At 46.2% G+C, this 109,644-nt stretch overlaps 1 protein-coding gene across 1 annotated transcript; it reads left to right on the top strand.

Moving 5' to 3' along the window:
* The first annotated feature begins 26,378 nt into the window (after window positions 1–26,378).
* On the top strand, window positions 26,379–87,075 carry APBA1 (amyloid beta precursor protein binding family A member 1). Its single transcript, XM_069474134.1, has 12 exons — window positions 26,379–27,578; window positions 51,349–51,444; window positions 56,048–56,087; window positions 58,866–59,011; window positions 67,666–67,698; window positions 69,053–69,139; window positions 69,703–69,888; window positions 73,813–73,992; window positions 76,234–76,446; window positions 84,000–84,119; window positions 86,111–86,251; window positions 87,004–87,075. The coding sequence occupies exons 1-12, from the start codon at window positions 26,379–26,381 to the stop codon at window positions 87,073–87,075; spliced, it is 2,514 nt and encodes an 837-aa protein (XP_069330235.1).
* Window positions 87,076–109,644: the final 22,569 nt, after the last annotated feature.

Below are 109,644 nucleotides of genomic sequence, written 5' to 3' on the forward strand. Positions count from 1 at the left end.
GTCTTTTGTTCTTTTGGGTAGATGCCCAATAATGGGATTGCTGGATCAAATGGTAGGTCTACTTGTATCTATTTAAGGTATCTCCATATTGCTTCCCACAGAGGTTGCACTAGTTTGCAGTCCCACCAGCAGTGTATGAGTGTTCCTATCTCTCCGCATCTATGCCAACATTTATTGTTTTAGGACTTTTTGATAAAGGCCATTCTCACTGGAGATAAGTGATATCTCATTGTGGTTTTGATTTGCATTTCCCTGATGATTAGAGATGTTGAGCATTTTTTCATATGTTTGTTGGCCATACTTCTGTCTTCTTTTGAAAAATTTCTATTCATGTCCTTTGCTCACTTTTTGATAGGGTTGTTTGATTTTTTTCTTGCTGATTTTCCTGAGTTCTAAATAGATTCTAGTTATCCGCCCTTTATCGGATGTGTAGCATGTGAAATTTTTTTCCCATTCTGTAGGTTGTCTGTTTGCTCTCGTGACAGTTTCTTTGGCTGTGCAGAAGCTTTTTAATTTAATCAGATCCCATTTATTTATTTTTGTTGTTGCTGTGATTGCCTTTGGGGTCTTCATAAATTCTTTGCCTAGGCCAATGTCTATAAAAGTTTTTCCCACATTTTCTTCTAGAACTCTAATAGTTTCACACCTTAGGTTTAAGTCTGTTATCCACCGTGATTTGATTTTTGTGAGAGGTGAAAGATGTGGGTCTTATTTCAGTCTTCTACATGTGGCTATCCAGTTTTCCCAGCACCATTTATTGAATAAGGATTCTTTTCCCCGGTGTATGTTTTTGTCTGCTTTGTCAAAGATTAGATGCAAATGCCCACTTTTTCTTTGAAGACAGGACCTCCACCTGGATCTTCCATGACATTTAAAAGCCCCTATATTGAAGATCATTCATTCATAAGTTAATTGGCCTAAATATCCTGTTTTCAAGTTCTCTTTCTTTTAGCATCTAAAATAATTTCACATCTGAGCCAAAATGGATACCTTCTGCTAACCCACTCGTATTAGTTAATCAGGACATTGTGAAATCATCATCATGAATGCGAGTGTACAGAAGACTTCTACGTACATTTTAAAAGGTGCCCTGAGGTTTACAAATTATAGCAGAGGCTGATCTCTGCCATCAATGTATTTCAAATATTAATATAAAGGGAGAGACAGATAAAACACATGATAAACAATAAGAATGAAAAAATGCAATGTTTTATGACTATTTGCAAGCATCTTCTGTGAGTTAGCAGATGTCTCCCTCACCAGTGTGGCCCTGTGTTCCTGTTTATATTGGTTAAAATTATTGGTTGCAAGTAAGAGAGACCAATTCAAGTTAGCTTAAGGAGGAAAAAAAAAAAATGGGGACAAGATGTATTTAAAGAATTTGTAAGTGTCTTTTGGGTCCCAAGAGCCAGAGGTGCAGCCTGGCCATAAGAGGGATGAGAAATCTAGCAAGAACCCAGATAGTTTTTGCTTTTTTGTTTTGTCCCAATCTCTCATCTGCCCTTTCTTTCTCTGTGTCAGTTTCTCTGTGCCAGTTAGCACATCTTCTATCAAGCCTATTTTGTCCAATATGGATAAGCTACAGCTCCTAAGGTGGCTTTATTCCTCTATTTATGAAACCAGCCCAGATGAGAATAGAAATCTCTTAGTCCCATTTCTAAAATTTTGCAGAAAGAACTACGACCTGTCACGGGTAAGGGCCTACCCTTAGTCACTGGGCTATGGCCAGGTGGAATAAATAAGGTTAACAAACACTCACCCCTAAGCTCCTGTGGATAGTGAGGAAGCAATTCCAGAGAAGGTAGATCTGTCATAAGCTGCACAGAGACTCCAAAGGTGTCTTCTAGTCTGAAGAATCATGCGTTGGTTTCTAACCTGTTGGCCAAAGCCCTGGGTGGAGAATGGCAGGTGGGAGGGTGAAGACTCATATTTATTGAGGGATCCTTCCTTGAAACCATCTTCACAGATTACAAGCATTCTCTATAGACTGTACAAATAGTATAACCTGAGCATATGTATGTAAATGCTCTTAAAATTCAAATAATTTAAATTCCTTTCAATGCATTTGTGAATTAATTATAACTATTAGTCATCATATGTCTTTTTCAATCACTGGGCACTGATAATAAAGTTGTTCTTATGTGAGAGTCCCCATTATGCAAAATAATTAAGGACCCCTGTGTATAAGGATAGGTATGGACTGAAAGAATAGGAAGCTCTACACATGCATTTTATTAGTCCCATTTTTTTCTTGTATTATCATGAACTTGTCTAAGGACACCTTACTACATGGCAATATGTTATATGCATATCTATGATAAATTGGTAGAAAGCCATCCTGAATGATAGATAATATTTAAATTAACTGACTTTGGCTGGACACAGTGGCTCATGCCTGTCATCTCTGCACTTTGGGAGGCTGAGGCAGGAGGATTGCTTGAGGCCAGGAGGAGTTCAAGACCAGCCTGGGCAACAAAGCAAGACCCCTGGCTCTACAAAAATTTTAAAAAGTAAGCGGGGCACAGTGGTGCATGCCTGTAGTCCCAGCTATTCAGGAGACTGAGGTGAGAGGATCGCTTGAGTCCAGGAGTTCGAGGCTGCAGTGAGCTATGATTGTGCCACTGCACTTCAGCCTGGGCAATAGAGCAAGACCTTGTCTCTGGAAAATAAAATTTTTTAAAAAATAAAAAAATTAACTGACTTTGTATTACTTTCAACTACATTCAGTAACAGCAACTCAGCCAACAAAGGGTTGATAGATGATGGTCTTTTGCTATGTGCCATAAGGAATATTCGAGCATGACTTGTAATTTGCATGGAGATTGTTGAAATGTGAGCAAATGTTTTTAAAGTGTTCTAAAAATGTCCCTTAAAGGTACCTTAAATGCTGGAAGTACTGTTTGAACTATTTTACAAACTATTTTCATAGATATTGCAAAAGGAAAGTTTTATTTCGGCCCCAAAATAAAAGTAATAATAAAAATAATAGTAGCAAAAGCTGGCATTACTATGCAGTTTCTTGATATAAGGACTCCACACTTTTTAAACATCTTTTTATTTTATTCTTGAAACAAATGTGCATACTGTATCTATGCCTGTTTTATCTGGAAGGAAATTGAGTTTGAGAAGCCTGCAATTTATGTCAAATGATTTGGATCCAAATTAATGTGCTTTTACTGTTTGTAAAATATTCCATTGAATGGAAGCAATGATGGCAGAAAGATCCAATTAACCTATTAGGTTAACTAGGGAAAATTCAAACATGGTTGGCACCTTGGAGAGACACATCAAGACCAGATTCTGGAACAGATCACACCGTACAAGTGTCAATCCCAGCCCCACTGCTTACCTGCTTTGTGACCCTTTTCTCAACCTATCTGTTCCTTGGTTTCCTCCTCTTTAAAATGAAGATGGATGATAACTACTTCATAGAGTTGGTATAAGGATTAAATAGTATTTAAGTGTATACAACAGCCTCTGGGACATAGGAAATGCTATCCCAGTGCGTTTGATGGGCACGGCCTTCCCAGGCCAGCTGGAGCCTGTGCACTGGGTATGTGACACAGCTGAGGGGCTGCTGCCAGGGCTACTTCTTTAAGTACAAAGGGCCAGGGCAGTCTGGAAAAGCAGCAGGGTAAAAAATCAAGTACTTCCTCAACCCTGTCATGCTCCATTTTCTAATAGTTTCCAGACTTCTTTGCTCCGCCCCTGAGTGGGGAACCCACACAGCAGTCAGAGCCCGCCCCCCGACAGGTGCAGGGCAGGCTGCGCGAGCGGCCAGGTGCGGAAATCCCAGCGCGGCAGGGAGTGGGAGCGGAGGGCTCCAGCCAGCAGCCTGGCTCCAGAGCTGTCAGGGGCTCCCTCCGGTTGGTGGCCATGGTCCCTCCCAGGACTGCCACAGTCTGTTTTAAACCCATCGAGTGCTGTTGTTAGAAACTAAGGAGCCCTAACTAATTGGACAATAAAGGAAGATTTTGGTCTTGAGAGGGTGGTGCATTAAATGAAGTCTGCAGCGATTTTGATTGCTCTCCTGCTCTGCAGCTGGCTGGCTGGGGCCCACAGAAGCCTCTTAACCTCATTGTGCTGATTTCTCCTGCAAGGAAAATGAGAACCGGTTCACTTGCCCTCTCTCCCCTCCCCAGTAGTCCCCAGCAGATTAATTGCCATTTGTGATTCATTTTGATTGGGAGCAAAGAAATACAACTACAGAAATCCTAAGGTGAAATACTGTCTTTCTGTAATTCAGGAGAAATTATCTGTCTTGAGTACAGTGACTATTTATTATCCAAACTTGGACATTTGTGAGAATAAAAGGTACTAAACAAAATTACATATGATTTTGCTCAGAAAATGTTTTGGCAGTTTCTTAACAAACTAAAAATATTCTTACCATATACATATGATCCAGCAATCACACTCCTTGCTATTTACCCAAATGAGTTGAAAACTTATGTCCACACAAAACCTGCACATGGATGTTTATAGCAGTTTTATTCATAACTGCCAAAACTTGGAAGCAACCAAGAAGTCCTTTAATAGGTGAATGGATAAATAAACCGTGGTACATTCGCATAAAGAAATATTATTCGGCACTAAAAAGAAATGAGCTATCAAGGCATCCAAAAGACATGGAGGAACCTTAAATGTGTATCACTAAGTGAAAGAAACCAATCTGAAAAGGTTACATACTGTATGATTCCAACTATATGACATTCTGGAAAAGGCAAAACTATGGGTACAGTAAAAATATAAATTAACGGCTGCCAGAGGATGAATAGGAGGATCGCAAGGAATTTTCCAGGCAGTGGAACTACTCTGTATGATGCTATAATGGTGGACACATGCCATTTTACATTGGTCCAAACCCATAGAATGTACACCGAGAGTGAACCCCAATGTAAACTTTGGACTGCTTTGTAATGATGTGTCAATGTTGTCTCATTAATTGTGACAAATATACCACTCTGGTGGGAGAATTTAATGGTGGGGAAAGCTGTGAGGGAAGGGAGGGTCAATGGATAGGGGCATATATGGGAACTCTTTTAACACTTTTTGTTCAGTTTTGCTGAGAACCTAAAACTGCTCTACACTGGTCATTAATTTTTTAAAAAATTATATAATTGTGGACATATTTATTAGTTTTATTATAAATAGTTATATTTTAAAACTGTTTTCAAAATAAAATTATTTTTATGAAAGTAAATTCTTTTTTAACAAAGTATAAACTGAGGTGGTCCTCGGGAATCAGATGTATGTTCACCTTAGTTCTGAGCAACGTATTCTGAATTGAAGCTAAAAGGAAAATAAAAATTAGCATGCTTATTAATTCAAGAGGAAATAAATTGCTTTTTAATCTTTAATAAATTGTTTATTAGTTCAAGGGGAAATAAACTGCTTTTCTATAGTGTATTTGCCCTTTTGGAAGCCTATGCTGTCAAACTTTTCTCCCCATTTTTCTAGGTTTTTATGACTAATTTATTGTGTAATTCACAGTGTAACAATGCTCTATTAAATGCCTTACATACATTAATTTAATTTAGTTATTACTAAATAGAGATTTATTTATTCATTCACTCAAAAATATTTATTGACTTACAACTCAATATAAGAAAACAAAAAAATGCAAAAAAAAAAAAAAAAGAAGGAAAAAAAGAGCAAAGGACTTGAATAGACATTTCTGTCCAAAGAAACATACAAATGGCTAACAGGTATATGAAAAGATGCTCAACATCACTAATCACCAGGGAAATGAAAATCAAAACCACAATGAGATATCACCTCACACCTGTTAGGATGGCCACTATCAAAAACAAAAACAAAACCAGAAAATAAAAAGTCCTGGCAAGGATATGGAGAAATTGGATCCCTTGTACGCTGTTGGTGGGAATGTAAAATGGTGCAGCTGATATGGAAAACAGAATGGAGTTTCCTAAAAACAAATTGAAAATAGAACTACAAAATGATCCAGCAATCTCACTTCTGGGTATCTTTCCAAAAGAATTGAAATCAGGATCTCAAAGAAGTATTTGCACACACATGCTTATTGCAGCGTTATTCATAATAGCCAAGATGTGGAAGCAACTTAAATATCCATTGATGGATGAATGGATAAAGACAATGTGGTATACACGTGCAATGGAACATTACTCAGCCTTAAAGAGGAAGGAAACCCTGCCATATGCAACAACATGTAATAACCCTGAGGACATTATACTAAGTGAAATAAGCCAATCACAGAAGAAAAAATACTACATGATTCCACTTATATGAAGAATCTAAAATAGTCACACTTACAAAAGCAGAAAGTAGAATGGTTGTTGCTAGCGGATGTGGGGAAGGGAAAACAGGAATTTGCTGTTCAACAGGTCTAAAGTTTCAGTTATGCAAGATGAGTAAGTTCTAGAGATCTGTTGTACAACATTGTGCCTGTAGTTAACAGTACTCCATTGTACACTCACAAATTTGTTAAGAGGGTCATGTCAAATGTTTTTACCACAGTAAAGAATTTTATTGAGCATGTGTTAAGTATCACACACTATTCCAGACACTGGAGACACAGCTGTGGTGGGGGAGAGGGATAAAAAATAAACAAATATGTAATATGTTGGGTGAAAATGCTATGGAAAAAAATAAAGCAGATAGTGATGGAGAGTATTTTAGATAAGTTGTCAGAGAGCTTCTCTTAAAAGGTGACAGGTAAGCAGAGACATGAAGAAATGAAAGGAAAGAGCCATGTGACTTATCTGGGGAAAGATCAGTCTAGGTAGAGGGAACAGAGAGTGCAAAGCAGGTGTTGGCATTTCGTGGAATAGTGAAGAGGCCAGGATGGCCGAGGGAAGGTGAGATGAGAGCTCATTACAGGAGATACAGAATCTAGCTTAGGAAAGTTGACAGGGTTGTGGAAACTTGGAGACCAATTAGGAAGCTGTTGAAATGATCCAGGTAAGAGATGATGGTGGTTGCAGTGGCGGGAATAAGTGTTTGGTTGTTTCTTGATCCATTTTGAAAGTAGAAATGACAATAGTTGCTGACAGATTTGATACAGGGTATGAGAAAAAGGATTTAAGGATGACGGCAAAGTTTTGCCTGAGCAACTACAAGAAGGACGATGAGGAAGACAGTGGAAGGAACAGGTTTAAAAGGAGAGATAAGAAGTCTGTGCTTACACATGATCATTTGAGGTGCCTGTCAGATATCCACGGTAAGGCATTAAGGAGGCAGGCTGTGTTTAGAGGAGTTCAGGGGATCAGTCTGAGCTGGCAATATAAATTAGAGAATTGTCATCAGATAGATGGTATGTAAGCCTGAGCCTGCATGAGATCACCTGGGTGGATGCGTAAATGCTAAAAACAAAGGTCCAAGGACTAAGCCTAGTTCCTCCAATGCAGTGAAACCAGGCAGAGAGATGAGAAAGAGCAGGCGAAAGTGGTGTCCTGGAAGCCAGGAGAGAAGAAAGCTTTGAGAAAGAGGGTGTGATAGGCTGTATCAAATGCTGCCCACTAGTCAAGTACAATGACTGCCTATTTTGCAGTAGGAACTCTTTGGTGATGCAGACAAAAGCTGATTGAGTGGAGCGATAGCGTTGAGACACCAGCTGCAATGGGCTGAAGACAGGACAGAAGGGAAAGAAGAAACCAGGAGACAGTCCAGAGGGTTAATAACCTTGCTGGTGGAAGCACATCTTGCCAGTGGTAGAGCTAGGATTCTAACTTGGATCCTTTTTACTCCAAAGTCTGGGCAGTTTATGGCAGTTTGGAGTCCTGAATCAGGAGTCAGGGCAGCTTTGACATGTGACCTTGACAAACTCATCGTTCGGCAAACTTCTTTAAGGTTTTGCTGTGTGCCAGGCACAGATAAATACCACAAATCACTGACCTGGACTAGCGGAGAGGAAAGGAAGTTAAGGATGGCTCCTACAAAGAGTAGGAACAGCCATTTGAGTTCTCCTCGTCTCAAAAAAATGGAGAGTTTGGACCAGGCAGGCTCTAAGTGCCTTTCTTATGTTTAAGTTCCATGGATTTGGGATAGGAGCAAATTCTTTCACCTGCAGATGAGGTAGGGAAAATCAGCACAGATTTTCCACCCACTCCATGGTGTATCACCAAGGTGTTTAAAGATGTCAACTCCTAATTAGAATTTTAAATTGGGAGAAATGTGTGCAGGCACTTAAGGTGCAATTAGTGCGGTAGATTAAAATCATTTTGAAGTGACCTCATTCACTTTCTTAACTGTTTAAATTGATTTTATAATTTTCTGCCCATATAAGTGGCCAGGTGACATATGAATAACTGGGGAACTACTAGTAGATTTTAATGAGGTTATCCTTGTCAAGCAAAGGAAAGAGGTAAAAACTATTACAACAGGTCTTTTAACTGCATTAATTTTTTAAAAAGGCTTCAGCCTTTTTCAATGGGCTTTTACAGAATTTTCAATAAACACAGTGGTCAAGATTTAGTCGCATGTCAGCACAACAAAGCGGTCCTCATCTTTGCTGAGTGGTGTTACTAAATAAAATTTTTAAGTTCCTCTGTGGAAACAAAAACTATAAAGTCAGTCAAAAGACAAATGATACACTGGGAGAAAATATTTGCATGTGACAGATAAAAAATTAATATCCCTATTATTTAAAAACCCTCCTACAAGTGGATAAGAAAAAGAAAACTCAATAGAAAATCAGGCAGTTCACACAAAAGGAAATGCAGTGGCTAGTAAGCCTATGAAAAAGAGGCCAGCCACCTTATTAGTTGTCAAGGAAACTCAAGTTGAAATGTCTCCTACTAGACTGGAGAAAATTAGATATATTGATGGCATCTGGTCGGGTAACTCCAAATCTGCCTGATGAATCATCGTGGAATAACACTCCTGGCCCCTCTCCCTGCTCCTCACTTCCTCCTCTGCAGAAGAGGATTGTCAGTGGATTTGGTCAAGGAAGCTGAGTGTGCTGGATCAGTGCCATCTGGATCCTCTTGTCCTGCCCACTTTCCTGCACAGAGGACAATCCCCATGTGCTCCTGGCCATGCAGTAGGCTTCCCCTGCAGGCTCTGCACCTGTGAGGGACACCTGTGGTTGACAGATGTCCTAGTGATGAGGTGGGACCATCTATCTAATGCTGAGGTGAAGCACTAATAAGACAGTTTGACTGCAAATCTAAAGGCACATCATCCCATTCAGCTTTTCAGATGATATTTTAAAATCTCCATTTGTGTAGTTCCTATATGTTTCTTCATTAGTTCAGAACTTGGGAAAGGAAGGGAGGAAGATTTATTGTTTCCTACCCTCTCCCCACCCAGAAAAAAAAGAAAACTATATCAGTGGTTACATGTGGAGAAATAGAAATTCTTTGGAGTTGGAAAAGAATTACTAAGATTTGGGGGAATTTACCTAGCAATATATTAATATATTAAAATTTAAATGTGTAATTAGTTCATAGTGGTAATGATTGCACAATAATGGGAACGTTCTAATGCCACTGAATTGTACATTTAAAAGTGGGTTAAAATGGTAAAATTATGTATATTTTACCACAATAAAAAGTGTGTAAATTCAGATGAAATTATTGTATTTCTGGCATTTACTTCAGTATAATCCAAGAGGATGATGCAAGTGAGTAGGGGTATGAATGAATCAAGACTGGCCTTCATCATCTTTGTAATTCTCTTGGTCAAATTAAGAGAATCATCGCACAATTCTCTCTAATTTTCCATATGTTTGAAATTTTCCATAATAAAAAAATTGTTTTTCCATATGTACTACTTTCAACCAGCAATATCATTTTTAGGAATTTATTCCACAGAAATCACCATACCCAACCATAAGGATATATATCTATGAAGATGTTTATTGAAACACTATTTGTGTAGGAAAAATATGGAAATAATCTAATGATCACTAATAAAAGGAATGGTTTTATAAGCAGCAGTATATTGTGACATAAAACAGAATAAATTAGGCAAAACAATCTTACTTATACAATATCAAGAAAAACACCATCTACCTAACATTCTTAAGTGTGAACAGACTATAATAATCACCAAGTATGTGAGGGGAAATAGCAGCATGAAAGAGAAAGACCAAGATAAACAGAAAAACTGACCCAGAGGAAGCAAAACAAACCAGGAAACTTTAAACAAACAAGAGCTCCCATTAGTATGTTCAGAGAGCTGCAAGAATGCATGATATTTACAAAGAAGTGATATGAAAACAGATAATAGAAAAAGAGCTTTTAGAGATTAAACAGGCTTGCAAAAATTCAATAGAAGGGCTTGGGAAAAAAACAAGATAAAGAAATCTAACTTAACAGAGCAAAAAGAGAATGAGATGGAAACAGAGAAAAGATAAGTAGGAGACCAATTCAGGAGCTCTGACATATGACTAATAGGAGTCTCAAAGTAAAGACCAGAGAAAATGGCAGGGGGAAGAAGGAGGAAATCATCAAAGAAATAATAGAACATTCCCCAAAGCTGAAGACACAGCTGTTCAGATTGGCCTACCATTAAATGCAGAGGATGATGATTAGCACCTGGACTCATCCTCCTGAAATTTCCAAGCACTGAGAATAAGAAAAATAAGTTGAAAGATACCAGAGAGAGAAAACTGCCAAGGGATGTGAATTAGGCTAGGACCAGACTTGTCATCACCACCACTGAATGCTGAAAACTCACCACTTACATGTGGTCCTCAGAGCAACTGTGAGATCATCATCGGGAGTCTTAGAAGAAATACATAATCTGAGGCCCCAAGCAAGACCCACCAATCAGAATCTGCGTTTTAACAAGATCCCCAGGTGATTGCTTGGCACACAGGTGAACATTATTTACAGTCCTCATAAAGTAAATGGCTCTTTATTGATTTGTAGAAGTCAACCTATAGACAAAATATCCAAGATTTGATTGTGGCTGCAGATGATAAAATAGATGTTATATTGACAAATATAAAAAATAAAATTGTGATTGACAGCAGGTGGGAGGTAGAAGGGGAAAGATAAAGTGAAAAGACAGGATGATTTGTCATTTACAGAAAAAGAAGTCAATATACTAATTATAAAGAGTATTTAAAATGATAAACATAACCAATAAAAACAATTATTGTTAAATATTGGGAGAAAGAAGAAAAAGGAGAAGTTAAGGGAGCTAAATCCTCATTTTTCAAAGTAAGAAGTCATTAGCTATTGCCTAAATTAGGTCAATAAATTGTGATATATTGTGTAGAGTTATGGAAGTAACACCTAAAAAAACTAGATAAACCCCTAGAATAAAAACAGAAACAATGAAAAGGGGATATTTTTTCTCATGATACTCATGATTCCTTTTTAAAACTGAGAGACTTGTTTCCATGTCTCGTGGAAATGTCCCTGTGCATTGGTTAAAATAACATAAACTCCAAAATTTTATTGGCATAATACATTAGAAGTTAATTTTCTAACAGTGGCAAGCCAATACAGGTCATTTCTGGTCAGTAGGCAGTTTTCCTTCAAGTGGTTGATTCAGAGATCCAGGCTACTTGCTACTTGTGATTCTGATATCGCTCGGGTCCCAGGGTCATCTGCATTTAGCCAGTGGATAGAGAAAGAGAACATGATAAAACCAAACTCACTGCTTAATGATCTAGCACAGAAATGACAGAAATGACATCCTCACTTCTGCTCTCATTCCTTTGAAGGAATGGCCCCATCTAGACGTAAGGAGAGCTTGTACATGTAGTTCCTAGTGACACTTCTACCTTACGGAGGGTAAGCTCAAATGTTGGGTGGACAAGAACCTGTTCTGCCACATTCAATATCCAAATAGCCATAGATTAATGGCACGTACTTCTCGCCTCTCCTCACAGAGGGCATGTGTCTGCAGGGGCTGGACCTGTTCTGTAGGAGGAAAGGATGGTGGGTCAATCAGACTTGCTTTGTGGTGTTTGCATATTTTTAATTACTTTCCCTTGCTCTGATATCATTTTCCTAAGCATCTTCTTATAATTATTTTCTTTTATTTAGTAGATCTGTCTCCTATAATTGGATGGCATGTCTGCTTTGCAAATGAATATGTTGGCATGATGATGCAACAGCAGAAGGAGGTGTGGAAAGAGACCCAGCAACAAGCTCTCTAGTGCTGGCTTCATTAACACATGCAGGGCTTTGGACAAAACCTGTAATCTCTCCACTCCTTGGTTTCCTTATCTGTAAAATATGGGACTTGTTGGGTTTTGCCAACCTTCCGGTTATCAATTTCTGTTACTTTACAATTATATCCACCAGTGAACTGATAAGATTGAATTTAAGGAGTACAGACCTGAATGACCACAGCCTGGACTAGAATTTCCCACAAAAGTACAGCAACCACTTACGGTCCTTTTTGCCACCCCCACACCCCTGCAGTTTGTCAACAGACACATCACTCTTCAATAGTAAGGATTCAAGAAAAACAGAGGTTGAGTACCAGCATGGCAGCAAGAGACCTGGCACGTGGAGAGAAAACTCCTTGAGCAGAGACAGAAAGGTTTTACAGGGATTCTGGTCATCAGCCCAGCCTCAAAGCCCTTCCTCAACAAGAGCAGAGGATAAAATTTCCCAGGGACTTTACAGTTCATAAAGCAATCACCACCCTCATACGGCAGGCAGAATGGGTTATTATTTTCATTATATGTCAGGTTTTTTTAATAGGTTCACAGTTCAAACATTAAAAAGTACAAAAAGGCACGTGGTGAAAAGCTTCCATCCTTCATCCCGGCCCCCAGTCTGCCCAATTCTCATTCCTCTCCTTCCTCCCCTGAAAAGAAGTAGCCACTGGTATTTGTTTCTTTTCATTTCAGAGATTTTTATAGATACATATTCTTTCCCCTCCTTTCCTACATATATGACAATATTCATTATGCAATATTCTGAACTTGCTGTAATTTAATGCATCAGGGAATTTTTTCTATGTCTATCATGAAAATCAGCCTCTTTGTGTTGTATAGAATTCTATCCATGAACACACCATGATTTATTTTACCAATTTCCTAATGATGGACATTTTAGTTCCCAGTCTTTTGTGAATGCAAACTATGCTTTTGTAATTTAATAGCTTTGCATTCAAGTCATTTCACACACTTATGTGTGGGTATATATGTGAATTCCTCTGAATGGTAATTTTGATACATACTTTTAAATTACCCTTCACTGACCCATTTTATAGATGAGGAAAGGCTGTAAGAACCAAATGGTTGCAAATCCAGGGCTGGAAGCTGCTTGCCGGCTCAGAGGCATGATGTTCCTGAGTTGGATGGGGACAGGTGTGAGCACACAAGGTCGAAGAGGTTTGGTATTGTCAGCTGAAGCAGGCTGCTGTGCGGTGGGCAAGCAGAACGACTCGCAGCTCACTCACAGCTCACCGAAGCGCAAGCTGAAATAATGAGGCTTGGTTGCAGCGTGCTGGGAGGGCACAGCGGCAGATGTGAGCCGAATGCTACCAACAGATGAACAGGCACTTTATGAGCCAGAAGCCCAGGGTGTGGGCTTGGAGCTTGGCAGGAGGCTCCAGAAATAGCAGTCACACACACAGATGTCACACACACACAGATGTCACAGGGTGGTATTTGAGCCAGGCGGTCAAGGAAGAGACCCCCTATGCCAATCAGGTTCCTGCCACCCACACCTGGATTCATCAGGTCTTAGAACGGGGACAGTGATAGGACACTTGGCAGAGTTGTGGCCAACCCGTATGACATTTAAGCTTCAGTTAGGGGTAGTAGTTTTGTTAAAGTGGAGCAGCCTGCCTTACATATTTTAAATAATGGAATAAATATAATATGTATGTATAGAAAGATATTATTTAGAACAGTTTTAGATTGACAGCAAAATCTAACAGAAATTACAGAGTTTCTGTGTAACCCCTGCCCTTCCACACATACACACAACCGGCCCACTATCAGCATCGTGTACCAGAGAAGTATATTTGTTACAACTGATGAACTTATTGACACACCATTGTCACCCAAAGTCCCTAGTTTACGTTAGGGTTCACTCTTGGTGTTGTGCAGCCTACGGGTTAACAAGTATATATTTTTATTCTTGTTCTCAGTGCCACATGAGAACACTGAATCTTCACACTAACCCTGTGATGTAGGTGATATAATATTGTTGTCCCCAGTTAGAAAGAGGAAACTTAGGTTCAGGTGAGGTTAAGTGATTGGCCCAAGGTTGCATAGCTAGTGGGTGTTGGAACTGAGATTTGAACCCCAGCAGTCTGACTCGGTGTGCCTTCCTAACCACTATGATATCCTGCCTCTGAATCCATCCTCAGTCCCTTCCCAGCCCTCCTGCAAGTGAGAAAAAAGGGTTCTTTCTGTTTTTATTTCTCTTGGATCCATTGCCTGTCTGAGGCATCCTTGAGCAACTTCTGCTGTTTTCTGCAGCAGGGGCAGTGGGTTGGCCGGAGCCCTGCACCTGAAGGTTATCTATGAGCACAAACAAGGGCTGGGAGTGGTGGAGGGGAGAAGGAGCAGGTGCAGTGACAATGGACTTGGGGCCCAAAGAGATCTGAGATCAGAGGACAGTGGTGAAGACTGGTGGAGGGAGGAATATGGAACTGGTCCCCTTGGGAGACTGATGACCAGGCAGTATAGGATTTGGTTCTGGGTCACAGCAACACAGTGAAAACCAGGCCTTTCACTCATTTACTTGTTATTCATAATCTGTTATTTAAGAGGAAAAATTCTGATAATTGGAAGGTCTTTTGTTTGGTGAACATGGGGATAGAGAGAGGTGATAGTATGTATAGACTTTTAGAAGAGCTTGAGCACAGCTAAATTATTCTGCAAGAGAAAGGAGAGTGTTTGGGGTGCCCGGAAGGAAGGTCTAGCACTGCACACCATTAAACATGGTAGCCACTAGCTACTTGTAGCTACCAAGCACCTGAAATGGGGTTAGTCCAAATTGACATGTGCTCTAAGTGTAAAATACACATTAGATTTTGATTACCTAGTGGGAAAAAAATGTAGACTATCTCAATAATAATACTTTTTTACATTGATCACATGTTGAAATGATAATATTTTGTATACATTAGATAAAATATATTATTAAAATTACATTTTAAATAACTTGTTAATGTGACTACTAGAAAATTTTAAATTATTGCATATGTGACTCACATTACATTTTTTCCCAGACTGTGATGATCCAGAAGGAAGGGTCATGAACCATGAAGACGCAGGACTGGTTAGGGAAAGGGTCCAGAGAGGGGAGGACCCTGTGGCTGGTGACTGCGATGGAAGACTTGGGAACATTTAACCAATGAAGATATCTTTTTGAAGGGTAAGGGGTGGGATGTGTGATATAATCTCTCACCTCAGTCTTCCCTATATGAAATCTCCAGTAAAATCTACACTATTTTTTAATAAAGCAAATTAAAAGGAATTTCTTTTGGAAGTTCATGTCTTTCCTTAGGATGATGGGAAGGTTGTGGGTCCCAGAAAACCATGTTACGATTTTACCGGTCTTTCCTTATTTGGGGCCTAAATGAAATCAGTGGACTAGAAGATGAGTGTAGCTGCAGATACCCTATCTCTTTACATTCTAATCAACACGGCCCATGAACTCTCAGGAGTTTCCAGATTATCTGTGAGTCATTTTTGGGAAAAAGTAGTTTTTGCCTTTCCCTACATTTTGTTTCTTTCTCTGTTAACTTTTTGTTAACATGAGAGAGTTGATTGTCTTGGGAGACTTTGAATCATTATGGGATTTCTGGCTCATCAAATTCAAATTCAAGTCATTTCCATCGTTGCTACCTAATAGTTGCTTAGCGGATTTTGTTCTTTGGGAGTTGTGAGGCTGAATTGTCAGGGAGTGAACTTTCCTGGATACAGCTGTTTTTGATCATCTAGTATTACCCTTGCATGCAAATTTGAGACATAACTGCAAAACTGTTTGCAGATCATGGCCAATGTACCCTTTGCTGCCTTCCTGGCCAGTGCATTAAAAGAAGCTCAGAGACAAGAATTCAATTTGAAGCTTCATAATTAGGATTGTGGCTGACATCCTGGTGGAAATGTGGGGAAGGAAGATGCTAGAGGAAGCTCCTGAAAATTTGAGGGAATAGAGAGGAACAAGTTAACTGACTTTCTGGTGAGGCAGATAATTTGTAAAAGTAACAATAGTTATCAAGTTGAGGTGATGTCGTCTCAAAGAAAAGACTACATGTAATGAATTACTGTTCCATTCGTCCTTCACCTGATATTCCCATTTCCATCTCCTTTTGCAGTATGAATTAATGAGCCTCTGAAAACTAACATGGCTGAACTGACTTTAGAGACTTGCTGTCCTTAACACTGTAGTGCTGTGTGTGTAGCTTCCTGTAAAATAGAAGTATCAGGAGAATGGTCCAGATTGACTGTAACTGGTGATTTAACACCCCTGAACCGAGTGTGATGTAGTGACAGAGATAACATATATAGTGGTGGGAGAGCAGGGGTTGAAAGGAAGTTGATTAGGCATAAAAAAGGGATTGTAACAGAAAAAAAAATATCAACTTAAATAAATTATGGATTATGTAGGTATATTTGGTTCTATACTAGGAGCAGTTCACAAAAATTCAGATAGACTTTTAATCGGCTTTAATTTCCAAAGAAAATCTCTTTGAGTTTCCTATAAAATTTGCAAGATCTCCCCTCTGAGTTTCAGTGATTGCCTTAAGCTTGTTTCATGTATTTTCTTGGAATCAGAATGATAAATGACTGATGTGATTATTAAAGTGCTAGACAAAGGGCTAGATTATAAGAAAAATCTGCATAAATTCAGAATTTTCTCTTTAATCAAAGGCTGCGCTGTGATCAGAGCTTTGTGGTTGGCACTACTGAATTAATCCAAGTGGATGAATCAATTTCCCTGCCTGGTTAGCATTAGCCACAATTAGACAGATTTCAAGGTGGGTTGAAAGAAATGAACCTGATTTTGTAGTCATCACACAAGTATATATTCTTCCAATTGGCCTCTGTCCTTCTGTTTCCTCTGTGAGGAGAAAGGCATATGATAAAGATGTGTCCTTTGGCCATTTTTGGAATTCAGAGCTTGAACCAGAGTCTTTTTAATAATCTTGGCTATCATATATCTTCATCTTTTAGGGATATACTTGGTATTTGGAGAACATTAAAAAACATTCCCAGCCAAATCTTGTAAATAAGGTGGATGATAAACCTGGATGATACCCTTTGAGATAAAAAATCAGATATAACTAAATGTGACTATAGAACATTGCAAACGATTTGCTGGTAGTTTCAAAGCCTATAAATTAGTTTGAAATCAATTCCAATATAGGAGTGGCCAAAGTGTTCTGAGCAGAGGCAGTGCCCTTGGAACATGTAAGAATAGAGTCTGCCAAGGTGACTATTCTAAAAGGGATTACACCAATTTAGATGTTTGTTTAAGAAAATCAATCGTATCGCTTTATGGGCTCAGCGGAATGTAATAGGAAGAACATGAGCAGTGAAAGCCAGGCAGATCTACCTCCACTCCTTTCGGCTCTGAGTGACCTTGGACAAGTTATTTAAGCTGTCTGAGCTTCTGCTTCATAATCAGCAAGTGGAGATGATAATTCCCACTGGGACTATTGTGAGGGTTAGAAATATAGTATGCAAAACACCCCATCTATTGGCCTGTACATAGTTCAGCATTTGTGATTGTTATTTGATGGATTTATGTACACCCAGCCTTGTTTCAAAATAGATTAAAAGAGCTTAACTGCTTGTGTTCCACCTCTACATAGCCTTATTTAGGAAATAGTGATAGTGATAAATGTACCATGTGCTCAAGTCATTTATATTAACATTAGTTTAATTTTTTGCTTTTTAAAAATTATATATTGATTTGTTAAATACTAATTATGGTGTATACAGAAAATATACTAATAAATGTTAAAAAAAACACATAATGTATCAGACACTCTTTTAAGTACTTTGTCTGTATTAACCTCTGTCATTCTTACAATAACCCTGTGATAGAGACACTATTATTATTCTCATTTTAGAAATGATAAAATTGGAGCATTTGCTGTGAATGAGTTATCCAAAGTCAAAGAGCTAGTAAGTGATAAAACCAGGTTCAAATTCAGGCATCTTGTCTCCCAAGCCTGTCCCTTTAACTACTACAATCTCTCATTAAGTGGAGTAGATTATGGGATGAACCTTTAGAGAGAGATTTGATACTTGAAGAATATAAAGCACCATCCATGGGAAACCCTTGTAAATAAGGTGCTGTTAAATCCTTTGATGTAAAAAATAATATATGACTAAATATTACAATAGAATATTGAGAATGATTTGCTGGTAATTTCAAATCCCATAAATTCACTTTGAAAGCTGTTCCAGAAAAGGAGTATCCAAAGTCTTTGAGCAAAGGTAGTATTCTTGAGACATGTAAGTATAAAGTCTCCCAAGGCTGGTTGAGAAAGACCAAGACACTCCCTCCCCCTATGTTGGGCAGGTGCTAGAAGGCAAGTTCAGCTCCATGTGTAGATGAAAGTTCAGTCCAGCAGGCAGTCCATCTTTATGGATATGGCAGCCATCAATGAGTCACGTCCCAATGACCCATTGGCATTCTTGCTCCAGAAAATGGAGTATCTAAGGTGGTAAGGCAGTCAGCATTGGGGCAGTCTGTGCACACGGGAAAAACCGAAATCACTGGATGGAAGATCAGGGACTGGATCCTAATCCTGGAGTGAGGGGCAAAGCTAGGACTAAAACTAGGATTGGACAGAGACTGGGAGCAGGCTGATCCTGCAATTGATGGAAGAGGGCAGTGGGAGAGGCGAAGTGGCGTGTGCCTTAGAGAGAGGAGAGAAGTAGAGGCTGAGATCCAGGAACCAGGCAGGCAGGCTGTTTGTGCCCATTAAGCTTCCTGTGTGGATTTCCTGGGTCTATTCTCCAAATGTCATGCAGCCTCTGGAGAGGCAGTGCCGTGGAGCCAGGAAGACACAGTGGAACCTGGGATTCCCCACTAGGGTGTCAGCTTCATGATCTTACTATGGCTGTATTATTTTCCATTTGTCTTAAATGGACTACTTAATAATTTTTTTTTTGTCATCTACCAGTATGAGTATCACACCTTTAGTATCAGTTAGGATCCCAATAGGAAATAGATGGGGCACTCCAGTTAGGTAATATGCAATGAAGCAAAGAGTCTAATGGAGAACTGTTTACCAAGGTGTGGCCCCTGTGGGATTCCACCACCCCTACAGCACGTGAGCCTGAGGGGCAGGGAAGGAAGCCATCATAGGAAGTCGTGTGGTTGTTCCCTTCAGATGAGGTACATTGCCAGCCTGAGGTGACCCTGTAGGGAGGGAACTGGGAGAATAAATATTCCAACCTCAGTTTCCTCCTTCTCTTTATCTCACCAGAGTGCCCCCTTGGCCAAACCCAGACAGAAGGCAGAATACCAGTGAGCTATTAATGCAATCCAGAGAGGCCAGCCTTGTAGGCACAGGGCAGGACAGAGAACGGTACAGAGTGGATCTGAAGGGGGAAACTGAAAATGTCTAGCCCCAAGTCTTCATCAAAGCTGGGCAAGGTCAAGGACACAGCCCTGAGATCCAACCACAGAGACCTCACTCTGGTTGACATCTAGCCATTCAGCAACATTCCTTGGGTTCAGGTGTTCAGCTCACTGTGAAATCATTACCAGTACTAGCTGCCAAGCTATGCTTCACAATTTCACGCACAAGAATATCAGGGGAAACAAAGAAATATTTTGCTGAGCCAAGATGTTCTGTGTCAGGAGGCTTTTTCTGACCATGGGAAGCTATAATATAAACTGGATATGATTTTAGGAAGGAGAAATGTGTGTTTTGTATCCATCTTGGCCCCCATTATCACTAAATTTAATTTCCAAATGAATGAAAGAAGCTTTAATGAACTCTAGTCTTTTTTATTTGTCTTCTGTATATTATGCTTGTAAATGGATTATGTTTAAAAGAGCTGATGGTTCAGGTGGAGTTCTCGATGTCCCTTGAATTCCCTAGTAGATGTTTCACAATTGATCCAACTCATAGAAGGGAAATGTTTTTATAGGGTCCAATACCTGGGTATTCTTATTTTCTCATCCTTTTTTTAAAAAAAAATGAGAACCATTAATTTCCCAACCTATGTTATGTGTGTGTGCACGTGTGTGTGTGTGTGAGAGAGAGAGAGAGAGAGAGAGAGAGAGAGAATACTGCATCCAGGGCATAAATACGCTTGGCAACCACAACTGTTTTTGTGTTTGTCGCTGTGGACAGTAAAGTATTGCCACAGTGTCAGGGTCTTAGGCTGCCCCTCCAGTGGCTTGGTGGCTGACACCATACTGACTGAAGCGGTATGTGTACCGGTGGCTTAGGACAGACTGCAGTCCCAAGAAATGGGACTTTACTTCCAACTCCAGCAGGGGAAGACAAACAACACTCAGTAAGTCCACAGGAGGTCATTATTCTTAAATAAATATAAAGAAAAGTATAAAAGCTTTTATATAAAGGGAAATGTATTGTTCATTCTTGTTTTTTCAGAGGAGAGGATGACTACTGCACTCTTTCATCTTCTTTCCTAATTTCTCCTCCCCGTCTATCTTCCTGTGTTTTCCCCACACCTGCATTACTAACACCCACCCCTGACCCCCACGTACACACACACACATACTCACACACACAATGCAGTGGAATTCCCTCCCCTTGTTCACCTTTTCCAGCCAGGCTGTGGAACATTCCAGAACTATGGACCAGAAAGCCATCTGTGCCTCACCATGGCATTGTGGAGGCCTTCACTCCTGCAGCTGGGAGGCCACAGCACCCCTTCTTCACATTGTGTAGGTGCTCCTGAGGAGGGGGCTGCCCTGCCTGTGTCTTCCAGGTCACCAGCGTTTTTGTAAAGGGGGAGGGATTTTCTTCAGCCACCTTGCCTCAGCCTCCAGAGGCACGTGGGGCCTAAACAAGGACGCTGATTGGATGGTGGCACTTCTTTCCTTGGCTTACCTAGGATGCTTACTAGCTCGTGAAATCCAGAACCCGTAAGAACAGTGGCACTTAATATGATTCACAGGGTGATGCAGTTGCTGTCATTGTTTTAACTCCAGGCTGTTTTGGTATTTTGCACCTACTTCTATTTCGCACTTATCACCAGGTATTAGAATTACTGAAACTGTCTGTCCTGAAGGCGGGTTTAGAAATTTTTGCATCCCTTTTGCCCTGCTCAGTGCCTGGTACACATCCAATAAATGCTAACTGGATCAACACACTCAGATATAGGAGATTGTTCGATCATTGGCGTTCTTGGGGCATTGGCGTTCTTGAGAAAAAGGTGAAGCAGTTTGTGTGGGTGGATGAGAACAGCAAAGATCCAAGATGGAAAGGAGAGATGAGTTCTTCTCCAAAGGCTGGTTGTGCTGATGTCTAGAAAGCCCCAGCTATTGGGTGAAAGAGGTAGGAGATGAAGATTTTTTTTAATTTTTTAATCACTACAAAACCCTTATCTACCTACTGTATGTATACCCTCTGTGCTTGGCACTGGGGAAGTGAAGATAAATGGCAGAACCTCTTTTCCCCAGGACTTCATATGCATAAAGAATTGTTATTCAGAATGACAGGTGCTATAATAAATTATATATATAATAATGAGATAGAGGACAGTGGGGACAAAGGGAGGTGTGGGTCAGGCCTTATCAATCCGCTGTTTAAACTCCCCAGTAGCATGCCACTGCACTTGAAATAAAATCCATGCCCTTGACCATGCTGCAGCTGACCCTGCCCAACTTGGCCCCTTCCCATCATCCTCCATCCTCATCTCCCACCACACGGTCCCTTACTCACTCCAGACCTGTCCACAAATACCATTTCTGTCCTTGAACACAGCAAGTCCAGATCTTTACCAGGCTTCCTCTTTCTTGACCACTCAGACCTCAGCTCAAATATCTCATCCTCTGGCCAATATCTACATAACATCCTCTCCTCAGTCACTTTTTATGCCATTGCCCTATTGTGTTTTCTCCATGAAATGTCTCACTGTGAAGGTACCTTGTTTACTTACCTGCATCATTATTTTCGGCCCCTCTTCTTCCCCTGTGCCCTCCCCCATGTGCTAGTACAGGGCTTCCTACTGGTGAGGAAGCCTCATCTGGCGTGCTCACTGCCCTGCCCCAGTGCCTAGGATGTTGCCTGGAGACTGGCACCTGATAGATGCTTGTTAAGTATGAACTTGCCCTGGGGAAGACACGAAAGGCTCACCAAAGAAAAGTTATAGGTAAAAAAAAAAATACCCTAAGAATGGGGAAGGCAGTTAGGGCCAGCTCCAGAGCTTTAGCTGTTAGAACACAGGGTGCAGGGTGGAGCGTAGAGATGAGGCTGGAGGGGTGAAGGGTCCAAGGACTTGGTTTGCAAGAAATAGGACTTAAGAGTCCAGACCTTAGAGCAAGAGAGCAGGGATCAAAGGCCAGGGCCATCCCTCACCAGATGTGCAGCCTGGGGCAATCACCTTACCTCCCTGTGCCTCCATTTCCTCATTTTCAAAAGAGCTGATAATGACAGTCCTCTCTTTAGTGCCCAGTGTGAGGAATGAATGAGTTGTTACATGGAAAATACCTAGTAGTGCCTGGCACATAGTTAGCAAAGCATTGGTACTATGCACCAGAGGGGAATCACTGAAGAGGCTGAGGAGTAGAATGTCAGGATTCATACTTGTATTTTAGATCATCAGGCTGGCCGTGGGGAGGGGCCTGAAGAGTCAGAGTCAAGGAAACAACTATGTAGGCAAGACAGGGCAGTGGTGGTGAGGATGATCCAAGAGTTAATAAGACAAGGGACCCAGACGTCAGTTTGGAGAAGGAGATGAGGAAAAGAGGTGCTCCAATGGGAGGCTGATGGTGCTATTCCAGACAGGGATACAGGAAGGGGCCGGGTTTGGGAGCTGAGTGGGAGGGAGGGTAAGGAGGCGTGATTTCTTCAACTGTGGCTGGTTGAGTATAATCACATCTTCCTGGATTGCAGGATAATGCTAACATGCTTAGCACCATATTTATAAGTACTTAATAAATGTTAGTGCTTAATATTTAGTGTTTATAATTTCTGCCTTTGAAGCAGATACTGTGAGAAACAGCTTTGTCTACACCTGAGTTTTTCTTTTTAGACTTCTCTAAGGATTACTGGAGCAAAAGGTAGGTAACCTTTTTGAAGACTTTAACTCATCTTGCCAAATTGCTTTTCAAAAAGGTTGTACCAATATATATTCCCACAATAACCTGACATTTTTAAAAAGCAGCCTCAATGGTTTTTTATAAACACCACTCCCAAAATTGCCAGGGTATGGAGAACAGCCCTCTCGTGTGCTGGTGGTGGACTTGACCATCAACTTTAGCTCTTCCCTGAAAAGTTGCCAGTTGCCTTTGTCCTAGGGAAACCCTGAGAGTTAATGTCTTTTACTCATTAACAAGTTGCAGTACCACAACCCAAACCATATTCTTGAAACCATGATGGTGAGTGAAATATACAGTATGCACAAATACTCCCTTGAGGTTTGGGGATAAGAGTATAAGGAGAATGTACTTAGTGAACAGAAAGCTCTATTGTACCAAAACTACATTATTTTAACAGTATTTTCCCCCAGAGAGAACTTTCTTTACCATGATTTAGTGTATAGACATGCATGGGAATGCCGTTTCCTTCGAATCAATAAGTGATTTATGAGAGGGAACCATTCACTGGTCAGATATAATTTTGACCCAGAATAAGCTAAAATTTCTTTTTAATACATGTCAATACATTTTCCTCAAGCAAAAAGAGAAAGAGCCATTTTCACTGAAGACAGAGTTTTGGTCAGTTCCACGTATGGTTATCATGAATTTTGGGCCATTTCAATGCTTTATATGGTTTGTTATTGTATTTCTAACACTGACTCCACACAACTGAGATCTGTCAGGGTAGCAGTACCCAGGAAAGTCAGTGATATGTTGCCATCTCTCTCTGTGAATTCTTGCTTTGTGTTCATTAGAATTAGATTTGTACATTAAGGAACCAATCTACCTTTAATGAAGTCTTGATGTTCTTTTCTAGAGAGTCCTTACAAAGGAAACTTGGGCACACTATTCTATTCATGTGAGTGTTGAATTGAGTATTTTTTTCTATTTTCCATAATCCACTGGAGGTCACTTAACCAGGTGGTCCTCAGCACCAACACTTGCCTCCTCTGTTCAGAGTATCTGAGTCCCAAGGGAGATTCTCACTTTTGGAAGACTTTCTCATACCGAGTCCACAGTCATTGTTTTCAGGAGTTAATGAGAGGAGCCCACAATTTTTCCAAAGAGGCTGGGTATAATTTGTATGAGTGGCACTGATGTCAAGTAGGGAAGCAATAAGGATTGTTCTTCTCTGGTAAACCATGATTGTTATCTTCTAGTGTCAGTCAGGGGTGGATCCATCAAAGAATGAGGGAAACATGATACTTCTGCTTGAAGGTAGACTTGGCAGCTCCACAATGGCCTCCTTCACTACTAGGACTGTCACAAATGCTTGAAGGAAACTGCTGTGGTTGTGGTGGGAAGTTGAGTAGAATATAATACATCCCAGTCCCGGGGAGTCACTCAGATGTCCCTGGTCCTCCTGGATCTGTCTGCTATTACATTTAAGAGTTCATTTCCCCAGCCTGAGCAAGATCAAAATCCCATCTCTACCAAAAATAGAAAAATCAGCCGCGTGTCGTGGCACGTGCCTGTAGTCACAGCTATTTGGGAGGCTGAGGCAGGGGGATCGCTTGAGCCCAGGAGTTTGAGATTGCAGTGAGCCATGATGATGCCACTGCACTCTAGCCTGGGCAACAGAGTGAGACCCTGTCTAGGAGGGAAAAAGGAAAAGGTTCACTTCCCAACCATTTGTCCATTCCTAAGAGGGGCTCTCCAGAACACAGTAAGTACAGTTTACACATGTTGCTGAGCCCATTTATCACAGATATCTTGAAATCATATGGTTCCTGCCTGACTCATTGTTGTTCTTTACATTCTTTGTGTCTATTTCTATACACTGTGCACAGATTATGCTATAAAGCTATCTTGTGATAGGAAGAATTGAGAGAGGTTGAAACCAAATCTATCTCTATAGCTACAAGTTTCTCCAGAAATAGGTAAAGAGAGCTACCTATCTTTTTACAAATTAGCCATGCTATCCAGTTCCAGCTATAATGGTAATTCATAAAATCACAGAATTTTAGATCCAGGGTATACGGAGGAAATGAGTATAGTCCTCCCTCGGCATCTGTGGGTGTTTGGTTCTAGGACTGTGGCAGATACTAAAATCTGTGAATGCTCAAGTCCCTTTTATAAAATGGCATAGTATTTGCATATAACCTATGCACATCCTTCCATATATTTTAAATCACCTCTAGATTACTTATAATAGCTAATATAAATGGTTTGTAAATAGTTGTTATACTTTATTTTTTACTTGTATTATTTTTTATTGCATTTTTTTCTCCAAATATTTTCACCCATGGTTGGTTGAATCCCTGGATGCGGAACCCACAATATGCCTGACTGTATTACACCAGCTGTATTTGTCAGAACACTGGCCTCTAGGAAAAAGGTGTTTTCTGGTCAAACAAATTAGGGAAACCATGCATCCCTTATCTTCTTGGCTTGAATATTGACAATGGACAGTGAGTTGTAACCCAGCATTTTCCATACTTATTTGACCACAAGAGTCTCTTTTACCCTCTGTCATAACTGTTAACATCCTGCATGTAGGAAATGAGTCCAGTCTCGTTGTGGAGGTTCAGAAAATTAAGCCACTTGCCCAGTGTAACCGGGTCAGCAATGCCATAGACAGGGCGGGAACCATCCATAGTTGAGAGCCTCCCTCAGAATGGCTGCATACTTGCAGCCACTCGTAGATTATTTTTCCTTGAAATTTATTTAAAGCGTTGTTTCTAAAGTATCTAGTATCCTAGTTTAATATGGAGAGATTTTATCTGTTAGCAGATGGATAATGTGCCAATTGGCCCATTCAGTTTAGTATTCTTTATTCATACGCATCAGAAACGGAACCTGAATGGTATGCACGGTGGAAAACAACGTTCACGAGGCTTTCAATCCGAGGGGTGGGGAAGGGAGAAAGCCAATAAGCAATTAAACAAGTAGATATGTAATTATAAATTATGATGCATGCTATGAAGAAAATGAGCTATGTAAGTGCTGTCACAATGAGTTTAAATTTGCAGTCACTTTTTAATTGACCCAGATTCAAAAGGGATCAATAGCAGCTGTTTTTATGGCTATCTTGGTACTCTCTGCCTCACTACAGTATGAACCACGTAATAGCCTCTCCTCTTCTTGTTTTCCCAGCCCAGTGGAGCAAAATGAGAGCGCAGTGAGCCGGGCCCAGCCTCTCTCCCAGCCGTCCCGACGCCCACCATGAACCACTTGGAGGGTTCCGCGGAGGTGGAGGTGACCGACGAGGCGGCAGGTGGGGAGGTGAACGAGTCAGTGGAGGCCGACCTGGAGCATCCAGAGGTGGAGGAGGAGCAGCAGCAGCAGCCACAGCAGCAGCACTATGCGGGCCGCCACCAGCGCGGGCGCGTCATCGAGGACCTCCGCGCCCAGCTCGCGCAGGAGGAGGAGGAGCGCGGGGAGTGCCTGGCGCGCTCGGCCAGCACGGAGAGTGGCTTCCACAACCACACGGACACGGCCGAGGGCGACGTGATCGCTGCGGCCCACGATGGCTACGATGCGGAGCGCGCACAGGACCCCGAGGACGAGAGCGCCTACGCTGTGCAGTACCGGCCCGAGGCCGAGGAGTACACGGAGCAGGCGGAGGCCGAGCACGCCGAGGCCACGCACCGCCGCGCGCTGCCCAACCACCTGCACTTCCACTCGCTGGAGCACGAGGAGGCCATGAACGCGGCCTACTCGGGCTACGTCTACACGCACCGGCTCTTCCACCGCGGCGAGGACGAGCCCTACGCCGAGCCCTACGCCGACTACGGCGGCCTCCAGGAGCACGTGTATGAGGAGATCGGGGACGCGCCCGAGCTGGACGCGCGCGACGGCCTGCGGCTCTACGAGCAGGAGCGCGACGAGGCGGCCGCGTACCGCCAGGAGGCCTTGGGAGCGCGGCTGCACCACTACGACGAGCGCTCCGATGGGGAGTCCGACAGCCCGGAGAAGGAGGCGGAGTTCGCGCCCTACCCGCGCATGGACAGCTATGAGCAGGAGGAGGACATCGACCAGATCGTGGCCGAGGTCAAGCAGAGCATGAGCTCGCAGAGCCTGGACAAGGCAGCCGAGGACATGCCCGAGGCCGAGCAGGACCTGGAGCGCGCCCCCACCCCGGGTGGAGGTCTCCCCGACAGCCCCGGGCTGCAGGCTCCCGCGGGGCAGCAGCGGGCGGTGGGCCCCGTGGGCGGCGGCGAGGTGGGGCAGCGGTACAGCAAGGAGAAGAGGGATGCCATCTCGCTGGCCATCAAGGACATCAAGGAGGCCATCGAGGAGGTGAAAACCAGGACCATCCGTTCGCCTTACACCCCCGACGAGCCCAAAGAGCCCATCTGGGTCATGCGCCAGGACATTAGCCCCACCAGGGACTGTGACGACCAGAGGCCGATGGACGGAGATGTAAGTATGTGCGGGTTCGGGCTTGCTCAGCTCCACGCGCGGCCGGGCGGGGAGATGGCGCTCTGTGGCCTTGTGTGGCATTGGGAAATGGGATAAATGGTCTGTGGGGACGCTAAGAACCTTTCCACGGTAAGCCTCAGAAACAGCCTGCACGTATGCTCCCGTGAGTGCAACACCAGCGGGAAGGAGTGTTGAATGCGCTCCTCAGACCCTTAGCGGGATGCTGTAAATCGGTAGTTCCCACACCGTGCCTGGGGGCTTGCTGACAAATGGATTCCTGGGCACACCGTCCCCCACCTCTCAGTTTCTTATTCAGAAGGTCTAGCATAAAGCCCGAGAATTGGTATTTCTAATGTTAATAAAAATCAAGTCGGGGTTGAATAAGGAGAAACTTTATTGGAAAGGATTTATTGCAAAGGGCAGAAAGGTACTGTTCTATTCTGGGGAGGCTATTGCCGTAGGAGAACCTCTGACCATAAGATCTGCAAGTGCCTGTAGGGTTAGGCAAACGGTTGTTGTTGTTGTTGTTGTTGTTTTTATAGGAAGGAGTAGCCAAGGCTAGAAAGAACAGGGTGTGAAAAAGTGGGATGAAAATGGTGTGAGTTGAACGCATTAAGACTTTAATCCTAGCAGTGGTTGTATACTGACCAGAGTTCATGCACCTGGGAAGAGAGAAGCTTAACCAAAGCTTGGTTAACAAGCTGTTCAGCTAATCATGTATGAAACAAAGAATGGGAATTTGGAGGGTCTGTGTCTGGCTTTGTCACAGGTAAACAAGGGCGCATCTTTGAGTCTTATCTAAGTAATGTGGGGAAGGGGATTTCCTTGCTGTAAGCCGTTTCCCAGGACACAAAAGGGTGAGGGGATTTCTTTTTTTTTTAATTTTTTTTAATTCTTATTTCAACATATTGGTGGGGGTACAAAAGTTTAGGTTACGTATATTGCCCTTGCCCCCCTCCCCGAGTCAGAGCTTCAAATGTGTCCATGCCATAGACAGTGCGCATCACACTCATTATGTATGTATATACCCATCCCCTTCCCCCCACATCTGCCCAACACCCGATCAATGTTATTCCTAAATGTGCACTTAGGTGATGGTCAGTGAAACCAATTTGATGGTGAGTACATGTGGTGCTTATTTTTCCATTCTTGGGATACTTCACTTAGTAGAATGGGTTCCAACTCTTTCCAGGAAAATACAAGAGGTTCTAGATCACCATTGTTTCTTACAGCTCAGTAGTACTCCATGATATACATATACCACATTTTATTAATCCACTCATGTATTGATGGGCACTTGGGTTGTTTCCACATCTTCACAATTGTGAATTGCGCTGCTATAAACATTCAGGTGCAGATATCTTTGTTATAGAATGTCTTTTGTTCTTTGTGTTTCCCGTTTGCAGGGCTCAGATAAAGTTCAACATTGTCACTAACAAGTTCCCAAGTGATGCTGCTGGTCCTAGAACCACAATTAGAGAACCACTGCCTTAAAGCAATCTCTTAAAGATGTGGAATAGGTGGTTTAGGATTTCTCTTTGGGAAATGAAATCCTTCTGAGCCCTTTCCTGCCAGGGGTTCCTGGGTTTTTTTTTTTTTCCACCCACCCTGTGCCTCACTGTGAGTTTCATAGGTACTTAATTTTCACTTCTGATCATGCTAGGGCATCCTTCCCACTTTACAAAAGACATGTTTTTGGTTTTAAACCAAATTGTGTTTCATTGTGAAGAGTAACACAAAGCTATTGATGCCGCTGTTGACATTTTATTTTCCATTTTTGAAATACCTAAGAAATTTGATAACATAGCCAGCCTAGGCGTCACAATCTGTTCAAAATAAATCAAGAAGACTAACCTTTGCTCCTGCTACCTTGCTATAAAGATTCTCTGTCTACTTCGACTCTCACTTTTCCATTTTCTTGAATAATTTTTAAGCAATTTCATTTAAAAATGGATCTTGGAGTAAGAGAGGGTCAAGAGGTTAAAATCAATTTCATTTAATTCTACATTTTATCATTGCATCAGGCTGTTTCTCAATATGTGTCTTTTGGATTGAGAAACCATTTTTGTAAACTATTTTTTCATGTTCCTTATACATAAAGGGCTATGCAGGTCAGAGAGGTAGCATTAACCTCCTCTTTTAGTAATAGTCAACATTTGCTGTCAGCTGATTAAACTGCTGTCATCTTTAAGGAAAGGTTGGAAACGAGTAGGCCAGGGAACTGCATCCTCCTCAGCAAGGGGGCAGCATTGGTTTCTGTTAGTTTAGACTTGCCCTGTAGCTCTCCTCTGTTTTCTAGGCTTCTGATTCAGTGAAAAACAGGTGCATTCACATGCAGAATTCTCCTTGACTTCCAGCTGTCTCCAAGTTCCTCCTAGCTAGGAGGGACTGCAGCGTTTTGCAAATGAGGTGGAAATGAAGCAGGTTTTCAAAAGTAGGGAGCTGGCAAGAGGCCGGTTTTTACATCCTTTTAGAAACTTGGAAAGCCATCAGAGGAAAAGCTACAGGAGCAGTTGGTCCAGATGCTGGCCTCTTCCTTCAGCTTTCTCAGTTGTATCAGCTCCTTGAAATGACCTGCTTAACCACATTGCAGCCTCACAATGAGCCCATAGCACAGCCATGGTAGGGCCAGGAGCTGGCTTTTATTCATTGAACCAGGAGAACAACTTAATCTCTTGCATAATGTTTCATTCAAAAGGTAGAATTAATTATAGAACACTGAAGGATTCATTAGGAACCCACACTGTCAGAAATCCAGCTTGATGCTAAGAAATCAGCAGGTAGGGTTTACTGGGTTATGAATAGTTAATACAAAGCAAAACCAAAAACTTGTGCTTTAAAATATTCCACCAGTCATTTTTAAGCCATTTGAATTTGTGGGTTGTATTTCATCTGTCATGCCATATTTATAGGAAAGACCTTCACTTGCTCTCCCTTTGGTTTGATGATATCATGGGAGGGGAGGAATATATATATGTTCTGTTGATTTCCACCTCAGCATCAAAAAATATTTACTGAACACTCATTCTCCACGTATGCTGTTACAAAAAGGGAAAGGCGCTATTAAAAGCAGTGTGATCTGAAGTTGTCTGGGAGATACTTATTAAAGACGCTAGCTACTGCCCTTCCTTTCCAAACCGGAATACCTGATATGGGGCCCAGTGACCTGTCTTTTTGTTATGTTTTATAAATTCTCCCTGAGATTCTTAAGCACATGAAAGGTTGAGAACAACTGACTTAAAGGGAAAAAATGTATTATCTGGGCAATTTCCCCATGTAAGGGCTATGGATTTGAGACTTAACTAAATCTTTTATTAGCATAAATACAGTGTTAACAAAAGGATTTGTCCCACTGTGATTACCGTCAGCAGACCTGCAGAAGGGGCTCTGGAATTCTTATTATAAAAGCAGTACATTCTCAAAATGGCAAGATCAGAAACTACAGTGAAGCAAGTAAAGAAATAAAAGACACCTGTATTACCACCCACCTGAGATCATCGCTAATATCTAAATCTGCTTTTAACAGTACTTTTAATTACCCCAGAACTTCTGCACCTTACACTTGGAGCAACCTGGCATTTCTTTGCTGGTGAGTTGTACAGAATGAGAAAATGGGATTGTTCATCCATAAGAACTTACCAAACACATATTAAATGCTCAGCACTGAGAGAAAATAATTGTTTTCTAAAAATTTCTAGAACAAATTAGGATGCATAAGGATTTTAAAAAAGAAAAAAATAGATAAAAATTTAAAGAAATATTTATGTGTTTTGCCTTCTACTAAGGAGTTTCACTTTTCCATGTAAATGTTTGATAACTGTCTCCCAATCCCCCTCTTGAAACATATTGATAATGACTGACCAGTTCTGAAAAGCCATAGCCTACTGATCTCTTTAGGCAACAGATTCATTCTGAGTAGACAGCAAAATCAAAATCACAGTAGACTCAGAGATTGATATTAGCAAGCACCCAGTGGCGATTGCGTGGGTTTTGGCTCCTTTGAGTGGTGTGTTGTGCAGCTTGAAATGGTGTTTATCTCTCCTGCCTCCTAAAACTCCAATAAAGTGACAGTAAAATGATGCACAAAGACTGAGAGAGGAAATACCAACAGATGAGAACAACAAAATTTTGGAACACCAAAGTGGTGACTGGCTGTGGTAGAGGTATTAGTGCTCCCAGTATTTCCAGTTCTTCTCTTTCTTCAAGCACAGGAAGGATTGCACTTCCTCATCCCCAAGAAGTTAGACGTGGCCAGTGAAATGTGAGCACTGAAGTGTGTTGCTTCTAAGTGAGAGTAGCTAAGACCACACTTTCTTCCCCCATGGAAACAAACCCCTCACGTTAAGATGGCGGCATCACAAGATGGCAGCGCCTCTGTCAGCACAGGTGCCGCCTGACCACGATGAGCAGAGCACCCTGTTGACCTGTGCGGGACTTGTGCTGTGAAAGAAGAATCAACCTTCACTGTTTTAGGCCGCGGGGATTTTGGGGTGGTTTGTTACAGCACAGCCTGGTCAGTCCTGACTGATAATACATTGATGAGGTTTCTGTTTTCTCTCTTCTACCAAGTGTTTGTGAGGATTTGTGCTGTAGACCACCCCCAAGAAAGGCTTGGGAATTTGAGACACCAGATAGCTCATACAGCAGGACTATGGGGGTGTGGTTGATGAAATAAGAGGATTATTTGAAGGGCTGCCATAGACATTAGACTTCCCGATGCCTTGTCCAGCCTGTGCAGGCAGGTGACTCCTCCTCCCCAAAGAAGATGAGAGACTTCTATAAGGAAAGGGTGAACCAGAGAAGCACTGAAAGTAGGGCCACTAGCTATAGTTAGAAATGGGAACACAGGGCCTACGAAGCAGTGAGATCCCAAGAATGGCTTAGAATTCTTAGTTGTCAAGCTTAGAACCCAACCCACCGGGACCCCTGGTCCCCAACAGGTTAGAGATTCCTCTCTGAGGAGACAGGTCCAAAAGAAAATACCTACAGATATTGATGTTTAGGGGTTTCCTGGCACAACACCTGGATCCTCACCTGATCACTCCATAGCACTCATGATCTTCCAGTAGGCTTTTGGGGGACCCACTCTTAAAATATGAATGAACAGCAATGAGCACCAGACATTTGAAGAATATGTCTCACATGAGAGACAAAGACATAAAGCAAATGCAAAAAGACACTTGGAGAAATAAAGGCAGTGCTCAAAGCAGGAAACTATAAAACACTTGTAATCAATATCTTCAAAAAGTAGAAGATAAGGGAGCAATTAAATTAGAATAGGATGCCATCTGAAAAAAAGAACATTCTAAAACAAAGGAACTCTTTAAATAATATGGCAGCAGAAATTAAAAAGAGAAAAAAAAATTTCAGTAGAAAGGTTAGAAGGCAAAGTTGAAATCTTCAAGGCAGTAGAACAATGACGGCAAAAGAATGGAAAGCAGTAGGAACATAGATAAAATGGAGGGAAATTTTGAAAGACTATATTTTAGAGCCAAGGGACATGCAAGTATCAAGATTAAAAGATTCTACTGGGTACCTGTCCAGAACAATGAAATAAAAAAGACGCATAGAAACTTCAGAACAGAAGAGAGAAAGAGAAGATCCTACAGGCTTTCAGAGGGGTAAAAACAGGTTACAGATGATCAGGAATCACAGTCGTGGTGGACTTCCAGCAACTGGGGGACCTTCTCCCAGGCTAATTTCCAGTTCACTGGGAAGGTAGAATAAAGATGTTTTCGAACATGCAGGATCCCAGAAAATTGACCTCCCAATGCATCCTTTCTCAGAAAACTGCTAGAAGATTGCTTTCTCCAAATGGAAGCATAAGTCGGGAACAAAGATGTGAGATCAGGAAACAAGGGATCCAGCACAGGAATGCAGTAAGGGGAATCTCCAGGTGATGAGAAGGAGATCCCAGGACGACACCTGGGTAGGCCACGGTAGCCACCAATCCCATGTGGACTAGAGCTTGGAGGGCTCTGGTTAGGTTTCTAGAAAGAGTGAAACTGAGAGATTTCCTGATGGTTTTAGGAAAGTTTGGCATAGATTATCGCTTACTACACAGAGGACTAAGCAAATGGAAAAACAACTCAATTATTTACCTCAGTAAAAACAATTGTTATACAGACAAGAAATTCAATAATAATATTCATGTGGCTCAGCAGGGAAGAGCATGTGTATAGTCTTCAGAATGCAAACACTGAATATTAACCAACAATAGTTAATTTTGAGAGGATGAGGGTATGTGTAGTATAAAAGAGGCAAATCTTTATTGTTTATAGTAGAAGCCAATAAATAATGTCTACATTGACAAATCAAGGCCAGGCAGTATAGACATGAGATTTATAACCATGGAAATAAATGCCAGAAGAAGGTATCAGAAGAGTTGAGAGTGGGACTGTGGCGTGGGAAAGGAGAGAGAAAAAGACTTCAGTTTTTGCCATAACCTGTATAGAACTGTTTGACTTTTAAAACTATATTCATGTATTTCTTTGCCTTAAATGAAAAATATGAAAGAGTTGGAAGCGTTCTTCAGAGATCACATATTGCCCAAAGGGATCATCTCATTGTTACTGTTTTCTTAGAAAAATAGAGATGGGCAAACACTTCTGTGCATTCTGTGTACAATTTATAGGAAATAACTGCTTTATTATGTGGTGACATTAGTGTGCTAAGGTTTTTATTTGAATTTCATGCAGTGTTTGTGTTAAGCACGCGCACTCCCATTTGGCTTACGTGACACACATAAGAGTAGAGAAATAAAAAGTAGGTCAAGGTGGGGGCTGTATTACTTATGGTGAAGAACACTAATTGGTAAGTAGATTTATACTTGACAATGAAAAACCTGAAGAGTTCAGGAGCTGTGGGCCTGATAGTGTGCTTCGTTTGGAAAGTTCAGAAACCACAGAACGTTTGTGGGAAGGAGAGCAGCAAGAATACTAACTGCAGTGGGAGTGAAGCTTGCCGGGGTGACGTGTGAATGCATTCATTTCTCCCCAGGGCTGTGTACATAAGTAGGTTAATGGTCCTTTTTTTTAAGAGAAAGAGTCTCAAACTCTGTCATCCAGGCTGGAGTGCAGTGGCAGAATCATAGCTTACTGCAGGCTTGAACTCCTGGGCTCAAGTGATCCTCTCACTTCAGCCTCCCAAGTAGCGGGGGCTATAAGCCCAGCTCATTTTTTTTTTTAAATTTTTTTGTAGAGATGAAGTCTCACTATGTTGCTCAGGCTGGTCTTGAACTCCTGCCTCAAGTGATCCTCCTGCCTCGGCCTCCCAAAGTGCTGGGATTACAGGCATGAGCCACCATGCCCAGCCGTGGTCCCTGCTTTAAAAATGAAATGTTTCTGAGATACCTCTTTTAACCAGTGTGCATTTCATGGCCCGTTCTGCTTAGGATCTGCAGTAAAGTCTCATATTCCTGCCAACTGGGAGTCATGTTCTAAGTAATAGAACTTAGTTGTCAATAACAACAGCAACAGAATGAGGCATTTTTCTGTGAACTGTGAGGGCCTGGTGTGGATGGGGTAATTTTTTTTTTAAGATGTAATGATCATACTGTTACATCTTTTAAATGGAAAGGCTTGACCTTGAAATCCCATTTGAAGAACAGATGATTCACTTCAATCATGAAAAAAACAAAAGGAGTTAGGAGAATGCTTGCTTTTGCTCTCTGCTCCTGAATTTGAAATATTATCTCCCATTATTTTAGCTCACCTTTAGGGTTTCTCCTGTCAGTCCAGCTTCAGGCGAGCCCTGTTGCCTGTCAGGGTGTCCCCGCTCACATCAGACTGTCACATCTCGGAATCACCTGAGCACACCTTGTCGATGATCTGCACACCAGACGGCAAGTTCTCCAATTACTTTGTGCTCTGTAGAATAAAAGAAAGTGACGGGCAAGATTGATTTTTTTAAACCCCCGGGCTCCAATTTTTTTCTCTTCACCTGACCCCTCCCCCGAGAGGAATCTTTCTCAACTTTTTAATGGATTGTCTCACCAGTTTGTATGTGAAACTGCCAAGAAATGATGGGACAAACAACAGGGAAGGAAATGGACAATTTAGCCGGACAGAATTTTGTTGTCACTTTCCAGTTAGATGTCAGCACACAGGGCCGCAGTTTGGGTGTCCGACACGCTCACTTAATAAGTGGGGGGTCAAGAAACTGCCCAGAAGTCTTTAGAAAAATTGTATCCTCCCAGCCAACTGGGCGCTCTCGGTATTTTCTGTTGCAAGTAGGTGGGGGCTGTGAGGGGGCAGAAGAGACCGTGCAGGGAGAGGAACAGATACATCATGGATAATTGAATTCCATGTGAAACCCAGTCACGTGCTGGGCCCCTTGTAGTCCCGGGGAGTTATGAAATGTGATTTCTTTAAAAACATGATCACCTTAAAAAATGCCAAATCTCCTTCTTTTACCCAAACTGGTCTTCACCCCACACTTGTTACCACTTTGGCTCCCACCTCTAATCCAGATCTCATTGCCATTCAGTAAAGTCAGGGCCTCACTCTTTGAACACACAGATTCCAGGATTCCAGACTTCGTGATTAGAATCTCTGGAGGTTGAGTCTTGGCATAGGTATTCCTGAGGCCTGGTTGAATTGGCAACCAGCGACTTAAACCGTGGACTGTGGGTTAACACATAATTCTTTAGTATCTCATGTATTAGCCTGTTGCCTCTATAATTCACTGTCGGTCTTCCGAGGACAAAGGCAGTGTCTCATCCTCCTTTTATGTCTCTCTCAGAGCAAGTCTCACAAATTGGAGGCTCAGCAAGTATCTGTTCCATGTAACTCTTTGCCTTGCGGTTAACCTGCTGCAGTTACCTTGAGGTGGTCACTTGCTTTCCTCCCAGGCTTCCGCTTCCTTATCAGTAAAATGAGTTATCAGATTTATTTCCCAGGGTGACTATGAGAAAAAAGATGGTTTTGCACATATTGAGTCCTCTACAGACTTGTGAAATGAGAATAACTGTTTGGTGTTTGTTACCTTAGGAAATCAAGGCCTGCTTAACATTTGGGGTCAGCCATTGGCAAACTAAATCAGCGGGTGGCCTTTAACAACCTTTCCTCATCTTCCCTGGGCTGGTGTTTCCCCTCTGCTATCCCCAGCACTCAGATCTGTCACTGGGCTGCACATCCTGGTCAGGCCCTCCGGTGACCCGAGTTCTTGTCTTTTACCTTAAGCAGCAGTATGTCATCAGCCTTTTTTTTCAGGATTGGTCTGATTAAGCCAAACTAAACTGCTAAGTAGTGATAGAGGCGACATGCCCCGCCCCTTTTGGACAACATTTACCTTTTATTGGCATCCTGCTCCTGATCCCAGGGACCAAGGAGAAAGTATTTTGAGGCAGGAAACCATTTCAGCACTAACACTTCTTAGTCAGAAACCAGCCACTCCCTTGCGGAGAGGGAGGTATCATCAAAATCCTGGGAAGTGAGGGCTTGGTGTGAACACCTGCCCTGGTCATAAACACTTTCGTGCCCACCTTTTTTTTTTTAAAAAAAAAACTTTGAGAAAGATGATGTAACAAGGGTAGACAGCACCCCAGTTTTATTTAGGGCTTGAGTTAACCGATGTCACCCCTGCCCTGCTCTGAGTTCAGTTCGCTGCCAACATGGATTTTTTTCCCACCGTTGCTAGGAGACTATTGAGCAAGGTCAACAGTACATGCTAATTCATTAAGACTTGTTAGCAGCATCTTATCCCGTTGACCTTGTGGTTGTGTTGTGAAGCTTACAAGGGCAAGTGAAAAGAACTGTCTTGCTGCAGAACAATTCCGTTTTTTTTGATGGATTCTTGTTAGGGTCTTCTGAACTCAGAGGTTTCCTATTGCCGAGCCACGCCTCTTTGCAGAGCTCTGGCCGGCCACAATTTTTCTAGGATCTGGATAGCAAGGGATGGCGTTGAAATGGGATCTGAAGTCAAGTAGACAGATTTTGGATGAATATGTGTTCTGTTGGAGCCCGATTTCCCCAAGTGGATCAATTCCTGGCTGGAATGTGATGTAGTCTTGGGGAGGCAGAGGGTGGTCCTAGGCTATTTAGCTCCACTTGTGGCCTGAGACTCTAAGCAGCCTTATCTCAGATTGTTCTCACCTGCTGTGAAAGAATATGCATCCCAGTGTTGGCTCTAAAACCAAATTTGTTCTCTTACATGCTTTAGACTATTTAGAAAGAAGGGACTGGCCAGCCCTGCAGGTCAACATCCCAGAAACTTATCCAGAAGCACAACCTTAGAACCAAAGCAGCCACTGCCAGGCCAGCAGAAATGGGACCCAGTGTATTTTACCAAGCAGATCTCAGAAAAGGATGGGAAACCTCTCCTTAGGCAAGTGAACGATACCAAAAGAATAAACGTGTTCTCAACCGTCTTTCATGCAAAGTGCTGTAAAGCAGCAGTCTCCAACCTTTTTTGCACCAGGGGCCAGTTTCATGGAAGACGATTTTTCCACGGACTAGGGGTGGGGGTGGGGGATGTGACGCCGAGCTCAGGCGGTGTCCTCAGCCTGTTTCCTAACGGGCCATAGACCCATAACAGGCCTTGGCCCAGGGATTGGGGACCGCAGCCATGAAGTGATTGAATTAAGCTTTTATTTTTTTTTCTTAGAGAAAAACCTTCGATCTGTCGCCCATGCTGGAGTGCAATGGCATGATCGAGCCACCATGACCGGCCAAATTGAGCTGTTATAGTTGTTCCCCTGCTAACACTTTTGGGTTTAATTGAGCACCAGATACCCATAGGAATAAGAAATAGCACCTGACCGCAAAGCTACGCTATTCCTCATTTTGCCAGTGAACTAGAGAGAGTTGTGACTACTGTCCCTAGTCAAAAACTGAAAGTGCCTCTTACAATTTATCATCCACTCATTCAATAAATATGTTTTAGTTCCTTTTATAGATCAGGCTCTGTGCAAGACCCCAGGGATACAGCAGCCACAGACAGAGGAGTCTCCCATAGGCCAGCCCTTTGTGGGGCCCCCAGCCAGACCTCTGAGCCTCCTCCGCCCTGGAGGCTGCCGTCCGAATCTTTACTTGGTGTCTTATGTGTCTACTGCTCCATAACTCATTGCCTCAACACTTAGTGGCATAAAACAACCCACGTTGATTGTGTCACAATTTCTCTCCTCTCAGAGGCTGCAGTCGTCTCCAAGCTGTCCCGAGGAAAGATCTGCTCCCAAGCTCACACGCTTATGAGCAGGATTCAGCTCCTCCCAGGTGGTTGGACTGAGGGCCTCGGTTCCCCCCGACTGTTGGCCAGAGGCATCATCAGTTCTTTGCCACGTGGTCCCTCTGCCACATGGCAGCTTGCTTAATGAAGCATGCAAGATGAGAGGGCCGTACAGTCTGACAGCAAGATGGAAGGCACAGTCTTTTTTCACCCAATCACAGTGACATCCCATCACCTTTGCAGTATTTTATTGCTTAGAGTGAGTCACTAACTCACGCTCCCTCCGCAGGGAAGGCATTCCACAAGGGTCTCAATACCGGGAAGTGGAGCTCGCTGGGGGCCATCTGAGAGGTCTGCCTACTACATTTGGTATCTGTCAATATCTATGCCCAGCAAAGAGCAATTTAGGACAGAGCAGCTGCTGGCCCTGCCCTCCCCCCACTGACCTTGTCAGCCAGTCCCAACCCCTGGTCTGCACTTGTTTTGTTGTCTAGCTGAGAGTAGGCGGATCTGCAGATCCCAAAGTGACCACTGGAGCATAAAACCAAAGTGGTATAAAAGGAAAGGAGTGTGAGAGCCCCACAGAACTGGGCGGTGGCTGTGGAAGAGAAGACCAGGGCTAGGGAGGGCTGTGGAAATGGGAGAGAAGGGGTGTTGTCCTGCGGGAACAAGCTCGCCCGTGGGTCTTGTTCATAAGGAGAGGGATTTCAGCTTTATTCTCAAGGGACTGCTGTTGCCAAAAGCACTGGCTGTAAAGATGCTCTCATGAGTTAAGGCAGAGCTTTTCAACCGGCGTGCGGATGGTCCCCCTGGACTTTGGGGATGGGGCGACCTGGACCTCCAGGCCTGTTGCCTTCACCCCTGCACAGCCTCATTCAGGGCTCCAGGACCTCTCCATGTGACTCAGTGTCTTGTGCGAATATTATCATTTCTCGGTGTGCCGTGATTTAACAAGGTTGGCAAGCACAGAGTTAAGGGGGCTTGCTGTTGCCAGGGGTGTGTACAGGAGAGAACGGGCCTCCAGGCTGGCTGTCATCCCAGGGTTCTGGTTTCTCCCTTGGCTGTGGCGTGAGGCTCCTATTCTTTAAGCTCTCATCTCAGCTGCCTTCTCGCTGCTGGTGAGGTTTTCCATCACAGATGCCATCCATTATTGATGAGGCATGGAGAAGGGGGTCGTGAATAATTAAGCAGGTTTCAGGTGCAAGATGAACATTAAAGGGAAGAAACAGTGAAAACAAAAGAGCCCGGGAAGGCATTCTGAGTTCTGTTGCACCAATAGGGCGCTGTGAATACGTGCGTTCTATAACTTTCCAGAAGGCCTAGCAGTTTTCTTTGAGTCTGTCTAGCAATTTTTAAGTCTTGTATGTGCTAGTTGTTCTCTGGCTCATAACTGAAAAAGTTACAGGGTTTCCATGGCAGCAGTGGAGGCTCCTAAAGGCTTCAGCCTCCCTGTCCTGGGCCGTTCATAAATCCAAACCAGTGCAATTTTCCAGACTGATAGTGGGGAAAATGGCTTCACCAGGAGCTGGGGAGAGTTAAATGGTAGGGAGTGTTTAGTCTGGACACTTGAGGATCAACATCCAAAGATTTTTGTCTTTTATGGAAAGAAGAAAGTGTTTTGAGAGATGCCCAGTGCTGTAAACTAGAAAGAAATACCTTCTGCAATGCTGATGAATTTGAAAGGGCTTTACTGAATGGTGGCTGACAGCTACAGGACTTGCATCAGGCGATAGTAGGTGCAATCTGACTGCCGGCAGGAGTGGTCAGAAACACCAGAACAACAAGGAGAGAGTAGGGAACGCCCGGGTGCGCCCTCCCTGGCCCTGTTTCCCACGGTGGTCTTCTACCTGCGGAACCGCACTGCTGCCTCTGTGTGCATGAGCTCCCTGCAGCGCAGCTCTACCCAGGCCTGTCTTGACCTTCCTCTGGCCTGCTCTGGTCCAGCTCTTGAACCCAATTTGGGATTATCTGTTGGTTTGGTTCCAGCCATGCCGGCCGTGGAGGCAGCTCTTATCTGTGTTGGTGCAGCTGGCCTGCCATGTCCCTGTATTCCGGCCGTAGCACGAGGCTGCCAGAGGCACTCAGTAAACGTGACAAGGCATCCTGTGCCCCAGAGAGAGGCCTGGGCCCTGGCTGGCCACAGCATGCTCCAGGTTCGCACCACATGCCCAGGTGCCTCTGATGCCGGTCCTGAGCGAAGCTCTTTTTCCCCAGCTCCCACCCCTTCCTTCCACATGAGTCGGATGCTTTTTCACAGGTTCTATAAACGTAGCAGAGTTTGGAGTGTGTGAAAGTTTCTGGTAGCACCTCGGAGCCAAGTTTATTTTCCCCAGAAATAGTAGGTGCCACTGCCAAGGGGGGTAGGCGGCTCCTTGTCAGAAGCATCAGCTGATGATGCTCCACCAGTGACGCACGACTTCCCCGGGGCCACTCGGGCACCGAGGGGTTAGTGCAGAGGGGTTGGGCACCCGGGAGGTGGTCACATCTCCTGTTACCAGTTGCATGATTGATGTGGGCATCTGACACCACTGGAAACAATCCACCAAACAGGCACCGAGGTCAGGAGTTAGCCTCAGCTTGCAAGTGCAGGCACTAGAGCTGGCCCAGCTGCCCAGACGGCACCCGGAAAGATGGAGAACTTTTGGATGTACCAATTTGAGTGTCACGAAGAAGAGGTAGGTGGTTCCTCAGGCTTCAAAATGACATTGGCCCCTTTGCTTTTGGTTCTCTTCTCCTCGTCTGTCAGATTGTGAGTTGTTCTCTGTGTTTCCCTGGACGGCAGGAGTAACTGAGCACAGCAGGAATAGATGGGGAGCATGGCATCCCCCAGGACGGCAGGAAATGTCATCAGGTTTGCCCGTAGCTTAGAAGTCCAAGATGGCCAGGAGAGAGAAAAGGCTGTTTGATCACGTACTTAGAAAGGGTGCTTGCAAGGGTGTTGTGCCGGTTGTGTGTTCCTGTCAGCGCTGCATTCTGATTCTCCACGTTCTAATAAATGAGTCACTTTGGGCAGCGTAGCCTCCGGTTTCCATGCTCTGTGTTATGTCTTTTGTTTCCGTGATGCTAATAGCAATGAGCCGAGATTAGTACCTTGCACACGAGGAGCTACTTTGCTGGCAAATGAGGCAATGGGTATAATGTAGCCTTGTACAGTGCCTGGCACACGCTGTGCCTTCTGTAAATGGTCACTGTCACTGTTCTTAGCAGGTAATGTGTTATTACAGCAAATTGTATGCGTAAGCTGCTCCTAGTACACATTAAAAGTGGCTCTGGTTTTTCTTCCCACTGAGCTCAGGGCCTGTGGCCTGGGAATGCAAGTATGAGAAGACAATCAAGGGATGCATGGACTTAAATGGGGACGGGAATAAAAGGGCTTGTTCGTTTGCCCAGATTGTACTGCATTCCAGATAAAAACAGTGAGACTGTTGCAAAGGGAGGAAGGATAACCTTTGTTTAGAGATCAGCTTTATCAGATAAGTTGTTTCACTCTTATACTGATGACTCTGGTTTATAGATAATTGGCTAATTTTCTTTGCCTTTGAGAGCGTGGCTTTAGGGATTCTTTGATGCTGATAATATGAATTATTTCTGTGGCCCCAATGATGAAGTCGCCCTCCGTTTGAGATTTCAGCTGTGCAAGGCTCTCTAAGGTGCCAGGTGGTCCAGGTCTTGACCCTCTGGTTTTAACATGGGTGTAGCTGACTTGGGGCTGGGAACAGAAGGGCTTTGCCTATGGGAAAATAGAGAACAGAAATGGTTGGAATGTTTTAACTGACAGTTATCTCAAAATGTTCCATTGGTATTAATTGAATCCATTATAAATATGTATATAAAACACTTCATTAAGCCCAGGCTATTATCATTTTAATGACATGATTATGCCCCTACAATGCCTATGATAACTTTCCTACTTTACCACATTAAGGAAATACAAATGTGCATTGATAATATAGTTTGAATTGAGAGTGAATAATTATGGATTTCTTAAGCAGTTTCGATTTCCAGAAGCACAAACCTGTCTTGGGGGAAGAAAAAAACTAATCATACATTTGGATTTTACTTTTATAATTCTAACATGGAATACGGTTAATTTAAAACAACTTAGATCAGTGAAAGAAACAATGTACATTGATTTGAGGAAAGAGATAAAGCCGGATAAACCAATAACATAAGTGGAAAAGCTATTCGAGTACACTGGAACTTGAGAAGCCCCACGCAGTCTCAAAGCAGAAGTTTCCCAGAAGAACTAGGGTGTGTGCCATGGCCTGACTTAGGTAACTGTACCTTTGAAATTCCATATAGAAAAAGGAGTAGGACCAGAACGTTCAGGCAGGAAAGGAATTGAATGACCAAGTGCTCAGTTACAGTCTGCATGAAATGCCACCTTTGGGAACACTTGTCCCCATTACTGTATCCACGATACTATTCCAATCGTATGGGATGCACACCTTGCAAGTGCTGTCCACTAGGGAAGGGAAACAGACCGTGGTCAAGAACCAGTGAAGGCCCTTTAGCTGCTTGTACCAGTGACCTCATGAGCACATAAGCGCAGTGCTACATGTGTTCAGATCTACTCTGTATATAACCTATGTTTCATTTCCTTTTTCCTCTGACACAACAAGATAGGTGTCTATGCATCTATGTATCCTTCCATTTATTCAACACATTTATATATTTTATGGGAGCCTCCCTAGTAGGCATTTGGAGAGGGAAACCTGTAAATTAATCATAAATCCTACCTTCTTGGTGCTTATTAAAATGTGGTGATTAAAATATAATTATTGTCCTATAGTATTATAATATTTTTATAAGATACAAGGGAGAGAGCAATGTGCCATAAGAATTCTGCAGATGAAATGCAGGCAAACCATTCTTACAGGAGGGGGGAGTCCTTTCACTTAAGAGAATTGGGAAGACTGCACGAGAGAGGTGGCAGCTGAAATGCAAATGGACCTCTGCAGCCTCGTGGACGTGTGGAGTTCAGACAAGAGCATAAACGACAGTACTGAGCAGAAACACGCAGGTTATATACTGGGAACAGAAAGTATTAATATTAATAGTTCCATTTGAACCGATGATAGAGCATATATAAAGTATTAAGGGCAACCCTTGGAGTGCCTTAAGTGCCAAGGTAAAGAGTCTAGAATTTAATCTGTAAGCAAAAAGGAAGGACTAAAGATTTTTGAATGGAGCAATGACTTGCTCGGAGCTTGTTAAAACTGTGTTTAAAATGGCAGTAAATAAATACTTAGTGAGAGGGTCTGGGGAAGAGGTTCATGAGCTCCTGGTGCTATGGTCTCAAGTAGTATGTTGGCTCCTTGGTCACCTAAAAAGGGAAAAAAAAAACCCAAACACCTTATTCTCAGGTTCTATGAGTTGAAATTACTAAATTACTCTTTCCCAGGTAGGTTTGGCAAAACTGTATAATTTTTAGAGAATTATTTTCTCCTACGCTTCATTACAGTGAATGTTTGTCACTGAGTTTCCTTGGAGGAAGAGGGCCAGCGCGTACTGAGACTTGTTAAAGTTGGCGAGAGCAGGTTGGGGTCTTTCACCAGGTGTCCTAATTAGTGATGTATCAAGGCCACACATGAGCTGTGCTATAAATTGGCAATAGCATAGTTCGTATGCACGTTATTCTCTTTTGTAAATCAATTAATGTGATATTAATAGCATCCCCCTCAACCCTTGTATTCGGAAATGCTTTCTTGGATGGGAGAATGTGAACTTGCCAGACGTTGCTCACAGCAGTTGGAATACCCCCAGCCCCAGCCAGTAATGAGCTATTTCTACCAATAGACTATTAAGAGTGTTGGGGCTTATGAATTAATGTGGAGTCTTTTGGGTATGATTTTATAGAGCCTTTTGTTCGCTTATATTTTTATCCTTGGATAAAATTTTAATAAGGAAGAAACAGGATGAGAGGAAGAAAACATCCCCATGGTGTGTGCTGCCCTTGTGAGCACTCTCCCAGAGGGAAGAAATAATTTTTGTAACTGGTTGGAATCATAAAAGACTAATACTGGTTGAGTGCTTTGTACATACCCAGGCACTGAGCCAACCACCAATGCGCAGTTAATCCTCTAGTCAACCCCAGGAGGTGGGTAGTAACTTTTTCCCATTTCTCAGAAAGGATCAGAGAGGATAGATAACCTGCTCATGCTCGGGGCCATGAGTGGTAGAGCCAGAATTCAGACTCTGCTCTGCCAGACGCTGGGGCTTGAGCATCTAAGCACTTCACTATCCTGAAGCATACTTTTTTCAGCCACAATATACCATTAAAATATCAAGATCCTTTTCAAGGGAGACATGTAACTTGTGCTCGCTATAATCACACTGTGCTTTTGAAAATGGACCCTAATATTGGAGAGCCAGGTCTTGGTGGCTTTGAAGGCTAGACCTCTTATCTTAGGAATTGATTGGTTGTTTTTTGTTTTTAACTTCAGCCAACCAACAGACTTTGTTCTCTAGGGCCTTCTGAGTCCTGGGCACTGTGACCAGGAAAGATTCTGTGTCTCTTCCACTGGAGGTGTCCCTGGCCCAGCTGCTGCAGGCAGTCTCTCCTCCCGCTTGCTCTCAGGCTCTCTCTGTTCGTGCCTGGTTTGGCAGATGTCACGTTACACTTTAACGGGGGGAAGGGGTGTTCTAAAGCTGCGGTCCCCAACCCTTGGGCCTATCAGGGACCAGGCCGCAGAGCTCGGCCCCCCTTCCCCTCACCTCTGGAAAAATTGTCTTCCATGAAACTTAGGAAGGGGGATGCACAGCAGGAGGTGACCAGCGGGGGAGGAGGGGCAGCGTATTTACAGCCACTCCCCATCGCTTGCATCACTGTCTGCGCTCTGCCTCCCCTCTCCAAGTCCGTGGAAAAATTGTCCCTGGTGCCAAAAAGGTTGGGGACCACTGTTAAAGAATGTCTGTTTATGTGTACCTTCAAAAAGCTACTTAAAATTAATTCGCTTAAAACGAGGACCAAAATTTCAAAGTAAGTGTGTATTAAAAGGGATTGGATTAAAACTTTACCTTGAAAAACAATGCTAAAAATTATAAATACAATCTTAGTTTATCTTTTGACTAACAGCACCTAGGTTGTAATTCCAACTACAAGCAAATTCTTAGAACAGAGTAGTAGCATTGATTTTATATTGATTTAGTATTGATTTTAGTTTTTGTTTTTTTTTTCACCAAAAAGCCATTGAATCACACAATAAAATAGTCTCCTTCAGTTCACATGTGACTTTTGCGGCATGATCAGAAAAGGTCATTACGATCATGAAGAGAAGCATTTCAGCAAAAATATTTAAGGGCTGACTCAATTTTCCTAAGGGCCTCTCCTAATTATTACATATTCCTGTCATTCTCTTTCAAAGCATCTCTGGTGTTCTGATGTTATCATTCTTTCCATTTATTGCTTCTTAATTGACTGGTGCAACTCTGCCAACTCCTCCATTGTCGGTAGCAGGGTTAAGCAATTCCCCAATTTGCCTTCTTCAACTTTATGCAATTCTGCTATCTATTTATTTTTGCAGTATTTGCACCTCTCTGCACTGTATTTGCTGTTTTTGTTTTGGTTTTGACCCATAATGTCACGTGGTCCCGACAGTCAGCTGGAGACCAGTTGACCAAGAAGTGGACCTAGTGTCTGGGGAGGAGGGCTGTTCAAGTGGGCACTGACATTGTATCTTCATTCGTTTTCTGTTTCTATAAGTGAATACCTGAGACTGGGTGATTGATAAAGAAATTTATTTCTTATAGTTCTGGAGGCTGGGAAGTCCAAGGTCAAGCAGCCACTTCTGGTTCAGGCCTTCTTACTGGTAGGGCACAGGGCGTCACATGGTGAGGGCCTCACAAGAGATGACCAGACCAGACTAGCCTTTATAACAGACCCACTTTATGGTGACTGACCCACTCCCTCAATAGCCAGTTCATCCATGAATGGATTAATCCACTCATGAGGGCAAAGCCCTCATGACAGAGTCGCCTCCCAAAGGTCCTACCTCTCAACATTGCTACATTAAGGGCCAAGTTTCCAACATATGAATTCTGGGCACACACTCAAACTATAGCACATTATAAGTAGTCGGCTCATTCATGACTGTTTTTGTGTCATTACAGCTTTTCTTTTCCTGTAGGGACTTAAACAATGACCACTGTTTACAGAGGACACCCTCTATTTGTAATCTATAGCTCTAGCTCCCCTGATAGACCTGGACCTTCTTGGGGGCAGGCAGGAATCTGGGCTTACTCAGACTCTGTCAGCACTTCAGGGTGGGGTAAATGAACAAATGGCCCAGATAGAACTCATTTTTTGTGTGTCCCTTGACTAGAATTTCTCCAGAAGTCTTTCCGTGTCTCTATACCCCTCTCCAAATCATGGATTTGCTCTTGCAGGTCCTGCCTCAGTCCTTAAAGGAAAGAGGCAGGGGGCCCTCACCTCCAGCTTAGGGGTATTCTCATGATCATCCCATCAACTTGGCCAGTTTTCATCTTCTCTTACTGCAGATTTTCAGGGACTAAAAAAGGATCAAGGGAAAGGGAAGAGGGTTGAGAGTGGAACTCGATCCCTCACTCCTTTAGATCTTCCTGTTCAACTCAGGAAATCATTACAAAGTGCCTTCATTGGGCTTCTTCTCTGAGAGCTGCAGATCAGTAGACAGAGAGTAGGAGCTATTGGCAAGGCCCTGTGTCACCCTCAGGGTGGCTCCGGTGGTACTCCCTGCCCAGCTTCGCAGCCTCCTCTCTCCCCACCCAGCCAGAGCTGCGCTGTTCCTGTCCCATCCCACTCTGTGAACACTGCAGTGTGTAGGGTTCAGCTGAAGCATCACCTCCCCCAGGAAGCACTGCCTGATACACACCCTCCCCTCTGTGCCCCCACTGTACAGGTTAATGCCCCAGCCACCTGCTGCGGCCCTGCCTTTATAATCTGCCTCCTTCCATTCTCTGGAAACCTATCTCCTTCCCTTTGTTCTTTGGCCCAGTGTTAGGAACACAGGTAGGCACTGAGATGTCTGCTGAAGGAATCAATGAATAATAATTATTCATGTGCTGATTTTCCTCCTTACAAGCATAGCCTGGAAGTCCCTGGAGCCATTTTCCTGTCTCACCCCAACCACCAGCTGTGCAGTCTTTGCCCTAGGAGATGTTCTATCAGAATGAAAATGATCATTGCATCCCTAGGCCACCTCTGGCTCCAGTGCCAGTGGACAGGACAATCCATTATTGTCTTGACGTTGAAGAACCTAAGTCTTCAGGCTAGGAGCTCTGCTCTGTGGAGTCCCAGAGCTGAGTTGGTAAAATTTAGATCATAGTTGTGGACAATCTGCTAGAACATAATCTGCAGAAGACAAGTTGTTGATCTTAAGGAGACCTCTTGTAATTACATAGAGAAGGGAATTATGGATAAGGCATCTCTGAATGCTCCATCCTAGATAGACGTCCACGTTCAGCACTTACCTTTGTGAATTCCCAACCCACATTTGCTTCCCATCCCCATAGGCAAATGATCTCATTGTTTAACATTGAATATCCATCCAGTAGCCCAGAAGGCATGAGACTCCAGACAGAGGAATATGTGATAATTTTTACTTTTTCTATTATATCTACCAAAATTGGCTAGATTTTGCCTCCAATATATTCTTTGAAAGTAAAAAAATATTATGTAACTTGTGGTTTTTTCGTCCACTTTTAAGAGTGTATCAAGGTAGAAATTGGAAGTAGGATGCAAAGGGCTTTTAAAGCAGACATTGGAGATGAGTTGAATACTAACACCATCTTTCAGGCTTCACGGGCACTGTGTCTATTCCAAAGGTGTTTGTCCACTCTTGACATTTCAACAATGGTATGGCGATTTGTAGGCTTCCACCAGATGGGGTCCTCTCATTTGGAGACAGCTTTCTGCTTCAAAAGAGCTTTGCTAGAGCCGAGGTTAAAATCTTCACAGGCGAAGACCATTTCTGTAATTCAAAATGCAGATTGAGTGTTCAACACACAGCAGTGGAAGGGTGCTAGAAAATAATCAAAGAAAGCGGTGGGTGGATCTGTAATGTATCTGCTTTCCATGCAAGTTGGAAAACATTGTAAAGCTAGAGCTATATTAAAATCATTTATTCAGCAAACATTTACTGAGCGCCTACTGGTTACAAGACCCAAGGGTAGGCACTTGGATGATGAAAACAAATGAGACAAGGTTCCTACTGCCCAAGAGCTGTTGGGGGTGGAGGGATGTACACGTGAACAGATAATTACACAACGGGCACATGCCATCAGAGAGAAGTGCACTGCACATAGCATCTGAGAAGGCTTCAGCCAGATGAGTGCTTTCACATTGAGCATTGAACATGGGAGGGAATGAGGGAGAGGTCTCTAAGTGGAGGTCGTTAATTGCAGGTGCAATGGAAGGGAACGTGAATGAGCTTGAGCACGTGCAGAAGGCTAGAGCCTCAGCTGTCCGAGGGGAAGGGGTCCCTGTTGAGGTGGGTGTGGGTCCCACCAGAGCCTCTGTGAGGGCAGTGCCTTGTTTGTGCCTCATCACTGGCGTCACATGGTGGATGCCCAGCACTAGTCACCTCACTTTACTGTGGGGTCTGACCTCCCTCTCTGCACTGCTGCTCCTTGTCCAGATGACCTGTCTTCCCCCATCATCCTAAGGTCATCCGGTGCCCACTAAGTTGTAAAGAATCCATTTTTAGAAGACTTGGAGCAATAGAGAAATGGGAAATGTGAGACACTGTAGGGGATATTTTTTAAATGAAAGTGTTACACAGCCCTCAAAACCAAGCAATTAAAGAGCATCCAGCTGCACTGGCTTCCCCAGGGGCCAGAGACCCTTAAATTCTTGGTGACAGAGGAAATTACTTGGGGGCAAAAATATAGAGCCATAAATACCTGAGGAAGCTCTTCAGATTTGAAAAACTGGCAAAATTTAGAGGCATTAAATCCTCGTGAAGACTTCACTGCATTAATATTGAGTAAGCCAAACATAGAGCTAAATCAGTAAGTACCCACCAGCGCTCTCGGGTGTCGAATGAAAAATCCTGTGTGTTTCTTTTTAAAGGCACACAAGGCTGCTTTATTGTGGCCAGGGGCTGTGAGGCCTGGGATTGTTTATGGCTGCTGTTACCGTGCCTGCCCTCTTGGCTTTACTGCAGACAGTCTGATTTCTGCATGTGAATATTTAAGGGGCTCATTGGTCCTCACCTCGCTGCCCAGAATTAGGTATATGTGGTCATGGGAAACAGATCCAGGCCTTACAGCCATGGGGTAGGATTGCACGACTTCTTAGTCTGAATGATAGTGAATCTCACTGCATCATCTTTCTGTGCATTTGGTATCCCCTATATTTCCTGTAATTTAGACTTTTTTGGAAAGGATTGCTTTTTTTTATTATTTCACACAGTGCTCACTGAGAGTGTACCCCACCCCCACGTCACTGCTATGTGAAACATTCTCCTTTGCCAGGGGAGCCAGCGTCAAGAAATCAGACTCAGGTTCAAGCAAGCACTAGTGTTCTCTTGCTTTCTTTAGGCAAGTTCACATCCCCACGCTTCCTGAGAGAATACATCCTTGTGTGGTTTCTCTCTGTTTTATGCCTCCTGTCAAACACACCAACATGCTGTGAAGCAGGGCATCCTTCCTCCCAGAGGACCCTCGCTGCAGAATTCTTAAGCCTCCTTGTGATGCCCCTGAAGATGCCCTTCATCTCCCAAGATTTCAGGAGCACACAGCATTGTTTGGGTATCGCCTGGGGAGTGTTTTCAGGGCCTGTATGAGTCCCATCCCGGTGCCTGCTTGCTTTATTGGGCCATCCATTCAGCAGGTATTTATGGAGCACCTGCTGTGCGTGCCGACCTGGGAGCTTCATATTCCTTCTAGCAGGGCCTGGCAGTACAAGGAGCTGGGGCCCCATCGACTGAGGCAATACCATACCCGAGAGGGGCCATTCTCCCTGAACCTATTTTTCTAAGCCTTATTTTCAAACATACTATTTGACAAAGGATTTTTGAACTGTTCATCCAAGGGTAGGTGGTTTGGATGCTGAAATGCTGAAATTCCTCTCCATGTTCAATGGCCTGTGCATGAAATCTGACAAAATATCCAAAATCTGAACTGACTAGGAAAATTACAGGTAGCGTGGCTTCCAGCCATCAAAATCAGTCCCAGCTGCCTCTTTAAAAATATGCATTTTAATTTTTGCTTTTCCATTCGTATCATCTCGGGCAGGTGATTTTATAAGACATTTGGCACCGTGAGTGTTTTCATCTTTCAGTAAGAAAATAATTTTTTAAATGTTTTTGTGTAATACCCTTAGCTCTATTCATTTAGGATGTTAAGTTTGATATTCAACTTTTTCTATATTTTCTTTCAACAGTTGGCCTACAGGGAAAAAAGACCCAGAGCTATAGAAGCTCCGTTAAAAGCATGGCAGGGAACTGAGAAAGCAAGCTTGAAAACCGCAGGTGCTTTATGTATGGTTGGCGGTTTCGCTCCAAAGAGGCTTTCTCCCCACTGAAATGTTGGTGGGGTTGCGTTCTGCTTTGCTCTCTGTCCGAGCCGGGTGTTGCCGAGTCCCTCGGGTTCTCACTGTGTCTATCCTCTTGCTGTGTTCTAGTCTCCGTCTCCTGGCAGTTCCTCACCCCTGGGTGCCGAGTCATCGAGTACACCTCTTCACCCCGGTGACCCCACGGAAGCTTCCACAAATAAAGAGGTAGGGTGCCGTTGTGTCTCCAAAGCTGTCAGCCCGTTTTGCTATATCCTAATACTGCTCCGTGCTTTCTAATACAGCCCCCTCCAGAGCTCCTGACCCAGGTTAACCTGGGGAGAAAAATCCTGATTTCTCCTCTCCAATGTGCAATTCATCCAATTTGGTAGCCACTGGCCACGGGTATGTAATTAATGAATAAAATGAAAAATTCACATCCTAAGCACACTGGCCACATTTCAAGTGCTCGGTAGCCATCTGTGACTAGTAGCCACTGTATTGGTCACGGCAGATTACAGAACATTTGCATCATTGCAGAAAGTTCTGTTGGACAGCACTGAATACTGGACACCAGATGCTGCATGGACCAGCATCCTTCCTCATGGCATTACGTGCCTTCTGATACCATGGATTTGCAGTTGCCGTGTGCTTTGGAAAATGGGTTGGTTTCTTAAACACCCATCTATTTCAGGCCCAAGTGAATTACCTTGCATAAGAACAGGGTGACTGCATATCTCAGTTTACCTGGGGCCTGGTTCCAGTTCCCACCTATCATCCAAGCAGCCCACCTAGTGAGTGCCCCTTCTCACTTGCTACAATAGTGCTGTCCGGCAGAACGGTGATGGAAATGTTCTGCTTCTGTCCAGTATGGTAGTCACTAGCCTGATGTGCCTGCTGAGCCCTGGAACTGTGGCCAGTGGGACTGAGGAACTGAGTTTCTCATTTTACTCCATGTTAAATAATGTCACTGGGGACTACTGGACAGTGCAGCTCTAACGTGTCCCTTTTGGACAAGTCCTATAGTTGCCCTGCTTATGGAGAATGTTTAAGTGAGAATAGTCTTACCTGCTCCCACTGAGGTCTCTGGGGCTAGAAAAGGGCAGGTGGGGCAGCCACTGCCTTCTCCTGTACCTGATGTCCTTTTATACCTGGCTGTCCCCCACACCTTCTTGTGAACCAGCAGCATCAGGTAAACATTGGCCTGCACCATAACCTGTGCATGGGCTCAGCTCACTCTAAATATAGATGCTCCTAATCAACGCTGAAGAGATGTGTTAAAGAGGTAAACCACATAATGAACGATGGTCTCATTTTCCCTCCTTTTGCTGATAATTTTATGTTAAATGCAATGAAAGAAAACACTCTGTTTTAACCTGAGTGGCAGATCGCTTCTAAAGAGAGTCTTAGTTAAAATTTACCCTTAAAGTATCATTGAATACGCATATATTTGCCAGTAAATATTTATGCAAGGGAGAAGTGTATTTTTTTTGTTACTATATTCATATCAAACCAAACTAACATAGAGAGACCTTCTCTGCAATGACACCAACATTAGAACTTAGACTAGAAATATACTTTGACCTCCTCTGGTGTTGCTCCTTAGACCCTAGGCCACTGGAACAGGAGTGACAGGGTCACAGTTTCTGCTGGTCCTGCCATTCCACAGTTTGCTTCGTACTTTACTCATAGCACATGGACAGGTGAGAACAAATAGAAGAAGGAAACAATGACAGCTGCAGTGGAATAACAGTAATGAGTATTGTCATTTCCTGAACATTCACAGTGCTCCAGACACTGCACTGAGCAAATCACAAATAGTATCTCATTTAATTTTTTTTTTTTTTTTCAGAAAACCAGCATTTTTAATGAAGTGGGTTTTTTTTTTTCCATCTTATTATGGGGGATACAGAATTTCAGGTTACATACGTTGCCCATGTACCACCTGTCCCCCCGAGTCAAAGCTCCAGGTGTGTCCGTTCCCCAGTGCACATTGCACTCATCATGTAGGCATACACCCATCCCCTCCCCCCACCCCCTACCTCAGTCTGATATCCGATTGGTATCGTTCCCAGATGTGAATTTAGGTGATGATCAGGGAAACCAATTTTCTGGTGAGTACATGTGATGTTTGTTTTTCCATTCTTGGGATACTTCACTTAATATAGTGGGTTCCAACTCTCCCCAGGAGAACCATAGAGATGTCGTATCTCTGTTATTCCTTATAGCTGAGTAATATTCCATGGTATGCATATACCACAGTTTACTAATCCATTCATATTTAATTCTTGAAAGAATTTTTTGAGGTAGTTATCATTGTCCTCCTTTGTCAGGTGAGGAAGCTTAAAGGTTAAGTAACTTACGTGAGGTCACGGAGCTCATAAGTTGTCAGCCAGAATTTGAATCCAGAGCTCTTGTGGGCCCATGCTCCTAACCAACAGGATCTGAGCTCCTAGGGTGGAACGTGCTTGCGGATCACAGGCTGTGTGGACAGGGTCGCTTGTCTGTCATTATTCCAATTGTCACGCATCCAAGGTCTTCACACGGTTTGGTTTGTGTGACCCCCAGGAAAATCCCATAGACCTTAGCCTTTGGCTTTTTAAGTACAACTATATTTATTAATTCTTGAATGTTAAGGGTCAACTGATGTTCATCTCCATCCACATGTGAGAAAACAAAGGGCTAATCAGACATCTGAATATTCAGCATTTGATTATGCATCAGATATAATAAGCAAGGCAAATTTGTTAGTTTCTCAGTTCCTACAAGACTTGGCACATGTTTCTGCATATCCTTAGAAACAATGATGAAAATCTTCCTTGTGTGCAATAATTATAGATTCTTTCATTCTACAAAACCTTATTTTTTCAAAAATTTACTATCCCAGAGACTAAAAGAAAGCTAGTCATGAGTTCATGAATAGAAAATAGGTGAATGTATCCAATGCCCTCCATTGTAGCTCTAAATAAAATGGCAGCTTTTCGAGCTATAGACTAAAGTAATTCTTTTGTAGCTTCTGCCAAAATCTGTACACTGTCTTCAAGATTAGCATTCAGAAAAGTATTCTAATAGTCTAAGAAAATCTGAATTGGCTTCTTGGATGTGCCTGGAGGCTAAGCCATTTTGATTTCACAAAGTAAACTCTCATTACACCAGAGCTCTAGCTACTTGGGTCAAGTGAAGGGAGATGGTTGGGAAATAATAATTTAAAAGTCTTCAGCCCTTATGAAGAATCGAGCTTCTGTCTGTATACCATAGAGTTGTTTTTTTTTTTTTTTTCTTTAAACCAACCAGAATGAGACAGACTTAGCTGTTGACCCTCACCTGGGCCTGTTTTCTCGCCTGGGTAAAGCACTACAAAAACTAGAGTTCTCTTTCCTCCATCCACGTATCCTGGCTTTTGCTTTGTGTGCATTTTTCCATAAATGCATTAGCAGCCAGGAACCTTCCATTCCTGGTGCACAAGCGACCTGCCCTCCTCGGTGTGAGGAGCCATTGCATCCCAGCAAGCACGCCTGCCCTGTGTGATTAGTGTTGAATCCTTGTCATTGTCCTGAATTGAGTTAGAGTTTTAACACCATATTTCTTTAACTGCCCCCAATTTTTCACGTAGCAACACTACTATTTTTAGAACGTTGCACAGGTATTAACTAATTAATCATCTCTTTGCCATTCCCATCTTCCAAGTAAAGAGCACAGTGTAAAGTGCTAGAATATAGTCACTCCCTATGACATCCCAGCCCTCACCCAGAGCCCTTTCCCCTTCCAGCCCCGAGGTACCCCAGAGTATACCACCTGTTCAAGTCAGCCAGTGGAGCAGCTGTGCAGCGCTAGATACCCCTTCTCTTAAAGGTGTCTATTTAAATGATCATCTAAAACCTGGTAGATTCTCAGCAGTGAAAAGCTTGGCCATGCAAACCTTACCTTCTGCCCATTTTAGGGACTCTTGTCTTTAATATTAGCTCTCTGCTGTCCTGCAATGCGTGCACCGCCCTGCCCCAGACACGGCAGCTACAGATTCTATTATTAGTTGAAGCGGGAATGAATTTTCTACTCTTATCTCACTCAGAGTTATGTCGAGGACATCTGCTTGTGAGAGGAGCCTATGGTGAGTTTTGGTCCTTTGAGAGCAGGCATGTAAGCTGCCATCCTGTCAGATTCTAGAACCTTCTGCCCACTGTCTCCACTTCCAACTGTGCTGTTAGAAGACTAAGCTTTGCTCTGAGGTGTTAATAGAATAAATTCCAGAGTTTTTTAATTGCTCCTTTGTTGTGTTCTTATTTTAAGGTAGCACACAAAAATGATTTATATAATGGAATTTATCAACTAATATACATCTGTAAGAGGTGAAAGGAAGAGATTTCAAAAAACTCTGGCACACATTTTTAGCACAGTGAGAGATCACTGTGGCAAAGACATAAAATTCTCTAAGAGAATTCTTCATTTCAGCATATAATAGTGGTGCTTTTACTAATGAGTTTTTCACATGGAAATGCAGATTCTTAAGGACACAAATTGTGCCCTTTTTACTGCTGTTGCTGATTACAGGTTTTGGTCTGTGGGATTTTTTTTTAAGCCAACAGGTACCTCTCTGATTGTGAATTTTAAGATTTTCAGATTACCTAAAATATGAGTGAAGTGTTCTGGGTTTTAGGTAACCTTTACTAATAAATGCATATGTTTATCCACACTTCACTTTCTCTAACCCAAAATGTTCAACAACTGGTTAATAATTGGTGATGTATTTATTTTTCATGTTGCATGGATGGTTGTGTTAATGCATATTTCATCACGCTCTGCCCCCTTTGAAACCTCTTTGTCTTAATTACAGTCAAGAAAAAGCTTGGCTTCATTCCCAACCTACGTTGAAGGTAAGAGCTGAAAAAAAATATTGAGCACTGAGTCATTCATGAATCTTCTAGCATTTGGGGCATTGGAAGCACTAAGATAATAAGACAATACTGAGGAAGGAAGGCCACAAAGTCACTTATTCACAGTGTTAACAGTCTTGGTATCTTAGACTGAAAGTACAATAGCTGGTAACTTCTCAAAAATCCTCCTCCCTGCCTTTGCTTATTATGTGGATCAAGTTCCTGAGGCAGGGGGTGAAGCTGTGGGCTTTACCATGTGTCCAGACAGCTTGGAAAGGGCCACATTGGGTCTGAAACCCAGGTCTCCTTACTTTCAGCCAGTGCACCTCTTAACGTTCATCAAGAAAAATTCAAGTGGGAATGAAATTTAACTAGGGGAGAAATTTTGGTCCTTTTTATAAGAAATACCTTCCCAGTAATTCCCATCTATTGCTTGGATGCGCTAGTAATAGTAACATGTATCGAGCACTTACTGTCTGCCAGGGACTGTTCTAAGCCACTTTCCATGTAAGAACTAATTAAATCCCCACATTAGTCTTGGGAAGGGGGTTTTACTATTATGCCCATGTTGTACATGAGAGAACTGAGGCATTGAGAGGGTGAGAACCTTGCCCAAGATCACATAGTTAGCAACACAGAGCCGGGCTGTGCACCAGCTGGCTGACTCCACAATTCTCCTTGGAACCAGTGTTCTCTATGGGGCTGCCACACATGGTTGAGCAGGCTGTTCACTGCACAAGGGCACCCGGTCAAGAGGCTTAGCGGGGCCAAAATTCAGCCCCAGCTCTGGACCCCAGCTTGAGCTCGTGCCATCCACAGGGGGCAGCTGTTTCTTATTCACGCAGAATCGCCCTCTGGCTGGAGGCAGTTCAGATGCTCTGAGCCAGGGTGGATGACTGCGTTTTCCTTGAAGGAGGCTTTTCTGGAAGCTAGAGAAAGCCTAGACGTCTCTTTAAGGTCTGTCTGGCCTTTGGATCCTGTGAGTGAACATTCAGTGTGTTCCATTGCCTGGGAACGAGTTACCAGGATTCATCAACCTTCACGAACCGCCAGGCCTGAAGCCCAGGACAAGGTCATAGTTTTGGTTTAGTTACTCAGGTTTCTTTCTCAAGTAACCTGTAAATTATTTACATCATTTTTGTGAAGCTCTAAAATTCCATGAGAGCACATTAGGAAGTTTTCAGAAGTTAAGAAACTCCCTCTGTCTTCATATCCATCCCACCAGGCCTCAAGATTTTCAGGATCCGCACTTTTACTTTCTTTGTTTCAACCTCCACTTTAGTTTAGAAAAATGAATAGATTATTTTAAGTCTGTTGCCCTGATAAGTAGCTTATCCTCGGAAGCAGCTGTGTAAGCTCAAGATGAACTTGACGTTTAGGGATAAAAACCATTTCGGATTAATCCTCCAAGAGGAAAAAGCAAATTGTTTCCATTTCAAATTATCTAATTTAAGACCCTGAGGTTTTGACAGTAGGTGAAAATGTATATTTTAGTCTCCCCAGATACGGCATTCAAGTCAAAGAAAATACATAGATTTCAACTGAAGATTAAAATGCCTTTCTTAGTGAACCTGTTAGAAAGTTGTGTGTTAGTCCTAAACATGTTTTAATTTTGGGTAGAGTTTTCAGGCAATTGTGATTAGAACCAGATGCCTCCCAGCAAAAATATTTAATATAGGTTTGATTTAAAAGGCTGGTCAATGAGAACAGAAAATTTTGATTTTCCTTGGAATTGATCTGTGTGTGGACACAGAGCAGGAACATGATAGCCTGTAAGTTAGCAAGATCAGCAGCATGGCGCCCTGGCTTTGGGGTAATGTTATCTGTCTTGCAGAATTGGGATTGGAGGCCGTTATAGGAATTCAGACATTCCAAAACAAATACCCTATTTTTCTGATTTAGAAAATTTGCTTTCTCCATTATGGATTGCATGGAGGAAGGAGATATGAATGGACAGCAAATAATAGGAACTGCTGTAAAATGAGTTTTTCTAATGAGAAGCCATGTATTCACCCAAGCATTTATCTGGCAAACGACTGGGTGACAGACACTAAGACACAAGAGAGTCAGAGATGAATATGACATGGTCCTTTTTTTTTTTTTTTTTTGAGACAGAGTCTCACTCTGTTGCCCGGGCTAGAGTGAGTGCCGTGGCGTCAGCCTAGCTCACAGCAACCTCAGACTCCTGAGCTCAAGGGATCCTCCTGTCTCAGCCTCCCGAGTAGCTGGGACTACAGGCATGCACCACCATGCCCGGCTAATTTTTTCTATATATATTTTTAGCTGTCCATATAATTTCTTTCTATTTTTAGTAGAGATGGGGTCTCGCTCTTGCTCAGGCTGGTCTCGAACTCCTGAGCTCAAACGATCCGCCCACCTCGGCCTCCCAGAGTGCTAGGATTACAGGCGTGAGCCACCGTGCCCGGCCTGACATGGTCCTTGTCCCCAAAGAGCTCACAGTCTAACAAGAAAAACAATATCCTTTGTCACTGGATTTTATGTTTCGTATTTAAGTAAATAGTCAAATCATTTCTTACAGTATATGGCTTGGGTCAGTTACTCTAAGAAACTGTGCCTTCTATTGAAAATGAGGAGTGGGTGAAGGCAGACACAGAATGATGCCTCAGACCAGCGGGTTAACTCACCTGCTCAGGGACCTCGGCACCTGGCCCACCTGTGCCAGTAGCGAGGTGTAGGGGAGGGTGGTGCGCCATTCGGGGTTCGTCTGGACCTGCCCCAGGGTGGCTTCACTCACCACTGTGGCTCTGTGTATTACAGTTCCTGGACCTTGCGACCCTGAAGACTTGATCGATGGAATCATTTTTGCCGCCAACTACCTTGGCTCCACCCAGCTGCTCTCAGACAAAACTCCCTCCAAAAATGTGCGCATGATGCAGGCCCAGGAAGCAGTGAGCAGGATCAAGGTGAGGAGGCCTGGGTGCTCTGAGGGGGACGCTGGGCAGATACAGCACCTGAACAAGTCACAGCGTCAGCCCACAGCTCTGTCTAGTCCCAACTTAGAGGAGAGTGGATTGAGATAACATCACACGTGGTACTCGTACACGTGCCTGCTAACAGTTCTAAACAGAGAAAAGATTTCTAAAGTGTACGGGAGTCTTTATAAACACAATCTACTTGGAAAAAGTGCATATGATTATAAACCTTGAAAAGTTGGTATAACGAGGAAGGGAAGTCATTTTGAGTATTATGTCTCAAATGTGAGCCATTTATCACTGGATTTACACTGATAGGTAGAGATCAGCGACTTAAACATTCGTGTTACAGAGTTGGTTCAAATTAGGTGGCGTTGCTTTTGGACCAGTTGACCCTGTTCAAGCGAGACTGAACTGCCTTGCTTGGAGTAAAAGGAACCGTTTGATCAAATCTAACCTGGCTAGTCTGAACAAGCAGAGCAAGTCTAACCCAGGTTAAACTAGTTTGAGCCAGTTGTAACCTGTTGGAATCTGTTTTATCAAGGCTTAAAAGGGGCGAGCCTATAAGATCTGGGAAGAACCGCTTTCATCTGGTTCAAATCATTCACAGCTAGTTTGAACCAGCCACACCCAGTTTGTTGCCATGGAAATGCAGAGCTCTAGAATCTCCACCGTGATGCCAAGACCACCGAGAATCACGGGCAAACCAGGACTAAAGGGACACTGAGAGTGTGCTCATGCCATCCACATGCCACTGTGCCACCAGCACCTGGTACCACTGGGCAGCCACCCAGAGCCATGAGCAGGGAGGGGCAGCATCACTGTTGAGGCCCAGAGCCAGGTGTTTCCAGTGAGGCGGAACAGGTTAGGGCTTAACCAGAGCTAGTTTTATCCAGTTTTAACAGGTCAAAGTGCATTCCTCCCTCAGGCAACCTTTCCCCATTTCACACCTTCTCTCACATTCCCTGCATCCTGGTGTCTGTGTGGTAACTGGGATGACAAAGAAGGACAAGCACAAGGCAGTCACTGAGAGTCCTTAATCTCTCACTCACATAAGAAATATTTCTCGTGCATGTCGATATGCAGGGCTGTGCAGGGTTTTGGGAGGGAGGAAACCTAGCGATCAGTAAAGTGAGATCCCCGCCCTCAAGCTCAACAGCACAAATGAAGACACAATGAATCAGGCCGGAGGAGGAGAGCGGTCTGTCGGGTACAAAGTGCCCCAGGAGCCGGGGGAGGCCTGGCGAGGTGAGACGTACCTGAGAGGTGGAGGGTGGCAGTGACCAGCAGTTCCAGAGGTGGCTGGTCTGGGCCTCTTACCTGAGCTGATTGCTGTGATAGTCACATGTCCAGGCTCTGCCATGTGGTGAAGATTAACTAGCTCCCATTTCCACTGATGCCCTGACTACGGTGCCTCGGAGCCCTCGGCTACCTGGGCAGCTGCAGTTTGCCAGGACCCTGTGAGTGACCCCAGGCCCTCTCACTGCCCCCTCTTCTCCATGGCGCCTGATCTCACCGCTGCTCTGCACTGGGAGGGAGCACTTCTTCCCCAGCTCACAGCTGGCCCTTCCCTCAACTCCGCACAGTCCAGCAAGCCCATGCTGCAGCTTTTGCCGTGACTACTGAGGTTCAGGAATGAGGACTTAAACCAGGGAGTAACTTACAACTGCCTGAAACGTAGCTACTGTCCCAACACTGATGGGCCAGACCCGACGTCAAGATTCCTCGCAGAACCCACTAGGTTCTCCCACGTGTCAGGGACCCACGCAGCCATGCCACGTGGGACACACAAACCTGTCTGGACCCCAGAGGCCCTGCCCTGAGGCCCACTTCTGCAGTGTTTATGTCTTCTCCAGAAATGAGCCTCTCCCAGGGTGATGGCCGGGGGAAGGTCTAGTTCTTTCCAGGGAAGCCCCACCCCACCCACAGAGATGCCTCTTGCCCCGTGGCTCTCAACAGGACAAGCCCATAAGAGTCTGACCTTCATACCTTTGGGGACTCTCACACTCAGTAATGCTGGGGGGGAACATACCAGGTTCCTATGGAGCTGCCTGTCCAGACTTGGCCTGACTCCGTTTCCCTGTCTCCCCTTCCTACAGAGGTAACTCCTGCCAGCAGGTCTCCCCATCTTCGTTTAGTATATTCCAGGCACAGCGTTCAAAATAGCAATGCACAGACCTCTCAAGCTACTTTCCAGGCATGGTCCCACCCTATTTCATACAGAGCAGAGAACATTAAAAACAAAGTCAACGGGGACGCAGTTCTAACTCCACATGTCCCACAGTTACCAAACAGCACCTGGTCTCCCAGGCACGCAATGCCGTGAGCTTCCCCAGCGTCCACAGGAGTACAAAGACCTGGCATGCCTCACTCGGGGTCTCTGACAGATGGGGACTGCCTCCGTAAGATGTGTTTGGAAATGGAGCGGGGGGGGGGGGGGCCCACTTCTGGTTGTCACGGTGACCGGAGGCATTTACTGGGCCAGAGCCAAGTGTGCTCAACGCCCGGTAAAATCCAAGACAGAGCCACACGGCCAAGATTCATCTCTACTAAGATGCCAGAGAGCCCCCATCAAGGAATGCTGCCAGGGCCCGTTCAGGTGGATCTCTCAGAACAAAGCAGCAGTTTCTGCCCCCAAAGGCGCACTCAAGACTCCTGAGACAGAAAACTGCGTGTTGCTTTGAGGTTAGTTTTTCCTAAGTTCTATCCATCAAGCTTTCAAAACCCTTAAGGTTTGATTTCATTTTGGGCACCTTGCCTATCTGCCTTCTGATAGCTTTGGATTCCTACAGATAGAGCATCTGTCTTTCCGTTCCCCGGCGACACGCAGGTAGTACTCAGATGGCCTTAAGGGGGAAAGGCAGGCAGGTCACTTGAACATACAGCAGCGTTCAGGGCAGACTGCAGCATCCCTGTACCAGATCCCAACCAGGGCCAATTATATCGTGAATTATATTTTATTTCCCCAGTGGTACCCGTTAGTGTTGTTATTTTTTATTTAAAGTCCAGCTCCCTCATAAGAAATCAGAAATTTTACTTGGAAGCTTCCAAAGAGTTAGTATCCAGAAGTTCCACAGTTCATTTGAACCAAAAATTAGATGGCTCTGTCGATCAGAACAAGCAAGATAGAGGCTTTGTGTTTATAAATACATTTTAGACCTGCCTGGAGCAGAGTGTGCATCTGGAAAACATATATTTATTTTTACAAGCAAATTACTCTAGTGTGAGGAATTCATTATAGAGTGGTAAAATTAAATGGTTACGTTTCATTTATAACTTACAAGTATCATTTTACAATGTGCTTCTACGCGTTGGAAGGAACTGTTGCCTATCATTAAATATTTTCTGCTTTGTGTTCCTTTTACATCCATTTAAACGCTCGTCAGATTGTTTGATGTTATACCCAGCCGGAAGCATTTTTCAATTGTAAGTGGAGATGGCTGTTTATTTCAGCACTCCCTAGAAAGTGGCTGTGTCAGGGAGTGTGCACAGAGACTTTGTCACATGCAGAGGGAAGCTGAGGACAGAGAGGGTTTCTCCGGAGCCTTCTGGGCTGGGCTCAAGTGGAGCTTGCACCATGGTGTCCACACGTGCCTGGGAGACGCCGCTCTCTAAGGCAGGTGGTACCGCACTGTTTCTCAAAGAGAGACTGACGTTTCAGGAACAAGTTATCTAGACCACCTCAACAGAAAGGACACAGAGCATAGCGAGGCTACAGATTTTATAGTGTCTACCCAGGAAGTAAGGGGAAAGCAAAGCTCTATGGATCTATTTTGCAATCCATTTAGCAATGTCCTTAACCCCAAGCTGATTAGTAATTTCAGACTCGTTGGTTTCACCTAAACAAAGGTGGAGTGCTTTCCTCCTTTTATTTCTTTGCTTCCTTCTTCCTCCCTCCCTCCCCGCAGGGACCCCCATTTTGTCCCTCTCTCTTTCCTCTGCCTACACTGTTGGTTTGACCGATTGGATGTGAGTGAGACCTCACCATGTGTCCTGGTATTTGTGCTGCTTTATCCCTGAGCAGACTGACCCTGATGCGTAGGTTTCCATTTCAAAGCAGTCTTTAATTTTTGTTCTGTTTGTTGACTGTGGTATCTGTCACTCATGTAGCACCAACTATACACGAGAATTGGACACTGCTCATTGGATTTACACTTGGAGTTGTAAGGATTACTGTTTTCTTAATTTAACAAAGAATTTACAGTGTCATTTGCCAGATGGAGAGAGAATTTGGAGCCGTGGTTGGCTAGGCATTTTCAACTTAATGTGAGAAGAAAACAAAGGAATTTGGCCCAAAAAGCAAACTGTCCCTGTGTAGACTTCTGACTCCAGTGATAGGCATTTTAGGAATAAAAATTAACCAATACACAGTTCTTGACCTTGAGAAACTCGCAGTCCAATAAAAGAAGCCAAAATGAATGTTTAAGGAACAGTAATACAAGGCAGCCCAGTTATCTGAAAATTAAAAGGCTTTTCTACGTACCAAAATATAAGAAATAAGACATGCCTGAACACAATAGCAGAATTAGAAGACATCTGCCATTTTTTTCAACTTTTTTTTTTTCCATCTTTGGTCCTCCTCTAATGTGTCCTTTCTGCCTTTGTTGTGCATGATTTTTGAGAAGTAATATCCTTCCAGGAAGCCCCTATATACTTTTGGAATGCATTAGAGCAATGGTTCTCAAAGTGTGATCCCTGGGCCAGCAGCATCAGCATTGCCTAGGAACTTAGTAGAAATGCAGGGGTTTAGGCCTGACCCAGACCTGCCGAGTACCCCAGAATGGGGACCCAAGAGTCTGTTCTAACAAGCCCTCCAGGAGAGTCTGATGTGCACTGCCTTGGAGAAGGGTGGGCCGTCCAGTGTTAAGGAGCATCTTCTCTCTGTCTGCTCTGCAGCGTTCTGGTCAAGCTGAGGACTTGTCACTGTAGGGTTCCACTGGCAAATAAGCTCAGGAAACACTACCAAACAGATCTCCTCTTTGGATATTTGCAACATAGGTTTTCCTCTTAAAGGTTCCGTGAAGTCCTGTGCCAAGGAAATTTCATTCCCTTTGTTTAACCAGCAGCTCCCATGATTATTTGAGCACAGAACACGTTATCACCGTGTGATAGTACCTCTGCTAATGTCTTGTTGCTAGTATTCTCTGGAACATGTTTTGGGAGGAACTTCTGGGGAGAGCTTTGCCCAACGTGCTGTCAGTCTTTACTGTGCCCTAGGTGGAGACACGCCTCTGCCCCAGGAGTGTGGGGCTCGTGCCCACTGACTCTCTACAGGGAACCGGACTTGGAGCCAGTGCAGTAGCTCACTTGTCTTCCTTTTTCTCCATCCCTACATTCTGCTGTCATTCCCACTTCATTCTCTGCTCTTCAGCCAGAAGATAGGGTGGCCTGCTGAGCCCTGCCTGAGCCATAGAGACTGCTTCGTGTCCATGCAGTGTGTGGTGTCTACGTCTCCATTCTTGCTGTATTTGCAAAGCTCATGCAATTAGATCGCCAATAGTGCATAGGTATTTTGTGGCCCATGCATTTTTGTAAGGAGCATTCATTATGTAATATTCTTACATCTGGCTTTACTAGCCTGTCCCAAAGACCAGATTTTTTTTTATTATTTTATGATTTCCTTTAAATGTCAGAAATTAGGATTTCATTGCAGAACTGAAATTTCTATCATGATGGCTTGGTCTAAATCGTGTCATTTCCCATCTTGCTTGAAGGAGTCTATAATCAGTAAAGAGGATACTGACACATCGGGCCCTTCATATATGTTATCCCATCTACTCCTCCAAATGGAGGGGGTAGGGAATCCTGTGAGGTAGGTGTTATTAACCCTGTCTTGCAGACAAGCTGAGCAGTTTACAGATGAGAAGCTTGCCCGGGTTGCACAACTAGTAGTTTAAAGGGTAGCGTGAGATGGCGTGAGTTTTAACCTCTATTGTGCCACTTCACAGCTGTGTGACTTTGGGAAAGTTAATTCGCCTCTCTGTGCCTCCTTTCCCTCTTCTGAAAAATGAGGATAATGTAGTGCCTACCTCACAGGGTTATTGCAGCTCTTACATTGATACGTGCAAAATGCTTAGAAGGATTCTGGCACATAGCAAGTGCTCAGTAAATGTCAGCTAGGGAAAGAAATTATAGAATAGGGAGGGGGCTGACTAACCTAGGGTGTCTTAACAACAGTAAGTAATACGCATCGTGGATTGAGCGAGTGGACGGATGGTGCCACAGGTTGTCCTTGGCACCACACCCTGATGGCTGGTAAGCCATGATCAACGCCATGAGACGCAAGGCTTTAAATGGATGTTGTCAGTCCCTGCTCTAAGATGCACGCTGGCCTTGTATTTCTCTTGGAAATACCTCTTTCTGCTCCAGTTTTACATTCTGGCTCTGACCCCTCATCTTTGGCAACGTTACATCTAAATTTTTAATTATAATTTGTTGCAGGGCACTTGGATATTATAAGCGATTAAAAGATAATATTACGCTAAAGGCATAGAATATATCTAACTTCGTAAAGCTTATGTGAGAATACCTTCCATAAAACTCAGTTTGCTTTTTGGATCCTCTTCCTCATTACTAGTTATAGCAAAAAACAGAACTTGCGTATTCCATCAGTGGTGGACCTATTTTCCTTTGAAAGTGTTCTTTCAAGTCACAATTGCCTAGAGTTGAAGAATTTTGACCAGCAGTTGTTAGGGTTTGGTATCAAAGGAATGGAAGCTCCTATATTACTGCCATAACCTTTCAGGGCAGGTAGAAAACAAACAGTAAGGTCTCACGGCAGCCATCTGGCGTGCAGATCATACCTGACGCAGGTGTGGTGTAGCGTCAGCACTGCCCTGCTTTCCCGGTGCGGGAATATTTCCACTGTAGTGCGCAGCAGTTAGGGTGACACTTGCACTTGCTGCCTTCAGACTTTTTCAGAGCAGACTGTTCTCCACGAACTCATGACCACCAGTGAGAGCTGCGGGAGGCGGGGTGTGGGCGTGGGGTTGCCCTAGTTTCCTAGGTGAACCAAAGATTATCTATTTGGTGACTGGATGGCTGACTCATCCAGTTTCTCTACAGCGAGGCAGTCCAGGCAACACAGTTTAGTCATTAATGAAATAGAGATGTGCTGCTGGGAGCAGAAGAGCTTCCCTGCCAGGTGAGTACCAAGGAATGTGAGCAAGCAGTTCTCCCTCCACCCACGCCCATCACCACAACAGCGTCCGCAGTTTGGCCATTGACTCACCATCATTTGTACAAGATCTGCATACAGAGCAAGCCTTAGCAAAAGCCAGGAAATCGCAGCATGACACTGGTAAATTATAATCATGTAACAACAAACACAGAGTGCCTGTAACGCACGAGGCACTGTTTGAAGAGCTTTGTAATTATTCGTCTTATCCTCTGAACAGCCCTATGAGGTAGATACTATTTTTATCCCCATTTTGCAGATGAAGAAACTGAGGCACAGAGACGTTAAGTCGCTTGCTCAAAGTTACATAACTAGTAGGTGGCAGAGCCAGGATTTGGTTTTAGACAGTCCAGCCCCAAAGTCCCTGCTTTTATCAACTGTGTTATCATTTATCATAATTATGAGCAATAGGGGAAAATTATATTCATTTTTAGTTAGGTATAAACTATATTACACAAATTTAAGGCAAGAAGTATTACTAGAGATAAAGAAGGGAGCACAATGAAAGGGTCAAGTCAACAAGAAGGGGTACCATCCTAAATGTGTGTGTACCCTATAGCATAGCTACGAGACAGCAGGAGATTTTAACACCTCTCTCTCTCAATAGATGGTGGAACAAGCAGACCAAAAAATCAGCAAGTACACTGAGGATTTGAACAACACTCTGAACCAATTTAATTGACCTAATTGACACTGGTAGAACGCTATTCCCAACAACTGTGGGATGTATATTTTGAAGTCCAAATGACACATTCACCAGAGTCAGTCATGTGCTGGGCCGTGTAGCTAAGCATCAGCATGTTTCAAAAGATTGAAATCATACAGAGTATGTTCTCTGGCCACCATGGAATTAATTCAGAAATCAATAACAAAAAGATAACTAGAAAATCCCCCAAATATAGTGAAATTAATAACATAATTGTAAATAACCCGAGGTTCAAAGAAGAAATCACAGAAGAAATTAGAAAATGTTTTCACGGAAAAATAATTAAATTGCAACATACCAAAATGTGTGGGACATAGCCAAAGCAGTGCTTAGAGGGACATTCACAGCTTTACATATCAGAGAGGAAAAAAGTTTGAAAAGCTATAATTTATGTTATCTTAGGAAGCTGAGAAAAAAAAATCAGCAAACTAAACCCAAGGAGAGAAGGAAATAAAGATCTAGGCTAAAATCAGTGGACTAGAAAAACAGGCACACAATAAAGAAAATCAACAGAACCAAAAGTTGGTTCCTTAAAAAGATCAATTACAGTTAAGTGTAAGAAGTACCTCAGTGTATTTCCTTCATCCCACTGCCCCCACCACCTACTAAATTCTGACTTAGCAAGTCAATTAGAGTGGGATTTTTTGAAAGCCAGTCCACCTCCCACAGAGGTGCTTTGTGTCAGCTCCCTTTGCAACTTTTGAGTCTCTGCGAATTCTTTTCTAACTATTCTCCTGTCTCTGTTTGTTCCATGCTAAGCAGATGGCCCAGAAATTAGCCAAAAGCAGGAAGAAGGTGCAGTACAAACAACTTCATCAGCTTGGTGTTGTGCCTGTTCTTTTCATTTGTTTCCGTTTTGCCTTTTTATGTTTTCGTGTTTTTGTTTTCTGCATCCAGCAAGTTTTTGTTCAGATTTCTTTTTGAACCGCCCCATAAGCCAGCGTTTCTCAAAACTTCGTTGCCTAAAGTGGCCGTTTTCTGTTGCTCATTAGTCATTTCACTTCAGAGGAACGACAGGGAGCAGATTGGAGATGCTAAATGAATCATACCGCAGTGTAGACGTTCCAGCCGTTCAGGAGCATTGACGTGGCAGGGACTCGAGTACATTCAATTACAGTTACGTTTGACTTGTGGATCTGTCAGATTGCTGGATGCAAAAAAGAAAACTCACTAATAACCACACGTGTGCGGAGTTAACCCCTAAATGACCCAGACTGCGCTTTTTGGTTGTGGAGCTTCTAGGTGCTTATGAACTACTCCCGGGACGTTGAGGCATCGGGGCTCTTTCTTAATGGGGTGGCTTCAGGAGTGGGCAACTGCTTCTGTGTTTCTGTGGTGGCACATGAAGACCCTCTTACCAGAACTGCATCCCGGTGGATCCATTTGCACCTGCTATGAACGTCATCAGCTGAAGCAGGGGCAAACTTAGTGACTTCTTCAGGGTCCTCGGGTATGAGTTAGTTGCCCTTATTCCTTCAATGTGTTGGGCTCCAAAACCCTCGCAGAGCCTGGGTGCGGTGGCTCACGCCTGTAATCCTGGCACTCTGGGAAGCCGAGGCGGGAGAATCGCTCGAGTTCAGGAGTTCGAGACCAGCCTGAGCAAGAGCGAGACCCCATCTCTACTAAAAATAGAAAGAAATTATCTGGACAGCTAAAAATATAAAGAGAAAAAAAATTAGCCGGGCATGATGGCACATGCCTGTAGTCCCAGCTACTCGGGGGGCTGAGGCAGAAGGATTGCTTGAGCCCAGGAGTTTGAGGTTGCTGTGAGCTAGGCTGACGCCACAGCACTCTAGGCTGGGCAACAAAGTGAGACTCTGTCAAAAAAAAAAAAAAAAAAAAAACCCTTGCAGAAAGGGCCATTGCCTGTCATCATTCAGAGTCAAACCTACCTCCTTGAGTTACTGCTTACGTGGGAAGCAGCAAAGAGGCTCCCACATTTTCCCCTCTGACCCAGAGCTGCGAACTCTCGTCCATGTGTCCATCCTCTGTGTGGTCCCTTCAGCTTCGGCAATTTAATCCCAGAGTCTGCGTTGCCGTTCTGGTGACTGTGTCTTGGTGCCTTTGTGTGTGAGCTAACCCACTCCTTGTGCACCTGGGTTACAGTAGTGGAGTAAAACTTTCTCTTGGCGCATTTATTTCTTCTCAGGCTCCTGAAGGTGAATCTCAGCCGATGACCGAGGTGGATCTCTTCATTTCTACCCAGAGGATCAAAGTGTTAAATGCGGACACACAGGTACCAGCTGGCCGCCACCTTTCTAGAGGTGAAGTTCAGTGGCATTATAACCCAGAGACCACCTGTGTCTGTAGCCACAGTTGCTTGGTTGCATACATGCCAGAAGGTTGTATCTGCAATGCCTGTTGCTGGGTGGAGCTTGAGGCTGTTTTCTTAAAGCTCAAAGCATAGATGTTGTTTAGCATTCTCCTAAGTTTGTACCAGAGGGCTCATTAATTGGACAGACTAGCCTTTTAATAAAATTTGTTTAAAACCACACACGCCCAAAAAACAACCATGCTATTGACATTTTTTTATCTTTTTTTTTTTAATCTTCCCCACCAAGATTCTATACTGGTTGTGAAATGTTTGAAACTTCTTACTTCTTTTCACCTGCCGTAGATCATTTCCTGCTGCGCCCTAGCCTGGGAGGGTGGACATAAATCTGCCAGCAAGGTCCCTGTGGTGGGCCCTGGAGCCCACCCTGCGTGGGGACCAGACTTGGCTGGCTGTGGGGTGGCAGACCCTCTCACGTGCCATCAGATGCCATGTTAGACTTACCTGCCCTCTCCTCCCACCTCCAGGAGACGATGATGGACCACCCTCTGAGAACCATTTCCTACATCGCGGACATCGGGAACATCGTGGTGCTGATGGCTCGCCGGCGGATGCCCCGCTCCAACTCCCAGGAGAACGTGGAAGCCTCACACCCATCCCAGGATGGAAAACGACAGTACAAGATGATCTGCCATGTCTTTGAGTCGGAGGACGTAAGGGTGGCTTCCTTGATCGGCCTCTGGGTATCCCGGGTGGCTGTTGGGTGACCAGGTCTCACTCAATTTCTCAGAACCTGGAATCAGTCTAATTCATCATATGTTGAACGTATATTTATTGAGCACCTACTATGCGTCAGGTACTGTTCTAGTGCTAGGGATACAAAGCTGAATAAAACTGACAAGGGACTCATTATGAGGGTTGAAGGGAGACAGAAAATAAATAGATAAATATACTTAATATAAAATAAGGGAGTGGGCAGTGCTATACAGAAAAATAAAACAGGGTCGCGGGTAGAGGGATGGTCTATTTCAGGTAGGGTGATAAACAGTGTTCTCTCTTGAGGAGGTGACATTTGAGTGGAGACCTGAATAAAGTGAGACTAAGGAAGGAGTAAGTGCAAAGGCCCTGAGGCAGGGGCCTGCTGTATTCATTTGAGGAAGAGAAAGGAGGCCAAGCTACTAGGGAGTCTGGAATGAGAGAAAGAGTGGGAAGAATTTGGTCAGTCCCCAAAGGACCTGAGCAGGTCTCCCCTGAGGATCAGGGCATCTGGGGAAGATAATTCTTTGTTGCACAGGACTGTCCTGTGGGCTACAGCAAGGTTAGCATCTCTGCCCCTCCGCACGAGAGGACAGGAGCACCACCCACACCGCCAGCTCCTCCTGGCGCAAAGCCAGTGATTCCTAATCTCTGTTTCTCCCAGTCGTGAGGTCAACAGAGAAAATTTGCTTACAACAGAGGCCATTCTTTCATTTGGCCTTCTTCCAGGGTTGTGCCTGGAGCTGCCGATGAGGCTATCAGACTGCAAATCGCATTAGCACCTGAGATGTTCCCAGGGCCTCGGCAGGCCTTGGAAGCTCCCTTCCAGGATGGGCCACAACTCCATGTGGTTTTGAACTTCAGGACTCCCCCACCCCCCACAAAACCCCACTCACCCACTGAGGGCTGTGTCAGTGCCCTCGACTGTGCTAATGTTTCCTCCTGCCGCAGAGGAATATGCTCTGTTTCTCATAGGAGCAGAGAGCCCTTACCTGTTTAAAAGAAAATTGCCTGTGGTAGCCTTGGCTCTCTAAAAGAGGCCATTTTTCTCCGGTGGAGTGTTCGTCAAGCTGCGGAAATTGCCTTCCTCCAAGGAGTTGGGAGCCCGCAGCCATCCTGCTTTTCTCTGGGGAGCCAGCGCTGTCACGGCTGTGGCCACAGAGAGGACAAGATGCTGAAACTTCTTGTCACCATCCTTTACTGGTCCCGTTCTCTAGGAAGCAGCCTCGGGCCAAGGTCACCTGGAGGACAGAGAGCTTGAAAGTTCTCCCTGCTTTTCCCCCGCCCCTTCCTTTACAGCTGAGCCAGACACGAGAACAGGGAGAAGATGAGTTTTAAAGAGTTTCTCAGGAAGTTCCAAGAGTGAAAATTTGGAATCTTAAGCCTCCTGTGTCCCGCAGGCTACTGAAAAGGTGGAGTCCGCGTGACTCAGCAGGCTCAAGGGTGCTGCAGGCCCCCCGCCACCTCTGCCTGGCTTGCAGCTCATAAGGAGGGGTTTCTTCTCCTTGGGGCCCATCAGAGAAGCATGGAAAGAATGCAGAAGCAAGAGTTAGGACAAGAGTGGACCCTGGAATCTCACCCCTGTCCTTCCACGGGAGCGTGGACAGAGTGGGTTGGCTCCGCACTGGGAGAGCTGGCGTCCTGCCTCCGCGTTCGAGCTGTGTGGCTGCTCAGCCTCGGGCTCCTCTGTTGTAGAATGGTGGTGCCTCCCTCGTCAGGCTGCCGTGGAACGCTGGTAGATAGTGCACTTAAGCCTGATGGCTGGCACGTGGCAAGCAATCCCTAAGTCTCAGCCGCCAGTGCGTTGCCAGGTGCATCCGTTAATGATCATCAGGAAGGACAGTGGTCACGTCCCCAGATGAATGTCCCCGTTCGTCTGCATGTGCCTGTCTGATGCTGCACACGATGCCTCACTCCAGCTTTGCAGCAGGGTGTAGGGTGGCGGTTCTCGATGTGACCTGTGGCCTGTGAAGTCCCCAGATTCTCAGAGTGAGAAAAGTTAAACATTTCTTTCCCCGTGGCCAGCCACACAGGAAGTTCTGGTTTCACTGTTAATGAGCTGCTTTTACGAACCATTAGGGAAGACGGGGAAAGGGAATGGAGGTTAGAATTGGTGTGTGTGTTTGAAGCAGAGGTTTTCTGGTTTGGTTTTGCTTTTCTGCCCACGAGAATTCCACGGCGAGGCTGCCGGTGTGGTAGGCATGAGGGTGGGCTCTGGCTCCAGCCCCCGGCCCCACCCCTTCTCGGAGTCGGCAGCTTCCCGTCTCACCTCAGCTTCCTGAGCTGTCCGATTCCAACAGTAACACAGATCTATGATGCCTAAAAAGCTCTGGGAAACTAAAGGGGTTTTTGCAGTCAGTTGGCCGAGGGACCTGAATCCACGAGGCAACGCTTAGGATTTGTGTAGCTTACAGTGAATTTTATACATTTTGCCGCGGAAGAGTTGCTGTGTTCATTTACAGGGCGCTTCCCCAGGCCCTGCAAGAGTTATTGCACAGTGTCCAGTATATGTACCTAGTTACCTTTCCGAAACCTGAAAATGTATGAATTCTGAAATACAGCCTCAAGAGTTTGATGCGGGATTGTGGACCAGTCCTGCTAACATCTGTCACAGAATTGATATGAGGATTCACGTGATGGCCCTTTAATGCAGTGTAGGCCCATAAGAAGTGCTCAGTTGCTGGCTGTCCTGATTAATAACGTTGCTTAATTGATGCAGGGAAAAGTCATCAAAGCCCAGTGCAGGAGAAAGAAGGATGAAAGCCAAGTTCCCCTCCCGTGAGCCGTGTGACATTGAGAGGTTCCTTTGTGTCTCTGGGCCTCAGTCTCCCCACCTGGGAAATGCAGTGCAGGGTTGGACTAGATCAGCATTCTCGACTCTGTGGGACCAACACTCCCTTTCTGTGACAAATATTTTATAGTGCCCCATTATCCTGAAATGACATTCCTAGTTAATATATAACCTCTCATTGTGAAAAACCTTTCACAAAATAATCAAAGTATGGCCATAAATGTAATATTAAATACAAAGGAGAAATAAAAGGAGAGCAAACAGAAATAAAATTATACTACAACATATGAATACTTGGGTCCAATCATTTTGAAAGGCATAGTGAAGTAGTTAGATGTTTATACCTACTTGACTAATAAGTTTGGATACAGGAGAGCACAGTACGCAGTGGAATATTGTAAGCACTTTCTATTTGACATTTCTCATTGAGGGCCAAATAAGAACATATATACACACACAGGTACATATACACATACATGCAGAATCACCGTGCACAACAGCAGATGTGCAGGTTGATAGGGATGTGATTTATTGGCAACTCGGGCACCGTGAACAGCGCTGATGTTGGGGATTTTCCAGCTATGAAGCTTCCTCCTGGCAAAGTGCTGGACAAAGCAAAATACCAGCTTCTCTCAGTGTATACAGTATTATTCTTGAAACATTCAATGTGTTTTAAAGCCACGCAATGAAAGCTTTTGTGTTTATATATAAATTAGAGTTGAGTCCTGCACGCAGATGATTAGGAACAGGTGTTACATGTACCTGACTGTCCAGTGGGAGATTTGAACATTGTTCAGGATGTAGGATGATGACTCATTGTGTAGGGCAGCCTTTGCGTGGCAGGATGTCCAGCATCTCTGATTCCTGTCCACTGACCATAAAATGGTCAGTGTCATCATCAAAAATGTCCCTGGTAATTTTGAAAATGGCCCATGGTGGGCCTTGGTGCCCCCTGTGGAACCACTGGCCACTGGTCTGAGGCTCCTTCAACTTTAGGAGGACCACAGTCTGGGTGGGGAAGGGCGCCAGCCTGTCCGCCAAGCGCATCCACCCGCTGACAGCCATCCTTCCTCTCTGGCTGCCACCCCAGGCCCAGCTGATTGCCCAGTCCATCGGGCAGGCCTTCAGCGTGGCCTACCAGGAGTTCCTCAGGGCCAACGGGATTAACCCCGAAGATCTCAGCCAGAAGGAGTACAGCGACCTGCTCAGCACCCAGGACATGTACAATGACGACCTGATCCACTTCTCCAAGTCGGAGAACTGCAAAGACGTAAGTACTTTGCTGAAGCTGTTCTCCAGGCTGGGTCAGCCGGCGGGGACCCAGAGAGGAGCGGACAGCTCTGCCGCAGAAGTGAAGGCAGAGTGGAGAGTGAGAGCGCGGCCCTGGTAGGGCACTGTAAGGAGCTCACGCCCACCTCTGGCTCCTGCTTGCGGGGCCCTGTCGTTAAATGCTATTATGGATCAGTGTAGACAGAGAAGCAGCGCATCTTCTGCTCCCGGGCACCCTGAGCTCTGTTATAGGTGGGTTCCAGAGGTGATTAGGACCCGAACTCTACCCTGATGAAGCCTGCAATCTAGGCAAGGGCACCAAAAAGTTAAATGATGGTGCCAGGTACAAGCAGTAGTCAAAGCCAATTCCACTCGGCAAAATGGAGCAGATCTTGAGTTTCAGATAAGAGACGCTGTGCTCCCCCAGGGACGGCCCTACTGCTCTAGACCAAGCTCTCCAGGATTATCTAGAAGAAGACAGGGCCATCTGAGCTGGTCTGGAGCTCTGGGGACTATTGGGAAAGGCAGGGGCGAACAGAGGGCTGGGCCAGAGCAACAGTACAGAAGCCTGAAGGTCAGAACGCTCCAGATTTGTCTGGAGAGTCGGGAAGGGAGTGGCTTGGCTGGAGCAGGGGGCGGGCCCAGGAAAAGCGACGCATAGACCAACAGAGGTCTGCGTCAGACCTGGAGGGCTTGCAAGTGTGCTGAAGGGGTTGGACTTTATCCCATAAGGTAAAAAGAACCTGTAACGAACGAGAAAGTCGTCTTTCGGTCCGCTAGTGTCTGTTAGGTGGCTTGGGTCAGGTTCCCAGAAGCAGCGCTGGAGGCGGAGATCCTTGGTCAGGAGGCTTATGGGGGGGCCGCACCCAGAACAAAGGGGAGTGCGGGAAGTGAGAGGTGGGGCACGGAGGAAGAGTGTGGTCTTGCTGGGCATGAGCTGCTTCTGATCCACAGGGAAGCTCTGGTGCACAGATTGTAGACAGACTTGTCCCACCGTGGGGCAAGGGAGCTGGCAGGCCTTTGTACCCCGTGCCAGCCATTGAGCAAGGTGGGGCAGGGGGTATATTGGTTTGTCAGGGCTTCTGTGATGAAGTACCACAGACTAGGCAGCTTAAACAACAGAAACCTACTGTCTCCCAGAGCTGGAGGCTGGAGTCCAAAACCAAGGTGTTGGCAGGGTCGGTTCCTTCTGAGAGCCGTAAGAGAAGGCTCTGTTCCAAGCCTCTGTCCTTGGCTTGTAGATGGCTGCCTTCCCTCTACGCATGTCTTTGTCCAAATTTCCTCCTCTTATAAGGACTCTGGTCATGTTGAATTAGGGCCTTTCCTAATAACCCCATTTAAAATTGATTACATCTGTAAAGACCTTATCTCCAAATAAAGTCACAGTCTAAGGTACTGGGGTTTCAGACTTCAACATACAATTTTGGGAGGACACAATTCACCTCATAACAGTGTCTCCCATTTGGCTAAGGACAGTTCTTCAGGGAAGGGGCCACCTGTGAGCATCAGCAGCTGGGGGACAGGAAACCAGCCTGGGAAGGGGACGTTGTCAGGCCCCAGTAACACGTACACTGTGTTGGTCGGATGCTCCCGAGAAGTGTCTCCCTTCCGTGGCAGCTCTGGAAGCCTCCCCAGAACGCAGGTGTCGGACGCTGACTCCTGTCTTCCCTGCCCTGCCGGCGAAGGTCACAAGGGGATGACGCACACACAGGATGTGGTCTTCCTGGGTGCAGTCCCCACCTTTCGGTTGTGATAACTTCAGTGGCCCTTTTTTTCTTTTTCCTCAACTTTCTCCTTGTAGGGAGGTGTTTCTATATGTTTGTTTATTTTAACTCGAGAATCTTAAATGCCAGAGAGACTTTACGAAGCCCTGTGGGAGGGGGGACCCCGTGCATGGAATTCAAAAAGCTATTTCTGGAAACCATAACACACCACCGAGGCTCCCACCCACAGAGCCTCTTTCTCCTGTCACTGGGGATACAGAAATTTAAAAAAACAAAACCAAAAAAACCCTGGTGCCCCTCATGGTTGTATGCTGAGGCGAGATTGCTTGCATGAAGCAAGAGTGAATTACAGAAAAGAATGTAGACCTGTGTGAAATTGTTTCTTACAAATTCCAAATGCTGTGGAGTGCAGAGACGGCAGGGACGCACTGGGGTGGAGGAGAGGGAGAGGCTTTGATTTCTGCTGCCGCCCCCAGATGGTTACCGATTCAGGCTTTCTGGTATTTCTCTCCTTGCAGGTTTTCATTGAGAAGCAGAAAGGAGAGATTCTCGGGGTGGTGATCGTGGAGTCTGGCTGGGGGTCCATCCTGCCCACCGTGATCATCGCCAGCATGATGCACGGAGGCCCTGCGGAGAAGTCGGGGAAACTGAACATTGGGGACCAGATCATGTCCATTAATGGCACCAGCCTGGTGGGCCTGCCTCTGTCCACCTGCCAGAGCATTATTAAGGTACCTGAACAGGGGGGAAATCAGCTGCTATTATAGATCGGGAATGACGTGGAGTGTGATGCCATCCAATCATTAATAACTGTGAATGTATCCTAAGTGTCCGGCACCCAGGAAGACACAAGTCACTGTTTACAAATTCTTGCCTGACATCGACTTTAGATCAGGGCCAGTGCATTGGTTCATGTAACACTGCTCTCCAAGGGCATGCCCACGGCAGGCATCACCAGTCAATCCCAGCACTCTCCCACTAAGCCTAGGCTCAGCCTCAACACAGCTTTCCTCAGCTCGGTAATCCACACAGACGTTTCCGGTCAGCCAGGTGTACTTGACGTGACTTGCCATCCCTGTTAGAAATCATGGAAATGCTCCAAATCCGAGCACGCTTTTTCCTTCCTAGTGGCCCTGGCTGTGACGCAGGTGAGCCTGTCCTCTCCCAGAGCGCGGGGAACACCGTCCCGTGTGCTGGCTGTGATAAGCACAAGGAGACTGTTCTGGTCCACATACTCCTTTTCATTCCTGAACATACACACTTCTAGTTCAACCCCGAACTGATTCTATTACATAAGGCTGAGAAAAGCTATTTAAAGGAAAATTAAATGTGAATATTTGAGAATAATTAGATTTTCATCTTAGAAATGAAGGATCTATGTGTAGTCTTTTGAGCACATTGGTACTTGCTGATTGCACGGCCAGTGTGACCAAGAACAGCCAGCATCCTCCACAACAGCGTCTGCAGACCCCAGCAGAACGGCCCCATGCGCTGTGCCTCTGTGGGCGGACCAGGGTTGTACAGCCTTTTTTTTTTTTTTTTTTTTTGGTCCTGCAGAGGGCAGGGGTTTCTTTGTATGTGTGTGTATGTGTGCATGTGTTGGGGGGAGGAGGGGAGACAGGGGAGAGAAGGAGAGAGAATGCATTAGAGAGAAAGGGAGGGAAGGAGTAAACTCATGCAATAGTCATTGTGAGCAACAGAAAATCACACAGCCAGCCGCCTCGGGCCGAGGGGTCTGCAGTGGGAGGTGAAAGTGGGTGGATAGGACACAGGAATGGTGCCCCTTTGTTTTTAATGAAACGGATTAAATTCTAATTCCACACGAGATAATCACACCTGGAAAGAAATAGTCCTTTTTGGCCTCCTTTAATTTCTTTTTGTTACATCTTCTACCTAAGTAAATTCTGCCTCTTGCTTATTACACGTTCAGGATAAGATTAGAGAATCTGCTGTGAACATGCATATTCATTCAGACCTGTTTAATTGGGCCTCTGTTCGGCTGAGCGGAGCTGGGGGCGCGGGATGGCAGTGTGCGTGCGGAGGATAATTACTGACATGAAAGGGCTCTGCGGCCCCAATAGCAACGTGGAGGTGAAGGGCTGCGAGCAATCAGAGGAGGGACAATTTCATGTGATTTTTTTTAAGCTGACCTTGCGTAAAACCTAGGCCGGTAGCAGAAAGGAAAACGGGCCTTGGAAGTTTCTGCATGAGTTAATGGCCAGTGGGCTGGCGTTGAGCCAGGGAGAGTCGGGGTTCGAGCCTGGCCTGGGAGGGCTGGCCTGGTGTTGCCATGGTGGCCTGGAAAGGTGGAGGGTGGGTAGAGGTAGGGGGATTCTCTCTCTCCCCCCAGTGAGCAAGTTACTTATTGCACACAAGGTGTGCACACGTGAGAACTACCGAGGGCTGTGGGACCCAGAGACACAGTAGCCACCGCCCCCACGCCAGGGAGCTTGGGCCGGTTGGGGAGAACCGAAAGGACTGATGGCTACAGTGATCGGTGCTGGGCACCTGGCGCCGCTCCGAGAACACATGTGGATGACCTCACTGTGCCCCTACGGCAGCCTTCTTGGTGGCAGGCATATGGCTATGTCCACCGTACGCGCTAGGAAGCTGATGCACAGAGAAAGAGGATGTAATCATCTAAGGTCACACAGCTGGTCACTAGGGGAGCCAGGTCACTCAGCCACCTGACATCCTGCCTTCAATACAGAGTCATCCCAGGAGGGTGTCTGGTCAAATTCTAGATCCGAGGCCAGGCCCTGGGCAGTAGTTCTCAGCCAGGGCAGCAGCTCTCATCCAACAATGTACAGGACGGTGTCACAGCAAAGAATTATCCAGCCCAGAATGTCTGTAGTGCTGAGGTTGGGAAACCCTGCCTCGGGGGTAGAGGAGTTGCCACCTGGGGGAGAGAACTCAGTGAGAGCAGGAGGTTGGCGCGGGAGGGTGGAAGGTTCATAGAGACTTGATCTGGGTTTGTGGGGGACAATTTTGGAGAGAGGTATTGTGGACTGAATGTTCATGTTCCTGCCAGATTCATAGGTTGAAGCCCTAATCCCAGTGTGATGCTATCAGGAGGTGGGGCCCGTGGGAGGTGATTAGTTCATGAGGGTGGAGCCCTCATGGATGGGATTAGTGCCCTTACGAAAGGACCCCAGAGAGCTCTCTTGCTGTCTTTTTGCTGTATGAAGATACTACAAGAAGTCAGCGGTCTGCAGCCTGGAAGAGGGTCCCCACCAGAACCCAGTCATGCCATCACCCTCGTCTTGGGCTTGCAGCCTCCAGAACTGTGAGACACAAATGCCTGTGTTTATAAGCCACCAGCCTATGGTATTTTGTCCAGCAGACTAAGAACGGACTGAGACAAGGGGATACTCAAGTGAAGGTGGGGAAACACTGAGGCAGGAACAGCCCCAGGTGAGGCGCCAGGTCTGGCTGGCTCAAGTCACCCCCTTCCTTCTCAGCACAGCCCACGAGGGGGACGGCAAACACCAGGTTCACAGATGAGCCATCTGAGACCCTACAGGCCCAGACGACTCGCTCAGGGCCCCCAGCTGGCGAGTCCTGGTCCCCCTTCTGCACCCCTGCCTGCCTCATCCGTGTGCGGACCAGAGAGGAAGGCCAAGCAGGCAGCCTGCCTCCCTCCGCCGCAGCACCGGGATCACATCAAGGTGGAAACGAAGTACAGAGGGACCCCTGTCTGAGCGGTTTCCTAAGGGTAAAAGGTTTATTTGAGGAGCTGAACTTTGATGTCTACAAATCCAGTCTCTATGGAACCAGAAAATTAGAAAGCGTTGAAAGAGATGTAAGTGATGAAGATGGAGAGTAAGGAAAGCGGTGCCTTCGTGGCCACCCTCAGCGAAGTACTTAGTGGGGCAGGCCCCAGTGAGAGCACAGCCGCCTTCCTTGCCAAGACGCATGCCTCGCCTTTTGCGGTGGAAAAACGTGATGGGCCATGCGTGGTCCCCCCGGCTGGGGAAGACGATCACCAGTGAGAACAGCCAGAACTGCGATTCCAATGCAGGCTGCCTTCTCCTCTCGACAGCACAGCCCTGTCTGCCTGCACCTGGGCAGATGCGCGCCCCGCCCCATGCCCACCCTGGGCCACTGCAGGGCAGCGTTCTGGGCATCTTCATGCTGTGTGCTCAGATTGGCTTCAGTGTGTCTCCACGCTCTTTGCAGAGACTTTAACAAGCGCCTCTCATCGTGATAAATCGGTGCCTCCAAACTGATTGGAATCACCCGGGGATCTTGTTCAAATTCAGGTTCTGATTCAGCAGGTCCAGGTGGGCTTCTGCATTTTCAGCAGGCTCCCCGGGGGTTGACATCTCCAGTCTGCAGGCCACACTTTGAATAACAGGGTTCTAAAGTGGTATATTCTGCGTCTTGCCACTTTAATTCTGGTTGTCCTTTCCCTCCCCAGGTTATAGGAAATTTGAATCTATTTCTAGAGAAGAGTTATAGATACCGAATTATCTTAATTACTTTTTTCCTAGCTCTTATTTTTCCTGTCATAATTAATTTCCAAAGCATAATTATCAATAGGTGAAACATACTACAGTCTGCCTCTTTTCATGCCATTGCCTCCGTGGTCCTGCCCCCTGGGCTTTTGTTCTTTTTTATGCTAGAGCACAGCTTCCCTTGCCTTCCACGGGATCATCGTGGTTCTGCTCTCCCGTTGCTATAGAGACCATTCTGGCTTCCCTCCCCTCCCCTCTTCTCTGCCCTTCCCCTCCCACCATATTTCTTAATTTGCTGCACCATTCCACTGTTGTCATGGGGACCAAATGACCCTTTATTTAATTGGCACCTCCAATAAAATGGCAGTTCAGAAATCTGAGTTAATGGGACCCAACTTGAAACATTGATTAGGAACGGCAGAGCAAATGCATGGTCTGCTTATTTCCAATTGCCATTTCTCTAAGCCTCATCTTGCAGCACATTTTCCCCCATCTAGACAATCTTTCACTGAGGGGTACATCAGGCATCTTAAATCAATTCCCACGGAAGGAAAGAACCCACCAGAGTCATGTGAATTTTTTAGGCAACATTGAGAAAATAGAGTCATTCTCTTGCTTTTTGGTGTGTTGGGTAACATTTTCTGTATCACACAAGCGTACCTAAATAATCCCAGTGGTAAATAGGTGTAACCATGTAAAGCACGTGGCTTTGCCTGAAGGGTTGAGATTCTAACAACATGCTCCTGTCTTCAGTATTCTTATCCCTCGATTCCTACAAATTCCTGGTCTCCTGGTGCGTGACTGGAGAGAGAGAGGTACAGGGACTTGGCACCCTTTTCTCTCTCTTGTCCAGCCGTCCCCTGAGCTCCTGGAGGCCCAGGAGAGGGCTCCGACCACCACATCTCCAGCGCCTAACACATTTCTTGGCTCGTAGCAAGTGGTCAATAAATATTAAGTGAATGAGAAAGAGGAAGCACTCGAAGGAGAGAGAAATACATGCACGCGTGATGTCTGAGCTGCCCTCACCGTGGTCCCACACTCACAGAAGAGGCCTATTTCAGTTTTAGGAGTAGGTGTTTTTAGGCATAATGGTTGAGATTTGGCATCACAGGCAAAGACATTTAGGAAAAAAAAACACACATGAAACAGGGTCCAGTCATAGAAATTAGAACTGGAAGAGGCTTTAGTAAGTTTCATGATTTGTCGAGAAGAGAAAATACTGTGGGTTTTGAATACAGGCAGACATAGGATTGACTCTTGGTGTTTGTGAACTTGAGAGAGTCACTTAGTATCTCTGAGCCTCTGTTGCCTCTTCTCTAAAATGGGAATCATTACAGCTGCCACCTTAAACGAGATAGCTCTGAATTTCCAGGTCGGTGCCAGGCAGGAGAGAGTGTTCAAGGACAGGTAATTACTGTCATTGTGATTCAGGTGGTTTTATCATCAGGGTGGGTTTTGGTGCAGCAGTGATCGTAGGGGTGCTCACACGTGGCACAGATGTGGGGACGGCTGACCAGGGGTCAGGCTGTGTAGTGAGGGGGCAGCCAGGGCTCCCACAAGCCACCCCCACCCCAGCCTTGCTAGCACCTGCTCTCACCGAGCACACTGGCCGCACATTGACATCTTTGGATCTAGTCTTCTCTTGGAAACCAATCACCTGGGTGCAGGTAAGGACATTGCTCTGCCGTGGTCGTCGGTACCAGCTGTTTGCAAAATTGAGCATGCATCAGAATCCCGTGGGACACACGTCATCACACAGAGCGTTGGGTCTCACCCCCAGATTTTCTGATTTAGTGAGTCTGGGATGAAGCCCAGAATTTGCCTTTCTAACAAGTAGCCAGGTGACGCTGATGCTGCCGGAGTGGGGTTCGAGAACTATTGGTATTTACCCGTTGGCCAAGCATAGCAAAGCCAGATGACCAGGGGCAAAGCAGCCGGCATCTGTCCCTCAGTTGGAAGCACAGTCTCATTACTGAGAAACAAAAGGTGCAGGGGCCACTTCTGCCACTCAAAGCAGCACTCTCACAAATTCTATTTGCACTGAAGTCGCCTAACACCAGCCTCACATCCTACTGTGCGAGGAGGGAGGTAGAGGCCTGAGTGGGGGATTCATAGGCCCAATCCTGACCCCACAGGGCCCTTGGACAAAGCAGGCTCTGTGTCTGTGTCCTTATCTATAAAATGTGACATAGAAGTCCTGACCTCCCACAGAAAAGATTTTGCCGACTGGCCAAGGAGTGACAGTTGGCAGCAGTGGCCGTGGGGTGTGCGGATTTCTACTTACAGGATGAGATGCAGACAGCCTTCGTGCGTGCTTTCGTGGGTTCATCATCCTTCTCCCAGGCCTCTCTTTCTGCTTTGCTTGTAGAGGACACAAACTGGCCCCGTTTGTGACTTGATCAGTACTGTCCCTAGGGGATGGCGTGGATAGAATAAGCCTACCTTGTCCCCCTGCTGGTGGCTGCTCTCTGCTGGAGGGGAGGTGGCCGCCCCACAGTGCCATCTCTTAGGAACAATTTCTGCCTTCACCCCTGGCCCTTTGGAGGAGAGGGACGCTGGTTGACCCTAAGCCATGCCCAGTCATCTGGCCTTGCTATGTGGGGGTCCAGCCAGGCAGGCGCTTCCCACCGAGTGCTCCGACGTCCCCTGCCTCAGCCCTCAGAGCAGAGCCGGGGGCAGCAGGGCCTCCAGCCACAGCAGTGTGGTCTGTTTACCCTGATGTACGTCTCCCCGTGCCGTGCCTGGAAGGGGTTGGGAAGCACCTGCCGTAGGCCATTGTGTCTACAGCGTCCGGTAAGCAGGACTTACTGAAGCAGGGCAGGAAGTCTGGGGAGACCTGGAAGATGGATGTCTGTTTGGGGGCTAAGTTACTTTTGCCTGGCACCCTTAGCTTAGGGCGAAGTCGACAGACAAGTCGGTTGGGCTGTAGGAGCAAACCTCTCCACCGCCGAGTGAGGGCAGGTGTGGCTTGGTGACGGTTTTCCAAAGGAGATGCTCCTGAGCAGACGAGGGCTGCTGTCACCACTGTGAGTGTGATCAGAGGACAGGAGCCCTCTCCTGAGCTCAGCTTAGACCACAGCTGGGTGGAGGAAGCTCTAAACAGGCTCTCAAACCAGTCTCTTTTTCATAGCCAAAGACTGGCGTTCCCTCTGTGCTCCGTTCTGACTTAGAAGGAGGGACGAGTCATCCTAGTCATGAAACCACAAATAATCTTCAGGCCTTATTTCTTCTCCTTCCTTCTCCATCAGCACCCATCCTACAACCCGCACCCCCCGCCCAAGGAGGCACACACTGATGGGGGTCCCCAGCTGCCGTGGGGACGTTGACAAGCTGTACAGTCTGCAGTAGGCAGAGAGCAGGGAAGAGGGCCGGCAGAGCCCATAACAACAGGTGACTCAAGCCGGTTGCTGTGACTCAGACCTTTGCTAGAAGAGGAGTCACTGCTAGAGTTTGCCTTTTGGAGAAAAAGCCCCATCCATTTCCCACTTGTCTGTCTCCTTACTGGAAAGAGAGTGTGCACCTGTCATCTTTCAAGCCACAGAGCACATGTGGCGCTTCCTCATAACTGCACAACAACCGCTTTCATCACATGCCTGAACACGCCCATTTCCCCAAATGGAGACATTGCCCACAGAACACGGATCTCTGCATGGGCTGAAGGGCACCATCTAAACCACACGGTTTTCTCCCCGGGTTGGCAGAGCCTGGCAGTGACTGTCCCAGCTCGGGCGCTGCGGTACCTCGGGAGACTCTCTGGGGCTGCTCTCGCCGCTGGCACTGCCTGCCTCGCCGGTCACCATAACCCCCTGTACTTTACTCGTGTTCAGGGCTTAAAGAATCAGTCCCGGGTGAAGCTGAATATCGTGAGATGTCCTCCGGTGACCACCGTGTTGATCAGGAGACCAGACCTTCGCTACCAGCTGGGCTTCAGCGTCCAGAATGGAATTGTAAGTACAACACTCTCCACACCCTTTCCCGAAGTGTTGACAAATAAATCTAGCACATTTGTCTTTTTTTCTCTTAAGCCGGTTTGTTTCCTGAAAGAATCCATCAAGGAAGGGGCTGAGTGGATCAAGGCAGGCTCAACTCCTTCTGTGGACAACTCTGTCTCCCTTCGGGCAGAGATGCCACCCAGAGCCCAGCGTTTCTGTGACGCAGGCTGCCCTCCCGGCTGCCACCTTGAGCGAGTTTGGGATGTGCCCACCAGGGGCCTCCTCCCCTCGGGGCCTATGGCTGTCCACTCAGGCCGCACACAGAGGCCACTGCAGGGCTGCTGGGAATCCCGGGCCTGGGCGGTGGGGCACTGGGGGCCGGCCCAGCCAGGCCTCAGCGCTGCAGGTGGTCCTGTGCAGGGTGCAGCCCGGGCCGGGAGCCGCTGCCCTGTGGCCACTCTGCACACATGGTCTGTGCTTCGCTCACTGGCCTGCGTAACCTAAACTAGCACTTGGGATGAGGAGTATTTGTATCACGTCTGTCTTAAAATAATACTTCCTTAACATTTTCTTTTTTAAAATTGTGCTAAAGTATGCATAACCTAAAATTTACAATTTTAACCATTGTTAAGTACACAATTCAGTGGCATTAGGTACGTTCATGATGTTGTGCAACCTTCACCACTGTTTCCTTTTCTGCATCCCAACAGAAACTCTGTACTCAGTGATACTCTTTTTATGTGGGTTTCCTCGTTCTGGACGTATAGTAATTTCTGGGCTTTGGCGGCAGATGTTCTCTATCTGTAATCTTCATTCTATAGAATGTGCCCGCCCTCCCTCTGTGTTCGTCTTTCCAGACAGAAGAACCCTTTACTTTTTGCCCCCTTGACTCTCAGTTAAGAGTCCTAGGTAATTAAAATTTTATTCCACATACATTTTGAGGTTTAGAAATACCTTTGAAATTCCCAGAGTTGAAATATCCATCCCCACTCCCGATGTTCTTTGCACCCAAGTAGCCTCGTTTGCCTGTTAGCAGGGGTGTGAGGGTTGCTCCTTATAGCCGGGGTCTGACATCATCTTTGTATCTGTTTATACTCGTTTGCATTGTTCATATTTGAATAACATTAAAAGTTGTTCAGATAGGAGCAAACAGTTGTCCAGCAACACATGGGTCCATTGGGACCCTCAGTTTTATCTACAGTATGGAAAGCACCTGAGGAATGTTTTGACCCCAGAGTAGCTCAGGGACTGAAGGAGCCACAGACCCACAGAAGCGCAAAGCATGTTGCTGCCAGATGTCACTTGCAGCCTTATCTGCATCCACTTTTAAATAAAGATGCATAGTCTGGGATGAAAAGTCAACTCAGTAAATTCAGACATACTCCTGGGGAAATGCAAGTTGCCATGTGTGGGGGTGGGGGTGGCCATACCCCGCAGCCCTAGAGAGCGCTCACCGACCACCGGCCCGCAGCCTCTGCCCCTGTAGTGCCTGGCCGTGCCGTCACCACAGCCAGCCTCACTGTCATTTCTGGGATAAGGCAGTTTGGACAAGGGCCGCTGTGTCCGGGAGGCCTAAAGGAGCATCTCCCCTCTAGCCAGCCACACTTGGGCACACAAAGTAGAGTTCCAGTCCCACTTTGGCTCATGCAGTTTGACCCTAAAACACAGGCTGCTGGATGAAAGGGTTCCATGTGGGAAGTAACGCTCACCTGTGTTACACACGCTGGCAACACTGATGGGCCCTAATAGCTCTTCTCCCCAGACCCGGCTGAGATGCAGAGTCGGGTCAGCGTGCGGCGAAATCCAGCTGCAGCCTCTGCAAGCTGCACGAACCAGGTGGCCGAGTGGGCCCACAGAGCCTGTTTCTTGTGAAAGGAAACTAAGAGATGTAAATGCCCAAAGCCTAACCACGCAGCTTCTCCGAGAGTGCCGGGGGAGGGGGCTCCTGGGAGAGACGGTCTTCTCTCCCCACCCGGAAGGTGTGACTTGGCCTTTGACTCTGGTAGATCTGCAGCCTCATGCGAGGGGGCATCGCGGAGCGAGGAGGCGTCCGCGTGGGACATCGGATCATTGAGATCAACGGGCAGAGCGTCGTGGCCACCCCCCACGAGAAGATCGTCCACATTCTCTCCAATGCCGTTGGGGAGGTAGGGGCAGGCCCGGGGCTGGGGAGGGCCGCGGGTATCTCTGGCGCCCTCGCCTCACACTGGGGCCCCGCACGGGCCTTCCAGGACCCTTCCTCACACCCCTTCTGATTCTGAACACCAGCAACCAGACTGGTCTAGCTCTGACCACGTGTTAACCCCATTAACAAGTGGCCGTCGGGAGCCACCCCGTGAAATGAGGTCGGGTCACCCTCAGCCTTCTCTCAGATACGATCCGCTCACCTTCTCTGTTCAGCACTCAGACTTGTGTCCCTTCTCTCTGTGGCTGCCCAAGGGGCTTCCGTTTTCCCCCGTGAATCTCACCAGATGTGCTTGGCAGATTTCAGTCTTAGACACAGGTCTCGTCCACAGCGTGGCCCTCCAGAGGCGTCCCCTGGCAGGGCTGGTGTCGGTCGCGGCTGCTGCGCTAGGCCGGGCTGGCCAGAGAGCGGAGGGAGGCAGGAGCCGCCAGAAGTCCAGAGTCCTTCTTCCATGTTAAGAGTTCTCTATTTCTAAAATAGAACATTTGACTGGAAAATAAGCCTTACCTGGTTTTCCTTGTTTATTTTCTGTCACCCTTAAACTTTTGAGAAGGCCTGTGGATTCTGATCTTCGGTGGGGGCTCGGGGGCGGGGGACCCTTCAGAGCCCCCCGTAGTGAGAGGCACGGCCTCTCTGCCGCCCGCTGGGGCAGTGCCCACGAAGCCCGCCCCGCCACCAAGCCTCAGCCCCGCTGCGTGTGTTCTCTGCCCACAGATCCACATGAAGACGATGCCCGCTGCCATGTACAGACTGCTGACGGCCCAGGAGCAGCCCGTGTACATCTGAGCCGCGCTCACCGTGGCGGCGGCGTGCATGGAGGACTCTCCTCATCGTGGTTGTGTTTCTCGTGCTGCATCCCTGTGTCCGCTGAGACGTTTCCCTCTCGCGCCCGGCGTTCGGTTTTACGTGGGAAGAGAAGAATCCACAAGGACCTCTTTGCTCTCTTTCTCTCCAGTTTGCTTTTTTTTTTTTTTTTTTAATACCAGGGAAGTTTCGTATGTGCTCCTCTGAGGATAGAGAGCAGCCAGTGTCCACCTGGGATCCACCCAGGACCATCCTGGGGGGCCTTTGGGGTGGGGGAGGGGCCCGGGGCTGGGCTGTCACTGCCCCAGGGGGAGCAGCGCCCTCCTTAGAAGGAGATCGTGGGGCAGCAGAGAAGCCGACCCAGCAGTGCCTAAACCCCGATTGCTGACCTCTGCTGTCCTCCAGGGGGGTTTGCGGGAGTATGGTAGTAGCGGGGACCAGCCCCGGTCGTTAAGGTTCTGCACTGCCCGCCGTGTAGTTGGGGCACCGTACATTATTTCCGCCCAGAATTTCTGAGCCAACCTTAAACCTCTTCTGTAGCTAGCTTCAGTTTCCACGTGTGTGTGTTTCCTACGAGGAGCCTTGTCAGCCCAGGAGAGAAGGGGAAATGACTGCCTTGGACGAGGATACCATAGCGCTGCAGAAAGCTTGGCCATTCCTGAGGCATCCACAGCTTTGCCAGGTTGTCCTGAGATTGTCAACCGCTAGATGAACACAGGCAGGTACCTTCTGCCTCTGTCCCTGTCACATACACACAGTCTCACTTGCCCATCACCCTGGTGTCCCCGCCACCCTCAAGGTGACAAGTGAAAACCAGGCACACAGAGCCCCTGGGAGACCCACCTCTCGGGAGGCCCCTTCCCCTGGAGGGGGTCCCGAAGGGGCTGGTCAGCGTCGTCCCGAGAGAGATGCCCTCTCTGTGGCCAAGGCCTGGCCCTCCCAGCACCACCTTGGCTCAAAGCGTCGTCCTACTGGACTCCTCTCCCCCGACACACACACACACACACACACACACACACACAGCCTGGGAAGGGTGCTGCGCTCCCCTGGGGGACAAGGCTCTGGGTGCAGTCGTGTCATCTTTCTTGGCCTAAGGTGAGACCAGCTTTCTTCTCTGCTCAGGGCCACTAGGCAGGATGTGATATTTGAAAGGCCAGGACAGTGCATAAGCCACAAAATTAAGGGGACAATAATGACCTCAAGATATGCCTAAGAATCCCCAAATGTGTTCCAGAAATATCTTGCTGCCTCGTGAGTCTGAGAGTTTTCAACTTGTGTGGAATGTTACGTGTTTTCATCAGGTGCCTCATGTCTATGATTCCGTCTCAGTTCCGCGCAGACATTTTAGTAATATTATTATTCTGAGCCAGTTTTCACTTATTCTCAGTCCAAAGAGCATTTTGTTTTCATGTGGGGTGTGGTTTGGTTTTGTTTTTTGTTTTGTTTCATTCATGACCTCAGTAGAGACAGGGGAAGAGAAACTAATATATTTTGTGATATTAATATATTCCCTGTTCTCTGCATCTGGGATATTTATGTTGTGTCTGTGGAAATAGGAATTCAGTGAGCAAATGTTGGGTAGGCTGTATGTATAGAGAGATTGAAGGGATTTCAGGGAGGGAGAAAAGTGAATATATAACAAGATTAGGAACAAAAGACTTCAATCAGAGAGCTCTGTGATCAATTCACGGAGGTCTCTGTATCTTCTGAGGTTTCTACTTGGAATCAGGGAAGCTAAATGCTTGGAAGGCATCACCTGCTGAGCTCTGAGTTGTACTGTGGCACAAAAAGCCCTCGTGAAGAGAGGCTGTCGGCTGCCCAGGTGTCCTGGCCAGGAAGGGGCTTCTGCTTCTCCCGAGAGCTGTGTGGGGCGGGGCCGGGGATCGGGGGTGACGCAGGGGCCTGGGCCTCTCTGAAGGGTGCTTCACGGATGCCGCGGGGAGGCCAGCCCTGAGGCCGACCCGCCACACATGGGAGGACCAGGAATCACAGCCCAGGTTCTCAGTTTGCCTTTCCTGAAATAACAGAACTGTGGGATCTGGTCATATAATGGAACATGAAAGAGTCATCAGTTCATCTTTCCTCTGCCATAGAGAGTGGATAGAACAGGAGTGAAGCGTTGCCAGTGGAATTCAGGCATCGTGAGCCTTGGAAAGTCATTGCAGGGGCTCGGGCCTGTCTGCTCCTGGGGGGCCCAGGCACCTGCACAGCACCACAGAGGTGCGCCCACCATGAGCCAGGGGACGGGAACCCCACTGGCACATCCCCGTACAACCCCCAGGTAATTACAGCTAAGTATCTTCACCTCAAGGAGAGAAGAGAGAATATACTTTCTATGCCTGTTGCACAAAAATCTTGTAAACTTTGAGAGGTGCTGAGAAAGGCAATTTCCTGAGCTCTCCTAGAGGACTAACGTTTTAGCATAAGAGTAAGATGATTATCCACCACATTCTGTTGTGTTGATAAGTGTTTCCTCGCACCTGGAGAGTGAAAGTTGCCAGAGCTTGGGACGGGTCCACCCAGCTAAAGTGTGTCCTTCCCCCTGCTCCACTGGATGGAGTGAGCCCAGGCGCGGGTAACCTGGGAGTCAGAGTCTTCAAAGTGAGTCACTCTGTTTCCAAAAGTCCCAAGAGACGTGGTGGTCTCTCCTTTCTAACATCCCAGTATATATAGTCATATATGTAAATATCTAAATACCCCGTATAATGGGGAAGATTATGTACAAAGCAGCCTTCCCAAACACTGCAAGGGCACAGAGCCACTCTGGCCACTGGGCTGGGACATGCTGGTGACTCAGCTTTGGGGACAGACTCCCAGATCCACCTCCCCGCCCTGGTCCAGGCAGGATGCGGCAGAACCCACCCTGCCTCCGCCTTCTCCACGCGAGCACTTCAGGGAGCCACCTTCAGCCTTGGGCTCGGGAGAGGAAGAAACCCCCAGACACCAGTACCTGGAGCCCACTTCTCACGCGACTCCTCCCTCCCTCGCCAGAGCGGGCTCCTCGGGCCGGCGCACATCACCGGGCGGGCGCTGTGTCCCCGCAGACGGGTTTGCTTTCTGAACATTGCCCATCAGTACCGCCTTCAGGGAGTCCCAGAGTAACCTACTACCTCCCCCAGCGCTCCTCCTCCCCCTCAGTCCCCTTGGCACTGACACTCCCTGTCGCACACTGATGACAACCATCCACCGAGCCCTCCCCGGGTCCCTGGACCCAGCGGTGTAGCTGTTACCAATGTTTACAACCGGGGGCCACCTCTCCCTAGCTGTGCGTACTCACATCCGCAAGGCCGCTCGTCGGTTTGAGTTTCTCGTCTGTCTGCTTTCCTGGTTTGGGTGACGTGAGCACACGACTCTGATCTGACTTCCCCCTCCATCGAGGCAGCGTGTGAGGACCGCGTGGGAATGAACTTTCTTGTACATACTTCGCACCTAGAGTATGAACCTGTACTATTGTTCTGTAAAGAGGGTGAAATAGAGCTTATTGTAAAGCGTCGGGAGAAGTATAGTATTGTATTTGTAACAATAGCGTTCTTTGTATACACAAAACTCAACGATCTCTCTATATAAATATAAATAAATATATAAATGAACTATATCTACACGTGAGCCTGGAATGTGGACACCGCACACCCACTGAATGTACTTCCTCTGACAGTCCGGTCACCGGCCCGCCCGCCCTCCCTCCGTACCGTGGCCACAGTCGTCTGGTTTGGGGTTGTGATCTATTCAATGTGCTATCCTCCTTTATTTAACTAAACGCTAATGTCCGTATAAGAGTTGCCGCAACAATAAACGAGAACTTCACCTCTCGGCCCGGCTGAGTGTTTTACTGTTCCAGGGGAGGAAGGGACCGTGTGCGGGGCGAGTCTGCCTTTTTCCTAGGACAGCTCCTGGCCACCCTGAGGGGACTGCTTGCTGCCCAGGGCCCAGGGGCTTTCCTAGATGGGCTTTTATCCTGTGGAACCAACTTGGCTTTGAACCGGAAAGGCTGAGTTCAGCTGTTACAGCTCCGTGGTCTTGTCAGCCTCCGAGCACACGGAATGGGAGAGCCCCCTCCGGATTCCGCACTCTGCACCCTCAATGAGGGAAGGAAAACAGGAATTAATCCCCCCACACCCCATCCCTCCATAATCTCCAATGAGAGGAGGTGGCTTTAGTTAAGGGACTGAGACCCAAGTGAACAGTTGGAAAGCAGTGCCCTGGGGCACCCACCAGAACCGTCTGTGGGAAGATTCTGGAACATTTTCTCCTGGTGCTCTTTACAATTCCACTTGTTGAAATTTGCCAGTCATGACCTCCTGCTGCCAGGGGTATACTGGGGGTGCCGGGCTCCCCAACACGGAGTATCCAGCCCTGTTTCCAAAGCAAAATGCACTTCACGCGTTTTCTCTGCGTATATATGCCACTGCCTGTCTTCCCTGCAAGTGGCCTGCCATAGCCCCCGGGTCCGTGAGGTGGGGCCGCCAAAAGCCCTGGGAGGCAGAGGCTGGGCCTTGTAGCAGCAGTCCTATGGCCTGGCCCTGGGGGGCCTCCTCCCCCTTCGCCCCTCTTGCAGGGAAAAAAACACGTTTAGCTGATGTATGGGGAAGTCACAATTTGGAGAATGACTCACAGCTTGTTTCTATGGCACTTTCCAGGGCCTAGTCCAAGGATTTTGTGTAGATTAACTCAATGAACCCCACAGCACCTCTGAGAGGTAGGTGCTGTTACTGTATGAGCATCCCATTTTACAGAGGAGGAAACTGAGGCACAGAGCACTCAAGAACTTACGCTTATTTTTCCTAAAACTCCCTACCGGGCTAGGACTCTCTTGTTCCCTCACACGGCTGACGAAACTGACTATACTTACTGGTCTTTTGGTTCTTAGGAGCCAGGGGTCTAGGTTCTCACTGATTTGCAAACCTCAGTCTCTGTTTTACCCACAGCTGCCCCTCCTCCTGCCCCAGGCTAGACTTTGGCCCTGGATGGCGGAGGGGCTTGGTCCGGCTGCTGTCTCCTTCTCCAACTTCCCTTTAAGTGAAGGGGCGTGGTGGGGAGGTGGCCACAGGTTCCCTCCATTAGCAGTTGCCCTTGGGAAGGCCACAGGCCCTTCCTTGCCGGTTCATTGTACTTATCTAGCTCACCGCCAGGTGCTTGATGGAGACAAGTGGTGGGCCTGTCTCCCAGCTGACCCCTGAGGCCACAGTCCTCCACAGGCACACCTCTTCAACCTCTGCCGTCCCCAGTGTTCTGCGCCCCCATCTCACCAGCCAGCAAGCCCGCCTGGCGCCCATTCCTCACCTGAAGAGGAAATGGGGAGGGCGCCCTTGACCCTCTCTCCCCGCCACGCCCTACGCCCCCTGTTTCCTGTCTGGCTCTCACCAACAACAGCGCTGCGCCTCCCATGGGACTAGTTCTCGGCCCTTTAGATAAGACGGTCACCCGGGCCATGTTAGTGTCGGGAAGACGGGGAGGCTCCAGTGCCCACCCGTCACGGGGATCCTCTCCAGGTTTGCCTCCCTCTTTCCTCACCCCACAGGGAAGAAGAGCAAGTGTAAACAGCTCCTGAATTTTGCACGCGCCCAAATGGCAGCACCCCTCTATCGACCTCTCACCGTCACCGGGACGAGGGTGGGAAAGCCCGTCTCTGAACTGGCACCTCTCAGCAAGCCCCTTGAAGGTGCATCTGTCCCTGGGGGAAATGAACATCCCCTGCTGGGTGGCGTTTGTCCCCGTGGGTAGGCCCGGCCCCCACGCGGGAGGCTGCCCCTGCCAGGGACAATGCCTCATGCTTTCCCCTCTCAGCTTCTATCTTAGCTAAAATTGCAGAACTAGAGAAAACACTCCACTCAGCCACCCTGATGCACACAGAACCGTTTCATTTCAGTCTTTCTTCTATAATTGTCATTTCAGCCATGATCTTGAGAGTTCCTGAAACCCTTTGAGCTTGTTTACTCGTGTGCAGACCAGTATCCATCTCACAGGCAGGCGCAGTGCAAGGATAAGGTAACAGCAGGAAGCTTTCGGATTCCTCATGGTGCGGAGAGAGCGCAGAGGAAGTCCCGGCCAGTGTTGTGTTAAAGCAGGCATGCCGTCTTTCCTGGGGCCTGCCAGATCCAGGGCTTCATAAATATCCCAGAATTTCTTGAACCCTGGAGTGCACAAACAGGAGCCGCATCTGAGGAAGCTCCCAAGCACAACGAGCACCTGTCCTGCTTAGCTTGGGTGGCCCCAGCATACCTGAAGTCCTGGCTTTATAGTAGAACCATTATAAACTACTGATGTAGTAAATTTCGTCCCACAAATTCAGATTTAAGCCCCTGGTAAAAAAGTCTGGATGTCAATGCATACTTTAAAAAAAAAACATGACTCTCATACAAATATAGAATGAACATGTATCAAAGATTTATTAACTCAATAATGACAAAACAAGGCCAGGCATAAAGCTCACACCTGTCATCCCAGCACTTTGGGAGGCCAAGGTGGGAGGATCACTCGAGGCCAGGAGTTTGAGACCAACCTGGGCAACATAGCGAGAGTCTGTCTCTACAAAATAATGAGAAGAAAGGTAGCTGGGCATGGTGGTCCACGGCTGTAGTGCCAGCTACTCAGGAGGCTGAGGCAGGAGGATCACTTGAGCCCAGGAGTTGGAGAGCTACGATCACGCCATTGCACGCCAGCCTGGGCAATAGAGCAAGATCCTGTCTCTAAATAACAACAACAGCAACAATAATAACAATGATGAAACAAGAAAGATGGTGAAGCAGGTCCAACGAGCATTTTGAGGAACAAAGTACAGACATTTGGAAAGGAACGTTAGAATAAAATTGCTAGGTTAGAAATAAAACTGGTTAATTTACTTTAAGGCAATACATTGATAATATTTAGGGTTATCTTTTCCACCAAACAGAAATCATTTGCATCTCTAGTTGGGGGTAAGAGGAGGGCAGTTGGAGGGTGGTAAGTGCTCTACAGAAAAATAAAGCTGGAAAAAAATTGAAGGCAGAAACAAACAAATATTTACACAGCCACATTCATGGCAATATTATTCATAACAACCAAAGATGGAGGAAATCCAAATGTCCATCAGTGGAGGAGTGGGTAAACAAAACATGGTATAGACATACAATGGAATATTATTCAACCTTAAAAAGGAAGGAAATTCTGACACATGCTACAAACACAGATAAACCTTATGCTAAGGACATTACACTAAGTGAAATAAGCAGACCACAAAAGGGCAAATACTGTATGTTTCCATTTATACGATGTACCTAACATAGCCAAATTCACGGAGACAGAAAGTAAAGTGGTGGTTGCCAAGGGCAAGGGGAGGAGGGAAGGAGCAGTTTTTATTACATGGGTTGTCTGAATGTACTTTAACTATTGAACTGTACACTTCAGAATAAATAAGATGATAAATTTTATGCTATATGTATTTCACTGCAATTAAAACTTTTTTAATAGTTAAAATAGTAAATTTTATGTTATGGTATACTTTACCCGTTTTTAAAAAATATTTTTTAATAAAGCATGGAATGAGTTAGCTGTACGTAGGTGGGTTGGTTAGGAAAGCCCTGTGGGTGTCTAAGGGATGAGTTATCCAAGCTGAAGGGACAGCAGGCACAAAGGCCCTGGGCCCGGGTCTTTCGGGCAGTGCTGGGAGGCGGCTCTCCCGGCCATGTGGCTGGAGCTGAAAAAGAATTCATGACTGGAGATGAGCCCAGGAGGCAAAGGGTGGTGGTGGTAGATGTGGGTGGTTATAAGAACGTCAATGCTACACACATACACCATGCACTTAATTGCTAATTGCTTCACACACACCCACACACCGTATCACACTCAACTCACACTCATCACCTCTGCGCTCTCCGGGCTAAACACTCCCTCGGAAACCAAGTTGGCAAGAGCTAGGATTTGGCGCCCTCTGGTGGAATAACGTGAGACATGCCAAATCCAGATACCCTCCTAGATTCCAGGTGAATGAGGAATCTCAGCTGCCCGCGCCAGGCCCCTTATTTTCCAACGTCTCAAATGGGTTTGCCTGGGGCCGCAGGGAGGGCAGGCAACTGGAACCTCCCTCTCTGGCTCCCAGGCTACTGCTCCTTTGTGTGATCCCAGCTGCTGGCAGAAGAGACAATATGGTGTCTCATCTTCGCATTGGCCAGGCCCAGGGGGGCCTGGAGCCAGGCTGAGCACACTGTCGTGACGTTGGTTCTCAGGCCATCTCCAGGGTCTGTGCGAGAGCTGAGCAGCAAACAGCATCCCTCTCCCTCCCTTCCTCTAGGCTGGTAGAAGCCATTTCTAGATTCCTAGAGGACGGAGGGTACATTTGTGGGAGGAGGGAGGTGGGCGGCACAGCCTCGTCACTACCCTGACCCCCTGCCCCAGGGACCACTCCACACTCTGCCCTGCTGGCAACCTCAGTGCAATTCACCAGCTACTAAACTGTCTTAACTAGCTCTTGCCCCTCCACTAATTAGAGTTTCTTATGGGCAGGAACCAAGTCTTCCTCAACTTTCTAGTCACTGTGGATCATAATTAGGAGTCACAGACAGGGGTTCAAATTATAGCTTTGCTACCTAACTATTGCCACTGTGTGACCTTGGCAAGTTACTTGACTAGTCTGAGCCACTATTTCTTCATCCATACAATGGACACTTGTTTTCTAGAATTCTCTCCCCTGTACAATACCAAATCAGGGCCGGTCACAGGAGAAATCTGAGTGAGATTTGGAAGGCAGAAAGGAAGCATCAGCCAATGTGCACTGCGGGTCCACGTGGTGTCAGGCACTGCCAGATGCCAGGTGTCGTACTCTGGTCTGCTAGTCTACGTGGCTGGCTCGGGCAGCAGTGGCCGGCAGGCCCTCCAGATCCTCCTGCAGCATCTGAGCCCTGGGCCAGGTGTGCATGTGGCCAATGCCTGCTGAAGGTCCCTGTGTCATTGAGGTGGGCATCAGTGAACGACAGACTGGTGGCACTCTGTCCTCACAGCTTCCAGCCCTACTTGCTGTCCCCCAGGTCAGCTCAGCTTTTCCTGTGCATGACGGTGGCCAGCCCTACCAGACCCAGAGGCACCGCCTTCCACAGGCGTGGTCACCAGCTGCTACCACTGCATGCAGCCTAATCCCTGCACTAACGCCGATAGCACACGGCTAGCCGCGGTCAGAGCCAGACAGATAGAGGAGACGCCAATGAGGGGGAGACAGCTCCGTCTGGGCCTAATCACAAATGCCTTGGAAGGCCTGCGAAGTAGCTTCAGCCTTGTCTCCCTCCAACTGCTTTTCGCTGAGAAAAAGCCCCCACTCTTGAGTTTCGTAAAACAAAGGCCTTGTTTTACGGCGTCTGTAAATGGGAGAACTTTGCCACACGGAGCATGTTCTCAAGAACTGTGATGCTGGAAAAACTGCTGCAGCCCCTATGAAGGGGAGCCCCTGAGGTCTGTGGAGGGTGGGACCAGGTACTCCTCCCCTTTCCATCCCTGGGCACAGCTGGCCTCACAGCAATGGGCCACAAAACTGAGACTTGGAGACTCAGGAGGAGCCCCGGCCCAAGGACACAGAGCTGTAGAGGGGCCCAGACTTTAATGCAGGTGTCTCCAGTCCAGAGGGTTAGGGATTGTACTTCCACTTGCTAAGAGCAGCCCACAAGAGAAAGCCAGGAGGAAATTCACGTATCTCCTAGGACAGGACAACAGAGAAAACTTTCTCCTCTACGTCCCCAAACCTAGCCTTGCCCTGGGTTCCTCACCTGTCAGAGAAAACACTGAACACGCCACGGAGGATGAACAACTGTCGGTTGCTCATGGCCTCCAAGGTCCTTAATGACTCCCGAGGGCCACAGATCTTGAGGCCACATGACTTGATTTTGCCTTGGAAGCTGCACGGTGCGGTGGCCACTGCAGCTGCCCGGACATCCTGGGCAGCTAGTATACACCTGTGAGAACCAACCATTAATTTTCCAGGAATCATCTTGTGGAACACAGTCACTATTAAGAAATAAAATTAAATAACATATTAAAAACAAAAGTAGTAAATGATCAAAACTTGTCATTTCCTAATTATTTAACTATATTTTACTATTAATCCCTGCTTTTTAGGTTACTTACATTTATCATGTCTGTAGCCACACACATCTCTTCCTAACTCCAACTTCAGCAAATCACACTGGTAGCTTGAGATTTGCCCTGGGAGTATTTACCCCACGGACATTGGCAAAAGCTACATATCAGAGCTTGATATATTATTTTATTGGTTGTCTAAACTTAAGAAAGTGATGGAGAAAATGGTAATAATACAGATTAAACTTAAAAGTTTTGTGTCTGTAGCCATTACACTGTGAACAGCACAAAATTTGAGGAAGTCATCTTTCAGAATCCAAAAATCACTATCCAATTCAGCAAAGAAGTCAGTCACTCACGTTATTGATGAACAAGTAACATTCTGACATACATCTTGGTTTTACTTTTCCCTTGTTAACATAAACAAAAACATCAACCAACATCCACGTCACAGCTACGCTCATTTGTCAGCGAGGTGAGTGATGTCTTTGCTGACTTGGATGGTAGTCAAGCATTTCTTTATAGTCCAGCTTTGTGACGCTATTCTTGGTGACAGAATTATGAAAACTAATGGTGGAGTTTGCAAGAAATGTCAAGTCACACTGAAGTTATGGGCGGATGGTGTTTGCAATGAAGATAATTGAATATATTATTATTGTCTGTCAATTGTGTGCTACACATCCTTTATATCAGTTACATTTATAATATATATGTACGGGTATATATACACACACACACACACACACACACACTCACGCCCCTCTCCCCCAGAGCTGGTTGTTAATACTTACCAGCACGGCCGCTCTAGCCCGCTGATTCAGCTGTTCGAACCGTCTCTAAGCTTTCTTGTGGAGGGTTGGCCTATAAGTATTTATTTATTTTTTTCTTTTTTTGAGACAGAGTTTCACTCTGTTGCCCGGGCTAGAGTGCCATGGCATCAGCCTAGCTCACAGCAACCTCAAACTCCTGGGCTCGAATAATCCTCCTGCCTCAGCCTCCAGAGTAGCTGGGACTTACAGGCATGCGCCTCCATGCCCGGCTAATTTTTTCTATATATATTTTTAGTTGTCCATATAATTTCTTTCTATGTTTTTTTTTTTTTAGGAGAGACGGGGTCTCGCTCTTGCTCAGGCTGTTCTCAAAGTCCTAACCTCGAGAGATCCTCCCGCCTCGGCCTCCCAGAGTGCTAGGATTACAGGCGTGAGCCACCACGCCCGGCCAGTATTTATTAATAAAATCAACAATAATCTCGTTAGGGTCCCTTTGGGAGCACACAGGTCAAAGTGTCAACACGTTAGTTGTTTATCACGGCATTAGGGAGCAGGCTCTGAGGGGCCCAAGGATCTGCCTAGGCCAGGGGAGAAGAGAAAGGCATCTGGGTGACATCTGAGGTCCCTGCTGTGCAGTGGCCTCACGGGACTCAGGATAAGCCTCTGCCCTGCTCCCAGCATGTTGGAGTCCCCGGCTGCGGCATAGACACGATGAGATGTTGACAATGCCATCTTTTTATTCATCACCCTCACATGTTCACTGGAAATCCTCCAATATCCCATTTCTGTTAGTAACTTAAAAAAAATCACTCACCACTGGCCAGGATTTGATAAATTCCAGCCAGGCCCACTAATAGTTGTAATGAGAACTAATGTTCTCTGAGCACCTATGAGATGCCAGGCAAACGAGCTGCATATGTCGTATCATTTATCTGCACAGCAATATCACAAAGCAGGTGCATTAGTCCATTTTGCACTGCTATGAAGGAAATACCTGAGGCTGGGTAATTTATAAAGAAAAGAGTCTCAGTTGGCTCACAGTTCTGCAGACTGTACCAGAAGCCTGGCACCAGCATCTGCTTCTGGTGAGGGCTCCAGGGAGCTTCCAATCAAGGCAGAAGGCGAAGGGGGAGCAGGCATGTCACACGGTGAGAGAAGGAGCCAGAGAGAGAGGAGGGGGTGCCAGGCTCTTTTAAGCAACCAGCTCTCCTGGGAACTCACCTATTATCTCAGGGAGGGCACAAAGCCCCTCATAAGAGATCTGCCCCCGTGACTCAATCACGTCCCACTAGGCCCCACATTCAACACTGGGGATCAAATTTCAACATGAGATTCTGAGGGACCAAACATCCAAACCATATCTGGAGGTATTGCCCCATTTTATTGATGAAGAACTTGAACTCGGGTGTGGTAGGAATTTTGCCCAAAGCACCAGAGCACTGATTCAAACTCAGTCCTGCCTTGCACTCTCCTGGCTACTGCAGTGCCTTCCTCTGTTTCCTGAAGGGTGTATGGTCAGGGGCGGGACCTGCATGCACCTGGGTAGCAAGCAGATGCCCATCACAAGATGTCAAGGTGATGCTTGGAGCTGGACCAGGCATCTCTGGGCACCTGCTTCCTGGCCTGCCCCAGCCCATCCCTGGTTGCTGGGCCGGTATGTGATATTCCACAGCCACCCGGTGGGCCACGGGGGGACATGGCAACTAACTCAGAAACCCCACGATTCTGGGCCCAGAGGGAAGTGAGTCTGGGGGCTGGCAGGGTCCAGGTTTTGCTACCCAGGGATTGCTCAGGGCCTACATCGTCCTCATCCCTCTTTCGTAATAGAAAGTCTTAGGGTGGGAACTCATGAGGAGCTCGCTGTGCGGACTGGAGGAAGAGTTCTCACACAGAGAGTAGAATAGTTTTAAAGAAAGAAAGTTTACTTTACTTCCCAAAGGTGGGAAGGGCAAGAGAAAGAAAGAGGAGCTGGCACAGAGAGGGTGGAGGATTTGGGGGTTTTTATTTTGGGGGCAAAGAGGAAGAAAAAAATAGTTATGGCTGTGAGCATCTGTGAAGCTGCTGTGTCTGCCTTTTATTTATTTTTTTCTTCTCTGTGAGGCCGGCTTAGCAGAGTCCTTGACATGTGGTCTGGTGGGAGCTAAGGCAGAGAGTTCCTACCCCTGCTGTCCGCTTAGGGCTCTCCAAGGCTGTGCAAACGAACTCTCAGAGACAATGAGTTAGGCTTGCTGAGGGCCCCGGGAGAGCACAAGCACAGTCCACCGGGTGGCGCTGACATCAGTCCGGAGCCGCCTTCCCAGTGGATGTTGGACATTGATGCCCACCAGCCGCCCAAGGGAAAATGGTCTAGGCGCCCGTGCACCTGCGCTTCCCCAGCCACTGCTGCCACAAGGACGTCCTAAATGGGCTGCAGTAGCTGCATCTGGGCCCTGCGAGCAGGGCCTCTCTGCACCCCGGCAGGCAGTGACAGCGCTGGGACCAGAGCACAAGGACTGCGCCTTTGTCGCCTTTCCCACCTTTACCGCGAGTTCCGATGGCACCAGCGCCCCCGAGTGGTCAGCTCAGGTGTGACCCTCCTCCTTGTATCTGCCTGAGTCCCACCCCATCACCCGCAGCCCCCCAATCTCTAAAGCACACATAGAGTCACACTGTTTCTGAAAACAAAGAAACTGACTGACAAATAAAATAAATAATATAGAAATAGAATCTAGTGTTAAATGTACCGAGAGAGTTTACTACCAAAAGAAGTCTGGCCATCAAATGCCTTGTACTAAGCGATGCTAAATCTGATGATTTTAGGGTGGTAAATGGAATGTTTGGGTTCATTTCTTAGATTATGGTCATTCAGTCTGTCAACAAGCATCTATTTTGTGTTAATTCCATGACAGAAGCTGGGGAGACTGAAGTTAACGAAACAGACAAAATTCCTGACTTCCTGTAACTTATATTCTAGTGGAGGAGACAAAAAATAATCAAGTTTATATATTTTTTCCTTCTCTTAAATGAGTCCTCGTGCACTAAAAATAATCAAGTTTAAAAGGTAAATATAAAAGTTATAGGAAGTCGTGAGGTTTGCTAAGGAGAAAAATAAGCAGGGAAAGGGTAAGAGTCCCAGAGGGCTGCAATTTTGGAAAGGGTGGCCAGAAAAGTCCTCATGGAGAAGGGGACATTTGAGTCAAAACTTGAAGGAGCTGAGAGGGCAAGACAAACAGACATGGAAAAGTGTTCTAGGCAGGAGGCTGGCAAGTGCAAAGGCCCTGAGGCAGGAACTTGTGTTCCTGTTCCAGGAATAGTGAGGAAGCCAGAGCAGAGGGAGGGAAGGGAGGGGAGGGGGAGAGACTATTAGTTGAGAGAGAACCCTAGGGCAGGGTGGGACATTCACATGGAGCTTTGAAGTGACCCTAAGGATACCGTTTTTTAAGCTGAGCGAGGTGGGTGCCATTGGGGGATGGTGGACAGAAGAGGACATAGATCTGACTTATGTTTTAACACGGTTGGTCTGGCTGTTGCATGGAGAAGGGACTGAAGAGGTGGTGCTTAATTTATCTTTGCCTCTTGCCTCTCTCTTTCTCCCATATCCAATCAGAGAACAAGTTCTGCCCATTCTGCTTCCAAAGTATTTAGTTCTCTGCTCTAAATCAGGTTCTTCAGGCCACTCTTCTTAATCATATTGGGTAAGTCCTTATTTTAAATTGATTTTTAAGATTTACTTAGAACTGATTTTTCTGACTGCAAAACTAATGCATATTCATGTGAAAATTGTCAAAAATTTAGGAAAGTTGAAAAAAAGGGAATGGCAATCACATATAATCTCAATACCCAGAGTGAATCATTGCTGCTCTTTGGTATGTTCCTTTTAGGCTGTGCGGATTGAACGCAAGTCCTAGGTACTGCTTCTTTCATTTGACGTTATATTGTAAACTTTTTATCCTGTCATTAAGGATTCTTTGAAAACATTTTTAATGGCAGTATGTTGTGCTACCTTATATACAATTTTTTAAAATTTTAGTGCAAAATAATTTATTCCTCTTGCTGGATATTAGACCTATTTCCATTTTTTTTTTTTTGCTATTTTAACTTGTGCTGCAGTTAGTATCTTTGTTCTTAAACCCTAAATCTTTTCAAATGGTATTAGCAATAATATAAAAAAAAAAAGAGTTCATATTTCTAGTTTTTTCCACTCCAACCCATGCCCTATGCTGCCACTGGGCTCCCTTGGGGTGTCCTCATGTGCCTCCGGACATTGTCCAAGGGCTTTAGCGTGGCATCCCCGGGGCTTTACGAGTCTGGTTCTAACTTTTGTCCTGCCTCATCTTCCGCAGCCTCTCACTGCTTCTGGACACAGACTGGCCTCCAAATACAGCTTTTCCCATCTCCACGGCTTTATCTTGTGCCTGTACTGCCTGCCACCCATTCCTGCCTGTGCAAACCCGATTCAGTCTCCGTGCCCGCTCCCAGAATGGGTTGCTCGCTGCGGTGTGAAACCTCTAGGACTTTTTCCAGCATTTAGCACATCGGACTGATGTATCTTCTCTGCCTCTCTTCCCTGCTGTTCCGTGAGGGCCGTGTGGGTGGGGACTATGTCTGTGTGGCTCACTTCTTTACCCGGTACACCAGCGAAGCACCTGGCACATGATATATAATATGTGAATTTGTTGAAAGAACGGCCACCAATTATAAGAGCTCGAAGCACAAAAGCGGCAGAAATGTCCTTGTGTTAAGGCGGCAGCGCCACCTCCTGGACACAGCAATTGTGGCAGGCACCGTGTCTCATGACCTCCACTGTGCCCTCCTTAGGAACAGCCACCACCATCTGTACCTGGATGACTGCAGCAGCCTCCTCGCTGGTCTCCTGTTTCCTCTCTTCTCCTCCTCCTCCAGCCCATGTATCAGTCAGAGTGAACCCAGGAACATAATGAAATCAGATTGCATTTTCTGCTCAAAGCCCTTTGAAGGAGTCCCATCACACGTAGACTAAAATCCAAGGACCTTACAAGGCCCCTGTGTGATCTGGCTCCCTCTCTGGTCTCCAGTGCAAACACACTGCTCCTTCAACACCCAACAAGAACACCCTGCCTGGGGGCCTCTGCCCATGGCTGTACCCTCCCTCAGAATCCACATGGCTTACTCTTATTTCATGCAAATTTCTGCTGAAATGTCACATCAGCAGAGGAGATTTCTCTGTGCATCTCCTCCAATACCTTGCAGCAGGGCCTACCCTGGTCACTCTGTCTACAGCAGCAGCGCCCATCACCTCCCGTCCTTTACTTTACGGGGCTTTGTTTTCCTTCATAGCCCTCATTACCATTGCTATTGTTTTAACACGTTGACTGCCACACTAGAAAAAAAATTTCTTCCTTGGAGCCACAGTGTTTTATTATGAAAATAGAATAAAAGCTTTGAAAACAAAACAATCCTTTCTAATTTAATGAAAAATTTGTTACTTTTTATTGTTTTCTGTGTGCGAATTATATGCAACTTGAAAAACAGTTCATGCAGCTCCCAAGGTGAAGAGATGTGTGAGTTACATATGCTTTACGAGGCCCTGGGCTCAAAACTAGCATGAGTTACATACAACTCACATGGCAATTAATGTGTTAATTATCTTTCTCTTCATGGTCTGGCTCCTCCCACTCAAATGTAATCTCTATGAGGGCAGGGACTTCATGTGCTTTGTCCACTGCTGTATCCCCAGTACCTGGGGCTGTACCCAACATCTAGTTGCCACTTGATGAATATGTGCTGAGTGAGGCAATCCGTGCATGTGTGGTGAATGAGGGCGACCGCTTCTCTACAGACAGCAGGACAAGATGAGGCCTAGACTCTGGAGGATGGCCTCAGCCTAGGCAAAATCCCCTTGTCACAAATCCCATGGCAGGGATAGATTCTGAAGGGTCTTCACATACAGCCAGTACTGCTTTGGTGGGTTTAAAAATACAGTGTAAGAGAGAAAAAAGTTTTTCCACCCATTGTGAGGTTCATGACAGAAGCCCTTATAACAAAAGACAGATTAATGAGAGCAAAGCATACAGACTTTATTTAATGTAAGTTTACATGATATGGGAGCCTTTAGGGTTCGGTTGATCCCAGATCTTTGCAATTCTGAATTATGCTCCAATAAACATTAGAGCACAGGTGTCTTTTTGATAAAATGACTTCTTGCTCTTCCTCCTCCAGTCTCCTATGGCCTGGTCTCCTCTTCCTTGTCTGGTCTCATCTGGTATCGTCTCCTCTTCCGGTCTGGTCTCCTCTTCCTCATACGGTATCTTCTCTTCTTCCAGTCTGGTCTCATCTGGTTTGGTCTCATCTTTCCTCAGCCAGTCTGATGTCCTCTTGCTCTTCCAGTCTGGTCTCTTCATCGTCCAGTCTGGTCTCCTCTTCCTCCTCTGGTCTCCTCTTCCTCGTACAGTCTGGTCTCCTCTTCCTCAACTGCTCTGATCTAGTCTGGTCTGGTCTCTTCTTCCTCGTCCGATCTCATCTCCTCTTCCTCATCTGGTCTGGTCTGGTCTCCTCTTCCTCATTCAGTCTGGTCTCCTCTTCCTCGTGTGGTCTGGTCTGGTCTCCTCTTCCTCGTCCGATCTTGTCTCCTCTTCCAGTCTGGTCTCCTCTTCTTCTTCCGGTCTTTTCTCCTCTTCCTCGTCTGGCCTTGTCTGGTCTGGTCTCCTCTTCCTCATCCAGTCTCATCTGGTCTGGTCTCTTCTTCCTTGTTCAGTCTGGTCTCCTCCTCCTCGTCCAGTCTGGTCTGCTCTGGTTTCCTCTTCCTGGATTGGTCTGGTCTGGTCTGGTCTGGTCTGCTCCTCCTCATCCGGTGTCATCTCCTCCTGGTCTGGTCTCATCTCTTCTTCCTCATCTGGTCTGGTCTGGTCTCATCTCCTCCCTTTCCTCTCTCCCCACCCCCCACGTTCCTTAGGGTCTTGCTCTGTTGCCCAGGCTAGAAGTGCAGTGGTGTCACTGCAGCTCCATAGCTCACTGCAACTTCACACTCCTGAGCTCAAGCGATCCTCCTGCCTCAGCTTCCTGAGTCGCTGGGACTACAGGCCATGCCATGATGCCAGGCTGATTATTTTTAGTATGGACGGGGTCTTGTTCTTGCTCAGGCTGGCCTAGAACTCCTGACCTCAAGCAATCCTCCTGCCTCAGCTTCCCGAAGGGCTAAGATTACAGGCATGAGCCACCCTGCCCATCCGAATTTCCTTTTTAAGTAAAAGAAAGTTTCCCACTAAAAAAAAAAAAACTTCTTTTCCTTTGGGTAGATATCCCGTAGTGGGACTGCTGTGCTGAATGGTAGGTCTACTTTTAGTTCTTTGAGGAATCTCCATACTGTTTTCCACAGGAGTTGTACTAATGTGCAGTCCCACCAACAGTGTGTAAGTGTTTCTTTCTCTCTGCATCTGTGCCAAGGAAATGCTCCTTTCTGGGTGACAATTCATGTACAGTATCTAAAAGATGCTGGGAATGCTCTGTGGACCTGGGATCTACAGCCACTTTGTGCAAGGAATGAGAATTCATCCTGAAGCTTGGCTCTAGCTCCTTTGTTAGGGCAAAACACCAGAGATCCTGCCAGCTGTTGGAATGAAAAGAGCATTTTTCTGAAGACAGTGACCAGCCCGAGGCAAGAGACACAGTGTGGTGAGAGGCTCCTGCTCAGAAAAGGGGGTGCTCTTCAGATTCTGACAAAGACTCTCCCCTGACCAAACTTGAGTCAGGCTCCTCTGACTCTTGTGGGCTCTGGCCCTGGCCTTAGTCCAGTTTCAGCAAGAATCCTGCTGAGTCAGTTTAGCAAAAGTCTCCTACCCTTGATATCTGATCAAATTCCTGAATCCCTACCCTGATACTTATCACCGTGGCCTGCCTTCTGCAAGAATCCTACTGAGTTGGTCTATGGAGAACTACCCTAGCCCTAACATCTCCTTTTAGTACTTGTCCACCCACTGACCCCAACCCTGCTCTGTGGCTATAAATCTCTACTGGTCCTTGTTGTATTTGGGGTTGAGTCTGCCCCCTCTGCCCTGTAGCAAAACCCCACTGTGGTAGTCCCTTCTTGAATAAAGCCTTCCTTCCTTATCTTTAACAAGCATCATGCATAATTTTTCTTGAAGAATTCCCAAGATGGTGAACCACCTGCTGTCATGAGCCCAGGTCTACAGATCTTCACCCTGGGGCGTTCACAGCCAGGACCTGTTTGGTCATCAGGGATGAGGGACCCTTTCATGCCAGGCTTCTAATAAGTCAGGCCTAGGCCCAGCGGTCTCCAAGGTCACCTTTTCTTGACTCTTCCTCCCTGTCGGGGCCTGGGCTCAGTTCAGCAGCAGCCCAGAGGAAGGTGACTTTGCACGTAGTATTTCTTCCTGTTGTGTGCGTCCCCTCTTCTTGCCAAGCGAAGCAGCTGGCCCACTGCCTGGTACTCTGTAGCTCAGCAAATACCTGTTGAAGGAATTAGAGGACAAAGCCTCCTGCAGGGGGAGAGAAATGGAAGAAAGGTGGAGCTTTTGGCGCCAGACTTGGCTTCCCTTGCGGAGGCCTCAGAGAGGAACAGCACAGAAACAAAGATGGCCTTGTCCATCCCTCCTGCCTCCTTGTTCTCGTCTGCATCCTGCAGTGGCCTGGGGGAGGTGGAGATGGGCTCCTTTGTTCTGCTGCCAGGGCCTGGCAGCAGCTCCGCCTTTCCTCTGCCAGTCCTTCCCAATCCCGAGGGACTCACCCACGCCTTGGACCTTCGTGCCCCCTGGCGTTTCTCTGAGGATGAGCCTCGGCTCACAGGTGGCCTGGGACACTGGGGCGCAGAGGGAAGGCTGTCTCCCCACCCGCTCGCTTCCAGTCCTCTTCATCAATGTCCCCAGGGCCTACCACACAGAACAGGCTCAACAAAATTGGGGAACTCCATCTTGAGTGGGAACCCAGGCCAGCACTGATCCAGCATGGGCCACAGACCATGGCCCCTGACAAGAGTAAGTTCAGAAAATGAGGGTGAGCGTTTTGAGAAGTGAACTTGATAGGGTATTTTTATGACTATCAAATAGAATAATCTAAAAAGGGGTTTGAATAAATTATCAAGCCATGAAGACATGGAGGAAGCATGAATGCATATCATTAAGTTAAAGAAGTTAGTCTGAAAAGGCTGCCTAGTATAATATAAGATTCCAACTATGTGACACTCTGGAAAAGGTGAAACTATAGAGATAGTAAAAGGATCACTGGCTGCCAGGAGTTAACAGGGAGGGAGGGATGAACAGGCTGAGCACAAAGGATTTGTAGGATGGCGAATCTACTCTGTATAGTACTCCAGCGGTGGACAGATGTCATTATACACTGTCCAAGTGCATGGCACGTACAACACCAAGAGTTCGCCCCAGCTAGGAGTGCTGGTCTTGCCCCTGCTCTGCCCTTAGCACTGGGCCCAATTTCCTCATCTGCAAACTGAGGGGGTATGGCGACCTGACCTAGCCAATTTGTCCGGTGCTTTTGGTAACTATGAGGCAATGATGGGCCATAGACTCCTCCTCCAAACCTCACCATCAGGACATTCCAATGAAAGCAAGGCGTGGGGCAATTCTGCCAGCCACACACACTCATCGGCAGGGCTGCACAAAACAGTTTGTGAGCTTGGAAAAGTCCTCTCTGTCCTCAGACTCTTGGACACAGCTTGCATGGAAGGTTAAGGCAAAGGTGACAACATTCTAAAGTAACAGCTGGATCCTGGTCCCACCTGTGACAATCTCATGAAGTGGGGACCAGATTCTTATGCCCCATTGATGCAAAGGCAACGAAGACTGTATGATGCTTCTAGCCAGGCACATATCTTCAATGTCATTCACCTCAAACATCCTTCATGCTAATTAATCAACGCTCTGGTGTAATTTTGATAACCACATTTGAAATGCTTACTCATCACTTCTGTACTGTAGATTCCTAGGGTACTCCAATGGCAAAATCGCTGCCCTCTCTATGTATATTCGGTTAACCTATGAACATGGATATCACATTACTAATGCTTAAGTATATTACACTATATTATTAGCATATTATACTTAAAAATATACTACCATCCAAACTAGCAGAAAGATAAATCATGACCTCTGAGTTCCCTCCCATGATAAATATATATAAAATATTGTACTATACAACTGTGTATGTGTGTGTATGTGTGTGTGTGTGTATATATATATACATATATAGAGAGAGAGAGACTTTAATAGTCCTTAAAGTCAGGGAAGCAAGACAGAAGTCAGTTTTCTGGTTTCACCAAGAACTTCAAATCCTGGAATTACATGAGACATTCCCCAAGTTGCAGAGTCAATTCTGCAAAGCTGAGACAGGTCCCCCCACCTCCTCCTGGAAGTCATCTAAGGCTTTATGCCTCCTTTCCTCTTTTGGTTGTTGTTGACAACTGCCCTGTCCTCAGGATGGCTGAGGCCATCTCTGTGCCTGTTCTCCCAAGGCTAGCAGTCAGACACAGTCCACACTTGCGGTGCCCACCTGTCTGCCCTGAGCCTTTCAGGTACACAGAGATGCCTGCAGTGTCAGTTGGAGGTGAGCAGTAGGGTTCAGAAGGGAAGGTGGAAAGGGAAGTCCTCCCAGAGTGGGAAAAAAAACAAAAGCTGAGAAAGGCAAGAGGGGCCCGGCCAGGCCCTAGCGAGGTATGAGGTACGGTAGTCAGCCCCTCCTCTTCCCAGCTGCCGGGCCTCACAGGCAGAAACCAGGTTGGGGGCAAACAAGCAACTATGAAGGGGGGAAGCAGCTAGACCGGGCTGCATGGCCAGTCCACAGAGGCTAGCAAGATACGGAGGCTCAGCAAGCTACAGTGAGGCTCTCAAAGATTTCCCCAAGGGCAGTGGCCAGCCCTAGTGGGCAGCGATGGTGCCAAAAAGGACTTCTGGAGAAGCGGGAAGACCGTGTGCCTGCGTGGGGAAGTCATGTCTGGGGACAGGTCTATGAGAACAGAGAGAGTGCCATCCTGGAAGCCCTACAGGTCTCCCCAAACACAGCCCCCCCTAGTTAAAAAGGCCAGACCCTTAGCCCGTTCATGGCCCTCCATCTCTGCCCATTTCCAGATGTTTCCCTAGCCCTCTCCACCTCAGCCCAGTGCCTCCAAACAAGTCTTTCCCCTCTTCTTTTCTCTGTCCCTTGGCCCCACTCTGGCACGGCTCATTGGCTTGGAGCCAGGGGACCCTGCACTCTGGGGAGCCAAGCGAGAAGTCTTAGCAGCCACCATCTCACAGAAACATGAGAGGGCAGACTGCTACTATTTGGGAGGTTGAGGGAGGGAGTGGTTTCTGGAGTTGGATTGCTGGGGTGTGAATGGGGTCTGAAAGACCTTGGGCAAGGTACTGAACCTCATTTTCCACATCTGTAAAATGGGGACAATTACAGCTCCCACCTCCCAGGCTGCTGTGAGCACGGAATGAGGGTGTGAGCAAAGTCTTCACGGGGCAGTGGGTGCACAGGTCGTGCCCAGCAAGAACCAGCATTCCATTAGCGTGCAGCCTCCTCACTCAGCTCCTCACTCCCGCTCACGTCTGGTCTAAACTATTCTCCGTGCTGCGTGCTGAGTTTTGAAAACGTAATTAAATCTGCCAGTCTTCTGTTGAGAACGCCTCCAGGGTATCTCATCGGTAGCACGAAATGCCGCCTCCTGCTCACCTCTCCCCTGAGTTGTGGTCACGGTGGCCTCTGGTGCTTTAAGCCTCTACAAGTCACATACCAGGTCAAATGTCACTTCCTCAAAGAAGCCCCCCAACCACCC

This window comes from Eulemur rufifrons, chromosome 7, assembly GCF_041146395.1.
Source record: "Eulemur rufifrons isolate Redbay chromosome 7, OSU_ERuf_1, whole genome shotgun sequence".
NCBI classification, from domain to species: Eukaryota; Metazoa; Chordata; class Mammalia; order Primates; family Lemuridae; genus Eulemur; species Eulemur rufifrons.

Bases quoted from the DNA above. Each gene is read 5' to 3' on its own strand.
- APBA1 (XM_069474134.1), top strand. From the start codon at position 26,379: ATGAACCACTTGGAGGGTTCCGCGGAGGTGGAGGTGACCGACGAGGCG. The intron at 84,120-86,110 runs GTAAGTACAACA...TGACTCTGGTAG, and splicing joins TCAGCGTCCAGAATGGAATT to ATCTGCAGCCTCATGCGAGG. The intron at 86,252-87,003 runs GTAGGGGCAGGC...CTCTGCCCACAG, and splicing joins TCTCCAATGCCGTTGGGGAG to ATCCACATGAAGACGATGCC.